The sequence below is a fragment of the Macaca thibetana genome, chromosome 18, assembly GCF_024542745.1.
Source record: "Macaca thibetana thibetana isolate TM-01 chromosome 18, ASM2454274v1, whole genome shotgun sequence".
Taxonomy (NCBI): domain Eukaryota; kingdom Metazoa; phylum Chordata; class Mammalia; order Primates; family Cercopithecidae; genus Macaca; species Macaca thibetana.
The window spans coordinates 60,638,118-60,760,013 of record NC_065595.1 but is presented as its reverse complement, the minus strand read 5'-3'; the positions used below and the strand labels follow the sequence as shown (position 1 = coordinate 60,760,013).

General features: G+C 37.4%; 2 long non-coding RNA genes across 2 annotated transcripts; one reads left to right on the top strand and one right to left on the bottom strand.

Annotated features, from left to right (window-relative positions):
• Positions 1-20,264: 20,264 nt before the first annotated feature.
• Positions 20,265-54,434, bottom strand: LOC126941000 (uncharacterized). Its single transcript, XR_007721042.1, has 3 exons — positions 53,781-54,434; positions 40,502-40,602; positions 20,265-23,052 (listed from the first exon to the last, which is right to left on the bottom strand). It is a non-coding gene; the product is annotated as an uncharacterized LOC126941000 (long non-coding RNA).
• LOC126941001 (uncharacterized) lies at positions 48,824-62,081 on the top strand. Its single transcript, XR_007721043.1, has 4 exons — positions 48,824-49,057; positions 52,722-52,776; positions 53,407-53,571; positions 61,884-62,081. It is a non-coding gene; the product is annotated as an uncharacterized LOC126941001 (long non-coding RNA).
• Positions 62,082-121,896: the final 59,815 nt, after the last annotated feature.

The window sequence follows — 121,896 nt, the reverse complement described above, 5'->3', positions numbered from 1 at the left end:
TGACGAATAGAAGAAATGGTGAGAAAAAGGCATGGGCATGTTTGAGTTTTCTTATTTTCATTCAATTTTGTGGACTGTTGGGTTTTTTAAAATAATAATTTATATGAGCTGAAATAGGATTTGATAGACTAAGACTAATAAGTTATACTTAAGGCACTTGTTTTCTTCTTTCTTTTCATAATTTATTTCTGTCTCTACTGCCTTTATCCTCATCACACATTTTACTTGATGCATTCTACCAATTTACTTGACGTTCTGCAGGTACAGTACTATTTTATATGGCATATGTTATAATTTGACAAGATTTTTTGATGATAAGTTCCTTAGGTACATTATAAGTCAATATGCAATGATATACGACCAAATAGTTTCCTTGCCTTTATTTTTCTGAATCTAGCATTTAATCGAATAAACATGCAGTGACACTCCCAGCCTCTTATATAGGTAAGCATATTTATGCCAGGACCAATACAATTTATTTTTAAAATATCAGGTAAGAAGTTTTCAAATGTAATCTTAAATTCATAGTGAACATTGGAAGCATACGTGTCAAAATAAGTTTGAAGTATTCTCAAATCTCACTGATTGTGAAGACCTCAAAAGAAAGAGCCAAATATTACATTTAGTTACACAGAAATATAAAGGGTCTTGAATGTAAATCTTTCTGATTAAAGATGCTATGGACTGCTAATTTGTATCCTCCCCTTGATTTACATGTTGAGGTCCCAACGTCCAACGTGATTTTATTTGGAGGTAGGGCCTTTGGGAGGTAATTATGTTTAGATGAGGTCATGAGGATGGAGCCTTGGAGAACTAGTATCCTTATAAGATGAGGAAGAGACACCAGAGCTCTCTCTCCCCTTGCCCCACAAGTGAAGACACAGTGAGAAGGTGGCCATATGCAAACTAAGAAAAGCCCTATCATTAAGAACTGAATATACTGGCACCTTGATCTGGGACTTCCCAGCTCCCAAAACTGTGAGAAGTAAATGTCTGCTATTTAAGCCACCCAATATGTCACATTTTGTTGTAGCAATCCAAGCTGACTAAGGAGGACTAAGTGTCAAACTGTTCTTCTGGACAAGTAGAAAACAGACTTCTAGACCTAGATAGATTTCTAAGAGCCAGAAGTAGGTATAAGCTAGACTGCAAGGTGAAATAGTTTGGATATTGGTCCCTGCCCAAATATCATGTTGAAATACAATCCTCAATGTTGGAGGCAGGGCCTGGTGGGAGGTAATTGGATCACTGGGGCAAATTTCTCATGATTGGTTTAGCAACATCCTCTTGGTGCTGTAACTTGCAATAGTGAGTAAGTTTTCATGAGATCTGGTTGTTTAAAAGTATGTGACTCCTCACCTCTCTTATTCCAGCTTTTGCCATGTGACATGCCTGTTCCTCTTTTGTCTTCCACCATGAGTAAAAGCTCCCTGAGGCCTCCTCAGAAGCTAAGCAGGTGCAAGCCCCATGCTTGTACAGCCTGCAAAAGCATAAGCCAATTAAATCTCTTTTCTTTATAAATTACCCAGTCTCAGGCATTTCTTTATAGCAATGCAAGAATGGCAAAATGCATAAGATTAAAGCCTGGAGCCAAGGAAACTCAAAGACTATGCCTGAGCAGTAACTTCCAGAATGGTGCATGAAAATCTCTGTGAATCTTTTCCCTAATTAAACAACCATAACTGATAAAATTTATAAAAGAAGAATCACCCAAGCACTTAAATACTTTGTAAATTGTCCTATAGAGCAGGACTAGGGAGATTTTTCTCAGGTGCAGGGGCATTCTGCAAGAGCAGGGAGTTCCACAGCTCATTTCAAGGGAACTGACTTTATTTGGAATAGTTCAATATTCTGGGAACTGTTGAAAAAAATAGGCAATTTGCTGGTATTTCAAGAGTACCTTGGATTTGTTTTAATCAGGCATGGTAAGATAGGAAGACACCAGAATTGGTTGTCACAAAATAATAAGTTTATTATATTTATAGATTCCTGGAAATGGGAGGCATGGTACACCAAACACACACAGGGAAACACTGGAGTTGTTCAGGATCTGAGAAAGCAGGGAAAAGTGTGACTAAGAGCCTTTATTGTGTTTTCTATGGGGAAAAAGAGTAAGATTCGTTAGTTTAAATAATTTCAGTGAGCTCTGAGATATAAGAAAATGTCCCTAGACTTCTGATACTTGGCTCTGGGATGATTGGGACAGATGAATAGTAGAGTCAGTGTGACAGCCTGATAAGAGAGGTGGTTGGGGTATGGCTATGAATTAGTTGGTTTGCATTTGAAAAGTATGCTCCCACGTGAGTTGTTTACTATCTCTAGTAATTGATTAATCCTAGTTATGGGCATTCCCTACAGGGTCAGAAAAGCCCCCAGATGAAAACGTCAGAATACAGAAAGACATGGTTAATGCCAGCTGTAAGGAATTAAGAGGAGGCTGGTAGTACCGTGAGAGCTAAACGATAGTTAACCAGAAGATTAATAAAAAGAACCAGGGAAAGAGATAGTTGTTGGGTTGGAACAAACCTCACAGACTGGCTTCAAAGTTTAACCTGGCAAAGGGGCCCAAATTTAATTGGATCAGACTATAGAGAAACTTATGTCCAGGGAATTAATGGAATAATAACATGATCAGCCAGCAGTTAGTCAAAGCTAACTGCTCAGTGTGACACTAACAGAAATATGTAGCTTACTAGAGACATCAAAGAAAGAGATAGTAAAAAAATTGCCTTTCTAAAAGAACTTTCATCCTAAGATGTATATGTGTATGCCCAAGATTACGCTCCTGAACTGACATCAGGGACTACACACCATGGGGGAAATGAAATTCATTAAAGTACTCCAACTAAGTAACTAAACAAATAAACAAACAAACAAAATAACAACAACCCATAGCCCCAAGAAAGAAAGAATAGGTATTCAGAGTTCAATGTCATATAAAATGGCCAGTTTTCAACAAAAAATTATGAGATGTACATAGAAGTAAAACCTGTAAATTGTAGAGAAATTTTAAAAAGGCAATGGTACCTGCCTTGGAGAGGATGTACATGTTAGACTCAGCAGACAAATTTCAAAGCAAATCTTAAAAATATGTTCAAAGAACCAAAGGAAACAAGCCTTAAATAGAAAAAGAAGGTATGATGACAGTGTTTCATTGTGTAAAGAATGTCAATAGAGAAGGAAAGAAATTATTTTTTAAAAAACTAAGTGAAAATTCTCAAGTTGAAAACTGCAATAAACAAAGTTAAGAATTTAATAGAGGGGCTCAGTGGTATGTTTGATCTGGCAAAAGGAAGTGTGATGTTGAAGATTATTAGAGAATATGAAATATGAAGAATATGAAAAAACAGAATGAATAGAAATGAACAGAATTTCAAAAAATGTCAGACAATGTTTAGTGCAACAACATAGATATAATAGGACTACAGGAAGGAGAGGAGAGGAAGAAAGGGGTATAAAAATATTCAAAGACATAATAGAGCTATAGTGGCTGGTAACTTTCTACATTTAATAAAAACAGATATTAATCTGCAAATCCAAGGAGCTCAGGAAACTTCAAGTAGGATAAATACAAAAGATATTCACACCCAGAAAATTACATTCAAAATGTTGAAAGACAATGGCAATTAGAAAATTCTGAGAACAGGAAGAGAAAAACAACCCATCACTTCAAGTAAACTGTAATAAGTCTAGCAGCTGACTTCTCATTAGAAACAATGGAGGACAGAGGCAGTGGAAAGTCAAATTCAAAGTAAAGTAATAAATTGAAAGGGGAAAAAAAAAAAACCCTGTCAAGAAATAATCATATATCCAATAAAACTAACTTTAAAAAATGAAGGTGAAATAAAAATATCTTCAAATAAACAAAAATGGATAGAATTTGTTGTAAGCAGATACGCCTTGCAACAAACATTAAAGTTCTAAATGAAAGTGAACTCAGACCATAGTTCAAATCCACATGATTAAAAGAGAGTGCCAGTGAAAGTACTTATTTATGTAATTATTTTTAAAAGTATATTTGCAAATTTCTCCTAACTGACTTAAAAGCAATCATTTGAATAATATGTACATAACTGTATTATTGGGCTTGTAACACATAGAAATATGATATATTAGAAAATATCACAAATAAGATGAATTAGAGCAAAACAGTATTGGAATAATTATATGATACCAATAGTACCTGGAATTCAGTGGAACAAATGAAGAGAACTAAAAAGGTTAATAAAATAAGGCATAAATATATAATTGCTCTTCTTTCTTTTCTTAGGTTCTTTAAAAGACATAAAGTTGTATAAAGTAATAATTATAACAATATATCATTAGGTTTGTAACATATATAACCTACAAAACACTAATTTAGTACAAAGAAGCAGAAGAGTAGAAATGAACAAAACTTCTGAGTAATATGGGATTATAAAAAGAGGCCAAATCTATGAATCACTGGTGTCCCTGAAAGAGATAGGGAGAATAGAAGCAATTTATTTCAGGTTATCATCCATGAGAATCTCCTCAACCTAGCTAGAGAGGCCAGATTTAACCAGGAAATGTGAAAAACACCTGCAAAATACTTCACAAGAATATCAGCCCCAAGACATATAATTATCAGATTCCCCAAGGTCAGAAAAAAAGTTAATGGCATCGAGAATGAAAGATCATGTCACCTATAAAGAGAAGCACATCAGACTAACAGTGGACCTCTCAGCAGAAACCCTACAAGTGGGAAGATATCGAGGTACTATATTCAACATTCTTAAGGAAGAAATTCCAACACAGAATTTTGTATCTAGTCAAAGTAAACATAAGCGAAGGAGACATAAGATTCTTTTTAGACAAGCAAATGTTGAGGGAATTCATTGTCACCAGACCCGCCTTACAAGAGCTCCTGAAAGAAGCACTAAATATGGAAAGGAAATATTATTACCAGCCACTACAAAAATTCACTTAAGTACACAGACCAGTGATACTGTTAAAGCAACCACACAAACAAATCTGCATAACTCAGAAAACAACATAATGATAGGATCAAATCCACATGTATCAATAGTAACCTTGAATTTATATTGACTAAATGCCCCAATTAAAAGGCACAGAGTAGCAAGCTGGATAAAGAAGCAAGACCCAATGGTATACTGTCTTCAAGAGACCCATCTGACTTGCAATGATATCTATAGGCTCAAAATAAAGTGATGGAGGAATATCTAAGAAGCAAATGAAAAAGAGAAAAAAAAAGCAGTGGTTGCAATCCTAATTTTACACAAAACAGACATTAAACCAAAAAAGAACAAAAAAGACAAAGAAGGGCATTACACAATGGTAAAGGCTGCAGTTTAACAAGAAGATGTGACTACCCTAAATATATGTGCACTCAACACAGGAGCATCCAGATTCATAAAGCAAGTTCTTAGAAACTAGGAGCATCCAGATTCATAAAGCAAGTTCTTAGAAACTATCAAAGAGACTTAGACTCCCACACAACCCCACTGACAGTATTACACAAATCACTGAGGCAGAAAATTAATAAACATATTCAGGACCTCACCTCAATACTGGACCAAATGGACCTGATAGAAATCCACAGAACTCTCCACCCAAAAACAACAGAATATATATTCTTCTCATCACTGCAAGGCACATACTATAAAATTGACCACACAATTGGACATAAAACATTCTTCAGCAAATGTAAAAGAACCAGAATCATACCAACCACTCTGTTGGACAACAGCACAATCAAAATAGAAATCAAGACTAAGAAAACCACTCAAAACCATGCAATTGCATAGAAATTAAACAATCTACTTCTGAATGACTTTGGGGTAAATAATGAAATTAAGGCAAAAATCAAGAAATTCTTTGAAACTAAAGAGAACAAAGATAAACCAGAATCTCTGCCACACAGCTAAGGCAGAATTAAGACGGAAATTTATAACACTAAGTGCCCATATCAGAAAGTTACAAAGATCACAAATTGGCATTATAACATCACATAATGAGCATACTAATCCCAAAGCTAGCAGAAGACAAGAAGTAACCAAAATCAGAGCTGAAATGAAGAAGATTGAGACTCAGAAAACCATTCAAAAGATCAATAAATCCAGGAGTTGGTTTTTGTGAAAAAATTAATAAGATATAAGGCTAACTAGACTAGTGGAAAAGAGAAGAGAGAAGATCCAAAAATAACACAATTAGAAATGACAAAGAGGATGTTACCACTGACTTCAAAAAATATATAAATAACTATGAGAGACTACTATAAATACTTCTATGCAGACAAACTAGAAAATCTAACAGAAATGGATAAACTCCTGGAAATATACCCCTTCCCAAGACTGAACCAGGAAGAAACTGCATCCCTGAAAAGACAATAACAAGCTCCAAACTTGAATCAGTAATAGCCTACCAACCAAAATAAGCTTATGACCAGATTCTAGAAGATTCTAGCACATGAACAAAGAAGAGCTGGTATTCACCTGACACTATTCCAAAAAATTGAAGAAGAGGGATGCTTTTCCAATGCATTCAATGAGGCTTTCATTATCCTAATACCAAAACCTTTCAGATAAACAACAAAACAAGAAAACTTCAGGTCAACATCTTTGATGAGCATTTTTGCAAAAATCCTTAACAAAATACTAGCAAACCAAATTCAGCTGCACATCAAAAAGCTAATCCAACATGATCAAGTGGGCTTTATCCCTGGGATGTAAGTTTGGTTCAACATACACAAATCAATAAATGTAATTCATCACAAAAACAGAATTCAAGACAAAAACTACATGATTCTCTCAATAGATACAAAAAAAAGGCTTTTAATAAAATTCAATATCCCTTCATGTTAAAAACTCTAATAAACTAGGTATCAAAGAAACATATCTCAAAATAATAAAAGCCATCTATGACAAACTCACACCTAACAACATACTGAATGGGCAAAAACTGACACAAGACAAGAATGTTCTCTCTCAATACTCCTATTCAATATGGTATTAGAAGTCCTGACCAGAGAAGTCAGGCAAGAGAATGAAATAAACAGCATTAAAATAGGAAGATAGGACATCAAACTATCGCTGTTTGCAGACTACATGAGTCTATATCTAGAAAACTTCATAATCTCAGCCAATAAAAAATCCTTAAGTTGTTAGACAACTACAACAATGATAGATTGGATAAAGAAAATGTGCCACATATACACCATGGAATACTATGCAGCCATAAAAAAGGATGAGTTCATGTCCTTTTCAGGGACATGGATGAAGCTGGAAAACATTATCCTCAGCAAACTAACCCAAGAACAGAAAACCAAACACTGCATGTTCTCACTCGTAAGTGGGAGTTGATCAATGAGAACACTTGGACACAGAGAGGGGAACATCACACACCAGAGCCTGTCAGCAGGTGGAGGGCTAGGGGAGGGATAGCATTAGGAGAAATACCTAATGTAGATGACAGGTGGATGGGTGCAGCAAACCACCATGGCACATGTATACCTATGTAACAAACCTGCACATTCTGCACATGTATCCCAGAACTTAAAGTAAAACAAAAACAAACAAACAAACAAAAACACTACAGCAAAATCTCAGGATACAAAATCTATATACAAAATAACTACCATTCCTATAAACCAACAACAGTCAACCTAAGCACCAAATCAGAAACGAACTCCCATTCACAATTGCCACAAAAAGAATAAAATACCCAGAAATACAGCTAACTAGGGAGGTGAAAGATCTTTACAATGATAATTACAAACACTGCTCAAATAAATCAGAGATGACACAGTCAAATGGGAAAACATTCCATGCTCATGGAAAGGAAAAATTAACATCATTATAATGTCCATATTGCCCAAAGCAATTTATAGATTTAATGCTATTCCTATCAAACTACCATTGAAATTCTTCACATAATTTTAAAAAACTATTTTCAAATTCATACAAAATTTTAAAAGAGCCTGAATAGCCAAGGCAATCCTAAGCTAAAAGACCGAAGCTGGAGGCATCATGTTACCCAACTTCAAACTATACTACAGGGCTATAATAACCAAAACAACATGGTACTGGTACAAAAACAGGCATATAGATGAATGGAACAGAATAGAGAGCCCAGAAATAAAGCCACACACCTACAACCATCTGATCTTCAACCAAGCTGACAAAAACAAGCAATGGAGGATGGACCACCCTATTCAATAAATTGTGCTAGGCTTACTGGCTAGCCCTATGCAGAAAACTGAAACTGGGCCTCTTCCTTACACCATATACAAAGATCAATTCAATACCCAGGTGAACATGTTCTAGAGTAGACCCCAAGCAAACTGCACCAGACCTGCAGAAGAGGGACCTGCCCGTTATAAGAAGAAAACACAAACAAATAGAAGGCAGCAACAACAACAACATCAACAAAAAAGACCCCATAAAAACTCCATCCAAATAGATTGAAAGTAAAAGAATGGACAAGGAGATACATATAAACAGCAATCGTAAGAAAGCTGAATGGCAATATATCACACACAAAAAAGTTTGTACCTGAAAAAAATACATCCCTAAAAACACAAAGCAAAAGTTAACAGAATAGAGGGGGAAAAAAAGAAATAATTCAACAATAATAGTTGAACACTTCAATGATCTGACTTTAAAGAATATATCAGCTAGGGGCTGGGCTCAGTGGCTCACGCCTGTAATCCCACCACTTTGGGAGGCCAAGGTGGGCAGACCACAAGGTCAGGAGATAGAGACCATCCTGGTTAATACAGTGAAACCCTGTCTCTACTAAAAATACAAAAAAAAAATCAGCCAGGTGTGGTGGCAGGCGCCTGTAATCCCAGCTACTCAGGAGGCTGAGGCAGGAGAATCACTTGAACCCAGGAAGCAGAGATTGCAGTGAGCTGAGATCATGCCACTGCACTCCAGCCTAGGCGACAGAATGAGATTCCATCTCAAAAAAATAAATAAAAACAGAATATATCAGCTAGGAAGAAGATCAACAGGAGTATACAAAACTTGAAAAACAGTAAAACAACTAGGACTATCTATAGACTATATCCATAAACACTACACATAGACTACCTCTACAGACACTACCAGAGAAAGCAGAATGTACATTTTTTTCAAGAGTACATGAAAAATTCTCTAGTATAGACCACATGCTAGGACATAAAGCAACAAATAAACCTCAACAAATTTAAAATGATAACAAAGGTGTTCTCCAACCACAATTGAGTAAAATAGAAATCAATAATCAAAAAAATTTGGGAAACTCAAACATACTTGGAAATTGAACAACACACTCTTACATAAGCAATAGGTCAAATTTTAAAAGTCACAAATTAAATTAGAAAATTCTTTGAGATTAATAACATTTTTAGAGATAACATTTTTAAATATCAATACTTAGGTAGTTAAAGCAGTCATAGAGGGAAATTTTTAGCTGTAAATATCTACCTTAAAATAATCAATCACACAGTCTTCTGAGACAATGATGAAAGAAGAGCAAAACACAGTAAAGATTACAATGGAAATAATTAAACAGAAAAGAGGAAAACAATGGAAAAAAATTAACCAAACCAAAAGTTGGCTCTTCAAGAAGATCAACAAAATGGAAAAATCTTTAGCTAAACTGACCAAGAAAAAAAGAGAGAAGTCTCATGTCACTAAAACAGGACTAAAAAGGAGACATTACTACCAACCTTACAGAAATAATAAAAGATGTTAAGGGAATACTAGAAACAAATGTATGCCAACAAATTCACTAACTTAAATGAAATAGGAAAACTCCTAGAAGGACACAAACTAATGAAACTTACACAAGAAGAAACAGAAAATTTAAATACATACTCGCTAAGCAAATACATTTAATTAGTCATTAAAAATCTTCCTAAAGAAAATAGCCTAGCCCAGATTTACTAGTCATGAAGTAAATTATTATCAAATTAATAATCATTTGTTATTAGTAACAATAAACTATTAATTTAAAGAAGAATTAGTATCAATTACTCAACAGCTCTTCTGAAAAATATGAGGGAGCACATTTTCACTTATTCTATGAGTCTAGAATTACCCTGATACCCAAAAACAGACAAATAAATCATAAAAAGAAAGACTACATACCAATATGTCTTATGAATGTAGGCAAAAAAAATCCACAACAAAATATTAGCAAATAAAAGCAATATTTAAAAGGAACTATGTACCATGATAAAGGGGAATTTGTCTAAGGAATGTAAGGTTGGTTTTGCACCTGAAAATCTATTAAAGTAATCTACCATATGCATGTAATTAAAAAAAGAACCATATAATCATCTGAGGGGATTCAGAAAAAGCATTTGACATAATCCAAAGGCCTTTTATGAAAAAAATTCATCAGATTAGAAATAGAAGAAAACTTCCTTAGCCTGAAAAAGCATCTACAAAAATCCTACAGCTTACCTTATAATTAATGGTGAAACTGAATGCTTTCCAGATAAGATCAGAGACAAGGCAAGAATGTCCACTCTCGCCACTTCCATTCGACATTGCACCTGGATAGTCTAATTAGGGCAATTATGTAAAAAAACAAAAAAGTCATCCCATTTGGGAAGGAATAAGTAAAAAATAGTAATAATAATGCCATCCTAATTAGGAAAGAAGAAATAAGACAATTTCTTTTTGCAGATGACATGACCTAGTGTATAGAAAATACTAGAGAATACACTAAAAGCTTTTATAACTAATAAGTGAATTCAGCAAGATTGCAAGGTATAAGATCAATGTAGAAAACTCAGCTGCATGTCTGCTGGCAATGGACAATTCTAAAATGAAATTAACAACATTAACATTTACCACAGCATCAAAACTAATAAATACATAGGAATAAATTTAACCAAAAAAGTGCAAAACTTGTGCACTGAAAACTAAAAAATATTGATAAGAGAAATTAAAGAATGCCTAAGTAAAAGGAGCACATCCCACATTTATGGATCAAAAATCTTATAATAGTTAAGATTGCAGTAGTTCCCAAATTGATCTACAGATTCCAGACTCATCACAATCCCTATCAAAATTTTAGCTGTCCCCAACTTTTACTGTGCAGAAATTGGCAAGCTGATCCTAAATTCATATGGAAATGAAAGAAACCAGAATAGCCCAAACAATCTTGAGAAAGAAGAAAAAAGTTGGAGGACTCACACTCCCTGGTTTCAAAATATACAAGAAAAGTACAATAGTCAAGACAGGGTGGTATTGGCATAAATATACACATATACATCAATGGTATATAATTAAGAGTCCAGAAATAAACTCTCACATTTACGATCAATAAATTGTCAACAAGGATTCCAGGAAAATTTAATACAGGAAAGAATGGTGCTGAGACAACTGGATATCCACAAGCAAAATAATGAAGAAAGATTCATTCCTTACACTCTACACAAAAATTAACTTCATGTAAATTGTAGACTTATATATAAGATCTAAAACTATAAAACTCTGAAGAAAAAAGAGGAGTGAATCTTAGTAACCTTGGATTAAGAAAACCTTCTGTAACCCCAGCACTTTGGGAGGCCGAGATGGGCAGATCATGAGGTCAGGAGTTCGAGATCAGCCTGGCCAACACAGTGAAACCCTGTCTCTACTAAAAATACAAAAAAGAAAAGAAAAAATCAGCCAGGCGTGGTGGTGGGTGCCTATAGTCCCAGCTACTCAGGAGGCTGAGGCAGGAGAATGGCTTGAACCCAGAAGGCGGAGGTTGCAGTGAGCCGAGATCACACCATTGCACTCCAGCCTGGGTGACAGAGGGAGGCTCTGTCTGCGGGGAAAAAAAAAAAAGAAAACCTTCTGAGATATGACCCCAAAAGTGTAACAATAAAATAAAAAATTGAAACATTGAGTTGCAATAATATTAAAAACTTTTGTACTTCCAAGGACACTATCAGAAAAGGAAAAAGACAACCACAGAATGAAACAAAATGTTTGCAAATTATATATTTGATAAGTTACATGTATCCACAATATGAACAAACTTTTATAACTCTTACACCTCAATAATAAAAAGATAACAAAATTAAAGGTGAACAAAGGATCTGAAATGATATTTTTCAAGACATTGGCTCTTACATAAAGAGCCAGTAAGAACCAGAAATAATGCTCAACCTCATTAGCCATTAGGGAAGTGTAAATGAAAATCACATTGAGATACAACAACAACAATAATAAAGGACAAATAAAAAAGTATTGGTGAGTATGTGAGAAATTGTAAACTTCATAAACTGGTGGTGGGAATGTAAATGGTGCACAGGCTTGAAGCACAGCTGCGCAGTTCTCAGATGTTAAACGTGGAATTACCATGTGGTCTCTCAATTCCGCTCGTAGGTATACACCCAAGAGAAATGTAAATGTATATCCGCACAAAAACTAATACATGAATGTGTACAGCAGTATTATTCATAATAACCAAAAAGAACAGCCAAAAAGAAGAAACAAGCCAAGTGTTCATCACTGATTAATGGACAAATAAATAAAATGTGGTAGGTCTATACTATGGAATGTTATTAAGCAATAAAAAGGAATGAAGTACTGATATGGGCTACAACTGGAATGAACCTTGAAAACAATATTGAGTGAAATCAACTAGTCACAAATGTGTGATTCCATTTGTATGAAAATCTAGAATAAGTAAACTTATACAAACAGAAAGTAGATTCGTTGTTGCTATGTTGAGTGGTGGCTGGAGTTGGTGGGTGGAAGGTAGAGGAGTGGGTACAGGATTTCTTTTTGGGGTGACATAATGTTCTAAAATCAGATTGTGGTGATGATGGTACAACTCTGAATATACTAAAAGACATTGAATTGTACACTTTTTTGCTCATGTTTTTTGTACATTTTTGCTCATGTTTTTTTTTTTTTTTTTTTTTTTTTTTTCAAAAAGAGCCATGCCCAGAGGGAAAGTTGGAATCTAAAGCCAAGTTTTCGTTTAAAAGGAAACATTAATCTAAAGAGGTTAGCCAGAGAAACTTGAACCAAAGATAAGACAGCACACTGTTCAGAATGGTCAATAAGAGCCTAAAAACAGTACCCTTGGAATGAAGCGAAACTGAAGTCCCAAAGATTAAAACTGTTAGACATACAGTAAATTACAGAGTACTGAGTTTTACTAGAGGCTGAGGCAGGAGAACCTCTTGAATCCAGGAGGCCAAGGTTGCCGTGAGCCGAGATGGTGCCATTACACTCCAGCCTGGGCAACAAGAACGAAACTCCATCTCAAAAAAAACAAAGGAAACATGAGCAAAAGGATATCTGGGAGACCTAACTCTTTCAGACATCACTTTTTGAGCTTCTTTTCTAGCACTTGGATGCAGTTTAATTGGGGGATGAGTAATGCTAACTGCATAGAAAGCAAGCTGGTAGAGGGAAGTCTTTGAGTTTTGGGATCTCTTGCTTTCTATGTTTTGCAACTCCATAGCCCTGTTTAATCAAGTAACTATCTATTATTCAGTCTAGTGGCAGCCCATAAATTATAGAATAATTTATTTTTAAAAATCTAGACAGACCAGATATATGCAGCTAAAAGCAATCCTAGATAAGAAATTATTACACAGCAACTCCTCAGGTCTCTCATTCATCCTTTTGCTAGTAAATTCCATCAGTCAATATTTGCAAGGAGCTCTGGTTGGCATGAAAATTGCCTTAGGCACCCCTGAGGATAAACAAGTTACAAACTAATGAGCCCTTTTCTTCCTCATAGCCATAAGTCCTATTTATTAGGGTGTCTACAACTCTGCTGGTTGGTGGAGAAGAGGTTTGAGCGGCTCAGATAATAATACAGCCTTTATTCTCCTAACAAATCTTTACTTAAATGTTGTGTATACATTATTATATATCAAATAATCATCATTACAGGATCCTTACATTGGCTCTGCCTTATAAGATGGAATAAACAAACTTGAAAATCTTCATATGTGAGCAACCATAAAGATAAGAAAACTTTTTGGAGGCTGAGGCAGGTGGATCATTTGAGGTCAGTAGTTTGAAACCTGCCTGGCCAACATAACAAAACCCTGTCTCTACTAAAAATACAAAAATTAACTGGGCGTGGTGTTGGGCGCCTGTAATCCCAGCTACTCAGGAGGCTGAGGCAGGAGAATGGCTTGAACCCCAGGGGCGGAGCTTGCAGTGAGCCGAGATCACGCCATTGCACTCCAGCCTGGGCAACATAGTGAACTCCATCTCAAAAAAAAAGATAATACTCAAAATTATAACATGAGACAAGTCCTGAAAAACTGAAGAGTATTTAATCAGGAGGTGAAAAATTTGGCTTCAGAAGAGAAAATGCTAAGGAAGGAACATAACACACATCTTCAAATACCTTAAGGGCCTGTCTCTGGAAGAGGAGTTAATCCCTTATGGGTGAACTCAGGAAATAATGGGTAGAACTGATAGAGAGTATATTCTGTTAAAGGATATAAGATGTTGTCTTGGGAGATAAGGAATTTTCTTTTGTGTAGGTAATAATGTGTAGACTGAACTCTCTCTTATCAGAAACACTGTAGATATATTTAGCATTGGAAATGAGGTAGGTGACCTACGTCCTAGTTGGCCCATGACAGTGGCAGGTGTAATTATTCATGGGGCTCCTTTTACTCTCAAAAGTGCTCCAGCACATGACATGGTGTCTTAGAGCAGCGATTTCTCAGCCTGCACTTATATATTACAGTAGTCTGGAAGTATTTTTAAAAGTACTGATACATAAATGTGGTTCCTACATCATATAAAACCAGAATCTTGGGGATGAGATGCAGGCATCGGTAATTTTGAAAGGTTCCCAAGTGATTCTAATGTGCAACAGGTGTTGAGATTCCCTTACCTGGAGGATCTTTTCATCTATTTCAGTGTTAACTGAATCCTTTTATTCTATTTTATCTTAATACATGTTTTACTCCATAAGGAAAGCAAAGTTTGAAACTGCTACTATTATAGTAATGGAGGGAATAAAACAAACAGTAGGGATTAAGACAAACTGCAACACAGTCATACGTTTTTCTAATTCCATATATATATATACACACACACATACATATATATATATGCTTTTATTACCCCCACCGGAAAAAAAAAAAAAGAGTTCCTTTTCATTCCCCTCCCAAAAACCTGATGACATTTTTAAGCTTAAGTGTTCTTTTATCAAGTGGAAAATGGATTCTATGAAGCTTTTATTTCCTTAGGAAAACCTGAGTCCACCAAGATTTCTACACTACACTTACATCCTTTCTTTAATGAGGTAATTATTCTGTCAAGTATTGGGCTAAGAGGTTTACCACGTGTGCAACATTGAATTAAATTGGTGCACAGTAGAGATGGCAGTCGTTGAGCTTTCTTATTAGTTTATTAAATTTGATCCTTTGAAATATTTTACCACTTAGCCATGAGCCTCTGAGTTCACTTTAATGAGTCTAGTCCTCTTTCAGCTGCTTCTTGAAAATGGTTTCACTTTTTATCCTGCTGTCAAATGAGCTACAAGCTAATAATGTGTTTTTCTTTCTGTAATTCCTGGGAGGAAAAACAAAACCCACTCCAGTCCATTGTTTCCATGGAACTTTCATTTAAAGGATGAAGATGAATGATGAGGACTGGAAAACACCATGTGTGTGTCCCAACTTTACATTTTTAGAGATAAAATTCACCTAAGATTTATGAAATGTTACTACACAGGAATATATTTTATAAAGTTGATACCAGTTTGTACACATTTTAAGAGATGCATAGTTCCTCTGTTTCACTTCATTATGAAACATAAAGTGGGGACTGAAACTATTGAATTTTAAGAGAAGGGTAAGTATTGTGTGTAGTTTTCCATTGTGCTTGGGAATCATCGTTCTCTAACCTGGGATCTTAGGCTGAAAAGCTGAAAATCCTTCACTTACTAACATCTGGCTTGAAAAATAGGTAACTCAATACAGAGAAACTAACTCTGTTTCCAATTCCTGCTATAAATGATGTGTTCTTGCCATCAGCTATGGCAGGCAGCTGACACTCCTCCTCTCTTTCTCTGTGTGCTCCAATGTACCTCATTTGCCCAGAGCCTCAGAAAACATGTTTGCAGACTAGAAATCATACAGTATAATTATTTCACAAAACAGAACAAAATTAGTCACCAAAACAACTGACACTAAGTAATAAATTTGCATAGGAAAGGCGTTTCATCCCTATTTGTCTTTCAGATGTCTAATCCTTTTCTGACTCCCTCTGTCTCATCTGATGACAGAGTGGATCTTTTCCTGTAAAAAAAGACAAACAGGCTAGATAACCATGTGAAACAAAGTGAAATAAGTCATGTCCACACTAAAATTTTGTCTTACAGTTTGGTCCAATTCAGTTGCTATTATTTTTTTGCTTCATAGATTTAACTCAGGCTTTGGTAGAAAAGCAGAAATAGTATAACCAGGAAGATCATGTATATTTATGATTACTTATATTTTAGTTGTTTGAATAATATGATATCAGTTCTTTGGTTTCAAGAACCTTTGACAGGCAATCTAATAAATTTGTGTTCAGAAATCTTTTTTTTTTAATTATTTTTTATTTTTATTATACTTTATGTTCTAGGGTACATATGCTCAATGCGCAGGTTATATATGTATACATGTGCCAAGTTGGTGTGCTGCACCCATTAACTCATCATTTACATTAGGTATATCTCCTAATGCTATGCCTCCCCACTCCTTCCACCACACAACAGGCCCTGGTGTATGATGTTCCCCTTCCTGTGTCCAAGTGATCTCATTGTTCAATTCCCACATGAGTGAGAACATGTGCTGTTTGGTTTTCTGTTCTTGCGATAGTTTGCTGAGAATGATGGTTTCCAGCTGCATCCATGTCCCTGCAAAGGACACAAACTCATCCTTTTTTATGGCTGCATAGTATTCCATGGTGTATATGCAACACACTTTCTTAATCCAGTCTGTCATTGATGGACATTTGGGTTGGTTCCAAGTCTTTGCTATTGTGAATAGTGCTGCAATAAATATACATGTGCATATGTCTTTATAGCAGCATGATTTATAATCCTTTGGGTATATACCCAGCAATGGGATGACTGGGTCAAATGGTATTTCTAGTTCTAGATCCTTGAGGAATCACCACACTGTCTTCCACAATGGTTGAACGAGTTTACAGTCCCATCAACCATGTAAAAGTGTTCCTATTACTCCACATCCTCTCCAGCACCTGTTGTTTCCTGACTTATTGATGACTGCCATTTTACCTGGTGTAAGATGGTATCTCATTGTGATTTTGATTTGCATTTCTCTGATGGTGAGTGATGATGAGCATTTTTTCATGTGTCTGTTGGCTGCATAAATGTCTTCTTTTAAGAAGTGTCTGTTCATATCTTTTGCCCACTTTTTGATGGGGTTGTTTGTTTTTTTCTTGTAAATTTGTTTTGAGTTCTTTGTAGGTTTTGGATATTAGTCCTTTGTCAGATGAGCAGATTGCAAAAGTTTTCTCCCATTTTGTAGATTGCCTGTTCACTCTGATGGCAGTTTCTTTTGCTGTGCAGAAGCTCTTTAGTTTAATTAGGTCCCATTTGTCAATTTTGGCTTTTCTTGCCGTTGCTTTTGGTGTTTTAGACATGAAGTCCTTGCCCATGCCTATGTCCTGAACAGTATTGCCTAGGTTTTCTTCTAGGGTTTTTATGGGTTTAGGTCTAACATTTAAGTCTCTAATCCATCTTGAATTAATTTTCGTATAAGGAGTAAGGAAGGGATCCATTTTCAGCTTTCTACATATGGCTAGCCAATTTTCCCAGCACCATTTATTAAATAGGGAATCCTTTCCCCATTTCTTGTTTTTCTCAGGTTTGTCAAAGATCAGATGGTTGTAGATGTGTGATATTATTTCTGAGGACTCTGTTCTGTTCCATTGGTCTATATCTCTGTTTTGGTACCAGTACCATGCTGTTTTGGTTACTGTAGCCTTGTAGTATAGTTTGAAGTCAGGTAGCGTGATGCCTCCAGCTTTGTTCTTATGGCTTAGGATTGTCTTGGCAATGAGGGCTCTTTTTTGGTTCCATATGAACTTTAAAGCAGTTTTTTCCCATTCTGTGAAGAAAGTCATTGGTAGCTTGATGGGGATGGCATTGAATCTATAAACTACCTTGGGCAGTAGGGCCATTTTCATGATATTGATTTTTCCTATCATGAGCACAGAATGTTCTTCCATTTGTTTGTGTCCTCTTTGATTTCACTGAGCAGTGGTTTGGAGTTCTCCTTGAAGAGGTCCTTCATATCCCTTGTAAGTTGGATTCCTAGGTATTTTATTCTCTTTGAAGCTATTGTGAATGGGAGTTCATTCATGATTTGGCTCTCTGTTTGTCTGTTACTGGTGTATAAGAATGCTTGTGATTTTTGCACATTGATTTTGTATCCAGAGACTTTGCTGAAGTTGCTTATCAGCTTAAGGAGATTTTGGGCTGAGACGATGGGGTTTTCTAAATATACAATCATGTCATCTGCAAACAGGGACAATTTGACTTCTTCTTTTCCTAACTGAATACCCTTGATTTCTTTCTCTTGCCTGATTGCCCTAGCCAGAACTTCCAACACTGTGTTGAATAGGAGTGGTGAGAGAGGGCATCCTGTCTTTCGCCAGTTTTCAAAGGGAATTTTTCCAGTTTTTGCCCATTCAGTATGATATTGGCTGTGGGTTTGTCATAAATAGCTCTTATGATTTTGAGATATGTTCCATCAATACCGAATTTATTGAGAGTTTTTAGCATGAACGGCTGTTGAATTTTGTCAAAGGCCTTTTCTGCATCTATTGAGATAATCATGTGGTTTTTGTCTTTAGTTCTGTTTATATGCTGGATTACGTTTATTGATTTGCATATGTTGAACCAGCCTTGCATCCCAGGGATGAAGCCCACTTGATCATGGTGGATAAGCTTTTTGATGTGCTGCTGAATCCGGTTTGCCAGTATTTTATTGAGGATTCCTGCATCGATGTTCATCAGGGATATTGGTCTACAATTCTCTTTTTTTGTTGTGTCTCTGCCAGGCTTTGGTATCAGGATGATGTTGGCCTCATAAAATGAGTTAGGGAGAATTCCCTCTTTTTCTATTGATTGGAATAGTTTCAGAAGGAATGGTACAAGCTCCTCCTTGTACCTCTGGTAGAATTCAGCTGTGAATCCATCTGGTCCTGGACTTTTTTTGCTTGATAGGCTATTAATTATTTCCTCAATTTCAGAGCCTGCTATTGGTCTATTCAGGGATTCAAATTCTTCCTGGTTTAGTCTTGGGAGAGTGTAAGTGTCCAGGAATTTATCCATTTCTTCTAGGTTTTCTAGTTTATTTGCGTAGAAGTGTTTATAGTATTCTCTGATGGTAGTTTGTATTTCTGTGGGGTCGGTGGTGATATCCCCTTTATCATTTTTTATTGTGTCTATTTGATTCTTCTCTCTTTTCTTCTTTATTAGTCTTGCTAGTGGTCTGTCAATTTTGTTGATCTTTTCAAAAAAACCAGCTCCTGGATTCATTGATTTTTTGAAGGGTTTTTTGTGTCTCTATCTCCTTCAGTTCTGCTCTGATCTTAGTTATTTCTTGCCTTCTGCTAGCTTTCGAATGTGTTTGCTCTTGATTCTCTAGTTCTGTTAATTGTGATGTTAGGGTGTCAATTTTAGATCTTTCCTGCTTTCTCTTGTGGGCATTTAGTACTATAAATTTCCCTCTACACACTGCTTTAAATGTGTCCCAGAGATTCTGGTATGTTGTATCTTTGTTCTCACTGGTTTCAAAGAACATCTTTATTTCTGCCTTCATTTCGTTATGTACCCAGTAGTCATTCAGGAGCAGGTTGTTCAGTTTCCATGTAGTTGAGTGGTTTTGATTGAGTTTCTTAGTCCTGAGTTCTAGTTTGATTGCACTGTGGTCTGAGAGACAGTTTTTTTTTTTTTTTTTTTTTTTGAGACGGAGTCTCGTTCTGTCGCCCAGGCTGGAGTGCAGTGGCCAGATCTCTGCTCACTGCAAGCTCCGTCTCCCGAGTTCATGCCATTCTCCTGCCTTAGCCTCCCGAGTAGCTGGGACTACAGGCACCCGCCACCTCGCCCAGCTAGTTTTTTGTATTTTTTAGTAGAGACGGGGTTTCACCGTTTTAGCCAGGATGGTCTCGATCTCCTGACCTCGTGATCTGCCCGTCTCGCCCTCCCAAAGTGCTAGGATTACAGGCTTGAGCCACCACGCCCGGCCTGAGAGACAGTTTGTTATAATTTCTGTTCTTTTACATTTGCTGAGGAGTACTTTTCTTCCAACTATGTGGTCAATTTTGAAATAAGTGCGATGTGGTGCCGAGAAGAATATATATTCTGTTGATTTGGGGTGGAGAGTTCTGTGGATGTCTATTAGGTCTGCTTGGTGCAGAGTTGAGTTCAATTCCTGGATATCCTTGTTAACTTTCTGTCTTGTTGATCTGTCTAATGTTGACAGTAGGGTGTTAACGTCTCCCATTATTATTGTGTGGGAGTCTAAGTCTCTTTGTAAGTCTCTAAGGACTTGCTTTATGAATCTGGGTGCTTCTGTATTGGGTGCATATATATTTAGGATAGTTAGCTCTTCTTATTGAATTGATCCCTTTACCATTATGTAATGGCCTTCTTTGTCTCCCTTGATCTTTGCTGGCTTAAAGTCTGTTTTATCAGAGACTAGAATTGCAACCCCTGCCTTTTTTTTTTCCATTTGCTTGGTAGATCTTCCTCCATCCCTTTATTTTGAGCCTACGTGTGTCTCTGCACGTGAGATGGGTCTCCTGAATATAGCACATTGATGGGTCTTGACTCTTTACCCAGTTTGCCAGCCTGTGTCTTTTAATTGAGGCATTTAGCTTATTTACATTTAAGGTTAATATTGTTATGTGTGAATTTGATCCTGTCACTATGATGCTAGCTGGTTATTTCGCCTGTTAATTGATGCAGTTTCTTTATAGCATCAATGGTGTTTACAATTAGGCATGTTTTTGCAGTAGCTGGTACCGTTTGTGCCTTTCCATGTTTAGTGCTTCCTTCAGGAGCTCTTGTAAGGCAGGCCTGGTGATGACAAAATCGCTCAGCATTTGCTTGTCTGTAAAGGATTTTATTTCTCCTTCACTTATGAAACTTAGTGTGGCTGGATATGAAAATTCTGGGTTGAAAATTCTTTATGAATGTTGAATATTGACCCCCAACTCTCTTCTGGCTTGTTGGGTTTCTGCCAAGAGATCCGCTGTTAGTCTGATGGGATTCCCTTTGGGGGTAACCCAACCTTTCTCTCTGGCTGCCCTTAACATTTTTTCCTTCATTTCAACTTTGGTGAATCTGACAATTATGTGTCTTGGAGTTGCTCTTCTCGAGGGGTATCTTTGTGGCATTCTCTGTATTTCCTGAATTTCAATGTTGGCCTGCCTTGCTAGGTTGGGGAAGTTCTCCTGGATAATATCCTGCAAGTGTTTTCCAAATTGGTTCCATTCTCCCCATCACTTTCAGGTACACCAATCAAACGTAGATTTTGTCTTTTCACAGAATCCCATATTTCTTGGGGGCTTTGTTCATTTCCTTTTTACTCTTTCTTCTCTAAACTTCTCTTCTCGCTTCATTTCATTTTTTTGATCTTCAATCACTGATACTTTTTCTTCCAGTTGATCGAGTCAGTTACTGAAGCTTGTGCATTTGTCATGTAGTTCTCGTGTCATGGTTTTCATCTCTATCAGGTCGTTTAAGGACTTCTCTGCATTGGTATTCTAGTTATCCATTCATCAAATCTTTTTTCAAGGTTTTTCATTTCTTTGCGCTGGGTTCATAGTTCCTCCTTTAGCTCTTAGAAGTTTGATCGACTGAAGCCGCCTTCTCTCAACTCATCAAAGTCATTTTCCATCCAGCTTTGTTCCATTGCTGGCGAGGAGCTGCATTCCTTTGGAGGGGGACAGACGCTCTGATTTTTTGAATTTTCAGCTTTTCTGCCCTGCTTTTTCCCCATCTTTGTGGTTTTATCTACCTTTGGTCTTTGATGATGGTGTCATACAGATGGGGTTTTGGTGTGGATGTCCTTTCTGTTTGTTAGTTTTCCTTCTAACAATCAGGACCCTCAGCTTCAGGTCTGTTGGAGTTTGCTTGAGGTCCACTCCAGACCCTTTTTGCCTGGGTATCAGCAGCAGAGGCTGCAGAAGAGAGAATATTGCTGAACAGCAAGTGTTGCTGTCTGATTGTTCCTCTGGAAGCTTCATCTCAGAGGTGTACCCAGCCATGTGAGGTGTGAGTTGTCAGTCTGCCCCTAGTGAAGGATGTCTCCCAGTTAGGCTACTCAGGGGTCAGGGACCCACTTGAGCAGGCTTGTCCATTCTCAGATCTCAACCTCTGTGCTGGGAGAATCACTACTCTCTTCGAAGCTGTCAGACAGGGACATTTACATCTGCAGAGGTTTCTGTTGTTTTTTGTTTAGCTATACCCTGTCCGCAGAAGTGGAGTCTACAGAGGCAGGCAGGCCTCCTTGAGCTGCGGTGGGCTCCACTCAGTTCAAGCTTCCCGCCACTTTATTTACCTGCCTAAGCCTTAGCAATGGTGGGCACCCCTCCCCCAGCCTTGCTGCTGCCTTGCAGTTAGATCTCAGACTGCTATGCTAGCAATGAGGGAGGCTCCGTGGGTGTGTGACCCTCCGAGCCAGGCACAGGATATAATCTCCTGGTGTGCCGTTTGCTAAGACCCTTGGTAAAGCTCAGTATTAGGGTGGGAGTGACCTGATTTTCCAGGTGATGTGTGTCACGGTTTCCCTTGGCTAGGAAAAGGAATTCCCTTCCCCCTTTTGCTTCCCGGGTGAGGCAATGCCTCGCCCTGCTTCAGCTCTCGTTCACTGGGCTGCACCCACTGTCCTGCACTGACTGTTGGACACACCCCATTGAGATGAACCTGGTACCTCAGTTGGAAATGCAGAAATCACCCGTCTTCTCTGTCACTCACACTGGGAGCTGGATGCTGGAGCTGCTCCTATTTGGCCATCTTGGTGCCCAATCCCCAGAAATCTTTTAAAGAAGGATCCTCCTTATTTCTGAACTGACCCTGGAAAATAAGTAACAAATGCCATTCTTGTTTCGTACTGATACCAATTTTCACAACCTTCTCTCAGATTTTTCTTTGACACTGAAACACAGATAAGCCATCTTTAATCTTTAGGCATTTTCCCTTTTAGTCTGTTCTGTTTATGTTTGTGCATATATATGTATGTGCATATGCATTTATTTAGTGGCTTGCCTATTTATTTATACCCTGCCTTATTCTGGAATGAATGAAAGGTGGCTTGTGAGAATATAGAAAATATACCAAAATTATAGTGGTTAATAATGGCAAGGAAAGAATAAATATGAGACATACATTGGAGTTTATAGTGATCACAGTATGTTTAACCTAATAAGTTACTTATTAGTTAATGACTGAGCTGTTAATTTGATTCTAAGGAGACATTTAAAAAAAAAAAAAAAAGTAAACCTGGTTAGGTACACAATTCACAGGGACCACAGGACATAGTCAAAGTAATTTCTCAGGAGATGCACAATTTATCTTGATGCTGAGACACAGCTGGAGTTTTTTTAAAAGTGAATATGGTACAATCCAATAAATAAACAATGCTCTCAAGACATTATATCTACAGATAAATCTATTTACTTTTTGAACCAAGAGGTTTTGAGGATATCAATTTATAGTAAAATTGTTAATATTGATAGTAATGTTTCAACATATTTTAGTGATACTTTTAATTATTATTCATGTATCTAATGTAAATTAAATGCCTAATATATACAGATCAAGGAAGGCCCAAATATTCCAGACTTACGAGGGGTTTTGAGTTAGGACAAGTTTCTTTATTCCTGGATTAATTGTTATCAGTTGTGTCAAATATATCTGAAAGGTCAAGTGAGAGAAGAGCTGAGAATTAACCATTAGATTTAGCAGTGTGGATGTCACTGTTATACTGATTTTTTAAAAAAATGGAAGAAAAGCTTGCCTGAAGAGAGGTTAAGAGAAAATGGGAGGAAATGAATCTGAAGTGGTAAATATCAACAACCTTGAAGGAAGTTACATTATAGAGGGGGGCAGAAAGGTGGAGTTATAGCTGGTCAGGGATGGGACCAGGAGAAAAGAAACTGTAATACTGGAGGAATTTCAGCCGATTTTTATGCTGATAGGAATTTTTGGTGGAGACAATTGATCAAGGAGGAATTTCTGGATGATGTCCTTGAGTAAGAAAGAGGGATGGGCTCTAGTGAAAGCATTGGCCTTAGTGGGGTACAATCACTCTGTCTATGATACAGAGTAGAGAAGAGAAGGGACTTGTAGGCAATAGTTGCGGTGAAATAGGAAACTGAGTCATCAGCTGAGAGTAGGGATGGGGAACAGATGTTGCATATTTGAGGAGACAGGAGAAGGTATTTAATTGTCATCTAAGGAAATATAGTATGATTGCCAGGTTCCCTTGAGGACACAATTCAAATTAATTCTCATAAATTTCAAGTGGGACTAGTCAGCATTCTTTTGTGCCTTTCTCCAGCCATATCAGCTGTCTGGTAGGGTGTTGTGTCACAAAAGGAGTTGACTTTAACCAATATTGGGATTTTTATGTATGTATTTGTTATTTTTAAAGTTATTATCTTTAAAAAAGTTCAGAACTGATGTATTGCACACTGTGCTTTGAATGACATCAACTTATTTATTCATTCAGTAACTGTTAGTGTGCGACTCCGTGGTTCCTGCTCTCAGGGAGTTCACACCTAGTCCATGTGAATTAATGTTTGTAGAAGGAAAGGCAGCAAGCCTAGATGACATAGGTTTGGCATGCAGAAGGCAGGGACTATCCACTGCCTGGATTGAGTAACTGTTTTGAAAATGTTATGCATAAGTATAAAGATATTATATGACACACCCCGATTTACAATATTTTAAGTCAAAAGATTTCAAACTTTTATCTGAGACCCCTTTCGTACTCTTAAAAAAATTTTAAGGGCCCACAGAGTTTTTATTTATATAGGTTGTATCTATTGATATTGAAATATTAGAAATTAAAATCAATACATTTAAAAATGATTTTAACTTAAAAATAATTAAACCCATTATACAATATTTATGTTCTTATAAACAGCATACTTCTTATGAAATATAGCTTTATTTCTCAAACAAAAAATGTTCAGAATCAAAAGTAGCATTGTTGTTCTTTTTCTACAAATCTCTGATTTAGTAGATGCAACTGGATCTCGTCTCTGCTTCGGCATTTAATCTGTTGTAATAGCATGCATCACATAGCCTCTGGGAAACTCCACTGTACACTTGGGAGATAATAAGAGCAAGCAAGGCAAAAAGCAGTTTAGTATTATTATAAATATAATTGTGACCTTATGTACTCTTCAAAGGGTCTTGGGGGCTCCAGTAGTCTCTGGAGAACTTTGATAACAACTACTCTCAGTAATAGCTAACTAAAAGGTGAAACAAACATGGACATTAGCTATAACAGTTGCCTATGGGCATTGCACACACACACACACAAAAAAACTTGGCCAACAATTTAATTAGAATAAAAAAGCATTGATTGATAATTTTTAAGTTGTGTTTTTTTGTTGTTTTTATTTTGCCTTTTATTTAACCAGTGTGTTTTTTTAAGACAAAGAACTGGTGAAATTTAAGGAATCTGAAATTCAACTATTTTTTAATTCTTCGCTGTTCAATCCTGGAAGCTGAGGTTCAAAGAAATAATAATCTATGTCTCAATGATAGTTAAGGATAGCTACATGTTGTAAAATAAAAAATGGAAATCCATTAAATTGAGTCGTCAAAACAATTACGTGCAATTAGTTTAAAAATTGAGTATTTCAAATAATGTAAGTTAGCATCCAGATTCGATCATTTTGAAACTATCCTTTTTGAAATAATTCTAATTTTTTGTCAAACCATGCTATTTATACACTACTAGTTATCCACTGGTGGCTGCTTGCAGATGAGGCATAAGGTCTGGAAGGGATTAAGAAGTTGTTCTTGTTCTTGGATTTTCTTTGTAATTTCAAATCGTTATAAGTCATGGTGACACTGTGGTATATTAGATACTTGCTTAAAGAACATCAAAGACAAAAAGGAAAGAAAAGAATGGAAAGCCATTATAGAGTTTAGAGTTTTCTAAAATCCATTTTCCTTATTAACCATAGTAATAAATACTCCTTTGACAACAAATGTTATTTAATGGGCAATACTTGGAGCTGCTGCAAATCTTCACTATCAATTGTACACTTTAATTAAAAACTAAGAAACAGCATAAATCCCCATGCATCTTTAAAAGAAATGCAAATTCAATGTTATCATTTAATGCTATAAACAGCTGAGATATATATATATCAATTTATATCAATTCATATCAATTTATATCAATTCATATCAATTTATATATCAAATATATCAATTTAGTGGAGATATATATTTGTTTATTCATTTCACATTTCAGGAGTATGCCTAGAGGGAGGAAAGATATTATCTGCTCTGTCAAACAGAATAGATATTTATTATTCGGCATATTTTCATAGTGGAGGAAATATACAACCATAAACCTAGCTAGAAATTTAAAACTTATAAACAGAAATTTGAGAAAAGAAAAGACAAACATGTCTTCAGTATCTTTTGCTCCCCACTTTTTAAGATAGGCAGTTCTCATTTTGAAGCCCGTGCTACTCACACGCTACTGGTTATCCAGGGGCAGCTTGCTTAGAGATGAAGCATAATGTCCCCACATGAGACGAAAAGGGAATAGTCAACAGTAATAATCAACCTTGTTGAGCCTTGAGCTCCTTGTCTATTACATTTGTTTCTTCCAGTGTGCATCAGAGTAATATATCTCATTAAATGTCACCTTTGCTAAGATTATAGGCTTTCCCTAAAGTTAAAGGTAAAAGTTTTATATAAGCGAAACATTTAGTAGAGCCTTAGAAATGCCTTGTAGAACAAACAACATTCATTCAACAAATATCTGAGCACCTAGGACTGTGATTCTCAATTCTGGCTGCACATTAACACCACAAGGGAAGCTGGCATTTTAAAACACCAATGCCCTGGCTGCATCCCACATCAATTAAAGCAGTGTCTCTAGGGTAAGAATCAGCAAGCAGAACTGGTTTTAACTCCCCAATTCTAATGTGCTAGAAACAGCTGTACTCACTGAAGATGAGTAAAACATGGTACTTATCCAGGAAACTTGAAGACTACTGTAAAAGACAAGTATACCTGTAGAAAATTGCACTATAATATAATATGAGATATAGAATATATATTTTCTAGCTATTACAGACTATGTTCTGGGACCTATACATGCATGCTGTTATTTCTAATCTATAAAATCTTGTTAATTTGTTATTATTATCATGTTACAGATGTTGAAATTAGACTTCTAAGAGATTAGTAAATTGACCAAGTTTACATGCTAGTAAATGGTACAATGGCTGTTCAGCCTGCATCTTTCTGAGTCCAAAGCTTGAACCCTTTACACTAAGGCACACTGTCTCTGGGGAGGTTCTCAGAGGTAGTAACATTCGAGTTGAGTCTCTAGGAATGAGTAGACTTGGGTACATAGGCAATGAGATAAGGGCATTCCATGTTGTGCCAAATACAAGGAGGCATGAAGGAGCACGGCTTGTTGAAACACTACATATCATTCCACATAGCCATCTAGAGTGGTCACTGATTATGTTTCATGAATGATGCACTGTGAAACTGTGAAAGTAATCAAAGATTATATGATAGATGTTAAATATTTTTATTTAAACACCAAAAGATTAAGGAGGTGTAAATTAAATTCACAGTAACTTGGAGTAGATGTCCATTATTTTGTCTGTTCAGCAACTTCTGGAAACATTACTCTGCCATTTTGGGGATATGCCTTACTCTCTTCCCAATCATGTGGTTACATGATTCTTACATGCTCTTATCTGTCATTTCCTGACTCTAAACCACTGATCTCCCTTTATTGGCTCAGGAGAGCAGCCACAGCAATAAGTGTTTCCCCAGTTTCTGACCTAAAAATGAGGAAGAAAGTTGGTGCCTGTCTTCAGACAGATGATGTAAGATGTGAAGCCTGGGAGCTACTGACAACTACCTTGCTGCTGCATGTTCACAGAAAAGAGAAATGGGAACTCAGACAGAGAGTCTGTGATTCTGACTGTCCCATAGGTCCAGCTATATGCCTAATTGTATTAGGATGGCCAACATTATTAGGATGGTTAATAGTAGCATATAACCTCCAAATCACAGCAGTTTAAATAATACAGGTTTATTTCTTGTACTTGTTTGTATCTATAAGGGATCAGTTGAGGACTGGATCATCGCGATCATGTAGGGACCCTGATGTGCGGAGCAGACCTTCTTCCATGTTGTTGCTCCCATGTCAGAGGGAAATGAACGCGCTCTGAAGGGTCTCTCACCAATAATTAAATGCTCTGGTCCAGAAATGCCACTTACCACTTCCATTCATAAATCATTAACCAGGAGTGGTTGGTTAAATTGCCCTACCTAACCATATGGTGGGGGTATGAAGTACAAACCATATGGCTACACTGGGGGACAACAAGGAAATAGTTGATCAAAAAGCACTACTGACTAGCACAGTAACATACCCACAGATATTTTTTTGAATCCTTCATATTCCATGAGAAGTGCTATTATCTTTCCAATAATTTCCTTTAATTTAAATTTAATACATTAGTTTTTACTTTCATGAAGTTAATACATTTCTATAAAGTATGTGGTGCTAAAAGACTTAAGGAAAAAATAGGAGTCCTCCCCACTGCTCTCTGTCCTGGCTCAAAAACACAATCACTTCCCATGCTTTAAGGAGCTTCAGCCTCTGCTATGTCAATTACTGCTTCATTAGCTGCCTTCATTCTGCCCAAAATATGTTGACCATTCTTATGTACAATACTCTCATGGGCTAGGAGTTTTCTTTTAATATGGATATGCCTAGAAACAAATGTGATATATTCGGTGTTTCCTCTTCCCTCCTTACATAATCTGAGTGTTTATCCCTTTAAATATGTACATTTACTGTTGTTTTGATGGGGTTTCAGGAGGAAACAAATATGCCACCTATATTTACATCTTCCACCCCCTATATCCAAGTTCTAATTGGGTTTCACTCCGCTGACATTAAAGGAGTCCCAGAAAATGTGAAGTTCTTTAAATCTCTGGTCTTCAAACTGCACTAATAACATAGAGTTGCAAACAGTGCAGAGACATGTGGAATGAAATTTATTTGAAAGTGAATATTGCAAACACAAAATTATTTCCAGGAAGCGTGGCATATTTTCATGTGACATTATCAAAGTCAACCTTGAATTTACAGGTAGAAATTACATTTGGAGAATCTATGAAGTATTCTGAAATTACACTTACAGTAGTCCCCACTTATACATGGTTTTATTTTCTGTGGTTTCAGTGTAGTCTGAAAATAGGTGGGTGCAATTCAATAATATATTTTGAGGAAGAGAGAGAGACCACATTCACATAACTTGTATTATAATATATTGTTATAATTGTTCTATTTTATGATTGTTAATCTCTTACTCTGCTTAATTACGATAAACTAAACTTTATCATAGGTATATATGTATAAGAAAAAAAGTATATATAGGGCTGGTACTATCTGAGTTTTTAGACATTCACTGGGGATCTTGGAATGTATCCCCCTTGGAATAGAGGGGACTACTATATTTGTATTTTAGCATTTCCAGGATCCTTTCTACCTAGCTCAAGAATTACAATACAAAAGCTAACCTAGCATTGGGACTCAACAGAGAGAAATAAAAGTTTTAGTCTTGTCAGCTCATTGATTTTATGACACTGACTTATTTTTCTCCAGGCTTTAGAAATCTTTGCAACTCTTATCCCTCTTTTTCTCTGTTTTGTTTTGAGAATCCTCTGGGGATCTCTTATAGATTTTTTTCCCAATAAAGGTTAGGAGCCTCTTAGGGGTCTTTCAAGAGCACATAAGAATGACAGAGTATAGGACAGAGTTTGTTCTCAGAATAATATACACTATTGTATGCACAGAAACCATTATTTAGATTATTATAGGTATATGTGAATATTCCACAGATGATAATTAAAATAAATATTATCCTTTTATTATAGTCACTATGATGCAGACAGAAAAAAAACTGTGATTGACTGTTTTCTCAATTCTCAGAGAAAATTTTAGCACTAGGAATATATTTTTATATCTTAGGAGCTTTCTTGTGTTGATATTTTATGTCTTGCTTTTCTGTTTCCATTAGGAGTATTGTATTAACACTTGACTCAAAGGTACTGAAATGTAAATATCTATTGCATTTGGAGTACTTCTAGCTTAACCAAAATTTTCAACATCCTGCAGTAGGATGAAATGCACTGCAACGAATTATATGCACACCTACAACTTCACTTAAAACATTTATTAAAGTGTTGAGACACTAATCTCCTTTAGAAGTTAAAATAAAATGAACTTAGATGACAAGAATTTATTCTGTCATTAGACAAATCCTCGTGCCCCTTTGTCCCATAACGCTTTTGTTAGGTGCTATTACCCTAGTACTTCATACTGAGTTTAGGAGATTTCTTAAGAGTGATACTGAAAAGAAAGAAAAGAGAACTACTTTTATGTCAGATAAATAAGGCCGAGACATTACACAGGCATTATACATTTTAGAGTAAGGAAACTGTATTTTAAGAAAGATAAATCTAGATGGCAATCTAACCCCACATGTATTTCTTGTCTTACAAAATCTCCATTTATTTGTATGAGTAGAAAACAGTTTCATGTGTGGTATGTTAGGTCCTCCAATAATCATCTCCAAAGAAATAAGTCCCATATAATTGCAAAACTACAGCAAACTAAAATGATTTTCCTTTTAAATGAAGACTTTTAATGTGGGATAAAAGGAAAAACAAAAATTGCATCAATTACCCATTCCTTTCATTTTACACCCTGGCATACAAAATAAAATATGCTTATTGTTGGCTGGTATGGAGGGGTTCTCTTTTAGTATATTTTTTGGTGATGGGTATGACCTGCCTTCTCTTGGACCAATCACTACAACTTGTTTTCTGTAATTTATCTGCTGGGTAAATTATAAGGGTTCAAGCTGGAGCTCACAATATTAGTTAATTAGCAGGTGAGCATCACAGTGGCCCATACTTTTCAGGAGCTCCAATGTCCACCAGGTGTAGGTCTCTTTTTCACTGTTCCGTTTTCCCAAATCTGCTAAGTCATTATTAGTTTTTTTTTTTCCTCATCAACTTGTTTATTATTTTGATTTTTGGGGGGAAGTAGAAAATTAATTAACACTGGGCTCTATTGCTTTAATCTACTTAGTGTAATAAAATTTGATGAATGTAAATTAGTAAATTTTCTGGCCATGTTTTCATGACTAGCTCAAATTATCCCTGTTTTTAAAATGTATTCAATAAATAGTTATTGAGGCTTATTGTGTGCCAGGTGCTTTTCCAAGTGGTGGGCATACAACTCTGAACAAAAACAGACCATGTCACTATTCCAGTGGAGGTGCATTTAGGTGGGGGAGACAAACAGATAAGCATGTATGTCAAGAGGTGATAAATGCCAAGAATAAAAAAATAGAGCAAAGCAATGAGATCAGATAATGAATGATGCAGTGTGTGCTAATTTGAATAAGGTCACCTAGGAAGTCCTCTTTGATAACTTGTCATTTGAGCCAAAACTTAAAAGAATTGAAGAAGAAAGCCATACAGGTATCTTGAGGGAAAATGCTTCTGACAGAAACTACAAGTGGAAAGGCTCTGAGGCAGGTGTGTAATTGTCCTAGTGAAGGTTCAGCAAAGAACTCAATGTGGCTGAAGGGGAGTTAGAAAAGGTAGCGTGATAGATGCAGACAAGGGGAATGGGAGGTGGTAAGATAACAGATCTAACCATGGAGGCCATGACAAAATTAATGTATGCAAATCAGTAGCTCTCTTATACACCAAGAGCAACCAAGCAGAGAATCAAATCAAGAACTCAACCCCTTTTACAGTAGCTGCAAAAAAAAAAAAAAAAAAATGCTTAGAAAATAAATGCAATAAATAATAATAAATAAAAATAAAATAGATAACTAAAGAGGCAAAAGACCTGTATAAGGAAAAGTACAGAGCACTGTTGAAAGAAATCATAGATGACACAAACAAGTGGAAACACATCCCATGCTCATGGATGGGAAGAGTCAATATTGTGAAAATAACCATACTCCCAAAAGCAATCAACAAATTCAATGCAACTCCCATCAAAATACTACCATCATTCTTCACAGAACCAAAAAAAAAACAATCCTAAAATTCGTATGGAACCAAAAAGAGCCCACATAACCAAAGAAAGACTAAACAAAAAGAAGAAATCTGCAGGTATCACATTACCTGATTTCAAACTATACTATAAGGCCATAGTCACCAAAACCGCATGGTACTGGTATAAAAATAGGCACATAGACCAATGGAACAGAATAGAAACTCCAGAAATAAAGCCATATACTTACAGCCAACTGCTCTTTGATGAAGCAAACAAAAGCATAAAGTGGGGGAAGGACACTCTTTTCAACAAATGGTGCTGGGATAATTGGCAAGCCACATGTAGGAGAATGAAACTGGATCCTCATGTCTCACCTTATACAAAAATCAATTCAAGATATATCAAGAACTTAAATCTGAAACTATAAAAATTCTAGAAGATAACTTTGAAAAAATCCTTCTAGACATTGGCTTGGGCAAGGCTTTCATGACCAAGAACCCAAAAGCAAATGCAATAAAAACAAAGCTAAATTGCTAGGATTTAATTACACGAAAGAGTTTCTGCACAGGAAAAGGAACAGTCAGCACAGTAAAAAGATAGCCCACAGAGTGGGACAAAATCTTCACAATCTATACATCTGACATACACATCAGACTAATATCCAGAATCTACAACAAACTCAAACAAATTAGCAAGAAAAAAAATTCCATAAAAAAGTGGGCTAAGGGCACTAACAGTCAATTCTCAAAATAAAATATACAAATGCCCAACAAACATATGGAAAAATGCTCAACATCAGTAATGATTAGGGAAATGCAGATCAAAACCACAATGTGACACCACTTTACTCCTGCAAAAATGGCCATAATCAAAAAAATCAAAAAACAGTAGATGTTGGTGTGGATGCAGTGAACAGAAAACACTTCTACACTGCTGGCAGAAATGTAAACTAGTGCAACCACTATGGAAAACATTGTGGAGATTTCTTAAAGAACTAAAAGTAGAACTACCATTTGATCCAGCGATACCACTACTGGGTATCTATCCAGAGGAATAGAAGTCATTATACAAGAAATATACTTGCACATGCATGTTTACAGCACCACAATTCACAATTGCAAAAGGGTGAAACCAACCCAAAGCCCATCAATCAATGAGTGGATAAAGAAACTATGGCATATATAGATGATGGAATACTACTCAGCCAGTAAAAAAATGAATTAATGGCATTCACAGCAACCTGGATGAGAATTGGAGACTAATATTCTAACTGAAGTAACTCAGGAGTGGAAAACCAAATATTGCATGTTCTCATGCATAACTGGGAGCTAAGCTATGAGGATGCAATGGCATAAGAATGACACGATGGACTTTGGGACTTAGGGGGCAAGGGTGGGAAGGGGGTGAGTGGTAGAAGACTACATATTGAGTGTAGTGTATACCCCTTGGGTGATGGGTACACCAAAATCTCATGCAATCACCACTAAAGAACTTTTTCATGTAACCAAACACCACCTGTTTCCCCAATAACCTGTGGAAATTTTTTTAAAAATAAAAAATTAAAAGTAAAATAAATTTTAGGAAACTGGGAATAAAAATAAGAAAAAGTTCATAGATTATCCAGGTAACCATGTCACCAGACACAGACTTTTAAACAATCATGCCAAATATATTTATTAAAATAGAGAACAGTTTAAGAACTCTCGCAGAGGATTGCAAATAGTAAAGATAAAAATGAAATTCTATAACTATAAAAATCATTATTTGAAATTCAGAATTAAATCAATGTGATTAACAACAGATTCACTGGAGAGAGAAATACCAAACTAAATGATAGGTCAAAAGAAATAAAGAAATTATCAGTCTGAAGCATAGTGAGACCAAAGAATGAAATATACAAAAAGAAAAACTGTAAGGGCATAAGAAATATATTGAATAGAACCCCAGAAAGAATTTAGGTACTATTTGAAAAATTGATGGTTGGAAATTTTCTAAATATGATCAAGAACAGAAAACTACAAATTAAAGAAGCCCTACAAACTCTGGCAGAGTAAATTAAAAGAAAGCTACACATAGAGGTATAATAATAAAACCTCAAAAAAATGAAAAAGATAAAAAACACTCAAAGCAGCCGAATGGAAAAGGACATATTACCTCTAAAGGACAACAATAGAACTGACAGCTGCTTTCTCAAAACCAACAACGAAAGCCAATTGACTCCTTGAATTGCTGAGAGAAAATAACTACTGAGTTCAAATTTTATACCCAATTAAAATAAAGTTCAAAAATGAATGGTGGCATAAATAGGTATTGGACAAAGAAAAACAGAGAAGCTGTCCACATCAGACACTCCTGCTAGATTCTTGGAAGACTGATATAGGTAGGTACATATGAGCTAAAATTGACCATATAACCAAAAGTTGTATCTTTTAACACTTTAAGTACATATAGAATTAAAATAAACCACAATAAATAGAAAGAGCAAATGAAGGAATTCTAAGGCTTCTACCTTATTTGGGAAGAGACAGAAGTATCAATATATGTTAGACTTCAATAAGTCAAGGATACATTTTATAACCTTAAAGATCACAGGTAAAAGATTAGTATAACTTCTAAGACAATGAATAAAGGATAGTAACAATTGCTACGAGAAGGGTAAGAAAAGGAAAATAATTATTTAGATGTAACCAATTGAAAGCAAAAAGTAAGATAATAGATTTAAAATGTCATGTAATATAATTGAATGTAAATTAAAGGACAGATATTTTCATAAAGAATAAAAAAACCAAGTCTAATGATACACTGGTTAGAAGAGATACTGAATAGATCAGCATATTAGAAAGATTGAAAGTAAAACCATGGAAAAGGAATAGCATGCAAATATTATCCAAATAAAGTTACTTTAGTTATATTCATACTAGACCAAATGTACTTAAAGGCAAAAAACATTAGTAATAACTTATAACTCTGTAATACTAAAAGGTTTAGTTCACCAGAAAGACACAAATGTTCTAAATTTGAATGTATTTAATAAGGTAATCTCATGATATATAAAACAAAGAAATACAGGAAAAACAACTTTGTAATCAGAGTGGGATATTTTAATAAGCCTCTCTCAGTACCAGACAGAACAAATAGTTTACAAATCAGTAAAGTTATAGATTTGAACAAAATAATTTAGAAAAATTGACATTATAAAACACTGGTACTGACAACTATAGTAAGCATAGAAAATTTACCAAAATTGTCCATAAGCTGGGTCATGAAGTCTCAACAAATTTCAAAGAATTAAAAACAGAAGAAAGGTTCTGTGATCATTGTGGAATTAGGCTGGAAGCCAATCACATAGAGATAACTAGAAACTCACCATATGTCTGGAAATTTAAAAATAATTCACTTATAAATAATTCATGGATCTGGGATGAAATCGTAATGGTTATTAGAAAATATGTTGAACTAAATTGTAACAAAAATAAACACCAGTCAGGTGCTATGGCTCATGCCTGTGATTCCAGCACTTTAAAAGGCCAAAGCTGGCAGATAACCAAGGTCAGGAGTTCGAGACCAGCCTGACCAACATGGTGAAACCCTGTCTCTACTAAAAATACAAAAATTAGCCAGGCGTGGTGGCACACACCTCTAATTCCAGCTACTCAGGAGGCTAAGGCAGGAGAATCGCTTGCACCCAGGAGGCAGAGGCTGCAGTGAACTGAGAACTTGCCACTACACTCCAGCCTGGGCAACAGAGCAAGACTCCATCTCAAAAACTAAAAATAAATACATAAATAAACAAACATCAAACCTTGTGGATGAAACACAGCAATGATTACAAGGACAATCATTAGAAAAAAAGCAAGACTACAAATCAATGATCTAACAGTCTAGAGAAAGATTGGAAGATAATGATAGCTGCCTAAATCCAACTCTCCTCTCATATCCTCTCCCCAGATCATAAGATCAATGGGTGCAAATAAAACCTCACAAGAGCCACACTTTTAGCATTAACCAGGAGGCAGAGACTACCATGAACTTTGTATTTCCTGTAGCTAGAGAAATGAAAAACTTCCAACAGAGCTTGCATTATTGCTACAAACCCATGGGTGTGTGAAGTGAGGAAAGGAGACCTAGGGGTCTGAAAGTAAAAGAGGAGAGAGGGACAGAGGACATGGATGAGGCATAAACAAAATCACCCTTACAATGAGAAAGTCCAACACTAAGGGTGAAATACTCAACAGAGATCTGGGACTTAGTAATTCACAACACCAACTATAGGGAAGGAGTTTGGAAGTGACCAAAGGTGACAGCCTCAGAGAAACATTACATATGGGGAAATTAGATAACTACATAAATTGTGGCAGGCAGGGGAAGAAGGAAAGAAGAGGGGGAAATTAAGACAATATTGTCCACATGAGCCCCTCTTGAGGAATGTAATGAATGTATCCTCCAGCCTAGAGATAACCATGGAAACATCAACAAAATGAAAAATAGTAAGCATTTACTATATTTAATTGTAGAGATAAGATTAAAGCAGAAAGTGAAGGCAGGTTTGGAAAAATAATGTGTAGATATTGTATGTTCTGACAAAGTAGAAATAATGCAACTAAATGACTAGGAAGTAAATGCAGAGAGAAAGGGGAAAATAGACTACTCTTGACTGCTGTGTAGGTAGCAAGTGGGAGTCAAAGGATATCATTTGAATTGGCTTCCCAGACAGTAAAATGTTAAGTAAGAAAATAAGGGGCTTAAGAGCATAGTAAAAAGTGTACACGTAAAGATAGCCAACAGAATAAAAATACAAAGCTTCCTACTACCAGAAAATTTTAAAAAAATAATAAACACACCAAAGAAACAGCATAATATACATGGCACATATAAAGTATGAAATGATCCACTTGAGACCAAGTATATCCATTATATCAATAAAGATGAAAATGCTTTGCTTGTCTATTAAAATAAAAACATTTTAAAGTTGGCTTATGAAGGAAAAGCCAACATTAGCCTGTGTACAAGAAATATGGCCAAAACATGGCATTGAAAAGCTGAAACTAAAGGCATGGACAAAGACACAACAGATAAAGACACAGTCAGGTGGAAATAATAAAAAAGCAGATGTTCTGACTCTTGTATCAGATAAAGTAGAATTCTGGGTAATAAAAATTAAATGAGCCATAGGACACCTTCTAATACTAAAAGCTGTAATTCATTATGAAGAGGTAAGTTACAAATATCTATGCACCAAAAAGCACAGCAAGTCTTATAAAAAGTAAAAATAAAGTTTTCAACTCAAAAAGCTAGAAATAAAACAAAAGACACCCCAAAAAAGCACAAGGAGGCAAATACTAATGATAAAAAAAGAAATTAATAAGGTAGAGAATAGAAAAGTGTATCAATCCAATAGGCCAAAATTCTGGGTCCTTGGAAAAATTAACAAACACGTTACTATTAATAGCAAATTTATTCAAGAAATAAGGAGAAAAATATGAAATAATAAATGACAAGTGGAAATGATGATTAATACTGAGAAAAAAATTTTTTTAAGACGAAGTCGCCCTCTGTCGCCCAGGCTGGAGTGCAGTGGCGTGATCTCGGCTCACTGCAGCCTCTGCCTCCTGAGTTCAAGCGATTCTCCTGCTTCATCCTCCTGAGTAGCTGGAATTACAGGCGGGTACCACCTGTATTAGACATGGCTAATTTTTGTATTTTTAGTAGAGACAGGGTTTCACCATGTTGGTCAGGCTGGTCTTGAACTCCTGACCTCGTGATCCACCCGCCTCGGCCTCCCAAAGTGCTGGGATTACAGGCGTGAGCCACCATGCCTGGCCAGAAAAAATTTTTTAAATCACATGATGCTACTCTGTACACCTTTATGCAAACAAAATTGAAAACTCAGATAAAGTGAATATTTTCTTAGGAAGAGATAGTTTACCAAAATTGACCTCAGTAAAAATAGAAAGCTTAAATAGACCCACTTGTGTAGAAGAAATAGAAGAGTTATCAAGGAACTACAATGTAAAAAAAAAAAAAGCAGCAGAGCCAGATGGTTTTGAAGAATAATTTTATAAACTTCAGAGCCCAATTAGTGTCTATGCTATATAAATTACTCAGAGAAAAATTTTTAAAGTATACATTATTTTTACAAAACAAGTATAACATCTATGACTCAATTTTGTTAAATGTAACACAAAAAAGAAGCCAATAGATAAATATTACTTATAAATATTAATGAAAAACTTCTAAATAAAATATAAACTGAGCAACTTTGATACTTCATTAAGAAAGTAATAGACTGAGTAGAATTTATACTAACAATGTAAGAATGTTAGTTAATATTAGGAATATTAGGAAATCTACTGATATAATCTGCCATTTTAATTGGTGGAGAAAGAAACATCATATAATTTTACAAGGATGCTAGAAAAGCCTTTTACGAAATCAACCCTCATTCCTAATAAAAATTTCCAGAAAATAAGAATAGATGTATTCTTCCTCAGTGTGATTATAGACTACACACACACACACACTCCACACTAAATCCATCACTGTAATGAGAAATTGAAAAATGCCATTAAACTGAGAACATAAGTCACAGGGAGAAAATATTTGCAATTTATCGGTCTGGAAAGATTAGATCCAAGATATAAAGACCTCTTATAATTCAATATTTAAAAGATAAACAGTTCAATAAGAAAATTGGGAAAAAAGATTTGACCAAATACTATACAAAAACCATGTAAAAACATTTCTTGTTATTTCACATAAGAGGTGCTAAGCATCATTGGTCACAGAAAAATGCAAATTGAAAGCCACAGTAAGATACCGTACCTACCCATTAGAATGGCTAAAATTTAAAAAACTACTAGCAAATGTTGGTAAGAATGTCAAACAGCAGACACGCTATACACTGCTGCTAAGAGTGTGAAACACTACCACCATTTAGGAAATAGTTTAGTATTTTCTAATAAGTGAACATACTCTTACCTAATATGACACAATGATTTCATTCCCAGATATTTACTGGAGAAATAAAAACACATGTCCATGTAAACACCTGTTCATAACATTTCATTCATAACAGCTCCAAACTGGAAGCAGCTTAGGTGTTCATTAGGAAAATGGATAGACAAATTGTGGTATATTTGTACAATAGAGTGCTACTCAGCATTAAAAGGAACACACTACTAATGCATGCAAAACATGAAAGAATCTCAAGTATTGTGTTAAGTGAAAAAAATCAGACCTAAAGAGTATACATAGAGAGTTATATGAAATTCTAGATCAGACAAAAGTAATCTATAGTGATACAAATCACATCACTAATGTATGTTAATAGTGGTTGGTTTGGGATAGTGTGATTCTTTTTAGTTAGTTATTTAAATATTTTCCTTATTTGTATTTTTGACTTTTTCTGTAGAAAGTATATATTTAGTTCAAATTAAAAAAGAGGATGGCCAGGCATACTGGCTCATGCCTGTAATCTCAGCACTTTGGGAGGCCAAGACAGGAGGGTCACTTGTGTCCAGGAGTTCAAGACCAGCTGAACAACATAGTGTCTTTACCAAAAAAAAAATCAAAAATTAGCCAGGCATGGTGGGACCTATAGTTCCAGTACTCAGGAGGCTGACGCAGGATTGCCTGAGCCTAGGAGATGGAGGCTGCAGTGAGCCATGATCGCACCGCTGCACTCAGCCTGGGTGACAGAGTGAGACTCTGTGTCAAAAAAAAAAAAAAAAAAAGAGAGAGAGATAGGATTACATGTTAAGGCAGGGATCCCCAACCCTTGGGCCGAGGATGGGTACTGGACCATGGTCTGTTAGGAACCAGCTGCACAGCAGGAGGTGAGCCTCGGCTGGCAAGCATTACCACCTGAGCTCTGCCTCCTGTCAGATCAGCAGCAGGAGAGCAAACCCTATTGTGAACTGCGCATGCGAGGGACCTAGATTGCACAGCTCCTTATGAGAATCTAAAGCCTGATGATCTTAGTTGGAACAGCTTCATCCCAAACCCACCCTCCCACCCTCCTTCCTCGATCCCTGTTCCTCCATGGAAAAACTCCATGAAACTGGTCCCTGGTGCCAAAAAGGGGGGACCGCTGTGTTAAGGTATTTAGATGTCTATTTTCTACAACATTTCCCTCAGCCAAGTACCAATGTACTAGCACATGCTTTCCTGGAACGATTAGGCCAAGAATCTTTGCGAAATGTATTAATTTCTCACCACATAATGTCAACCTGCTCCACATTTCCAAGGAATTCTACTTTGTTCATGAAAGTTGTCCGTTTTCCTTTTGATGTTTCCATTCTTTTCACGCCAATGCCCTGTCAGAGGAAACAGAATGAACTGCAGCTACATCAAGGGCAGATTAATTTTAGATGCAGGTCTAAATATTTTTTACTAGCGATAAGTGTTAAATGAATTAGTTAATCCAGTTTTAGAAAACAGAATCAAATTATATATCTTTTTACTTGATAGATTCAATATTTGGCATATTAAAATTTTATGAATCTTGTAACTCAGTTTCCATTTATGAAGGTCATTTTTGATGAATCTATGTCATCTTTCCTGCTTGCCTTCTTTCTTTGTGTTTGGGCTGCAACTGGGCCAAACAAGTTTTCTCAGGTATTAATCCACAGTTATTAAAAACAAAGGAAATAGCATAAGAGTTTGTTCAGAACATGACTACTACTCTATTACTGTATGGAGTTGACTGAGTAATCATGAGACCTCAACTAAGGAAGAGCCCTGTAACAAACTTTGCAATAATAACACTAAATTCTTATTTAACATTAAATAATATTTATTTAATTTATATAATTTATTTAATAATTATTAATGTTGGCCGGGCGCGGTGGCTCAAGCCTGTAATCCCAGCACTTTGGGAGGTCGAGACGGGTGGATCACGAGGTCAGGAGATCGAGACCATCCTGGCTAACATGGTGAAACCCCGTCTCTACTAAAAAATAACAAAAAACTAGCCGGGCGATGTGGCGGACGCCTGTAGTCCCAGCTACTCGGGAGGCTGAGGCAGGAGAATGGCGTGAACCCGGGAGGCGGAGCTTGCAGTGAGCTGAGATCCGGCCACTGCACTCCAGCCTGGGCGACAGAGCAAGACTCCGTCTCAAAAAAAAAAAAAAAAAATTATTATTAATGTTATATTTAATAATAACATTAAATTATTAACAATAAATTATTATTTATTGTTTATTAGTATGGCACAAGGGGGTTTTAATCTTCAAAATAGTCCTTGGAATTTTAATTTTCAGAAAATTATGTTAGTCCATTTGTTTACAGCTTATAACAACGCTGTCTCTATCATTATATAATCTTTTAAATAATTAATTTGGAAAATAGGAGAATTTGCTAACTGTGAAAGTAGTATAAGCTATTGTGACCCCTGTGGTCATTGGTTAAATTTCATTGACCATATGGTCTCACAACCAATAAGTATTTAAGATCCTAAATATTTGGGATTTAAAGTATTCATATGTTGTTTACAAAATTTTACAAAAATCATTATTGCTCCCTCAGAGCTCTGTATACTTTGCATTTATCTTCAATGAGCTCCTCCTCACTGAGACCCTAGCATAATAAAAATACATTATTCAATGTCTCTGGAGAAAAAGCTTTTCTAGCATGTAAATTTTAAGCACAAGCAGCATATACTTTTAAATAATTAACTTTACTTTTTCAACAAATTTAATGGAAATATTTGTTAAATGTTATTTTTATCTCCACCTTTTAAACAAAAATGCCTATAACCTAATTTAATGATAATACTTACACATTACCCAACATAACAACTTGTAACATCCTCAAACCAATCCTATTAAACTATCATTATCATCATTTGATATGATTATTACTATTCAATCCATGAAATATTACTGTAATTTCATTTTAATTAATTTTAATTTCAGAGCTTAGAGTTTTTTCAATTTACTTTTTTTTAACTTAAACATTTTTTAGTCCAGGCACAGTGGCTCATGCCTGTAATTCCAGCACTTTTGGGAGGCCAAGGCGGGCACATCATTTGAGGTCAGGAGTTCAAAACTGGCCTGGCCAACATGGTGAAATCCCGTCTCTACTGAAAATACAAAAATTAGCTGGGTGTGGTGGTGGGTGCCTGTAATTCTAGCTACTTGGGAGGCTAAGGCAGGAGAATTGCTTGAGCCCAGGAGGGAGAGGTTGCAGTGAGCAGAGATCGCACCACTGCACTCCAGCCTGGGCGACAGAACAAGACTCCATCTCGGAGGGGAAAAAAAAAATTATATGTTGTGAAAAACACATAACATAAAATTTACCATGTTAACTATCTTTAAAGTGTAAAATTCAATAGTGTTAAGTTTATTTAACAATAGCTCTCCAGAACTTTTGGAGGTTTTTAATAACCTCATTATAAAGTCAAAACAAGTGTCAAAATATTATTTTAATTTAGATATATTGAATTGGCTTGTTATTGGTATTGTATACATCATCCAAAATTTGGATTTGTTAAATAGAATCATTTGTAAGAGGAGTTTTCTATATAAGGGCAATTATTGTGTTTTTCTCATTTGTCTCTCTTTATGATAAAATTATGGCTTGAATTTTAGGTCCTACTTCTTTATTTGAGATATTGTTAGTTAACTCTGTTGAGAGGTTCACAGTCATAGTTGTGGATGAGTGCAGTTGCTGCTGCACTACAAATGCTTGAAATGCATGTGATTAAATTACATTCTGGTGGCCTGTCTCTGGAGACTCTCTAATCAGTGTATGCCAATAGCAATGACGGAAGACATAAACTGGGCTCTAAAATGATAATAGTATTGGCTGCCTTCATATAGCAGGGTAAATGACTTTAGAGGTTTGACTTCAGGCTTCTTCGACACGAACCAATAAAATTTTTTAAAAGAGATTTCAGAAAATGAGTGTGTTACGAAGGATGAATAAATCTTAAATGCCAAATATTCATGACTCAAGAGGCAACTTGAACTAATTAGCGTGCCAGCACTAACTCAAGCCAGGAAGTCGAGGATGCTGGTGGCATGAGTTATGCCATCTCTCCCAGATGCAGGTATGACGATGGATTGTGCAGGTCCTGCCATAGGTAGGCTGTTCCTTTGGTGTCTTCCTGTGGCCCTTGTCTGGGTCCCTTCTCTTCCTTCTAGCTAAGCCTCACTTCCCGTGTCATTACCACTGCCACATTCTTATTAGCTGTCTGTCAAGGTGTTAGAGTCAGATGGGCCTGGGTGACGGTGGCTAAAATTACTGGACTTTCTCAGACCAGTCTCCTCTTCTGTAAAATGGGGAAATAATGCCCACTTCATAGGCTTCTTTTTAAGATTAAACTGGATAATCCTTTCATTGCAGGAAACTCAAGCTAGGAAAAAGGTCCACTATGTTTTGACAGTTTTTATACCCTGGATTAGAAGTGTGTGGAAAGGGACTGCTATGCTACAATCGCCAGCAGTGTTCCTGTTTCTGTCTGAGAGACAACTATGTTGTTCCTTCAGGTAAAGTCTCTATTTACTTTTTGGTTCTATGCATGGAAAAGCCAGGGTCCTATTCTGGAATGGAGATTTTGGCATTTGAGCTCAAGTGCTCTACATGATAACAGAGTTTAATAATGAGCTTGCTTTGTGGCATTGTTCCTTTTTCTATTCTATATTTTAACTGGCGCAGGGTACTTATTGTAGCTATGGGAGAAATAACCACGCTCCCTAGAAAGGAAGCCCTACACACACTGAGTAGCCTGACTGTGAGAAGTGTGGGTGGAATGTCACTGCCACCGTGAGCGGCCTCGTTGGTCCCTCAAGCTCAGCGGCTGAAGGATGAGAACTGGTAAGGGGATTTGGGGGGTTGGGATGGCCCAGGGCAGTCATATCTAGTGTTCAGTATAATGCACAGATCAAGTGTTTATTTCTGCTTTGTCATCCACAGGTTTTAGTCACACTGTGCTAAACGTTAAAGGCTCTAATTAGCTGTGCTTGGGGGGAAGGTCTTGTGTTTGCTTCTATACTGGGAGAATAGGAAAGAGGCTGAGAGGTGACCTGCTTAGGGGCAGCCGAAGGTTGCTGAGATAACAAGAAACATTACATATCTGTAGAATATACATTCCAGGATTTCCAGAGATATTAGAATTCCAGAGGTCAAACAATGCAGATTTGGATTATTGCTATTTGGGCATTAAAACAAATGAAATGTTTGTTATTCATGCAAAACAGTATCTGCTTTCAAGTTATCTGTACTTTAAGAAGGTTTTCCTAAGATAGAAGGGGTGGTCTACATCGAAAGAATGGGTTAAAAACCATGAAACAATCCCAGTGGTGATATCTTAGGGAAGGTAATGTATCTGCTACCTCCATTAAAATTGCACCAGGTAGGCTATTGCCTACTTACAAATTGGTTCCTGTTTTGTTCCAAAAAAAAAAAAAAGCAGCATCTCAAAGCCCTCTCACCTTCTCAGAAAATTTGGAAGCCATTAAAGAGCTGGATCTGTGTTTCCTGGCTTGGTTCCTGTGCTTACTTTTCTTCTAGCTATTTAGTGAAAGGAATACAACATCTACCTTGGTTTTTTTAATTAACTTTTATTTTAAGTTCAGGGGTCCATGTGCAGGTTTGTTATATGGGTAAACTTCTGTCATGGGAGTTTGTTGTACAAATTATTTTGTCACCCAGCTATTAAGCCTAGTATCCATTAGTTATTTTTCCTGATCCTCTCCCTCCTCCCACCCTTCACCCTCTGATAGGTTCCAGTGTGTGTTAAAACATCTACCTTATAAACATCTTGTGCCACTAGATAGAAAATGTATATAAAGATTATCTCTACATCCCTTATTCTCCCCTATCTGGCAGCTCCTATCCTTGCCCATGCCCATTTTAGTGCTCCAGTAACATGTTGTTGGGTAAGTGACTTAGGCTATAGAGAAGGAAGGTGATGCTGGTGATGCGGCCAACAGGACTCGAGTCTCCAAAATCTCTGTGTAAGGGGTAGTGTTACCTTGGGTGTCGGGATTACAGTTACAGAAAAGAGAGCTAAGTTAAGAACTTCGAAAGGAATGGCCCTAGACTTTTCATTTGGAACCTCTCACCACGTGTATGCCAAATGGAGGAGGATTTCTGACTTGAAGGTTAAAAGTCATGTGAATGGGGGTTTACACTGAGTGCATGCAGACAATCAGGAGAGTGGCTGCTGAAGAACTAGAAATGGACTGATTGGCAGGATGTGCACACTTTAGTATTGGGTTCTAGTGTCAGCTTCTACTTGTATGATATTTTGGAATCTATGTGTGGGTTAATGCAGGAAGAAACTGGATATTTACTTTCTGTCTGAGGCATATCCTATTTCTTTCTTTCTGGATTTTTAAATAACATTATTTCCCTATAATATCAGATACAATACATTCCTCTTCAAAGGTTTAACTGTTAACTTCCCCGTTCTTTGTTCCCAAGATCAACTTCCTTATTTGGAAAAAGTTCTTATTCATCTTGTAAACTACCCCCTCACCCTTGCAGTGCTCAGACATACCGAAACCTGCCTTGTCAGCAGCCTTGACTTATCCCCCTTACTTCTTCCCTTTTCTGCTTCAGCCATAAAAACTCTTGTGTTATTACCTTATTTAGAGAAGTTTAAGCTTTAGCCAATTGGGATTCTTTAGATTGTGCAGTCTAACCCCAGCCAATAGGGGAAGGACACAGAAATAGGAACTGCGTTAGGGATAAAAACTCCTTCTCTCCTTTGTTCAGTGTGCTCTTGAGACCATGCCCGGCACAAACAGCACCCTTCTGCAGAAATAAAATTTGCCTTGCTGAGAAAATCTTGTTTAAGTGCCCATTTTCTTTGTGGCACCAAGCATTTGTTTCTAACAACATTAACTCTTGGCTTCATGGGTTTTATTTAAAATGGTTTGTGGAGATACAATGTTGGATACTGGAACCAAACAAATTTTGCTATATTTTAAGACAATTTAAGTACCTGGTGCTCCTGGGTATCAAAAATCAGCTGAAGACTATTGTTATTGGCCAAAATCATTTTCTATTTATAAAATAATATGGAATGATCTTATTACTATAAGAAACATTAGCAGCATGCCTCCTTAGACACTATATGCCCAACAACAGTCTATAATCTCTCAAAGTTATTGTGGACGACACAAAGAAACCTGGAACGGAAGTGGTGGCCAGTTTACTTGAAAGAAATCTCTTTCTTCCGTTTTTTTTACTGCCAGGATAATTAGGTATAAAACATTTTGTTAAACCTGTAAATGGTAGGACTTCATGTTTGTCCTCTAAAACTTTCATCCATTGACTGACTTAGTAATTTTGATATATTACATGGCATTTTAATTTCAACATTTGGGAAGTGAGAATTATCCCTGAAAACACTATTCGTTATTGGGGCTTTGAGGCACTAAGAGTATCTTGCTTTATAAAATCCAGAGAAATTCTAATTTCAAACTTTTGCTGGATTTGGGGTAATTTGGCTGTTTACACCATCTCCATGGTGATTTCCAACACATTTCACACTTAATCTTAAAAATGAGTGTTTTCTACCACATCTGCCACCCACTCTTTTTCTCTTGCAGAAGCTGTTTTGGGTGATACACAATAACTAAATATATTCATATATATTCCAGCAGTTATGTTTACAAACAGATACAATTGCTTGGCAATTTGGTTTGTTATTTCTGGATTAAATCTTATTAATTACCTTTTTTTTTAAGTATAAATTTAAACACAAATTGTCTCACAGATCACCTTCCTTGTTTTAATAACTATGAGTCTCCATAATCATATTGCATGAGACTCATCGTTATATTTATGCCGGTAAATACTGGAAAAAATATAAGACATGTTCTTTAATACTGAGTTATGGTAACAATAGCAAACATTTAATTAGTGCTTACTATGAGCAAGGTGCTTTAATCCTCACAAGAACACTCTGAGGTAGGTAATATCCTCATTCCAAGTTTATCAATGAGAAGAGTAAAGCTCAGATAGGTTAAATAAATTTCCCAGTCACGTAGCTAATAAGCGATGGATAAGAAACTGGTATTCTAATCTGTTTGCTCTCAAAGTCAGTACTCTTAAGCCATACGTGTTTTATCATTTGGTAATTCTGCACATAGACAGTATTTCTTTCTTGTTTAAGTTGGCTGGAAGCTATATATTAAGAAATAAATCATTGTGGATGAGAGTGGACTTTTGTAATCAAATTCTCTTACACAGTATTACTGATGAGTATTACTGATAGTATGTAATTTTGTTCATTCCCCCTTTTGCTATGGAACTTCTCCAATGGGTCCTAAATGTGGATTCACTTCACCATAGCAGGTCACAGCTGCCTGAGCAAGCTGGAACTTCCGCCACCTTCATCCCTGGCTTGGATGCCCTGAAATGGCCTGTTTTACTTGTAGTCAGAGACAGCATCCGGAGAGAGTCCCTTTTGCTATTCCTTGGGATACCTCCTTCTTATTCAGGGGACAGTTCCTCTTATATTTCCTCCTTTATATTGAGAGTTTTCCTTTATTGCCCTGTGCTAAACCCCAGGCACTGCAGTGAGATCACTAGCCAAACAATTCATGGGGATCTTCTTAAATGCTATGTACGATAAACAAGAACAGACAGGCCCACAAGACTAGCAGGCACCAGCCAAGAAGGAAATTCTGAACAGCATTCTGTCTACTGACATTCTTGTTTCTAGTCTTGAATATGGTAAAAGAACACAGGTTTAGGAATTAGGACTTTAGTACTAAGGGTGCCAGTAAATTCTTATGGAACTGAAAATTATTTAATCACTCCAGGCACCAATTTTCTCATTTGTAAAACAGAGAAAAAAGTTATTTCCCAGCTTTACTTCACAGGGTTGAGATGATTAAATATCTTAGAGTATTTTGAAAACTAGAAGGCACCACACAAATGTGGAAGCATATGGTATTTCCATGCAGCACATTAATACAAGCATAACAATGGGGCTTGTAGGAAATGGAATCAGTGTCCAGGGACTGTGCATTTGCACATTCCTTCTATGCAAGAAGATCCTGATGACTATAGGAATTAAGACTGAGAACAGGTTCTAGGGAAATTTGGCCTTTTCTCTCTAATCTTTGTAGCATGACATTTTGTTTACGGGTTTGGTTTTCAGCTCAGTGGACTGCAGGCCTCTCTGTGAAGTTTCTGCTCCTAGGATAAAAGCAAAAGGTACACACTAATACTTCCAAATTTAAAATATGAGTCTTAAGCTATTGTCAATGGCAAGAAAGAGATCCCAAAGAACAACACTTTTAAATGTTCTAGTTTGGGGTATCTAGTTTAGGATAAGCTTTTTGTGATAAGCAGAGTTTTAAAATGCCTCTCTGCCCCACCCCACTTCAAGATTTCCTGCCCTAATCTTTGAGACTGTGAGTATAATGAACTATCATGCCTGCTATTACGAATGTACTTAATATTGCTAATCAGTTGACTTTGAGTTAGTCAGAAGGGAGTTAATCAGACCCAGGTAGGTCTAGTCTAATCAATTACTTGTGCCCTTTAAATGCAGAGAATTTCCTCTGGTGGGCAGCAAAAAAGGAAGTCAGAGAGATTCCAAGTAAGAGATGGATTCAACATGGCCCTGCTATCTTAGAAGGTGGAGGGGTCACATGGCAAAGCATGCAGGTGGCCTCTGGAAGCTGAGAGTGGCCTCAGCCAATAGCAATCAAGGAAGCTTCTATTTCCATCTTACAACTGCAAGGAACTAAATCCTGCCAATAATCAGAAGGAGCTTAGAAGTGAATTCTTCCCCAGATCTTCTAGGTAAGAGCCCTTCCTCGCCAACAACTTGATTTTGGCCTTGTAAGACCCTAAGGAGATAATTTGGTCAAGCTTGCCTGCAATGACCTACAGAACTATGAGCTAATAAATGGGTGCTATTTTAAGCTACTAAGATTGTGGTTATTTGTTAAACAGCAATTGAAAATTAATACACTATTGCCTATACTTATGTTTCTACATTGCATTTATTCCTGTTTTGACTCCTTTGGTTCCACCACTGAAAACTGTATTCTGTCTTCCTTATAGCTGTAACTAGTTCTTTTTCCACTGACTTCATCTCCCAATGATACATCTGATATTGAATATGGATGAGATATACTCATGCATCCTTTCATTCCATAAACAGTCATTAAGTGCCTATTATGTGCCCTAATGCGCATATCTGGGAGTAGAATAGTGAAACAAATATTGTCTTTGTTCTCATGAAGCTTGCATTCTGGCAAATGAAACAAGTAATCATCAAATAAACTATAACATCAGCCATTGTGAAGTGTAAGAAAGGATGGTTGGTGAGGTCAGTGGCCAGCTACTGTTGGCTATGGCAAGGAATTTAGATTTAATGGGGAAGTTGTTGGAGAGCTTTGAGTAGGGGAGTGACCAGATTAGATTTTTATTGTAAAAGGATCACTCAGACTGCTTTGTGGATAATACACCCATTTGGGAGGTGGTAGGTGGGAAAGTAAAGTGAGAGAGGTGAGGGGAGGTGATAGGGCTAGGGAAAGACAGAAGTCTGAAGGAGACATACTGGTGGCCAGCACTACATGGGAGTGGTAAAGGTCATGGGAAGTGATTACATTTGGAATATATGTGAAGGTATAAGAAGATTAAACTGAAAACTAATCTTCACCTCTTGAATACAAGCGGTTGAGGTAGCTCTTGAGTGATCGGCTCAACTCCTTCACTCCCCATTGATTGAGTGCTCACCTTGCATATCAGCTGGTATTCAGATTCCGATTTTGGCTTGGTACATTACATATGTGATTTCACTTACTCCTTAAAATAGTCATATGAAGTGGGTGTCTTTAATCCTATTAATATTATTCTACATTATGGATATTCAGGGTTGTTCGTAAACAGATAAAATTGTGTGTTTGCATGTGTGTTTACCAGCAGTTTGATGTTGAATCATTTCTACAAGTTCTGTTCTACTTGAAAACCAACCACACCCTCTTTCTTTTAGGACTTCTTTTCTTTCGCATATGGTTCTTGGTTCAGATGTCAGAGGCCAGAACCTGTCGAGGGTGGATAATTACAGCTGAGTCCAGGGATCCTGGAATGAAATTTTTACTTTTGGAATTTTCTTCTGCATTTAGAACATATGGCCTGAAGCAAAGACTGTTGCTAGCTCTGATCCCGTAACATTGTTTATGATCATATGGCCTGAAGCAAAGACTGTCGCTAGCTCTGATCCCATAACAATGTTTATGATCTCATAAACACTGGTGTCTTTTCTGAGTGTGCCACTAGAGCAAGGAAGAGCATCCTGAGAGATGATTCTATATGATGCTGAGTCAGAGCACAGTCTCTATAGTATCACTAGTTGAAAGCAGAATGCTATTTTAGGTTTCCACCCCTGACACCTGATTTTGAAAAGCTCTCTAACACATGAAGTAATGGAGTACCTGATTGTCTAAAATGGTCTAAAACAATCCATTATTAATTCTTCACAATTCCTTTAAAATCGAGTTGTTTAAAATGAAAACTAAAACCAAATATAGGATGTTGATCCTCTTGGCATACTTTTAGGAAGTGAAAAGGATAATTTCTGTTCCTTAAATAATTATTTTGAATACCTACTATGCACAAGCCACTGTGTCAGAAACTAAGGCCACCAAGAGAATTCAAAAGCAACCCAGTCCCTGGCCCTCATGGAGCTTTAAGTCTAGTCGAATAAGAAATCATTAATCCAGTACTCACACAAATAAGTTTATAGTTACAAACCGAGAAATACTATGAAGCAAAAAGCAACATAAATCTTACTTTCATATTAAGTATAAAAAAGACCTTGCTGTATGTGCATTTATATATGTCCTGAGAAAATTTGGAGAAAGAATGAAATGAATTATCAAAAATATGAATATTCATAAACTTTCTGGGAGCTATTATTTAGAAACATTTTAAAATAAACAAAAAGTTGTCATTTTTTCATTAACAAAGCACAACATCAGCATTTGACCTTTTACAAATTCCACATGGTACTGCCATCCTACTGAGCTAGCACGGCACACGGCCTCCATTTCTATATAACTTCTGTATTGTTACGTCTTCATTCATTCATTTATTATTCTTTCAAGAAAAAACTCTATCTTTTCTATAAAATTGCTAGCCTTTGCATAAGTCTCAAAATTGTATGATAACAATAAAAATAACACTTGTCATTACATTCTATTATGTACCAGATATTATATATGTATATATAAATACATATATATACACACACACACTCATTTAATTTTTTTGGCAATCTCGAAATGTAGGTACAGTTGGCTCTTTGTATCTCTGGGTTCCACCTCCATGGATAAAACCAACTAGGGATCAAAACTACCTGGAAAAACAATTGCAATTGTACTTAGCATGCATGGACTTAGCATTCTTAAGAAAGAAATGTACTTTCTTAAAATGCTAAGAAAATACTTAGCATTTTCTTCTTGTCATTATCTCCTAAAAATACATTAATAACAACTACTCATATAGCATCTACATTAGGTAATATAAGAAGTCTGCAGATGATTTAAACTATATGGGGAGCATGTGCATAGGTTTTATGCAAATATGATGCATTTTTTAATTTTTTAAATGGTTTTTTAAATATTTAGTTTAATTTTAAGTTCCGGGATACATGTGCAGGACGTGCAGGTTTGTTACACAGGTAAATGTCTGCCATAGTTGTTTGCTGCACCTATCAACCCATCGCCTAGGTATTAAGCCCAGCATGCATTAGCTATTTATCCTGATGCTCTCCCTTTCCCCAGCCCCTCAACCGGCCCCAGTGTGTGTTGTTCCTCTCCCTGTGTCCATCTGTTCCCATTGTTCAGCTCCCACTTATAAGTGAGAACATGCAATTTTATAAATGGGACTTGAGCATGCTTGGATTTTTGATATTTGAAGGAGGTCCTGGGACAAATCCCCCATAGATTGTGAAGGATAACTGTTAGCCTTATTTCATATGAGGAAACAAGACCTATAGAAATTAGTAAGTTACACAAGGCAATGCAGATACTTGTTATTTAAATTCAAATCAGGCTGATCAGCTTCTAAGTCATGCATCTTTTCATTACACTGTTATGGTAAGGACAATGACACATGTACAACAATAGTTACATTTCAAGATGGTGTGTGATGAGTGCCATGTTCTGAAATTAGGATTATAGATTGGAAAGAGTGACATTTTTAGCCAAAGTGGCTAAATAGAGGATATCATTTCCTCTATTTACCAGTTCCCAAATTTGCCACATTTTTTCTTTTTGAGGTCTCTACCTAGTATATCATTATCTCCCTCTCTTTTATCCAAACACATTGAGGGTCCTTATAAATGGAGGAGAAAAGACTATTTCTGTCTTTAAAAGTGTTCTCCACTAAAAAGTTTTATTAGTAGTGTAGAAGACAGATTTGTAGTCTAATGTACTTACTCCACTTCTCATTCCAGTTTTCGTAAGAGATACTCAATTTGTGATTCAAGACTGTTTCAGTGTATCAAATAGGTATGTAATATCATTTACTTGCTTTTAGCAGTAATGGCATATTTGATATCTCCACTCTGAATTTCTCTGTTGATTTAGAAGGCTCATGAAGGCCCATCTGGTGGCATCTTGTGAGACAGTGCCAGCTGGTGAGGCAAATGGCAATGTGGGCTTGAACTGCATCTCCCCAGCCTTGTATCCAATTTGGATCACTTTTTGGTGTATGCCACGCAAACTTGCACTCAAAAGTGGTCTGCATTTTAGGCACAGAAATTTAACAACCATGATTAGGATGGAGAAAAAAGACGATAAATTATATGGATACACCATAATTTTGCAGAGCTTTTTTAAAAACTCCTAACACAAGAAATATTTAAACCAGAGTTGGCAAACTTAAAGCCACTGTTAATTTCCCCAACATCCTTATAATTGTGCCTACATTTCCTACCCTTCCCCAGAGCTCTGTGATTTCCTGAATAATGCATATGTGTTCCAAGACATAACATGAGTATTGGATGTTTCAGTCAGAGGGCTTGAATCAGAATCTGTTACCCAGAGTCGATCTTGGGCAAGTCACTTGTGTTCTAAGCGTATTATTTCTCTCACTGGAAAAATGGTAGCTAAGTTGACCTTTGCTATTTACTTCTCAAGGTTTTAAAAAGAAAACATATTCGTACACCCAAAGAATGTTTTGTGGCAAACGAGAGCTTTCTCTTCCTAGAAGAGTGTCTCCTTAGATTAGCAAAGAGGCTTCAGTGATTTGCAAACTGGCAGGGCTGCTGAAACACCATTCTGTCAACTGATCCTCTAAGAGTGGTAAGATAACTACTTTGACCTTATATGCTTACATTTATTTTAATCTTATTACAATTGTGAATCCCACTTAAGAACATTAATAATACTGGTTGAAATTTATACTTTTAAAGAAAAGAATATGATTGCCTTAGACTGTTTGGGTTGCTTGAACAAAATACCACCCAGTTCAAAATACCAGATGGCTTATAAACAAGAAATGTATGACTTACAACTCTGGAGAATAGGAAATCCAAGATCAAGGCACCAGCATATTCAAGATCCAGGCACTGGCAGATCTGGTGTCTGGTGAGGGCCTGCTTCTTCGTTCACAAATGGCCTGTCTTCTTTCTTTGTCTTCACCTGGTGGAAGGGGTGAGGGAGCTCTTGGATCTCTTTTTTAAGGGCACAAACTCCACTCAGAGTATTGCTGTCTTTAGAAGTGTTCTCCACTAAAGGGTTTTATTAGGAGTGCAGGAGACAGATTGTAGTCTAATGGACTTACTTTCACTTCTCATGTCAGCTTTAGTAAGAGATGCTAAGTTTGTAATTCAAGACTGCCTAATCACCTCCCAAAGTCCTCACTTCCTAATACCATCACACAATGGATTAAGATTTCAACATACGAATTTTGGGAGGACACAAACATCCAGTCTATTGGACTATGATGATCATACAAAGTATTTCTTGTTTTCTTTCTGGGAACATGATAAGGTTGCACTCCTTCCCCCATCTCCTCTTTGAATAAAGGAACGTGAATAGAAGTGACTTACATCACTATTAGTGAAAGTTTTAAGAAGCTGTATCTATTTGCCACTTCTGTCTTCCACAGTTAGGCAAATTTGGAATGATGGCTATTTATCAACCTGTGAATATGGATGCCTGGATTAAAGCTTCTAGCCAATTCATGATGCACATGTAGAAGGAATGAGAAATAAACCCCAATGTGCTAAGCATTTAAATTTTGACTTTTTTAAAAAAATATATTTATTGTGCTAAGAACACCTAACCTGAGATCTATCATCTTAACAAATTTTTAAGTGTACAATACAGTACTGTTAGCTGTAGGCACAATGTTGTATAGTAGATATCTAGAATGTATTCATCTTGTATAAATGAGATTCTATGGCCACAGATTAGCAACTCTTGTTTCTCTCTCCCCATAAGTCTCTGGCAAGCAACATTCTACTCTGTGATTCTAAGTTTGACTATTTTAGGTACTTCCGGTAAGTGAACTCATGCAGCATTTGTCCTTCTGTGACTAGCTTATTTTACTCAGCATAATGTCTTCAAGGTTCATTGAAAGAAAGTTCATTCAATGTTGTTGCATTTTGCAGAATTTTCTTCTAAGGCTAAATAGTAACCATTGTATGTATATATCTCGTTTTTATTCATTCATCTTTCCATGAGCATTTAGGTTGTTTCTCCTTCCTGGCTAATGTGAATAGCACTGAAATGAACATGGGAATGCTAAAATCTCTTTGAGATCCTGATTTTAATTCTTTTGAATAAATATCCAGAAGTGGGATTGCTAGGTCATATAGTAATTCTACATTTAATTATACATATATATAGTTAGCATATGTATATGCTAATAAAGTTATGAGACCAAGAAGTCCCAGCATCCGCCATCTGCAATATGGAGAACCAGAAAAGATGGTGGTATAATGTATAATGCAGTCTGAGGTGAAAGGCCTGAGAATTGGGAGGCCAATGCTGTAAGTCCCTGGATCCTAAAGCCCATGAACCACAGCATGTATGTCAGGCAGAAAAAGATGTATGTCCCAGCTCAAGCACAGAAAAGAAATTTGCCTTTCTTCCACCTTTTTGTTCTATCCTCAATGAATTGACTGAGGCCCACCCACATTGGTGAGGGCAGTCTTCTTTACTCAGTCTACTAATTCACATTCTAATCTCTTCTTAATACACTTTCACACATACATACTTAGAAATAATGTTTTTACCAGCTCTCTGGGTATACTTTGGCCCAGTCAAGTTGACATGAAATATTAACCATTTACATGCCATACTGATTTTTGATACCAACTGCTTCATTTACTATTCCCACCAAGAGTGTACGGGAGTTGTCATTTCTCCACATCTTCACCAAGAATTTAAAAAATGTCCCTTCTTTTTATAATGCCCATCCTGACAGGTGTGAGGTAATATCTCACTATGGTTAGTAACTGAGTATCTTTTCATATACGTTTTGGTTCCTTGTATGTCCTCTTTAAAGAAATGTGTATTCAAGTCTTTAGCTCATTTAAAAATCAAGTTATTAGTTTTCTTGCTAATCAGTTGTTTACATTTCTTGTATATTTTGGAAATTAACCCCTTATCAGGTTTGCAAATGTTTTCTCCCACTCCATAAATTGCCTTTTCATTTTGTTGATTATTTTACTTGCTGTGCAGGAGTTTTTTAGTTTAATATAGTCCTGTTTGTCTACTTTCGCATTTTTTGCCTCGTTTTCATTTCATATCCACAAAAGCATTGGCAAGACCAATGTCACAAAGTTTTTTTCCTTATGTTCTCTTCTGTAAGTTTTATAGTCTTAGGCATTATGCTTAAATCTCTAATCCATTTTGAGTTGATTTTTTTGTGTACGTTGTAAGATAAAGATCCAGTTTCTTATTTTTTACATATGGACGTTTAATTTTCCTACTACCATTTGTTGAATAGACTATCTTTCCCCACTGTGTGTTCTTGACACCTTTGCTGAAGATCAGTTAATCCTATAGATGCATGATGACGTGGTTTGGCTGTATCCCCACCCAAATCTCATCTTGAATTGTAGCTCCCATAATTCTCACATGTCGTGGAAGGGACCTGCTGGGAAGTAATTGAATCATGGGGTGGGTCTTTTCTGTGCTGTTCTTGTGACAGTGAATAAATCTCATGAGATCTGATGGATTTATAAAGGGGAGTTCCCCTGCACAAACTCTCTTGCCTGCTGCCATGTAAGACATGTCTTGCTTCCCCTTCACCTTCTGCCATGATTGTGAGGCCTCCCCAGTCAACTGGAACTATGAGTCAATTAAACTTCTTTTCTTTATAAATTACCCAGTTTTGTGTAGGTCTTTATTAGCAGCATGAAAACAGACTAATGCACGTTAATTTATTTCTGAGCTGTTCATTATGTTCCATTAGTCTATATGTCTGTTTTTATGCCTGTAGTATAATTTTTCTACTGTATATTTATAATATATTTTGAAATTGGGAAGTGGTTATGTGCCTCCAGCTTTGTTTTTCTTTCTCAAGACTGCTTTGGCTATTCGTGGTCTTTTGTGGTTCTCTGTGAATTGTAGGATTGGTTTTTCTGTTAATATAAAAAAATAGGCCCTGAAATTTTGATAGGGATTACACTGAATCTGTAGATCACTATAGGAAATATGGACATTTTAATAATATTCATTCTCCCAATCCATGAAAACAGGACATCTTTCCGTTTATCTGTCTTTTTTAATTTCCTTCATCAATGTTTTATAATTTTCAGTGTAAAAGTGTCACTTTTTTGGTTAAACTTATTTGTAACTATTTGATTCCTTTTGTTGCTAGTAATAAGTAGTACTGAATTCTTAATTTAGCTTATGGATAGTTTATTGCTTGTGTATAGAAATGCCACTGATTTTTGTATGTTGATTTTGTATCCTGCAACTTACTAAATTCACTTAATAGTTCTAACATTTTTTTTGGTTGAGTCTTTAAGGTTTTCTCTCTATATATTATTATATCATCTTCAAATAGAGATAATTCTACTTCTTCCTTTCCAATTTGGATGACTTTGGTTTCTTTTTTGCCTAATTGTTCTGGCTAGGACTTCTGGTACTATGTTAAATAGAAGTGGCACGAGTGGGCATCCTTGCTTTTTTACTGACCTTAAAGGAACAGTGTTCAAGTTTTCACTATTGAGCATAATGTTAGCTGAGGGCTTTTCATATATAACCTTCATTGTGTTGAGCTTCTTTCCTGCTGTTCCTACTTTGTTGAGAGTTTTTATCATAAAAATATGTAGAATTTTATCAAATTCTCTTTTATGTCTTTTGAGATGATCATATGGCTTTTATTCATCTTTCATTCTTTTAATGTGATGTATCACATTTGTTGATTTGCATATGTTGAATCATCCTTGCATCCTGGGGATAAATCCCCCTTGGTCATGGTGAATGATTCTTTTAATGTGCTGTTGAATTTGGTTTGCTAATATTTTGTTGATGATTTCTGCAATCACATTCATTAGAAATACTGACGTGTAGTTTTCTTTTGTTGTGGTGGCTTTGTCTAGCTTTTTTATCAGGGTTAATTCTGGCCTCATAAGTTTGGAAGTATTTCTTTCTCATCAATTTTTTGTAAGAGTTTGAGAAAAATTGGTATTAATTCTTGAAGTGTTGCATACAATTCATCAGTGAGGTGTTTGGTCCTGGGCTTTTCTTTGTTGGGAGATTACTGTTTACTGATTAAATAGCCATACTAGTTATGGGCCTGTTCATACTTTTTATTTCTTCATGATTCAGCTTTGGTAGGATGTATGTTTCCAAGAATTTATCCATTTCTTCTAGGTTTCCCAGGTTTCTGGTGTATAATGGTTAATAGTAATCTCTTACAATCCTACGCATTTCTGTGGTATCAGTTGTAATGTCTCCTCTTTGTTTTCTGATTTTATGTGACTCTTCTTTTTTCTTGGTTATTCTAGCTTAATATTTTCAAGTTTATCTTCTCAAAAAAACCAACTCTTAGTTTCACTGTTTTTTCTATTGTTTTTCTGTTCTTTATTTTATTTATTCTGCTATAATCTTTATTATTTCCTTTCTTCTTCTGACTTTGGATTTAGTTTGCTCTTATTTTTCAATTTCCTTGAGATATAAAATGGGTTTGAGACCTTTCTTCTTCTTCAACATAGGCACTTATCACTGTAAACTTCCTTCTTAGTACTTCTTTTGCTGCATTCAGAAAGTTTTGTTATGTTCTATTTATATTTTTATTTGTTCCAAGATATGTTTTATTTGTCTGGATTTATTTTTTGACCCATTGGTTGTTCAAAAATACATATCTAATTTCCACATATTCACAACTTTTTCGGTTTCCCATTGTTATTTATTTCTAGTTTTACTACATTTTGGTTGAAGGGGTACTTGGTATTATTTCAATATTATTAACTTTGTTAAAACTTGTTTTGTTACTTAACATGATCTATCTTGAAAAATGTCCTGTATGCACTTGAGAAGAATTAATGTTCGTTTGCTGTTGAATGGAATGTTTTGTAGAGATCTGTTAGGTCCATTTGATGTATAGAGTTGTTTGTGTCCACTGCTTCTTTGTTAGTTTACTGTCTGGTTGTTTTTCTATCAATTACTGAAAATGGAGTGCTAAAATCTCCTGCTATTATTGCAGCACTATTTTCCCTTCAGTATTATCAATGCTTCTTTTATATAGTTAAGTCTTCTCTTGTTAGATGCATATCTATAATTGTTATATCTTCCAAGTGAATTGGTCCTTTTTTCATTGGATTATATACTTCTTGTTTCTTGCAACAATTTTGACTTACTATCTATTTTATCAGATATAAGTAAAGCCACATCTACCCTTTTTGGGTTACTATTTTCATGGAATATATTTTTTCATACATTTTTTTTCGGCCTGTGTCCTTTAATATAAACTGTGTTTCCTGTAGACAGCATATAGTTGGATCTTTTAAAAAAGTCCTTCAGCCACTCTGTATCTTGATTGGAAACTTGAATCTGTATACATTTTAAGGAAGTACTGATCAGGAAAGATTTACTATTGCCTTTTTGTTCATTGCTTTCTGTCTGCCTTGCAGTTAGTCTATCTTTTTCTCTCTTACTGTCTTTGTATTTCATTAATTTTTTAAAACTGATAAGCTTTGCTTTCTTTCTCTTTTTCTTTTGTGTTACTTCCATAGGTATTTTCTTTATGGTTGACATAGGGCTTATATAAAATTCTTATAGCTAATTTAAACTGTGAACAACTTATGTTCAATTGTTTATAAAAACTATACTTATACTTATCCCTCATATTTTATATTATTGGTGCCACAATTTATATCTATTTATATTGTCTCGTAACATTTTTAGGCTATAGTTACTTTTAATACTTTTATGTTTTAACTTTTATAGTAGAATTAAAAGTGATTTACCATTATTACAGTAATACAGCATTCTGTATCTGTCTTATATTTACCTTGACAAATGTGTTTTATATTTTCTTATGCCATTGTGTTGTTGTATTATCATTTTAACTTGAAGAACTCACTTTAGCATTTATTGCAAGGTTGGTCTAATGATGATGAACTCCCTTACTTTTGTTTGTTTAGCAGAGTCTTTATCTCTCCATTTGTGACAGACAGCTTTGCCAGGTAGAGTATTCTTGGTTGAGAATTTTGGGGTTTTTTCTTCATCAGTTTGACTACTTTATCCCACTGTCTGCTGGCCTGCAAGGTTTCTGCTAAGAAATCCACTGATAGTCTCAATAGCATTCCCTTGTATAAGACAAGTTGCTTCTCCATTGTTGCTTTCAAAATTCTCTTTTGGCCTTGACTTTTGACAACTTGATGTCTTTTTGTGGATTTTTTTATTCATCTTATTTGGGTTTATTTGGGCTTCCTGAATCTGGATGCTCATTTTCTTCTCCAGATTTGAGGTTTCTGCCAGTATTTCTTCAAATAAGCTTTCTGCTTCATTCTCTCTTTCTTCCCCTTCTGAGACTCTCATTATGTGTATATTGATTCACTTGACAGTGGCCCATAAATCCCTTAAGCTTTCTTTATTCTTCCTTCTTTTTTTTTTCCTCCTGTGACTCAACCACTTTTAGTGACCTCTCTGTGTTCTCTATCCTTTCTTCTGCTTTATCTATGCTTTTGTTAAATCCCTCTAGTAAATTCTTCAGTTATTATATTCTTCAGTTCCATGATATCTGTTTGCCATTTTTAAATATTTTATATTCCTGTTGAAATTTTCACTTTATTCATGGATTGTTCTCCTCACCTTTATGAACATCTTTATAATGGTTATTTTGAATATCTGTCAAGTGAATTACTTATCTCTTTTTGCTATGGTTGGTTTCTAGATATTTATCATGTTCCTTTTGTTGAAACATTTTTTTTTTATTTCTTCATTTTCCTTGACTCTCTGTGTTGGTGTCTGCACAGTAGACAAAAGAGCTAGCTCTTCCAGTCTTCACAGACTAGATTATTACAATAGAAGTTCCTCACCAATCAACCCACCCAGTGATTCTCAGAACTTTGTCCTTGTCCAGCTTGCTTTCTTTGTTCTTAGTGGCTCTCCGACATCTAGGGTAGGCCAAGTTCCATGAGTGCTCTGAGACAAGTGAAACTGAAACCAGTTCCTTGGGAAGCCTTCAGAAAACTTGGATTGTATGTTCTGCCCGCCTCTTTTCCTTCCCAAAGGGAAGCTGGAATCTATGGTTTTTTGTCTGTTCATTCTGTGCTGAACATGGGGTAGGGGGGTGGTATGGAAATTATTTGCATGCTAGATCAAACCGCCATATTTGTTCTCACTGGCCCCCACACGACTAGATTGTGCCAGATCCCATCAGTGTTCTGTGACAGGCAAGACAGGCAATACTTTGGGAAACTCTCATAAAAGTTAGGACATTGGGCATATGGTTCAACATTCCCCCTCCCCAGGAAAAAGCTGAGATCTGGCTTTTTTATCTACTTGCTCTTTGATCAGCTGGGAAGAGGGGCTGTGGTGACTGCCAGTGCAAAGAGCCATCTTTGTTTTCAATGGCCCCTAGGTGGCTACATTTTGCCAAGTCTCTTCAGTGCTTCAAGACAGGAAGAAGAGAAGCCAGTTGTTCAAGGAGATTTTTCTTGATCATATGGCACTGTGCTGGGGGATAGGGATTCTTGTAAGAGGGTGTCTTGGAATTTCCCTACCAGCTTTGTTGTGTCTGATTTTGCAATTTCCCAGGGTGTAGGAGCCTCTCAACTGGTTTATGAATTTCTCGCAAGGGAATTTTTGTGTTATTTAAATAGTGTGTTCTTGGAGAGAAGGAGGATCCAAAACTTCCTATTCTGCCATCTTGTTGAAGTCACTCTACTACTTCCTCCCTATTAAAAAAATATGTATATCATTGCTTATTCTACATAAAACATACAATACTACCAGAAGCCCAATCCTAAAATACGAGACATTGGGTCAGAGAAGAAATTCCCAAAGCATGGTGCTGGACCCTTGGGAGTTCCTGATACCCCATTAGTGGCATTAACTATAAGTTTATCTGAACTATAAACTTGTTGATGAACATTTGGGCTATTAAATGAACTTAAACCTCATTTTTTCTGAACTTTTTTCTTTAGAAAGAAAATAAAACAGTAAAAGAAGCACTACGGTGAACTTATGTCTAACCAACACAAGAAGTGAATAGCTAAGTGGCAGCTGGAGGAACTGTGGGAGAAAGTGGACTTATCGTCGCTGAGTTTGTTATAACTGAGTCAAACAGGTATCCGGACTTAACGAAGCAAATTTCAAAAAGGTTATGTTTCAAGTATATTATCGAGGGCGTTTATATTTTTGAGGTGAGGTTGGATAAAGTTATTTATAAATTCTAGATTCTGTGATTTGGTGACTCAGTACTCAATTACTATCTGCCTCTTGGAGGTTACCTACTGGTTAACATATCTTTGATTAGTACACATATAAATGCTGAATATCTTTATATATCTTAAGAAAATTAAATTGTAATATTACATATATTCAGTTTATTAAATATGACATAAATATCAAAGTATGAATTGAAGGTATCCTTGAATTGTGACAGCTTCTATTTTACTCTGCTTCTGTGACCCTGGACATTTCCCTCAACTCTTGATGCCTGAATCTTCCTTATTACCTGAGGAAAACAGTCTAGGTCCTTAATACTTGCCCAAATAGTTTTACAGGGACCGTGTGAAAACACTTTGAGATATATGCAGTGATATATAAAGTTCCTCATATAAACAATCCAATTGCTTCCTTGTTTTGCTCAATACTTTATTTGAACTTCCTACTGCTCAGTAATAAATGACAGAGCGCATCAGAAGCTATACTGGAATGTCGTTTAAACGAAATATAGTTTTCATACATATTTTTAAATAATTATTTTTAAGTACAATACTGTGCTGTAGTGTTCCTACCATTCATGAGTTAAATAACATGTGAAATTAGAGATTCTTAGGATATTCTTAATGGTGTCTGAGCTTATTCCATGGTGCAGCTTTGCACCCGTCATGCACTTGGTTACCACACAGGCCTAACGAAATGCATTGTAGTGTCAGCCTTTAGAAGGCCAAGTGGCACACAGGAGCTCGTATTGATCAACTAAGTGCATTGGCTACTGGGCTGGTCCACGTGTTCCAAGCCTTAGTCTAACTGACCCATGAGAAAGAACATACTTTGTTTTCTCTGGCTAATTTTCATCTTATTATAAATCACTGCTGCTGTGTAAGGAAAAAATAGGCTTTTAAAATTTAGCCCTGCCTGTGTCATTTTCCCTACTAATCTTCTTTGTGTTTGAGAGATGTATAGAATCTTATTGGGATAAGGAAGGGAACTACAGAAAGATGGGCTGTCAGGCTGGGTAAGTAAAAATGTACAGAGAGGCCTGACTGGTAATATCTTCCAGTGGAAGCCGTGTTCTTGAGTAAATTATTTAGAATTTACATATGAATGATCTCCTTGTGGTCAGTTTTCCATCTGTGATCTGACAGCTTGTAGATGCACATGTAGTATGCTTTTAAAATGCCACCATTTTACATTTGACACATGTCCATGTCAAATGGAAGCATAGATCTCCCCATTCTTTAACTTCCTCTAAATTCTCCTTACTAATGGATAACTAGAGAACTTGTTTATTGCATCTGCTTTGTAAGAGGGGTGATGCCTGTTACTGAAAGTCACTCAAAAGAGAATTTAGCATTTCTTGATGGTTATAATTGTAGTATATGTTCTGCATGTCTGTTGGTCTCTCTATATATCTCTACATTATCTTCAAGCTTTGACACAACAACCCTTCTTACATGAAGGCTATATGATTTATGCTTGCAATATAATGTAAACAAGCATTTTTAAATTGTGGAGATAGGATGGTTCATTTTAAATTCGGTTCATTTCAATATAATAGTCCACACTGTGAACGTTTTTGGATTCAGAGTAATCATGAACTTGGAATTCTTTGGGAAATGATAAATATACAAGACTCTGAGTTTAACATTCTCCAAGAGAATGTACTTGGTAGAGTTCTTTTATTGTTATGCTTAATCCATGTCTTTTGACTGATCTAATAATAGAGGAAATTAATCTCCTAAAATTTTGATTATGCTTTTGAAGTTTCCAATTTTTACATTAATTTCATCACTGATCTATCATTCTCTCTTATTATTACAAAACTGTGTTCACATTAAATTCACTTTTTTTTTTAAATTTGAGATGGAGTCTCACTCTGTACCTTTGCCTCCCAAGTTCAAGCAATTCTCCTGCCTCAGCCACCAGAGTAGCTAGGATTATAGGTACACATCACCACGCCCAGCTAATTTTTGTATTTTTAATAGAGACAGAGTTGCACCATATTGGCCAGAGTGGTCTTGAAATCCTGACCTCAAGTGATATGTGTGCCTCAGCCTCCCAAAGTGCTGGGATTATAGACGTAAGTCATTGAGCCTGGCTCACATTAAAGTCACTTTTAACGAAAAAAAAGTCACAATTTTGATAATTAAACACAGTTTTTAAAATATTCCTTTTAAATCTTTTTTAATGAATATAGGTTATATGGTTGTAATTTTTATTCTTTTTAAGATTCCTAAAATTAAGTAGTCTTACTATTTCCACAGTTATTATTGTCAATAACTACATAGTATTCTGTTAGATATTGTATTATGATTTACTTGACTATTCCCTACCACCCTATCTTTTATAGATTTTTAGTATTTTTGATAATGATGTCATAAATATCTTTGTCCGGGTAGCTGTTCTTTCTCTATTGAATTAACTACTTATGAATATTTTATGACTTTCAAAAATTATCTTATTGCAGCCAGAAACAGCCAGTGACACAATGTTATAGTTCTATAATTGTATATAAATATATTTGTTTCACCATATCATCAAAATTATGTGTCAATACTTTAAAACGTTTTTTGATAGATACAAAATTACATCTTAATGATGCTTTAATTTTTATTCCTTTGATTATATCAAACCAAGACCCAATATTTTTCAAAAATGTTGGAACTTTTTGTATGTTATCAAGTGTGAATTGTTTCTTGGATCTTGAATGTTTTCGGGACAGTTACGTAAGCTCTTCAGTCTGTATAGGTGCATATACCTTGTTTTTCTACTTAAGCATTTTGTCAAACTGATTTTTCGTAAATATTTATTCTGTCTTATTTTTAATAAGAATAAGATTGGCCGGGCGCGGTGGCTCAAGCCTGTAATCCCAGCACTTTGGGAGGCCGAGACGGGCGGATCACGAGGCCAGGAGATCGAGAGACGATCCCGGCTAACACGGCGAAACCCCGTCTCTACTAAAAAATACAAAAAAACTAGCCGGGCGAGGTGGCGGGCGCCTGTAGTCCCAGCTACTCGGGAGGCTGAGGCAGGAGAATGGCGTAAACCCAGGAGGCGGAGCTTGCAGTGAGCTGAGATCCGGCCACTGCACTCCAGCCTGGGTGACAGAGCAAGACTCCGTCTCAAAAAAAAAAAAAAAAAAAAAAAAAAAAAAAGAATAAGATTATATTCTTATTCAAATACGTCTTCTCTTCATGATTTTGTCTTTGTAAAAGAATTTTTCATTTTAGAAATGAACTGTGCAGTTGATTGCAGAAAATAACTTTAGGTCATAATATTTGTTTATGCAGTTACAATTGTTTATTAGGATGGCTTTCATTAGTCAGTTGGCAGTTTTAGAAACAGAATAAAATATTACGCTGTCAGCATGTATAGACTATTTAAAGGTTGAAGTTCAGAGCTGTTCCTTGGTGTGGGTATCTGCTTTTTTCCCAGGTAGAAGCTACAGGAACAGGCTCATTTATTTAAACAAAAGATAAGTTACTGGACCGATATCAGGGACTCAATGAATGAAGGGAAGGTGGAGGTCCAGGATTAGAAATTAGAAATTAGAAAATATGTAGGAAGATGTGAACTTTGGAGGTTTGAGCAGTGGCTCCACTGCTGAGACCTACCATGACCACAGCCTGGTCTACTGCTACTACTGCTGCTGCCAGGATAGAGACTCTTGGTCTTCTGGAAAGCACTAACTCCTAAGACTATACAGTATGAGGAAATCTGTAAAATGAAGATAAGGATGTCAATAGGAATGGAAATTTGGATGTTGGACACCCATATGATAAGTGTTTACAAAAGCAATTCCACAGACACAGTCTTGTCTATCTTCAGATTCCAGTTCATTTGCTCGGGAAGGAATCATTAGGTTTTCATCAGCTGATTCACACTAACAAAACTCCAAGGAATGAGGCTTTCTCTCATTCCTACATTCATTTTTAAACAGATGTAAACAGCTTAAGAATGCTGATCAGTCATCTATTCTGTCTTTTATATCTACTTATTACTCCAGATAACTACTAGATGTTCAATCCGATGACATTATTATCAGAGGGAGTGGAAGATAATAATTTTAGGAGTCATTTCATCCTGTTCCTGTTAGCACTTGGAAATTTTATTGTTTTCCATTCGTGGTGTATTTCTATTCAGAGAGCTCACCTTGGTTGAGCTCTTAGTTTCCTATTGCTGCTGTAACAAGTACAGTAAATCTTCACTGAACAATGTCAGTAGGTTCTTGGAAACTGTGACTTTAAGAGAAATGAAGTATAATCAAACCAATATTTTCTTACCAACATTATAACAAAATGATATTGAACTAAACAATATTATTTGAGTGTCTGCTGTATGCTATTTTTCTTAAGTCACAGTTTCCAAGAACCTACCAATGACATTAAGTGAAGAAATAATATACTACAAACTTAGCATCTTAAAACAACACAATTTTATAATTTTATAGTTCTAGAGGTCAAAAATCTAAAATCCGTTTCTCTTGGCTAAAATTAAGGTGTCAGCTGGTTCCTTCTGAAAGTTCTAGGGGAAAATTCCTCTACTCATCTTTTCCAAAATCTAGAGGTTGCCTACATTTCATGGCCCCATCCCGTTTTCAAAGCCAGCAATGGCCAGTGGAGTCTTTCTCACATTGCCTCACTCTTAACACTGACTCTTCTGCCTCCCTCTTCCATTTTAAGGTCCTTGGGGTTATGTTAGGTCCACTCTAATCAACCAGGATAGTCTTCCTATTATAAGGTCAGCTAATTAGCACCCTTACTTCCATCTGCAACCTTAATTCCCCCTTGCCATGTAATGTAACATATTCACAAATTCCAGGGATTAGGATATGAACCTCTTTGGGGGGGTCATAATTCTGCCTCCCATTGTAACTCATTCACAGCGCTCCCCTCTTTGGTAGGTATTTGACATGTGAGAATATTGGCCTTTTTTTTTTTTGAAGTTTCACGTAACTTCCAAACAAGGTGCCTCTTCTGTTTGCTCACGGTTAGAACAATAGGCTTATGCTAAAACTCTGAACGTCTTTGAACTTTACCAGAGTTAACATTTGTTTTTGCTCTTCAAACATTAAATATTAGGAATCTTCTATTATCAATGGAATTTACCTAAAATATATGTGACCCCTCCAATTAATAACCATCTATCCCCTCAACATCTTAATTTCAAGTTAGGCCTCAGAACTATTAGGCGAACAGATACACTATTTGTTAGACTAATTATAATTGTTTGAATTGAATGTCTATCCAATTATTTGAGTTATTACTTCTAAGAAACTACATATATATCAAAAGGTTTCAAAGCCTTATACTCTGTAAATATTAAACAAAGAGTGTTTTGTCATAAAAATATGCTTCCAGAAAATGTGCTAAAGAAGCAATAGTTGACTGTTTTACAGTTTGTACCAGTACATATTGGGCTAAGTAAAATTTATGTAATTCTTGAAACATAAACATTCAAACCTAAATGAGGCCACAAAATATTTTAACTCATTTCTCTTTTATGTTTTTCTCTCAATGATCAAGGCATCTAGCACTAGTGATTAAAATGAATGATTATGAAAATGTGAAAGATATTCTGAAATTTCTATTATACCAGGATTTATTACACTACAAACCTTGATTTTAAATGAGCCTATTTCAGACATAGCTTGATATTAAAGAAATCTCTAAGAATGGTTCTTTGATCTTCAAGGTAAAGAAACATAATTCAAACGAACACAGCAACAAACTCCAAATTCTATTTTCTGGTTATAATTAAGAGCCACTATTATCTCAACTCCCGATCAAGTTACACTGAGTAAAATCTACATATATTCCTTGTATGAGTTCATTTTCAAACTGCAGATACTACCTGAGACTGGGTAATTTATAAAGAAAAGAGGTTTATGGTCAGGAGTGGTGGCTCATGTCTGTAATCTCAGCACGGATGGCCAAGGTGAGTGGATTACTTGAGGTCAGGAGTTCAAGACAAACCTGGCCAACATGGTGAAACCTTGTCTCTACTAAAAATACAAAAATTAGCCAGGCCTGGTGGTGCATGCCTGTGGTCTCAGCTACTCAGGACGCTGAGGCACAATAATCGGTTAAACCCAGGAAGTGGAGGCAGAGGCTGCAGTGAAACAAGATCATGCCACTGCACTCCAGCCTGGGTGACAGACCTAGACTCTGTCTCAGAAAAAAAAAAAAAAAAAAAGGGAGAAAAGAAAAAAGAGGTTAATTGACTCACAGTTCTGCATGACTGGAGAGACCTCAGAAAACTTACAATCATGGTGAAAGGTGAAGAGGCACATCTTACATGGCAGCAGGTAAGAGAGAGTATGTGTGTGTAGGGGAAACCGTCACTTATAAAACCATCAGCTCCTGTGAGAACTCACTATCATGAGAACAGCATGGAGGAAACCACCCCCATGATCCAATCACCTCCCATCAGGTCTTGCCATCTACACATGGGAATTATAAGGATTATAATTCCAGATGAGATTTGGGTGGTCTCAGATGGAGATGAGGAACTTATTGGGAACTGGAGCAAACGTGACTCTTGCTACGTTTTAGCAAAGAGACTGGTGGCATTTTGCTGCCCTAGAGATTTGTGGAACTTTGAACCTGAGAGAGATGATTTAGAGTATCTGGTGGAAGAAATTTCTAAGCAGCAAAGCAATCGAAAGGTGACTTGGGTGCTGTTAAAAGCATTCCGTTTTGAAAGGAAATGAAACGTAACAGTTCAGAAAATTTGCAGCTGGATGATGCAACAGAAAAGAAAAACCCATTTTCTAAGAACAAATTCAAGCTTGCTGCAGAAATTTACATAAATAACAAGGAGCCAAATGTTAATCTCCAAGACAATGGGCAAAATGTCTGCAGGACATGTCAGAGACATTCATGGCAGCCCCTGTCATCACAGGCACAGAGGCCCAGGAGAACAAAGTGGTTTCATGGGCCAGGACCAGGGCCCCCCTGCCATGTGCACCCTAGGGACTTGGTGCCCTGCATCCCAGTCACTCTAGCCATGGCTAAAAGGGCCAAGGTACAGGTCAGGCCATAGCTTCCAAGGGCACAAGCCCCAAGCCTTGGCAGCTTCCACATGGTGTTGAGCCTATGAGTGCACAGAAGTCATGAACTGAGGTTTGGGAACCTCTGCCTAGATTTCAGAGGATGTATGGAAATCCCTGGATGTCCAGAGAGAAATCTTCAGCAGGAGCAGAGCCCTCCCAGAAAACCTCTGCTATATCAGTGCAGAAGGGAAATGTGGTGTTGAAGCCCCCACACAGAGTCACCACTGGGACACAGCTTAGTGGAGCTGGGAGAAGAGGGCCACCATCCTCCAGACCCCAGAATGGTACAGCCACTGACAGCTTGCACCATGCACCTGGAAAAGCCACAGACACTCAACAAAAGCCCAAGAAAGCAGCCAGCAGAGTGGCTATACCCTACAAAGCCACAGGGGCGGAGCTGCCCAAGGCCATGGAAGCCCATCTCTTGCATAGGAACAACCTGGATATGAGACATGGAGTCAAAGGAGATCTTTTTGGAGGTTTAAGATTTGAGTGCCCCACTGGATTTTGGACATGCATGGGGCCTTTAGTCCTTTGTTTTTGCCCATTTCTCCCATTTGGAATGAGTATATTTATCCAATCCCTGTACCCACATAGTATCTAGGAAATAACTAACTTGCCTTTGATTTTATAGGCTCATAGGTGGAAGGGACTTGCCTTGTATTGAATGAAACTTTTGACTGTGGACGTCTGAGTTAATGCGGAAATGATTTAAGAATTTGGGGGACTGTTGGGAAAGCATGATTGATTTTGAAATGTGAAGACATAAGATTTGTGAGGGGCTGGGGTAAAATGATATGGTTTGGCTGTGTCCCCACCCAAATCTCATCTTGAATTGTAGCTCCTGTGTGGGAGGGACCTGGTGGGAAGTAATTGAATCATGGGGGCAGTTTCCCCCATCCTGTTCTCATGGTAGTGAATAAGCCTCATGAGATCTGATGGTTTTATAAAGGGAAACCCCTTTCACTTGGTTCTCATTCTCTCGTGCTGCCACCACATAAGACATACCTTTCACCTTCTGCCATGATTGCAAGGCCCCCCAGCCGTGTGGAACTGTGAGTTCATTAAACCTCTTCCTTTATAAATTACCAAGGCTTGGGTATGTCTTTATCAGCAGCATGAAAACGGACTAATACACTGTGTCATGTAAAACTTACATTAAATATATTTGTATGCTTTTTTCTTGATAACCTGTCTTTTGTTATGGGGGTTTCGGTCATGAACCTAGTGATGGTGAAGAAAAGATGTTACTCTTTCTCCCCTACAGCTACATTTCAGGAGTCAAAAAGGAACATATTTCAAGAATAGCTGTGGAATAGCAACAAAGGAAAGACCATTAGCTGCCTCCTAATACCCATATTCCTCCTGCTCTGTTGTAGAACTTTGGCTTATTTGCTGGGCAAATTACCACATGTGCACAGTGTGCATCTCCTATCCTATCCTCTGATCCCTTAGTGTGGCTGTGGGATTGAGTTATGGTCAGTGTGATATGAGACAAAGTGTGGGGCCTGGTTTTAAGAGTTTCCCTAAAAATCCTTATTTTTAACTACTAGAAGCTGAATTTGCTTTGTAATTTAGTTACTTACTTCAAAAGTGGTCTGTATTCACGTAAACTATGCCCTTTGGATATTTTTCTAGTACAAAGTTGTTATTGCAAGTTTCATAGCTATAGCTACCTTCTCTTGTTTTGTGCTTCCTCTGATTTTATTTCATACTTCTATTATCAACTGACCTAATTCCTCTAACCAGGGACATTTAAAAGACTATGCAAGGTCAGGGGGCGGAGCAAGATGGCCGAATAGGAATAGCTCCAGTCTCCAACTCCCAGCGCGAGCGACACAGAAGACCGGTGATTTCTGCATTTTCAACTGACGTACTGGGTTCATCTCACTAGGGAGTGCTGGACAATCGGTGCTGGTCAGCTGCTGCAGCCCGACCAGCGAGAGCTGAAGCAGGGCGAGGCATCGCCTCACCTGGGAAGCTCAAGGGGGAAGGGAATCCCTTTTCCTAGCCAGGGGAACTGAGAAATACAACACTGGGAAAATTGGGTAACTCCCACCCCAATACTGCACTTTAAGCAAACGGGCACACCAGGAGATTCTATCCCACACCTGGCCGGGAGGGTCCCACGCCCATGGAGCCTCCCTCATTGCTAGCACAGCAGTCTGTGATCTAACCACAAGGCAGCAGCGAGGCTGGGGGAGGGGCGCCCGCCATTGCTGAGGCTTAAGTAGGTAAACAAAGCCGCTGGGAAGCTCCAACTGGGTGGAGCTCACAGCAGCTCAAGGAAACCTGCCTGTCTCTGTAGACTCCACCTCTGGGGACAGGGCAGAGCTAAACAACAACAAAAACAACAAAAAGCAGCAGAAACCTCTGCAGACGCAAACGACTCTGTCTGACAGCTTTGAAGAGAGCAGTGGATCTCCCGACACGGAGGTTGAGATCTGAGAAGGGACAGACTGCCTGCTCAAGTGGGTCCCTGACCCCTGAGTAGCCTAACTGGGACACATCCCCCACTAGGGGTAGTCTGACACCCCACACCTCACAGGGTGGAGTACACCCCTGAAAGGAAGCTTCCAAAGTAAGAATCAGACAGGTACACTCCCTGTTCAGCAATATTCTATCTTCTGCAGCCTCTGCTGCTGATACCCAGGCAAACAGGGTCTGGAGTGGACCTCAAGCAATCTCCAACAGACCTACAGCTGAGGGTCCTGACTGTTAGAAGGAAAACTATCAAACAGGAAGGACACCTACACCAAAACCCCATCAGTACATCACCAGCATCAAAGACCAGAGGCAGATAAAACCACAAAGATGGGGAAAAAGCAGGGCAGAAAAGCTGGAAATTCAAAAAATCAGAGCGCATCTACCCCTGCAAAGGAGCGCAGCGCATCGCCAGCAACGGATCAAAGCTGGACGGAGAATGACTTTGACGAGATGAGAGAAGAAGGCATCAGTCCATCAAACTTCTCAGAGCTAAAGGAGGAATTACGTACCCAGCACAAATAAACTAAAAATCTTGAAAAAAGAGTGGAAGAATTGATAGCTAGAGTAATTAATGCAGAGAAAGTCATAAACGAAATGACAGAGATGAAAACCATGACACGAGAAATACGTGACAAATGCACAAGCTTCAGTAACTGACTCGATCAACTGGAAGAAAGAGTATCAGCAATTGAGGATCAAATGAATGAAATGAAGTGAGAAGAGAAACCTAAAGAAAAAAGAAGAAAAAGAAATGAACAAAGCCTGCAAGAAGTATGGGATTATGTAAAAAGACCAAATCTACATCTGATTGGGGTGCCTGAAAGTGAGAGGGAAAATGGAACCAAGTTGGAAAACACTCTTCAGGATATCATCCAGGAGAACTTCCCCAACCTAGTAGGGCAGGCCAACGTTCAAATTCAGGAAATGCAGAGAACGCCACAAAGATACTCCTCGAGAAGAGCAACTCCAAGACACATAATTGCCAGATTCACCAAAGTTGAAATGAAGGAAAAAATCTTAAGGGCAGCCAGAGAGAAAGGTAGGGTTACCCACAAAGGGAAGCCCATCAGACTAACAGCAGATCTCTCGGCAGAAACTCTACAAGCCACAAGAGAGTGGGGGCCAATATTCAACATTCTTAAAGAAAAGAATTTTAAACCCAGAATTTCATATCCAGCCAAACTAAGTTTCATAAGTGAAGGAGAAATAAAATCCTTTACAGACAAGCAAATGCTTAGAGATTTTGTCACCACCAGGCCTGCCTTACAAGAGACCCTGAAGGAAGCACTAAACATGGAAAGAAACAACCGGTACCAGCCATTGCAAAAACATGCCAAAACGTAAAGACCATCGAGGCTAGGAAGAAACTGCATCAACTAACGAGCAAAATAACCAGTTAATAGCATAATGGCAGGATCAAGTTCACACATAACAATCTTAACCTTAAATGTAAATGGACTAAATGCTCCAATTAAAAGACACAGACTGGCAAACTGGATAAAGAGTCAAGACCCATCAGTCTGCTGTATTCAGGAGACCCATCTCACATGCAGAGACATACATAGGCTCAAAATAAAGGGATGGAGGAAGATCTACCAAGCACATGGAGAACAAAAAAAAAAGCAGGGGTTGCAATACTAGTCTCTGATAAAACAGACTTTCAACCATCAAAGATCAAAAGAGACAAAGAAGGCCATTACATAATGGTAAAGGGATCAATTCAACAGGAAGAGCTAACTATCCTAAATATATATGCACCCAATACAAGAGCACCCAGATTCATAAAGCAAGTCCTTAGACTCCCATAAAATAATAATGAGAGACTTCAATACCCCACTGTAAACATTAGACAGATCAACGAGACAAAGTTAACAAGGACATCCAGGAATTGAACTCATCTCTGCAGCAAGCAGACCTAATAGACATCTATAGAACTCTCCACCCCAAATCAACAGAATATACATTCTTCTCAGCACCACATCGCACTTATTCCAAAATTGACCACATAATTGGAAGTAAAGCACTCCTCAGCAAATGTACAAGAACAGAAATTATAACAAACTGTCTCTCAGACCACAGTGCAATCAAACTAGAACTTAGGACTAAGAAACTCAATCAAAACTGCTCAACTACAGGGAAACTGAACAACCTGCTCCTGAACGACTTCTGGGTACATAACGAAATGAAGGCAGAAATAAAGATGTTCTTTGAAACCAATGAGAACAAAGATACAACATACCAGAATCTCTGGGACACATTTAAAGCAGTGTGTAGAGGGAAATTTATAGCACTAAATGCCCACAAGAGAAAGCAGGAAAGATCTAAAATTGACACTCTAACATCGCAATTAAAAGAACTAGAGAAGCAAGAGCAAACACATTCGAAAGCTAGCAGAAGGCAAGAAATAACTAAGATCAGAGCAGAACTGAAGGAGATAGAGACACAAAAAACCCTCCAAAAAATCAATGAATCCAGGAGTTGGTTTTTTGAAAAATCAACAAAATTGATGGACCACTAGCAAGACTAATAAAGAAGAAAAGAGAGAAGAATCAAATAGACACAATAAAAATATCATAAAGGGGATATCACCACCGACTCCACAGAAATACAACTACCATCAGAGAATACTATAAACACCTCTACGCAAATAAACTAGAAAATCTAGAAGAAATGGATAATTTCCTGGACACTTACACTCTTCCAAGACTAAACCAGGAAGAAGTTGAATCCCTGAATAGACCAATAGCAGGCTCTGAAATTGAGGCAATAATTAATAGCCTACCAACCAAAAAAAGTCCAGGACCAGATGGATTCACAGCTGAATTCTACCAGAGGTACAAGGAGGAGCTGGTACCATTCCTTCTGAAACTATTCCAATCAATAGAAAAAGAGGGAATCCTCCCTAACTCATTTTATGAGGCCAACATCATCCTGATACCAAAGCCTGGCAGAGACACAACAAAAAAAGAGAATTGTAGACCAATATCCCTGATGAACATCGATGCAAAAATCCTCAATAAAATACTGGCAAACCGGATTCAGCAGCACACCAAAAAGCTTATCCACCGTGATCAAGTGGGCTTCATCCCTGGGATGCAAGGCTGGTTCAACATATGCAAATCAATAAATGTAATGCAGCATATAAACAGAACCAAAGACAAGAACCACATGATTATCTCAATAGATGCAGAAAAGGCTTTTGACAAAATCCAACAGCCCTTCATGCTAAAAACTCTCAATAAATTCGGTATTGATGGAACATACCTCAAAATCATAAGAGCTATTTATGACAAACCCACAGCCAATATCATACTGAATGGGCAAAAACTGGAAAAATTCCCTTTGAAAACTGGCACAAGACAGGGATGCCCTCTCTCACCACTCCTATTCAACATAGTGTTGGAAATTCTGGCTAGGGCAATCAGGCAAGAGAAAAAAATCAAGGGTATTCAGTTAGGAAAAGAAGAAGTCAAATTGTCCCTCTTTGCAGATGACATGATTGTATATTTAGAAAACCCCATTGTCTCAGCCCAAAATCTCCTTAAGCTGATAAGCAACTTCAGCAAAGTCTCAGCATACAAAATTAATGTGCAAAAATCACAAGCATTCTTATACACCAGTAACAGACAAACAGAGAGCCAAATCATGAATGAACTTCCATCACAATTGCTTCAAAGAGAATAAAATACCTAGGAATCCAACTTACAAGGGATGTAAAGGACCTCTTCAAGGAGAACTACAAACCACTGCTCAGTGAAATCAAAGAGGACACAAACAAATGGAAGAACATACCATGCTCATGGTAGGAAGAATCAATATCATGAAAATGGCCATACTGCCCAAGGTTATTTATAGATTCAATGCCATCCCCATCAAGCTACCAATGAGTTTCTTCACAGAATTGGAAAAAACTGCTTTAGAGTTCATATGGAACCAAAAAAGAGCCCGCATTGCCAAGACAATCCTAAGTCAAAAGAACAAAGCTGGAGGCATCACGCTACCTGACTTCAAACTATACTACAAGGCTACAGTAACCAAAACAGCATGGTACTGGTACCAAAACAGAGATATAGACCAATGGAACAGAACAGAGTCCTCAGAAATAATACCACACATCTACAGCCATCTGATCTTTGACAAACCTGAAAGAAACAAGAAATGGGGAAAGGATTCCCTATTTAATAAATGGTGCTGGGAAAATTGGCTAGCCATAAGTAGAAAGCTGAAACTGGATCCTTTCCTTACTCCTTATACGAAAATTAATTCAAGATGGATTAGAGACTTAAATGTTAGACCTAATACCATAAAAACCCTAGAAGAAAACCTAGGCAGTACTATTCAGGACATAGGCATGGGCAAAGACTTCATGTCTAAAACACCAAAAGCAACGGCAGCAAAAGCCAAAATTGACAAATGGGATCTCATTAAACTAAAGAGCTTCTGCACAGCAGAAGAAACTACCATCAGAGTGAACAGGCAACCTACAGAATGGGAGAAAATTTTTGCAATCTACTCATCTGACAAAGGGCTAATATCCAGAACCTACAAAGAACTCAAACAAATTTACAAGAAAAAAACAAACAACCCCATCAAAAAGTGGGCAAAGGATATGAACAGACATTTCTCAAAAGAAAATGCTCATCATCACTGGCCATCAGAGAAATGCAAATCAAAACCACAATGAGATATCATCTCACACCAGTTAGAATGGCAATCATTAAAAAGTCAGGAAACAACAGGTGCTGGAGAGGATATGGAGAAATAGGAACACTTTTACACTGTTGGTGGGATTGTAAACTAGTTCAACCATTATGGAAAACAGTATGGCAATTCCTCAAGGATCTAGAACTAGATGTACCATATGACCCAGCCATCCCATTACTGGGTATATACCCAAAGGATTATAAATCATGCTGCTATAAAGACACATGCACACGTATGTTTATTGCAGCACTATTCACAATAGCAAAGACTTGGAATCAACCCAAATGTCCATCAGTGACAGACTGGATTAAGAAAATGTGGCACATATACACCATGGAATACTATGCAGCCATAAAAAAGGATGAGTTCATGTCCTTTGTAGGGACATGGATGCAGCTGGAAACCATCATTCTTAGCAAACTATCACAAGAACAGAAAACCAAACACCGCATGTTCTCACTCATAGGTGGGAACTGAACAATGAGATCACTTGGACTCGGGAAGGGGAACATCACACACCGGGGCCTATCATGGGGAGAGGGGAGTGGGGAGGGATTGCATTGGGAGTTATACCTGATGTAAATGATGAGTTGATGGGTGCAGCACACCAACATGGCACAAGTATACATATGTAACAAACCTGCACGTTATGCACATGTACCCTAGAACTTAAAGTATAATAATAATAAATAAATAAATAAAAAGACTATGCAAGGTCAAGGGAACAAAGAGAACAGATTTTTATCCTTGAGTCACAATTTGCTCTGAAATTCTGAAATTTGCTCTGCAATCTTTAGATTTTGAGATAACATAGTACAGCTGCACAAAAGTTAATTTTCAACTTTGTTAGAACATACTTCTTTAAAATTCCCTGATTTTTTATTCTTACTCACCTTGAGCTCATTAGAGTGAATACAGGTGATCTAAATTACTTAGTCTAATGTCCATTTGGGGCCTGGAATTACACATAGAGTTTGCATGAAGGCCTAGATAATTATGCAGTAACACACTCACTCATATTAGAGATGTGTTTTAAAAATCTTAAGGAAACAGGCCTTGGACATTTCTAAGGTATGGAGACAATTATCTCCCTACCTTCCACCTCTGCCAAAAAGTAAAAATGAAATCCAAAAAATAATTGTATCAAAATCCTCTGGTTCATTTCATTCTCTTAGTCATGGTAGAGAAAGTTTACTGGATCTTTCTTCTCTTACCAAAGCAAACTTTTCCCTCTTAAGATGGCTCAATTTTATAAATTCATGTTATCATATTACTCTAATTTCCTTCTAAAGTTTTTATCCTATTATTTTTGTGTTGATTATGTATTCAAGTTGAGAAAGAATCTCCCCAGATGCTATGTTTCCATGCCAGGTTAAACATAAAAATAGCACAATAAAGAAATTTGGTTTGTTTCATTTATGTTCTAATTAATGTAAATATGAGTATGTTGATTGCTTCACTAGTACAGGTGCTTAATGTATCTACTCACTGTAACTTACCTTAAAAGAGTATAATTTTCCTTTTCACAGTCTTCCCTCCTGAAAGGGAACATACATGTCTGAGGCAGATGCCGGTCCTGAAAATGCTTCTGAAAATTTACTTTTAGTACCCATTAGTATATACATTCATTTAAACTTGGGAAAGATGTTACAGGAAAGCAATATGAACTAATGATTCCGTTGTTTTAGGAAATCATTAACTTTGGAAACTATGCAATTAGGATGACTAAATTTCTCCTTAAAATAGTCAACATCTAGGGAGAATTATGGACTGTATAAAAGGTACTAGTTTTAGGTACAGAGGATGCAAATAGTGGTTTAATATATTCATAATTAGATCATAGAGCAAATAAAGGGCTCCAAATCTAATTCATTTGAGGTTTTCCTGATGCAAAATATTTTACTTCCATAAACACACATAAATTTAAAAATCAGAGTTCTCTTGCACTTGTAATTCTGATCAGTTCTCTTGATTAGGCTATATTTTGCAGTTTCTTCAGTGACATTCGGCTGCACTTTGCCTACCATCTAACTTTACTGAAAGATACCACTTATGAGCTGCCCTGGACGCATGCTTATTATATAAACAAGACTTCTTTTCTGAATTCTAGTGGTCTTGTCAGGCCTGGTAAGATGGGCTGGACAAATACATAACAAACCTTGATGTGGCACTTCCACCAAGCTTCTTTCATGAAGACTGAACAAATGGAGGGTACCAGAAAATGCCATCCTAAGCTATGACACTTTGGTGTTACAACAGTTTTGATCTGAAAGCAATTAACTCTGTCTAAAAGTAAGACATGTAAAGGAGATTAGTTTAGACCCTCTAGTCCCAGCCAAACAGACAGATAATTGAAGATGCATAGGTGAACCAGGTGAGGTCAGCAGAAGAACCAGCCAGCTGATCCCAGCCAACCCACAGAATCATGAGTTATAACACATTGTTGTTTCATGCCTCTGGCTGTGGGAGGATGTGCTATGCATCAGAATATTTCTGATACACCAGATTAGAGGTGACTGGGTTTAACAGAAAAACAAGTCAGTTGGAAGAGACACAGCTGGGCAGACAGTGTCACAAAGGTCTGGATATATTTAGCAGGGACATAATATAGGAATTAGTCCTAGGAATGAGTTGGGTTGAATAAGACAGGTATGGACACAGAAGAGGAACTTAAACACATCGGTGGGAATAAGAACGAGTTACTCAAACTGGAGTAAAAGGAGAGCATAAAAACGTCACTAGTGTGACTTATTACTGATTCACATACATGTTGCATACTGGACAAGGTTCATAATCCTTCCAGGTCAGGATTATGATTGGTCCAGACTCAAGTAGCAAAGTGAGCAGTCAAAATATCCAGTTACTCTAAAAAGGTGAACACTTCTTTAAGTAATATCTTAAGCAAGGTTTTAAAAAAAAGTAAATAGTTTGCTGGCATCTTACCTTCACATATTAATTTACCACATACTTCTGGAGAACAGACACAGGAAATAGTTTCTGCTCTCCAGCAACTTGCAGTTGGGTTACAAGGACTGGGCACATACACAGGAGGTGGTTACAGGAGACAGAAAAGTAGTATGCAAGGAGGGACAAATGAGTGATGGAGATAGGATGGAGCTGAGAGGACTTGTGCATCTGGACATCAATGAGGTAGACTAAGGAAGAAGTAAGCAGGAATGTGGGGAGGACTATACAATGAGATAGTCTGTGAGGTTGAAAATAGGCCTTGGTTACCCCACAGCTGCAGAAAAGAGGCTTCTAGCTGGAGCTCAGGGTTAAGTTGGAGAGGAGGAAGTCATTAGATCAGAGAGGAATAAATTTTAGTTATATAAGTCCCATTTCCTTTTCTCACCACAAACCAACCCAAATTATTTTCCCAAGGTGATAGTGCTACCACAAGTAAAATAAAATTAGTCGTAGACCACAGTCTGTAGAGGGGCTGATATTGTTTGGCTCTGTGTCCCCACTCAAATCTCATGTCAAATTGCAATCCTCATGTGTCAGGAGAGGGGCCTGATAGAAGATGATTGGCTCATGGGGACAGATTCTTCCCTTGCTGTTCTCATGATACTGAGTGAGATCTCATGAGATCTGATCATTTAAAAGTGTGTATCACCTCTTTCCTCTCTCTCTCGCTCTCTCTCTCCTACCAACATGTGAAGAAGGTGCTTGCTTCTTGCTTCCCCTTCACCTTCCACCATGATTCTAAGTTTCCTGAGGACTCTCACTCATTCTTCCTGTTAAGCGTATAAAACTGCGAGTCAATTAAATCTCTTGTGTTCATAAATTACCCAGTCTCACGTAGTTCATCACAGTAGTGTAAGAACTAATAGAGAAAATAGGGGCAACAGGGTGTTGGCTGTCTTAGGGAGAAGATGCTCCATCTGTGGTGCCTCGACATGGCGGCATGGTGGAGATGACTCCTGAGGCCCACCCAACCATCATTTGCAGGGCTCTTGGGCCACTCCCCTCTCCCTCAAGCTAGTCCATGACATTCCAGAAGAATATAGTTGTCATTATGGCTCCCTTAAGTTTCAATTACTGTAGTAGCTGTTAAATTACGACATGACAACCTTACTGTTGCATACCTGGGTTTAGCAAAATATCATGTGCAGGTGAGTTGTTCAATGTACAAGGCCATTTTTAATAAATTTTCACTACAGTTAAGAAGATAGTGTTCCTGATGTGGCTAATGGATGAGCTCCCAATTTTACTGGCCATACTATGCAGAGACATGGTCAGTTTAGCTTTTAAAAGCCCTTGTCCTGGCTAACTCGGTGAAACCCATCTCTACTAAAAATACAAAAAATTAGCTGGGCATGGTGGTGGGCACCTGTAGTCCCAGCTACTCAGGAGCCTGAGGCAGGAGAATGGCGTGAACCCGGGAGGCGGAGCTTGCAGTGAGCCGAGATCGTGCCACTGCACTCCAGCCTGGACAACAGAGCAAGACTCCATCTCAAAAAAAAAAAAAAAAAAAAAAAAAAAAAAAAAAAAAACGCCCTTGAAGTCTGGAGCCGTGGCTCATGCCTGTAATCGCAACACTTTGGGAGGCTGAGGCAGGTGGATCACTTGAGGTCAGGAATTCTAGACCAACCTGGCCAACATGGTGAAACCCCATCTCTACTAAAAATACAACAATTAGCCAGGCATGGTGGCTGGTGCCTGTAATCTCAGCTAGTCAGGAGGCTGAAGCAGGAGAATCACTTGAACCCAGGAGGCAGAGGTTGCAGTGAGCTGAGATCATGCCACTGCAGTCTAGCCTGGGCAAGACAGCGAGACTGAGTCTCAAAATAAAATAAAATAAAATAAAATAAAATAAAATAAAATAAAATAAGCCCTTGAAGACTTTTACTGCAGCATGTTCAGAGAAAATGTCTATCTCTGATGCACATAATTTTATTTTACTCCCTCTCTCAGTGTAGAAGAATTTTATTTTACTGACTTTACCCTGGCTCCAATGAAAGCTGCTGAGGTAGAATTTCAAACCAAACCAGGGCATGCTAATGTTCTGAGGGATGCTGCTTCCAAAAGGTATAAACAAAGATAAATGGTCCCTCATGAATGAAATAGGTAACTATACACCACAATAAAAGTCGATTGCTTTAGATATACCATTGAAGTATGGAATGCATTTGTTGCTTTTCAAGCCCAAAAATTAAAATGTCCAAAGATAGAACAGATCGTTGTAGTATTTGAAGCTGGGGGTGCTATTGTCTCTCACCTGCTGATTCTGTAGCATCTGTGGTGAATAAACGCAGTGCCACTCAGCTTCCTCAGATGATTGGATGTAGGCTGTGGGAGGACAGGGCTGTGTGGGTATCATCATATTTGGCCCTCTGACTGAGCTACAGTGGTTTATCTAAAACTCCGGAAGGTCCATCTCTGCTTCCATGTATTTTTCCATCTGAAATTGGAGTCTTTGAAGAAGCAGCATGCTTTCCCTGAGGATATAAATCAAAGCAAATGTGAACTAAATTGCTTGCTGGCCAGTGTTGAGAAACGTACAAAAGTTACATTTATAAATTTGACAAATAGGAAATGTCCTGTTCCTGATACAGTTACTGGTATTACCTTTGCTTAAGGCAAGGGCTTATTTGTTGAAATAAACTAACTCTCCATGATTTATCTGTGATTTGATAATTATTTGAAGCTAGTATGATGTTGTAATGTAATAAAATATATATATGTATACTTGGTCTTTGTGCCTGGCTCCTGGCCAGATTTCCTAAAATCCCTAAATGATTAAGTGCCATAAAAGTGAAAGGAGCATCTTTTGTTATTCATACCAAGCCCCTTTCAACCACACCACAGTTTTTGTCACTGAGGTAATTTTTGGAAAGCTCCTAAGGATAGGGGCCTGGCTGCCAGGGTTGGGATAAGAAGGTTGAAACTTTCATCTCCCTCTCCAGCCTCCAGGGCAGGGAGAAGAGCTAGAGATTGGTTTCATTACCAATGACTGATGATTTAATCAATCATGCTTAGGTAATGATGCCTCCAAAAAAAACCCAAAAGGACATTTCAAATCTATTCCGGTAGCATTTTTCAAGAACACACTACGTTGTTACTAACTATAGTCACCATAATGTACAACAGATGTCCTGAATATATAGCTAATTAGGGGAGATGTTATTCAGAGGTTACAAAATACCAGTTGGACTAATTTGAATATATATAATATATAGAATTTAATATATATAGCTAATTAGGGGAGATGTTATTCAGAGACATATACATATATATCAAGATATACATATTTGAGATACATCTCGAAACATCATGTTGTATGTGATCAATATATACAATTTTATTTGTCAATTTTTAAAAAAAGCACAGGGTTCAGAGAGCTGTTTGGTGAACACAAGGAGGTGCTGAGAGGTTGGTGCACCCAGAGCAGGCATGACAGCTTGGCTCCTTCCCCCATACCTTGCCCTATGCATCTCTTTCATCTGGATGTTCCTCCATTATATCTCTATAATAAATTGGTAAACTACAAAGTAAACTGTTTTCCTGAGTTCTGTGAGTCATTCTATTAAATTATGGAACCTGAGGCGGGGGATCTTGGGAACTTCTGACTTATAGCCAATCACAAGCACAGGAGACTATCTGAGTTTGGAGTTGGCATCTGAAATGGGAGAAGAGGGCAGTCTTGTGGTACCAAGCCCATAAACTCTGGGGTCTCTGTGTCAGCACAGAGTTAAACTGTAGGACACTCAGAAGGTGCCTGCAGGAGAACTGGAGGACTGGTGTAGAAAACTCACACATATAGTGTCAGAAGTGTGGAGTGGATAGAAAATAAGTTTTTCTTCCTCTTTACCTAGTTACATTAAATTGGAAAATACTTAGAAAGAACTGAGTTTGGGATTTAAGGTCTTTTAAAGAGGAGAGAACCACTTTTAGGGTTGAACATTCTGACCCCTGCTGAAGTGTCAAATGTTCCAGTTTTTGTCACTTACCACAATTCCTATTTTTTTAAAGAACCCTTTGAAGGTTGCTAAAACTTACTGACACACTACATGAGATTTTTGTAAGATTTATGTACCTTTTTCAAGAAGAGTAAAATACGAATAAACTTTGCCCTATTAAAAAAAATGTTAATTAAATGTGGATACTTTTTAGGACCTCAAGAAGTTAGTAGATATCCATTAGGAAGTAGAGTGAAATAAAAAGTTTCAAATGGAGTCCTTCACATAAAACTTCATGGGAGCCATGTACAAACCTGACAATCTGGCCCTAGTCAAATGTCTTTTTCTATGTCTGTGAAAGGTCATTCTCAATATTAGCATAAATGATAAAACATGAGCATAAATGATAAAAGAGTTTGTCATTGAGAGGCCAGAAAAAAATTAGAATATTCTTAAATGAATGTAGCAAATAGAACCAAATATTATTTGGAAGATATAGGTAATTAAGGTGGCACAAAATCAAAAGACATATTATTTTCAGAGAGTTGACAGAGAATTAAATCGAACCTACACTGTGACTTATTAGTTAAAAATGTTTAGTTTACAGACAATAATTAGGAGATGACACAGCGGTAATAAGAAAGTCAGGGTAAAGATAATTTAATTAATTTATTCTGCTTCAAAGGAAGTCATGGCTGAGAGCTTTTATATCACACTCTAAAACAAAATATCAACAGAATAATACAAGGACTGAGAAGAATGTATATTCTGTTGATTTGGGGTGGAGAGTTCTGTAGATGTCTACTAGGTCTGCTTGCTGCAGAGCTGAGTTCAGGTCCTGGATATCCTTGTTAACCTTCTTCTGTCTCATTGATCTGTCTAATATTGACAGGGGGGCATTAAAGTCTCCCATTATTATTCTGTGGGAATCTACGTCTCTTTGTAGGTCTCTAAGGACTTGCTTTATGAATCTGGGTGCTCCTGTATTGGGTGCATATATATTTAGTATAGTTAGCTCTTCTTGTTGAATTGATCCCTTTACCATTATGTAATGGCCTTCTTTGTCTCTTTTGATCTTTGTTGGTTTAAAGTCTGTTTTATCAGAGACTAGGACTGCAACCCCTGCTTTTTTTTTTTTTTTTTTTTTTTTTTGGTTTCCATTTGCTTGGTAGATCTTCCTCCATCCCTTTATTTTGAGCCTACGTATGTCTTTGCATGTGAGGTGGGTCTCCTGAATAACAGCACACTGATGGGTCTTGACTCTTTATCCAATTTGCCAGTCTATGTCTTTTAATTGGGGCATTTAGCCCATTCACATTTAAGATTAATATTGTTATGTGTGAATTTGATCCTGTCATTATGATGTTCACTGGTTATTTTGCCCGTTAATTGATGCAGTTTCTTTATAGCATCGATGGTCTTTACAATTTGGCATGTTTTTGCAGTGGCTGGTACCAGTTGTTTCTTTCCATGTTTACTGCTTCCTTCAGGAGCTCTTGTAAGGCCAGTCTAGTGGTGCAAAATGTCTCAGCATTTGCTTGTCTGTAAAGGATTTTATTTCTCCTTCACTTATGAAGATTAGTTTGGCTGGACATGAAATTCTGGGTTGAAAATTATTTTCTTTAAGAATGTTGAATATTGGCCCCACTCTCTTCTGGCTTCTAGAGTTTCTGCTGAGAGATCTGCTGTTAGTCTGATGGGCTTCCCTTTGTGGGTAACTTGACCTTTCTCTCTGGCTGCCCTTAACACTTTTCCTTCATTTTAACCTTGGTTAATCTAACAATTATGTGTCTTGGGGTTGCTCTTCTCGAGGAGTACCATTCCTTCTAAAACTATTCCAATCAAAAGAAAAAGAGAGAACCCTCCCTAACTCATTTTATGAGGCCAACATCATCCTGATACCAAAGCCTGGCACACACATAACAAAAAAAGAGAATTTTAGACCAATTTCCCTGATGAACATCAATGAAAAAATCCTCAATAAAATACTAGCAAACCTAATCCAGCAGCACATCAAAAAGCTTATCCACCATGATCAAGTGGGCTTCATCCCTGGGATGCAAGGCTGGTTCAACATATGCAAATCAATAAGCATAATCCATTACATAAAGAGAATCAAAGACAAAAAACACATGATTATCTCAATAGATGCAGAAAAGGCCTTTGACAAAATTCAACAGCCCTTCATGATAAAAACTCTCAATAAATTAGGTATTGATGGAACATATCTCAAAATAATAATAGCTATTTCTCACAAAATCACAGCCAATATCATACTGAATGGGCAAAAACTGGAAGCATTCTCTCTGAAAACCGGCACAAGACAAGGATGCCCTCTCTCATCACTCCTATTCAACATAGTGTTGGAAGTTCTGGTCAGGGCAATCAGTCAAGAGAAAGAAATAAAGGATATTCAATTAGGAAATAAGGAAGTCAAATTATCCCTGTTTGCAGGTGACATGATTGTATATTTAGAAAACTCCATCATCTCAGCCCGAAATCTCCTTAAGCTGATAAGCAACTTCAGCAAAGTCTCTGGATACAAAATCAATGTGCAGAAATCACAAGCATTCCTATACACCATTAACAGACAAACAGACAGCCAAATCATGACTGAACTCCTATTCACAATTGCTACAAAGAGAAAAAAATACCTAGTAATCCAACTTACAAGGGATGTGAAGGATCTCTTCAAGGAGAACTACAAACCACTGCTCAACGAAATAAAAGAGGACACAAAAAAATGGGAGACTATTCCATGCTCATGGATAGGAAGAATCAATATTGTGAAAAATGGCCATAATGCCCAAAGTAATTTATAGATTCAATGCCATCCCCATCAAGCTACGAATGATTTTCTTCACAGAATTGGAAAAAACTACTTTAAACTTCATATGGAACCAAAAAAAGAGCCCTCATTGCCAAGACAATCTTAAACCAAAAGAACAAAGCTGGAGGCCTCATGCTACCTGACTTCAAACTATACTACAAGGCTACAGTAACCAAAAAAGAATGGTACTGGTACCAAAAAAGATATATAGACCAATGGAACAGAACAGAGACCTCAGAAATAATGCCACACATCTACAACCATCTGACCTTTGACAAACCTGACAAAGACAAGAAATGGGGAAAGGATTCCCTATTTAATAAATGGTGCTGGGAAAACTGGCTAGCCATATGTAGAAAGCTGAAACTGGATCCCTTCCTTACACTTTACACAAAAATTAATTCAAGATGCATTAAAGGCCTAAATGTTAGACCTAAAACCAGAAAAACTCTCGAAGAAAACCTAGGCAATACCATTCAGGATATAGGCATGGGCAAGGACTTCATGTCTAAAACACCAAAAGTCATGGCAACAAAAGCCAAAATAGACAAATGGGATCTAATTAAACTAAAGAGCTTCTGCATGGCAAAAGAAACTACCATCAGAGTGAACAGGCAACCTACAGAATGGGAGAAAATTTTTGCAATCTACCCATCTGACAAAGGGCTAATATCCAGAATCTACAAAGAACTCAAGCAAATTTACAAGAAGAAAAGCAAACAACCCCATCAAAAAGTTGACAAAAGATATGAACAGACACTTCTCAAAAGAAGAAGACATTTATGCAGCCAACAGACACATGAAAAAATGCTCATCCTCACTGATCATCAGAGAAATGCAAATCAGAATCACAATGAGATACCATCTCACACCAGTTAGAATGGCGATCATTAAAAAGTCAGGAAGTAACAGATGCTGGAGAGGATGTGGAGAAATTGGAATGCTTTTACACTATTGGTGGGAGTGTAAATTCATTCAACCACTGTGTAAGACAGTATGGCGATTCCTCAAGGATCTAGAACTAGAAGTACCATTTTACCCAACCATCCCATTACTGGGTATATACCCAAAGGATTATAAATCATGCTACTATAAAGACGCATGCACATGAATGTTTATTGTGACACTATTCACAATAGCAAAGACTTGGAACCAACCCAAATGTCCATCAATGATAGACTGAATTAAGAAAATGTGGCACATATACATGATGGAATACTATGCACCCATAAAAAAGGATGAGTTTATGTCCTTTGCAGGGACATGGATGAAACTGGAAACCGTCATTCTCAGTAAACTATCACAAGGACAGAAAACCAAACACCGCATGTTCTCACTCATAGGTGGGAACTGAACAATGAGATCACTTGGACACAGGTAGGGGAACATCACACACCAGGGCCTGTCAGGGAGCCTGGGGGAGGGATAGCATTAGGAGAAATACCTAAGGTAAATGATGACTTGATGGGTGCAGCAAACCTACATGGCACATGTATACCTATGTATCAAACCTGCACTTTGTGCACATGTGCCCTAGAACTTAAAGTATAATAAAAATAATGATAATAATACAAGGATTGGAGGCAGAGCAAGATGGTAGAATAGAAGGCTCCACTGATCATACACCCTCAAGGACACCAATTTAACAACAATCTACACAGAAAAAAACACCTGCATAAGAACCAAAAATCAGGTGAGCCCTCATAATACCTAGTTTTAACTCCATATTGCTGAAAGAGGTACTGAAAAGATAGAGAAAACAGTCCTAACTTGCCAATGCCACCCCTTCCCCACCCCCAGCAGTGGCAGCTTGGTACAGAGAGCATCTCTGGGTGCACAGGGAGGGAGAGCACAGCAATTGTAAGGCACTGAACTCAGTGCTGTTGCTACAGGAGTCAGAAAGAAATTATTTAGGCACATAGTAAGGGCAATAGAGTCCTCAGCAGAATTTTTCCTTTTAACAAAAAAAAACCCCAAATCATTTCTTTTCTAACAAAGAGCATCCTGAAAAATTGAGCTGTGGACATAAACAATCTGGAAGCTTGCACAGGTGACTGTCAGCAGCTGTGCCAACAGAAAAGGGCTACCTGAGGGCCAGGCATGTTCAACATGGAGACTGTATCTTCCCTTTTCTTTGTCACCACATGTACGGTAAAAAAGCAGGCAAGATGGTGCCAGCAAGGTATAGAACCCATCTGCCTAATAAAATATTTGAGTGGGGTAGCCAGCCTCTTCCCATGCTATGCAAATGGCACACCTAATCAGACCAATCTTGTGTGTCATGTGTAAATGAGACACCGCCTCCTCAGACTCATCTATAAAACTTTCTCCACTTCACCACAGACCAGAAGACCTGCTCGGGACCCCTCTCTCTGCAGAAGAGAGCTTTTATCTTTCTTTCACCTATTAAAGCTCGGCTCTTAACCTCACTCCTTGTGTGTCTGCATCCTTGATTTCTTTGGTGAGGGACAATGAACCTTGGGTATTACCCCAGATGAAAAACACCACTTCACTGTCCTGTTCCTACAGAAAGGAAAACAAGACCAAACTCAGCTGATGCCTGCCCACAGAAAGAATGTTTAAAACAGCCCTAGCCAGAGGAGAATCACCTATCCCAGCATTCAGAACTTGAGTTCTCACAAACCTCACCACCCAGGACTAAATTGTTTGAGGTTTCTTAGTAAACTTGAAAGGCAGTCTCAGTCATAAGGATTCCAACTCATAGGTGAACCCTAGTGCTAAACTGGGCCCAGAGACAGTGGACTGGGGGGACATGTGACCTACTGAAACACCAACTATGGTGGCTACAGGAGTGTCGGCATCACCCCTTTCATAGCCCCAGGCTGCACAGCTCACAGCTTCAAAAGAGACACTTTCCATCTGCCTGACGAGAAGAGACAGAAGAGTGGTAAAGACTTTGTCTTGCATCTTGGATACCAGCTCACCCTCAGCAGGACAGAGTACCAGTCAGAGTTGTGAGGCCCCCATTTCTGGCCCTGGCTCCCAGACATTTCTAGACACACCCTGGGACAGAAAGGAACCTGCCACCTTGAAGGGAAGGATCCAGTCCTGGCAACATTCATCACCTGCTAACTGAAGAGCCCCTGGAAAGTGAATAACCAGCAGTGATACCCAGATACTATGTTGAGGGTCTTGGGTAAGCCCCAAAGAATTGATGGCTGTAGGTAAGACTCAGCATATTACCAGCTGTGGTGGCTACAGGGAGAAACTCCTTCTGCTTGAGAAAAGCAGAGAGAAAAGTAAAGAGGACTTTGTCTTTCCCAAGCTGTGGACCTTAGGTACCAGCTCAGCCACAGGTGTATAGAGAACCAAGCAGGCACTTAGGGCCCCCAATTCCAGGACTTGACTCTTGGATGGCATTTCTGGACCTGCCCTGGGCCAGAGAGGAGCCTACTGCTCTGAAGAGTGAGTCTCAGGCCAGGCAGCATTCACCACAAGCTGACTGAAGAGTCCTTGGGCCTTAAGGGAACATTGGTGGTAGCCTGGTAGTAATCTCCATGGCCTGTGGTGGTGATGGCTTTGGGGTAAGGCTCCTCTGTCTTTGGAAAGGAGAGAAGAGTGGGAAGAACTGTGTCTTGTGGTATGAATGCCAGCTCAGCTGCAGTAGAACGGAACACCAGGAAGACTTTCAATGTTTTTTATTCTAGTTCCTGGCTCTCAGACAGCACCTCTAAACCCAACCAGAACCAGGAGGAACTTGCCACCTGCATGAAAGGATACAGGCCTGGCTGGCTTTGCCATCTGCTCATTACAAAGCCTCAGAACCTTGAATGAACACAGGCAATAGCCAGGGAGTGGTTACAGCAGGACTTGAGTAAGACCCAGTGCTGTGCTGGCTTCAGGCCTCACCTAGTGCAATCATAGTGGTAGTGGCCACAGAGGGTTTGTGTCACTCCACCCCCAGCTTTAGGTGGCTGAGAACACACAGAGAGATTCTGTTTGGAAGAAAATAAGGAAAGAGAACCAGAGTCTCTGCCTGGTAATCCAGAGAATTCTCCTGGATCTTATCTAAGATCATCAAGCGGGACTTCTATGAGTCTGCAAGAGTCATAGCATCCTGGGCTTTGTGTGTCCTCTAAAGTAGATACAACTTAGATCACAATACCCAAGTTCTTTCAAACATCTGGAAAGCCTTCCCGAGAAGGACAGGTACAACCAAGCCCAGACAGTGAAGATGACAATAAATACCTAACTCTTCAATACCCAGACACCAAAAAACATCTGCTAGCATCAACACCACCCAAGAAAACATGACCTTCCCAAATGAACTAAACAAGGCACCAGGGTCCAATGCTGGAGAATCAGAGTTATGTGACCTTCAGATAGAGAATTCAAAATAGTTGTTTTGAGGAAACTCAAAGAAATTCAAGGTAACACAGAGAAGGAACTCAGAATTCTATCAAATTAATGTAACAAAGAGATTAAATAATTATTAAAAATTAAGCAGAAATGCTGAAATTGAATAATGAAATTGGCATACTGAATAAGGCATCATAGTCTGTTAATATCAGAATGGATCAAGCAGAAGAAAGAATTAGTGAGCTTGAAGACAGGCTATTTGAAAATATAGTCAGAGGAAACAAAAGAAAAAAGAATTTTAAAAAATGAAGCACACTACAGGATGTAGAAAATAGCCTCAATAGGGCAGATCTAAGAGTTATTGACCTTAAAGAGGAGGTTGAAAAGAGAGAGGGGTAGAAAGTTTATTCAAAGGGATAACAGAGATCTTCCCAAACCTACAGAAAGAGATATCCAAGTACAAGAAAGTTATAGGACACTAAGCAGATTTAACCCAAGAAGACTACCTTAAAACATTTAATAATCAAACTTCCAAAGATCAAGGATTAAATAAAAAGGAGATCCTAAAAGCAGCAAGAGAAAAGAAACATATAATATATAATGGAGTTCCAATACGTCTGGCAGAAGGTTTTTCAGTGGAAAACTTACAGGCCAGGAGAGTGTGGCATGACATATTCAAAGTGCTGAAATTTGAATTTTAATGCTGGAATAGTATACCCAGTGAAAATATCCTTCAAACATGAAGGATAAAGGCTTTTCCAGACAAACGAAAGCTGAGGGATTTCATCAACACTAAACCTGTCCTACAAGAAATGCTAAAGGAAATACTTCAATGAGAAAGAAAAGGATGTTAATGAGCAGTAAGTAATCACCTGAAGATACAAAACTCACTGGTCATAGTAAGTACACAGAAAACACAGAATATTATAACACAGTAACTGTGGTGTGTTAACTACTCTTATCCTAAGGAAAAAAACTAGATGATGAACCAATCAAAAATAATCACTACAAGGACTTTTAAAGGCATAGCAAAATAAGATAAAAATAGAAACAAAAAGTTAAAAAGTGAGGGTACGAAGTTAAGGTACAGTTTTTATTAGTTTTCTTTTTACATGTTTGTTTGTTCATTTATACAAACAATGTTAAGTAGTTATTCAGGTTAAAATAATGAGTTATAAGATAATATTTGCAAACCTCATGGTAACCTCAAACCTAAGATCTTATAACAGATATACAAAAATAAAAAGTGAAGTAAAACTTCACTAAAGGAAGATAGGAAAGAAAGAACAAAGGAAGAGAAGACCATAAAACAACCAGAAAACAAATAACAAAATATCAGGAATAACCAGTAACAGACAAACAGAGAGCCAAATCATGAATGAACTTCCATTCACAATTGCTTCAAAGAGAATAAAATACCTAGGAATCCAACTTACAAGGGATGTAAAGGACCTCTTCAAGGAGAACTACAAACCATTGCTCAGTGAAATCAAAGAGGACACAAACAAATGGAAGAACATACCATGCTCATGGATAGGAAGAATCAATACCGTGAAAATGGCCATACTGCCCAAGGTAATTTATAGATTCAATGCCATCCCCATCAAGCTACCAATGAGTTTCTTCACTGAATTGGAAAAAACTGCTTTAAAGTTCATATGGAACCAAAAAAGAGCCCACATTGCCAAGACAATCCTAAGTCAAAAGAACAAAGCTGGAGGCATCACGCTACCTGACTTCAAACTATACTACAAGGCTACAGTAACCAAAACAGCATGGTACTGGTACCAAAACAGAGATATAGACCAATGGAACAGAACAGAGTCCTCAGAAATAATACCACACATCTACAGCCATCTGATCTTTGACAAACCTCAGAGAAACAAGATATGGGGAAAGGATTCCCTATTTAATAAATGGTGCTGGGAAAATTGGCTAGCCATAAGTAGAAAGCTGAAACTGGATCCTTTCCTTACTCCTTATACGAAAATTAATTCAAGATGGATTAGAGACTTAAATGTTAGACCTAATACCATAAAAACCCTAGAGGAAAACCTAGGTAGTACCATTCAGGACATAGGCATGGGCAAAGACTTCATGTCTAAAACACCAAAAGCAACGGCAGCAAAAGCCAAAATTGACAATTGGGATCTAATTAAACTGAAGAGCTTCTGCAAGGCAAAAGAAACTACCATCAGAGTGAACAGGCAACCTACAGAATGGGAGAAAATTTTTGCAATCTACTCACCTGACAAAGGGCTAATATCCAGAACCTACAAAGAACACAAACAAATTTACAAGAAAAAAACAAACAACCCCATCAAAAAGTGGGCAAAGGATATGAACAGACATTTCTCAAAAGAAGACATTCATACAGCCAACAGACACATGAAAAAATGCTCATCATCACTGGCCATCAGAGAAATGCAAATCAAAACCTCAATGAGATACCATCTCACACCAGTTAGAATGGCAGTCATTAAAAAGTCAGGAAATAACAGGTGCTGGAGAGGATGTGGAGAAATAGGAACACTTTTACACTGTTGGTGGGATTGTAAACTAGTTCAACCATTATGGAAAACAGTATGGCGATTCCTCAAGGATCTAGAACTAGATATACCATATGACCCAGCCATCCCATTACTGGGTATATACCCAAAGGATTATAAATCATGCTGCTATAAAGACACATACACACGTATGTTTACTGCGGCACTATTCACAATAGCAAAGACTTGGAATCAACCCAAATGTCCATTAGTGACAGATTGGGTTAAGAAAATGTGGCACATATACACCATGGAATACTATGCAGCCATAAAAAAAGGATGAGTTTGTGTCCTTTGTAGGGACATGGATGCAGCTGGAAACCATCATTCTTAGCAAACTATCCCAAGAACAGAAAACCAAAGACCGCATGTTCTCACTCATAGGTGGGAACTGAACAATGGTATCACTAGGACTCGAGAAGGGGAACATCACACACCGGGGCCTATCATGGGGAGGGGGAGGGGGGAGGGATCGCATTGGGAGTTATACCTGATGTAAATAACGAGTTGATGGGTGCTGACGAGTTGATGGGTGCAGCACACCAACATGGCACAAGTATACATATGTAACAAACCTGCACGTTATGCACATGTACCCTAGAACTTCAAGTATAATAATAAAAAATAAATTAAAAAAATATATATATAGGAATAAGTCCTTATTTATCAAAAATAACATCGAATGTAAATTGTCTAAACTCACCATTCAAAAGACACAGAGTGGCTGAACGGATCAAAAAAAAAAAAAAAAAAAAACACAAGACTCGGAGATCTGTTGCCTACATAAAAAACACACTTCACTTATAAAGACACACTTGGACTGAACATAAGGGGATGGAAAAAGATATTCCATGCCAGTGGAAACCACAAAAGAGCAAGAGTAGCTAAGAGTAGCTAAACTTATTTCAGACAAAATGAATTTCAAGACAAAAACTGTAAGAAGAGACAAAGAAACTCACTATGTAATAATAAAGGGGTCAATTCCGCAAACAAATATAACAATTATAAATATATATGCACCCAACACTGGAGCACCCAGATATATAAAGCAAATATTATTAGAACTAAAGAGAGAGATCCCCCAATACAATAAGAGATGGATAGTTCAACACCCCACTTTCAGCACTGGACAGATCTTCCAGACAGAAAATCAACAAAGCAACATCAGACGTAATCTGTACTACAGATCAAGTGGATCTGATAGATATTTACAGAACATTTCATCCAATGGCTACAGACTCACACATTCTTTTCCTGAGCATATGTATCATTCTCAAGGATAGGCCATATGTTAGGTCACAATACAAGTCTTAAAACATTTTAAAACATTCAGATAATATAAAGTATCTTCTCCAACAACAATGGAACAAAACTGGAAACTAACATCATGCAGAATTTTGGAAACTAAATAAATGTATAGAAATTAAATAATGTGTTCCTGAATGACCAGGGGGTCAATGAAGAAATTAAGAAGAAAACTGAAAAATGTCTTGAAACAAATGATAATGGAAACACTACCCACCAAAACCTATGGGGTACAGCAGAAGTAGTACTAATAGCTATAAGTGCCTACATTTAAAAAGCAGAAAAACTTCAAATAAACAGTCTAACGATGAATCTTAATGAACTAGAAAAGCAAGAGCAAACGAAACCCAAAATTAGTAGAAAAGAAATAAGAAATATCTGAGCAGAAGTAAACGAAATTGAAATTTAAAAATACAAAAGATCAATGAAACAAAAAAGTTGTTTTGAAAAGTTAAGCAAAATTGACAAATCTTTAGCCAGACTAAGAAAAAAAGGAAGATACAAATAAATAAAATCAGAAATGAAAAAGAAGACATTACAAATCATACAGCAAAAATTCAAAGAATCATCAGTAGCTACTATAAACAACTATATGACAATAAATTGAAAAATCTAGAAGAAATGGACAAATCCCTAGACACGTACAACTTACCAAGATTGGACCATGAAGAAATCCAAAACCTAAACAGACCAACAACTAGAAACGAGATCAAAGCCATAATAAAAAGTCTTCTAGTAAAGAAGAGTCCAGGACCTGATGGCTTCACTGCTGAATTCTACCAAACATTTAAAGAAGAACTAATACCAATCCTACTCAAACTATTATCAAAAACAGAGAAGGAGGGAATGTTTTCAAACTTCTTCTATGAGGCCAGTATTATCCTGATACCAAAACCAGACAAAGGCACATGAAAAAAGGAAACTACTGACCAGTATCTCTGATGACTATTGATGCAAAAATCCTCAACAAAATACTAGCAAACCAAATTCGACAGTATATTTATCAAATGCTGATCAATGAAAAGCATTTGATAAAATTCAACATCCATTCATGATAATAAAACCCTTAAAAAACTGGGTATATAAGAAACATAATGAAAGCCATATATGACAGACCCACAGCTAGTGTTATACTGAATGGGGGACGGGAAACTAAAAGACTTTTCTCTACATTCTGGAACACAGTAAGGATGCCCACTTTCACCACTAGTATTCAGCATAGTACTGGAAGTCCTAGCTAGAGCAATCAGACAAAAGAAAGAAAGTGCATTCAGATTGAAATGGAAGATGTCAAATTAGTCTCAATTTCAGATTATATAATCTCTTACTTAGAAAAACCTAAAGACTTTATCAAAAACTATCAGAACTCTTCAACAAAATCAGTAAAGTTGCAGGATACAAAATCAACAACTTTTGAATACGAAATTAATAGCATTTCTATATGCCAAGAGTGACCAATCTAAAACAAGAAATTTTAAAAGTAATCTCAGGCCAGGCATGGTGGCGCATGCCTGTAATCACAGCTACTTGGGAGGCTGAGGCAGGAAAATTACTCGAAACCAGGAGGCAGAGGTTGCAGTGAGCCGAGACCACGCTACTGCTCTCCAGCCTGGGCGACAGAGTAAGACTCTTGTCAAAAAAAAAAAAAAAAAAAAGTAATCTAATTTACAATAGCCACATATAAAATTAAATACTTAGGAATTAACCAAAGAAGTGAAAGATCTCTATAATGAAAACCATAAAACACTGATGAAAAAAATTAAAGAGGACACCAAAAACTGGAAAAATTTTCCATGTTTATGGATTTGAAGAATCAATATTGTTAAAATGTCCATATTACCCAAAGGAATCTACAGGATCATTGCAATCTCTATCAACATACTAAAGACATTCTTCACATAAGTAGAAGAAAATAATCCTAAACCTTATGTGGAACCACAAAAGACCCAGAATAGCCAAAGCTATCCTGAGCAAAAATAACAAAACTGGAGGAATCACATTACCTGACCTCAAATTACATTACAGAGCTATAGTAACCAAAAGAGCATGGAACTGGCATAAAAACACACACATAGACCAATGGAACAGAATACGGGCCCCAGAAAGAAATCCATACATCTACAGTGAACTTATTTTTGACAAAGGAGCCAAGAATGTACACTGGGGAAAGGACAATCTCCCCAAAAAATGGTGCTGGGAAAACTATATATCCATATCCAAAAGAATGAAACTAGACTACTATCTCTCGCCATATACAAAATGGATTAAAGACATAAGTCTAAAACTCAGACTATGAAACTACTACAAGAAAACATTGGGGAAAATCTCCAGGACATTGGTGTGGGCAAAACTTCTTGAGCAATACCCTACAAGCACAGGCAACCAAAGCAAAAATAAAATGAAATTACATCAAGGTCAAAAGCTTCTGCACAGCAAAGGAAACCATCAACAAAACAAAGAAACAACCCACAGTATGGGAGAAAATATTTGCAAATGACCCATTTGACAAAGGATAATATAACCAGAATACATAAGGAACTCAAACAATTCTATAGGAAAAAAAAAACTAAAATCTGATCAAAAACTGGGCAAAATATTTGAATAAACATTTCTCAAAGAAGACAAATGGCAAATAAGGCACATGAAAAGGTGCTCAGCATCACTGATCATCAGATAAATGCAAATCAAAACTACAATGAGGTATCATCTCACCCCAGTTAATACGGCTTGTATAAAAAAGACAGGTAATAACAAATATTAGCAAGAGTGTGGAGAAAAAAGAACCCTTGTACACTGTTGGGAGGAATGTAAATTAGTGCAACCCCTATGGAGAACAGTTTGGAGGTTCCTCAAAACACTAAAAATAGAGCTACCATATGATCCAGCAATTCCACTGCTGAGTAAATACCGCCCCCCCCCCCCCACCAAGAAATCAGTATATGAAAGAGATATTTGCACTCCCACGTTTGTTGCAGCACTGTTCATAACAGCCGGGATTTGGAAGCAACCTAAGTGTCTATCATTAGGTGAATGGATAAAGAAAATGTGATACATATACACAATGGAGCATTATACAGTCCTAAAAAAGAATGAGATCCAGTCATTTGCAACAACATGAATAGAACTGGAGATCATTATATTAAGTGAAATAAGTCAGGCACAGAAAGACAAACATCATATTGTCTCGCTTATTTGTACGATCTAACAATCAAAACGATTGAACCCAAAGACATAGAGAATAGAAGGATGGAGAGCGCCAGGAGAGTAGTAGAAGGAAAGAGAATATCAGCATCTAGGAAGGGGTGGTGTGGATGGCTAATGGGTACAAAAACATAGAAAGAATGAGTAAGACCTACAATTTGATAGCACAACAGGGTGACTATGGTAAATAATAACTTAATTATACATTTTTAATAACTAAAAGAGTATAATTGGATTGCTTGTAACACAACAGATAAAAGCTTGAGGGCACAGATACTCCATTCTGCATGATGTGGTTATTACACATTGTGTATGTTTACCAAAACATCTCAAGCACCCCATAAATATGTATGACGACAATGTACCTACAAAAATTAAAAATAAATGAAAAACAGAAGAAAAAATAATGTTCTGGATCATCAGGCAGAGACTCTTGTTCTCTTCCCCTACTTTCCTCCAAACAAATGGAATTTCCTTCTATGTTCTGAGCTGCCAACCTGGGAGTGGGGTGACACAAGCACCCCTGGGGCCACTACCACTGGGACTGTGCTGAATCAGACCTGAAACCAGCACAGCATCGGATCTCACCCAAGGCTCCCCTGTAATCACTACCTGGCTACTGCCTATGTTCACTCAAGGCCCTGGGGCTCTACAATCAGCCGGTGGCAAAGCCAACAAGGCTTGTGTCCTTCCTTTGAGAGTGGTGAGATCTTCCAGTCCAGAGGTGCCACCCGGGAGCCAGGGATTGGAGTCAAGAACCTTAGAAGTCTACCGGCTGTATTGTACTGTGGCTGAGCTGGCACTCAAACCATGCGGTCCTTTCCACTCTTCCCTCCGTTTCCAAAGGCAGAGGAGCTTCACCCTGAGGCCACGCCTACCACAGGCCGAGGGGAGTACTGCCAAGCTCCCACCGATGCTCCCTTAAGGCCCAGGGGCTCTTTATTCAGTTTGTGGTGAATGCTGCCTGGCCTTGGAGTCACCCTTCAGGGCAATGGGCTCCCTTCTAGCCCAGAAAGCCCTTCTGGTCCAGAAAAGACATTCAAGAGCCAAGGGCTGTTATCCGGGCCTCCAAGAGCCTGCTTGGTGCTCCCATTGTGGCAGAGCTGGTACCTAAGGTGCAAGACAAAGTCCCCTTTACTTTTCCCTCTGCCCTTCTCAAGCAGAAGTCTCTCCCCGTAGCCACCATAGATGGGAATGTGCTTACGTCACCTGAAGCCAGCGTGTCTCAAAATCTCACCCCAGACTCTCGATGTTGTACCTGGTACCACTGCTGGTTGTTTGGAGGCCAAGGGCTCTTGAGTCAGCAGGTGATGGGTCTTGCCAGGACTGGGTCCTTCCCTTCAAGGCAGTATGTTCCCTTCTGGCCCAGCATGTATCTAGCAACTGTCATCCAGAAGCTAGAGCCTGGAAATAGGGCCTAATGACTCTTACTAGCGGCCTATCCTACTGTGGCTGAGCTGGTATCCAAGATATAAAACAAATCCTCTTTATTCTTTCTTCTCCTTCCCTCAAGCGGAAGGAAAGGTTCTCTTCTGGAGCCTCGAGCTGTGCACCTGGGTTTAGGGAAGGGGTGGCATAAGCTCTCCCTTTGCTGCCCTGGCTGGTGTCTCAGTAGGTCACATCCCCCTCTGCCAAGTTTGATGGCTCTGAACCCAGTTCAGCATTAGGAACTGCCTAAGAGTTGCAATCCTTGTGGTTTACACTGCCTTACAAGTTTATTGAGAGCACCAGGGCTCTGTAGCCCGCAGTGGCGAGGCTTGCCAGAACTCAAGTTCCAGCCACTGCAATGGGCAATTCCCCTCTGGCTAGGGCTGGTTTAAACGCTCCCCCTGCGAGCAGGTTTGAGCCAGTTTGACTTTCTGCTGTGACAGGGCACCATTGAGTTCAATGCAACGTCTCACAGTTGCCGTACTCTCCCTCTCCCAGGCTCAGAAATTCTCCCTCTGAGCCAGGTGGTCACTGCTGGGAAATGCGGGAGGGGTAGTGTCAGTGGTTCAAGACTCTCTTCAGCCCTCCTCAGCGCCTCTTTGAGCTATATGAAGTTAAAACCAGGTACTGTGATTTTTCACTTGATTTGGGGTTCTCACGAAGGTGCTTTTCTTGTAGATAGTTGCTAAATTGGTGTCCTTGCAGCAGGAACAATTGGTGGCGCCTTCTGTTCTGCCATCTTGCTCTACCACTTTCTCTCATATTTTAACAAATATTTTTTGAGTATCTGTCTAATGCCAGGTCCTGGTCTGGGTTCTGGGGATGTATCATAAAATGAGCCATGGTGTTTACCATTCCCAGTCAACATGTTAGTGGTGAAGACAAAAAAGTAAACCAGAAACTATGATACATATGAGCATAATGAGCACTTTGAAAAGGAAAATACAGAGTAGTATGGGTGAGTGTGGCAGGGCTTGGAGCCACCTGCCACAACATGGGGCTGTCTGGAAAGCTTCCTGGAAAAAGTAGCATCTAAGATGAGACCTGAAGGATGAACAGGAGGTACACAGGCAAATGAGAGAGAAGTAGTGAGGCAAAAATCCTTCAAGATAGAACAGTATCTGCAAAGGCCCCGGAGTAAGGGAAAATAAGGCGCTTTAGGAAGTTAAAGAATGATAATCACATACAGTAGGTCTAAAAAGTGCAGGCATTGATAAAGATTTTATAGGCAAAATCTTATTAAAGAAAGTACAGTCACATTGAATATGTGTTTTAAAACAGCAAATTAAAATTATGTATTTAAAAACAAATATTACTTTGTTAAACATTTGTATAATAGCAGAATCCTTAATGGCATAAAAGTAGAAACATCACAAATATCCACTGACTGAGAACAGACAAATCAAACTGTGGTATATTCACACAACGATGAATTATGACTACCTGAAACAACATAGACACAGCTTGAAATGATAATGTTCAGCCAAAAACATTATCCCAATAAACTATAGGGATAAACTATAGATGTCCCAATAAACTATAGGGTATGTAGAGTTCGATAACAGATAAAGCCAATTGGCATACTTAGGTATATGCATATATATGATAAGACTATTAAAAAATTGATAAATATAAGTTTGGGAATAGTGATTACCTTTGTGGCATGGAGCAATGTAGAGGGCAGGAAGGTAGAGAGATGGGCAGAGGGAAGAGAATTAATAGGGAGCTGAAAATGTCTTAATGTTGTAGTTTTGTATTTGGAAGTGGGCTCATAAATGTTCCTTACACAGTTATTATTTATAACTAATAGATGTTATAAAGGGCACTTTTTCTTTTCCAAATTAATATAGATTATGAAAGATAATAAAAGAAAAAAAAAGCCAATCCTAATTCTAGCCATATTCAGTTGTTCAGAAAGTATTTCCAAGGCATGAGGACATTTTGCCTGTTATAGCAGATGCTTCTACTAATCACATGACCCTATATCTTCATAACATTTTTATTTAATTTGACATTGTTAGTAATTTGAATAGGATCTAAATTCTTAATCACAGAAAAGTAGAAACATTTCATATATTCATTGACAAAGAATGAACAAATAAAATTGTATTGTATTCATAGAATTCAGTAAGTTGAATTAAATTTAATGGCATATTTGCTATCTTGTCTTTATAAGCACCCACAAAATGAGCCCCCTTTCACTTGTGACCTCAAGGCTTGGCTTGTACATAAATTTTCGCACTGCACCATCCACACATCAAACCACACATCCACTAGGGAATGGAAAATTGATAGCCTTCACTTAAAGGAGTCTGAAAAGACCCCATATGCATAATAGATTGATAAAATTTAGTATCTATTTGTTTGAATATTTTTTAGCATATATTGAGCCCCAAGCACTCTTTCTAGGTAATAGAGATACAATAACGGACAAGAAAGATAAGGCCCTGTTCCTAGGGAGCTCATATTTTGGTTGAGAAACACACATGCTTCCAAACAGCTTGTGTATGAAAGTCTGTAGCTCACAGAGAAGTATTGGCTAGAGATTTAAGTGTGAGAATTGTCATAGATTTTTAAAGTCATTGCCAAAGAGAATAAAAGAGAGCAGGGATAAGGAAAAGGAAATATGAAAGGAGAACAGAGAGAGATGGAAAGAGGAGGACCCAGGACTGAGATGTTAGGACCTCAGTTGAAGGATAATTCAAAAGAGGAGCCAGGAGGATCTCCAAACCCATATATCCAAATGCCTTGGATACTAATGATCCCTGCTTGGCTCTCTCATATGCATTTCAAAATTAACATGTCCAAAATTGAAACTGAGACAGAATGACAAGTACTTTAGGAAGATCACCAGAAGAAACCATTGTCATAGAAGCAAAGGGAGTAGAGCGCTTCCAAAAGAAGAGGGGAGTCAATCTTATGAAATGCAGGAGAAAAGTTTCAGAGGATAACAGATCAAATCGCTAATCGTGCTATCACCCGTATGGTTAGCAAAACCATGATGGATGAGAAGCACAGTGAGGATAGAGCCTAGAGTCTGACTTAAGGAGTAAGCCATTCCAGACCACGAAGAATCATATAAATCAAATGGAAAGGGAGGGTTGATTCTTCAGGTCAGTGGAGAACCACTGAAGCATTTGCTAGCAGGGGAACTGTCTATTCAGATCTTCACTATCTGCACTTTAAAAGTATCACTGTGACTACACAGACAAAGAATCTTCACTCCTATATTGGTCTTTTAAAATTTTTTATTTCCATAGGATTTGGGGAAAGAGGTGGTATTTGGTTACATGAGTAGGTTCTTTAGTGGTTATTCGTGAGATTTTCTTCCTAACATACAGATTGTAGAATTATCTTGGAATCAGTCAGGACAGAACCATGTTTCCTTTTGAGTTAACATATAGAGATGCTTAAAGCCAAAGCAAGATGCACAGTTGCAGCAACAAAGAAGGAAATATGAGAAGGGCTGGGGTAAGGGGAAACAACACCAAAACATGACTTCAGGTGACATGGTGCCTTTAACTCTACACATCAGCTTGTTTCTTTTAAATTAATCTCAAACTCAAAAAATCAGACTTTGAAAATTCAAAAATGACACAGGGCACTCATTTGTGTTAATTATTTTATTTAGCAAACAAAGGATTATCGCCTTAGAAGTCTCAAAATATAAAATTTGGGGGACCTCAGGTGCATGCGTATTCCTAAAGAGTATTCTTATATTTACGTTCATTTTTATTGTCAGAAATTTTTCCCCAGAATTGGAAGTAATTTATTCTTCAGGTATCAGTAGCTGAGTGTTCTCTCTCTGGGTCTCAGGCATTTGGGTTGAGAAGCACAGGTTCTTTCAAAATTCTACTAAGCCAGCTGCTAACAGGCTAATAAGTCACCTCAGAGTGTACGCACCAGAGTGATGGACACTAGAACAGCTGCTCTCTACCTGGCTTGGGTAAGCTCTGAAGTTCACTTATCCAACTGGCGAGAAAAGCAGCAAAATTGGATCACAATCAGGATTTGCAACAGAAGAATTTATGGAATGCTTCCCAATTTACTTTAAGATAGACTTTTTTAAAATCTACCTTCCTGGGAATAGAATACCAGACAATACAACACCAAATGATGGTTTTCTCAATTCAGTTCTGAAGTATGAATCATTCTTTCCTCTCTCTTGGCCCCAAAAGATATAGTGAATGAGAAAATTAATAAATGAATTTAAAGTAAAAACAAATCTAATTTTAAATGAAAACTGAAACTCATTGACTACCTACCACTGGACAGATTATTGAACTTTGAACATGATATGTTTCCTTACCTATGACATGGGGATAAAAAGACCTCAAAGCTCAAAGGACTTCTACGATAGGAAAAGTAAATAGTATCTTAAAATCCTAGGGATGATTTCACTTCCAGTTTGGATGCAGAAAATCACAAGGTACTGTTACTTGCATCTGAATGACGTAACAAGCCACATAGGCTACAAAATCATGGATTTTTTTAGAAACACATCAGAGACCTAAGGAACCAAAATAACTCAAATGACTCAAACTCCAAAAAATGAAAAACCTTCAGAAGAGAGAAAAGACTGTTCCTATCCCTGCAGAAGAGGAGGAGATAGGGAGAAAAACAATGAATTTCTAATTGGTGCATGTGTAGTAGTATGAAAGGCTGGAATCCTTAGGAGTTCCAGCCACAAAGCATGTCTCCAACCACCTGCCAACTCTTCCTCACAAGCCATCAGTGTCATATGGCAAAAGTGGAGTGGGAGAGACAGAGTAAGATGGCTGAAAGAATGTCACCCATAGGTACTTGGGATTTTCATTCAACGAAGGGGCCAGGCAAGAGAGTTAAAAATGTTCCAAGTCACCCAGGCTTTCAAATGCCAAAGTCTGGAGGAGAAGCCAGCTGAGAGTGCCCACACCAAGGCATTATTAGCCTTCACAGAGGGTCGAGTTTCCACCTTCCAAATATCTGAAAGCAGAAAAGCAGCAGTAGAAAGTGACCTCTGGTAGTTCAGAAAGGAAGGTGAGATTGAACGCAGTAACCCAAAAAACAGAGAGCAAGGTTGTAAATCAAGAAGAGATCTCTCAACTTGCCTGTGAATCAAAGGTAGATCTCTGAGATATTGCCAAAGTTTAAGTCCCAGGCCTGGTAAACCAAAGTACCTCATTCCATCCTTGCTTACAATGTTTGAAAAAAGTAGTGAAATCAATCAGATAAAAGCCCAGACTCAGGTGAAAAACTTTAGATTGACTCGTTCCACACAACAGTGGCCTGACCTAAGAAAATATATGCTCCTTTCACAAGGTAAATATCATTTACCTCACTCTGTAATATTATTTTATACAAAGTGACTAACACAGAAATTATGAAGAGCTGAAAATTAAATGTTACAATATTAATTTACATATTCAAATTGCTCAATACATGTTGGTAGAATAAACTCAAAGGGACCTACACTTAAATGCACTATAGTCAAATTGATAGTGATTGATAGTGATAAATACACCATAGTCAAAAACAGAAAACAGGAAAGAAAAATAATTTATCACGTTTAAGGGATCTTCAATAACATTTATAGTTGGATTCTCACCAGAAACCATGTATGCCAGAAGACAGCAGAATGACATCTTTAAAGTATTAAAATAAAAAGATTGTCATTGAGGTGACAGATAATACAAGTAGCTTGATTTGGTCATTACACATGGCATATAAGTATCAAAATATCACATTTATCCCAAAAATATGTACAATTATTATATATCAATAAATAAAATAAAATTTAAAAAGACTGTCAACCAAGGATGCTAAATCCATCTAAACTATCTCCTTCAAAAATGAAGAAACTGCATGATCCAAGATAAACACAAACACATAATTTGTTGTTAGTACACCTACACTACAAGAAATACTGTAGGCAGTCCTTTAAGCTGACATGAAGAGACACTAGACAGTAACTTGAATTCACACAAAAGCAACAATAAAGATAAAAATGCAGGTACTCTGAAATATGATATAAATGTACTTTTGTATGTAACTCTTCTCTAATGTATATTAAAAGATACCTGCATAAAGCAATAATTATACAACACTGTTGATGCTCTTATTATGTATACAAATGTAGTTTGTATGGCAATAAAACTACAAATGACAAGAGAGAAAACTGTGGTAAATTAGAACAAAGTGTTGGTGTGCTACTGAAATTAAGTTACTGTTAATTCAAACTAAATTATTTTAATTATGATACTGTCATTTCAGGGCAACTACTAAGAGAATAACTGAAAATGTATAGGAAGAGAAACAAAAGATAATAATTTAAAATGTCCACTAGAAAATATCTATTTGTACAATAGAGGGAACAAATAGAGAAATAGAAATAAAACATGTAGGAAACACAGTAAAATAACAGACATAAAACCTACTTTATCAGTAAATACATTAAATACAAATAGATCTAATCAGATAAATATAAAGAGATTTAATCAGAAGTCAAAGATTGGTAAAATTGATTTTTTTAATAATCTAATTATATGTTGACTACAAAACATACATTTTAGATTCAAAGACATACCAGCTTGAAGTAAAAGACAAAAAATATATACAACATGCAAGCAGTAAAAAAAAATTGCTGGAATAGTTTTAATAATACTGGACAAAATAGTATTTAAAATAATAATAGTAGAGAAAAAGAAAGATACTTTAATGATGAGGTAATTCCATCAGAAAAATAATAATTATTATTAAAAAGTATTCACCTAATAACAGAGACCCAAAAACCAATAGAATTAAAGAGAAACAGAGATAATTCAACCATACTAGTTGAAGACTTCAATACCCCACTTTCAACAATAAATAAAACTAGGTAGAAGATCAATATATAAATAGAAAATGTTAAAAATTGGATCTAAGAGGCATCTATAGAGCACTGCGCAAAACAAAACATACGTTCTCATCAAGCACACTTGAAACATTCTCCAGGATAGACCATATTGAGAGCATAAAACAAACATCAATAAATTGCACATGATTGAACATACAGAGTATGTTCTCCAACTACGATGGGATGAAATAAAAATTCAAAAAAAATTGAGGAGGAAATAACAAGGAAAATGTTTAAAACTATGAAAAACTGAAAATGAAAACCCAAAATACTAAAACTTATTGGATTCAACGAATGCAGGTACTTAAAGGAAATGTTACAGCTGCGAACGCTTACTCGAAGATCTTAAAAAAATAACCTAACCTTACACCTTAACAAATCAGAAAAAGAGGAACAAACCATATCCAAAGTAAGGAGACTGAAAGAAATAATAAGATTAGATCAAGAATAGAAAGAATAGAAAAACAATAGACAAAACTGAAAGTTGAAGCTTTGAAAAGATCAACAATTTGACAAAACTTTAGCAAGACTGATGAAGGAAAACAGAAGACTCAGACTATAAAATCAGAAATGAAAGATGAAACGTTACTACAAACATTACAGAAATAGGAAGGATCATAAGGCAATCCTTTTTTTTTATTTTGAGATGGAGTCTCCCTTTGTTGCCCAGGCTGGAGTGCAGTGGCTCCATCTCGGCTCACTGAAAGCTCCGCCTCCTGGGTTCACGCCATTCTCCTGCCTCAGCCTCCCGACAGGCGCCCGCCACCACACCCGCCTAATTTTTTGTGTTTTTAGTAGAGACGGAGTTTCACCATGTTAGCCAGGATGGTCTCGATCTCCTGACCTCGTGATCCACCCACCTCGGCCTCCCAAAGTGCTGGGATTACAGGCGTGAGCCACCGCGCCCGGCGGGGAATCCTATTTTTTAAAAAAACTGTATGCAACAAATTAGATTATCTAGATGAAATGGACAAATAGTTAGAAAGTCACATATTACAGAAACTGTCTCAAGAAGAAATAGAAAATCTGAAATCTATAACAAGTAAATTGCCGACCTAGTAGGACTTATCCCAGGAATACAAGGTTGATTTAAGATTTCAAAATCAATTAATGTAATAAATGCCATCAATAGAATAAAAGACAAAACCACATGATTATTACAATAGACAGAGGCAACATTTGACAAAATTCCGTACTGTTTCATGACTTTTTAAAAAAGTAAATACACTAGGAATAGAAGGAAATGCCCTCAACTTGATAAAGGACATCTACAAAAAAACACATAACTAACATAATACTAATGGCGAAAGCCTGGATACTTCCCTTCTAAGATCAGAAAAAATACAAGCATATCTGCTCTCAACACTTCTATTCAATAAAAGTGTTTTTGTGTGTATATATATACACACACATATATACATATATATTTTTGGACATATACATATATGTGTATATATGTGTATATACATATGTGTGTGTATATATGTGTGTGTGGGTAGATACATATATATAATTTGGGTATTGTTATGTAATATATGCAGTCAGACCAAATGCAAATAGAGTTTTACATACTCCCAAGGAATCCACTAACAATCCATTAGAATTAAGAAAAAAAAAAGCAGCAAATGTTATGATCTGAATGTCCCCCCAGCTTCATGTACTGAAATGTGAAATTGTCAATGTGATAGTATTAAGAGGTGAGACCCTTTGAAGGTGATTAAGTCCTGTAGGAGGAGCTTATAAGCACTGGAGGGAACTAGTGGTCATCCCTTTCTGTTCTTCCACCATGTAAGAAAACGGTGTTTGTTCTCTTTTGCCTTTCTGTCCCTTTCGCCATGTGAGGACACAGCATTCAAGAAGCCATTTTGGAAGCAGAGATTAGGTCCTCACCAGATGCTAGAACTGCATCCTTGATCTTGATCTTGGAATTCCCAGCCTTAAGAACTGTAAGAAATAAATTAATGTTTGTATAAATTACCCAGTCTCAGATTTTTTGTAGCAGCACAGACTAAGATAGCAAGATTGCAGGAAGGAAGATCAATGTACAGTGACTAATCATATTTCTAAATGGTAACATTTAATGAAATGAAGAAACAGTTTTATTTGTAATAGCATCAAAAAAAAATAACACCCTTATGAATAAAGTTAACAAAAAGAAGTGTATAACTTACACTCTGAGAACTACAAAGCATTGTTGAAGGTAATTAAAGAAGACCTAAACAAATGGAAAGACATCCCATGTTCAAGGATTAGAAGACTTAATATTGTCAAAATAGCATTACTTCCCAAATAAATCTACGGGTTCAACACAATCTCTATCAAAATCCCAGTAGCTGACTTTGTTGCAGAAGTTGACAAGCTTATCCAAATAAATAAAATTTATTTGGAAATTCAAGGAGTCCATAATAACAAAACAATCTTGAAAAAGAACAAAGTTGGAAGATTCATCCTTACTGATTTCAATATTTTCTACAAAGCCACAGTAATTGAGACAATATAGTACTTGAATGAGGATAGACATGTGAATCAGTGGAATAGAATTGAAAGTCTAGAAATAAATCCTCATATTTATGATGAATTTATTTTTGACAAGAATGCCAAGACAATTTGATGGTAAAAAGACAGCTGTTTCAACCAATGGCACTGGGACAATTGGATGCAAAATAATGAAGTTGAATCCTTACCTAACAACATATATTTTTTAAAAATTCAAAATGGATCAAAGTCCTGAATGTAAGGGCTAAAGCTATGTAACTGTTTGGAAAAAAAATAGGGGCATAAATACTCATGGCCCTGGATTAGGCAGTGGTTTCTTATATATAACACCAAAAGCACAAGCAACCAAAGAAATTGGATTTCATCGAAATGGAAAACTTCTGTGCTTCAGAGACACTATTAGGAAAGTGAAAAGACAACCCAAAGCATACCAAAAAAGTTTTGCAAATAATATATCAGATATGGACTTTTAACTAGAAAATATAAGTAACCGTTATAAATTAATAATGAAAAGACAAACCAGCTAAAAGTTGGCAAAGGATCTGAGTAGACACTTCCCAGTATATATATACAAAAGACCAATAGGCACATGAAAAAAATCTCAATATCCTTAACCATCAGGGAAATGCAATCACAATAAGATATCACTGTATACACACTAGGGTAGCTATAATAAAAAGATAATAATAAGTGTTGTCAATGATATGGAGAAATTAGAATCTTTACACCCTCTTGCAGGAAATTTAAAATGGTAAACCACTTTGGAAAAGGGTCTGGCATTTCCTCAGAAGTCTAAATATAGGGTTATCACATGATCCAGCAATTCCACTCCTAGGTATACATGCAAGAGAAATGGAACATATGTCCACACAATAATATATACACAAATGTTCATAGCAGCATTATTCATAATGATCAAAAATGAAAAATATCCAAAAGTATACTAATTAATGAATGAATAAATAGAATGTGGTACATACGTAAAATTGAATATTATTTGGCAATAAAAAAGAATGAAGTACTGAAGCATGTTATAACATGCACGAACCTTGAGAATATTACACTGAGTGAAAGAAGCCATCAGAAAGGATCACATAATGTCTGATTCCTCCTATATTAAATAGTCAGAACAGGTAAATCTGGAGATAAAAAGCAGATTAGTGGTTTCCTGGAGCTGGCGGGCAATAGAGACAGAGAATTGGGGCTTGGGGACTGTTGCCTCTTAGGGTAATGAAAATGTTCTAAAATTGATTGTGGTGATGGTTATACAACTTTTTGTTACACTTTGAATTTTTATTATACTTTTATCATATTTTGAATATGAACTTTCTACTTTAAATGGGTGAATTGTATGGTTTGTGAATTATATTTCAATAAATGTTTCAAAAGGTAAATTGTATTTCTAATTCTAACAATGAAAAATTGGAATATGGAATTTTAAAAAACAGTACCACCTAAAAGAAGATGGACAGTATCAAGTGACGGTGAAGATATAAAGTAGTTAAAACCCTCATATATTGTCAGTAAGGGTATATATTGGTGAAATCACCTTCAAAAACTATTTGACACAATCTACCAGAACTTAGTAAATGCTTAGTCTATGAGCCAACAATTCTACTCCTGTGTATATGCCCCCAAGAAAATGAGTGCTACATCTACCAAAGGCCATGTACAAGATTGTTCACATCAGCTTTATTAATAAAAGCAAAAACTGAAAATAAACCATATGTCTATCAAGAGTAGAATGAATAAGTAATCTGTGACTTACTCAGATCTTGAATACTACTCAGCAAATTTTTAAAAATAAACTACATATAGATGTTTGTATAAATCTACTAGATGTAAGATTGAGTAAACAAAACCAGATACAAAAGGAGACAAGTACAGATTCTATGTACAGAATATTCAAAATTAGTTTAAGCTTAGTCTGTGGTGATAGAAGTCAGAATGGGGGCACCTGGGAGTGGGGTTAAGTGTAAGACTGTCAAGAAGCACAAGGGAGCCTTCTGGAGTGCCACAAATATTTTATAACTTGATATGAGTGGTGTTTAAATATGTAAAAATTCATCAAAATTAAATCTGTGCATTTGTACTTCGAGTTTAGAATGTTTAAAGGAAAGGCTGTAAGAGTTAGCACTTAAATAATTGTTCACCTTCGTGAAAGAAGTTTTTACAATGGTAGAGGCAAAAGCCAGGTGGTAGTGACTTGGGGAGTGGATGGAGAGGTAAAGAAGTGGAGTCTGTGTGTAAAGCCTAATTTTTCAAGATATTGAACAATGAAAGGAAAGAAAAAGATGGGCTTGAGGAGTAGGATCTAGGAAATAAATCTCTGCTATTGGTTTAAAGAAGGAGACACTGGCACATGTTTATAAGCTAGGAGAAAGGATGCTACAGAGATGATGAAAGCACTAGAATTGATTGTTTAGCACTATGGACAGAAGCTGAGGTCTTTGAGTCAGTCTTGGGTTCAAGTCCTAACTCATTTGCTCCCAATAAGACTTTGCACATGTTCCTTAAGCTCTTCAGCATCAGCTTCTTGTCCCTAAAATGGAAGGAGATGATTTTAACATTTTTAATGCTGCTGTGAGAATTTCCTGAATCTGAGTTCAATAAATATCTATTATACCAATTGACGGAGATTAGAGAAAATAGAATTTTAAAAACAGGTAGAGGAATTGAACTTCTGAAATATCAGAAAAGAAGAAAATTCTACATTTCAAATTGTTGGCATGTGGCAGAAAAACTAAGTTAACAGCAGATTCTTTACTTTTTCACAGTGAAAATTGTCTTACTAAAATAGAGCCAACATAAGGCTTGTGACTTACATAACAGGTTATCAACCCCTTTATAAGCCTGAAGGAAACTGAGGTTTTGACTTTCAAGTAACATAATACTAGAGTAGAAAGTCTGGCTTTGCTGGTTCTTATTTTCAATACAGCCCTTTCCCGATATGGAAAGTGAAAGGACTACAATTTGTATTGTCTTAAAAACAAGAAATATGAGAGTGTTCATGTCAGTCTGGAATAAAACTGTTCTATACAATGGCTACTTTAAAATATTGGAATTAGCAATATTTAGTGGTCTAATGTTTTCAAGCATAAAGAAACTGCATTGCTTACCTTTACATGTGGAAACAAGAAATTTTCCATTAAAAAGGAGAGACTAATGAGATAAGCGTGTATTAAAGAGTTGACTGTTTTTAAAACTTGGATGTTTCCATATGTTGCAATCAAAACAGTTTCTATGTTTTTAAGCGAATATATTCACTTTTACTTATTTGAGGGAAAATCCACATTCTTTTACTGGGTGCAAGAAGAAAACAAACCTGGAGATGTCTTCTTTCAACAAGGCTTTTCTCTCCCAGTTATTTCCAGACCCTAAAAGAGAGGGGGAGTGTGACAAGCTGAGAAATGCAGGTGCAAGCAATTGACTAGGCCAGTGTTCTATTGTCATAGAAGCAAAGCACATCAAATTAATGAGGCCCACAGAGACCTGGAAGGCTGGGACCAATCAGAAGCCTTCCTTGGCATACTTCAGCATGTGCTTTGGGCGACCTGGCAGCCCTTTTGTTTGTATCCCAGACAACGTAAAATTTCCAGGAAAGAGAAATCATCTTTATATTCTTACTGTGTGCCAAGTTAGGTTTTCAAAGAGCAAATATTTAAAGCCCAAAAGTCACTATTTGAGCTCTGTGCCAGTTGTGGGGAAAAAATAATTTAAATAACTTGTTTAGCCTTATTTGCTGATGTTTGTTAGTATGAAGCATGTTGTTAAAAATGTAAGGAAAAGCCAAGGGTGGTGGTGCAGGCCTGTAGTCCCACCTGCTCAGGAGGCTGAGGCAGGAGGATCACTTAAGCCCAGGAGTTTGAGGCCAGCCAAGGGAATATAGTGAGACTTACGGAAGCACCTAGGAGTCACAAAAATCCTCCTAATTCTGCCGTTGGCCACTTTTCCCTTTAGGCAGGTCAGGTAACTTATCTGGGCCCCTGTTTTCTCTTTTGTAACAATAAATATTAAATAGATGGTCTTTTCCTTCCAGATCCAAAATTCTACCAACTATGAAAATTAATTTTTGAAATATTATCTAAAGTTTGAAAAGTAAATGTTTTAAAGATGAGCAACAAGTTTTTTACATCTCCACTTGTAGCCTGAAAAGCCTAAGGATCTAAAATGAATGATATCACATTTAAAAACCACAGAGTTTTTAAAAATTAAGATTTCCATAATGTAAGAATTATTTGCATATGGACAAGAATAATACAATAACACACAGAAGCGGAAATAATTTTTACAATGATGGAATGTAGGTGTGGGGGGGGTTCCTTTTAAATAAACTTATTGAAAACACTCTTACATCTTTGACTACTGGAAATAAAATGGTGGTTTTGGGACCCAGATCCCAGTCTTCACTGGGCATCTTCCTCTATTGGCTCCAGCACACCCTTGGTAGAGGCTAATGCTCCAGCATACTGAAACACTGCTGCTGCTTCGGGTGCAGATCCTGGCTCACCTTGAGCTGTCAGCTTTGAGTAGCCAAGGCAGCACCCCCAGGATAACCAGAGAGACCAGCCACCACTTCCCCAAGGCAAGAAAAATAATAATTATATGAAAGAAGAAATTGTTTGGATGTCTTTTTCAAAATGGAAAGATAAAATACCCAAGTGAATAAGGACATTAAAAACAGAGTTTATCTTATTGGGATTTAAAGTGGCAGTAGAATGGCCCAGTGGACAGATTTTGTGTTCCCTGGAGCAAATTAAAACATTAAACTAGTCATGATCTTGGTGACATGAGTACTGTGATCTGAACACATTCCTAAATTGGTCCCAAGTAAGAACATCTAGTTTGGGATTTTGAAGAGCCAGTTCTTAGTAGAGGTGAAATGAGCTAATTAGCTGAAAAATTATTCAATAAACAAAAATTGCTTTAAAATATATAGCAGGGTTTTTTATAATTATATAATTTAATTATGAGAGGCAGGATTTCTGAGATGATGTTATGAATAGTTCAGTAAAACCTCTCCACTAGAGCGATATCAAGTATGCTGGTTAAAATTAGCAAAAACAATTATTTAAAATCTCTAAAGACTAATCAAAGAGCTTACAACAAATTGAAAATCCCTTACTCAAAAAAATCTCTGGAAACTCAGTAAGAACTGTGGGAGGCTGCAACATTCAAACTAGAGACTGTATCCATCCACCAACACCTCTCCCTTGCAGAAGAGTTTCAGTGGACCCCGTGGGTTTGGTACCCAACTGGAAGTTCCTATCCTCCTCAGCTCTGTGGGATGGAATTACTATTCTGGATGGTTTCAGCAGCCCATGAATATCAGGAGATCCCACTTTCCACATATCATTATACAGAGGACCTTTATCAAGCAGTTGGCAACAGCTGGGGGGCAACTTTTGTCACATCAACTCCTGCATTTTGGGTAGGACCCAGGCAGGACAGCTGTTGAATGCAGTCCCCCTTTCCTAACAGATCTGAGTTGCTCCAGTGGGTGTGGCACCTAAGTGTCAGCTCCCACCTCCACCAGCTTTCTAAGGCAAAGACCATGTGGCAGATGATGAATGTCAGCAGTTTCCACCCTCTCTGGCACTGGGTTACAGAAGATCCATGCTAGCTTGTGGCCACAACCAAAGGTGATACCAACCCTTACTTCCCTCCATCCTCCTACACACACAGCCCCATCGCTCCACGGAGGACACAGGTGGGACAGCGAGTGAAAATCTAGTTCACTTCTCAGCTCTTACTCTGTTGCATAGAGGTTCTATTCAGGAGAGGATCCCAGCCAGCCTCAAACACTGGCAACAACCTGCCTCTTTCAAGGGGCTGAATTTTAATTGCATTAAACTATGGAACAATTAAGGCCATACATAAGATGTTGTCAAAAAAAAAAAAAAATAGAGTAATCAGTTAGCAATTAGTGGAGGCTACAGAGGAATGTGATATGAATAGAGAAAGACCAGAAGCTGAAAGGGAAAAGAATTAGTCAAAAAGAGCCTAGTTAAAACCACAGTCACCTCTGGTGATCAGGATTAAAGACTGTGGGTCCATGGCAGTGTGGGTCCCTCTCAGAAGGGACATCATAGACTGCACCTTACAGGGGAATAGATCTCATTAAAGCAATCCAGCCAAGTCATTAAACAAACAAGGAAGCAAACGATAACCTCCAAGCAGTGAGAGATCAGTATCCAGAGTTGCTACAATGTATTAATTTAAATGTCTAGTTATCAAAAAAACAGTAAGGAAACAGGAATCTGTGATCCGTATACAGTGAGGGGAATGCAGGCAATAGGAAGGAACTTATTTAGGGGGCCTAGATGTTGGACTTATCAGACAAAGACTTCAAGACAACTACTATTAGTATGTTCAAAGAGCTAAAGAAACCCATGTTTAAAGAGTTAAAGGAATGTATGATGACAGTGTCTCATCAAATACAGAGTATCGGCAAAGAGATAGAAATTACAAAAACGACAGAGATAAAAATTATAAAAACAAAAATTTTGTAGTTGAAAAGTGAAATTACCAAACATAAAAAACTTAACAGTGATTTGAGTTGTGAGAAGAAAAAACAGCAAAGATAGATCAATAGAGACTATGCAATCTCAAAAACAGAAAGAAAAAAATAGAAACGTGAACAGGACCTCAGAAAAAGGTGGGACATCATTAACACACTAACATATGCATAGTGGGAGTTCCAGGAAAAAAAGGAGAAAGAAAAAAGACCAGAAAATATATTTGAAGAAATCGTGTCTGAAAATTTTCTAAATTTGATGAAAATCATTAATCCACACATCCAAGAAGCTCAACAAACTTCATATAGAATAAATACAAAGAGATGTTATCCTCACATCATAGTCAAAATGTTGAAATACAAAAACAAAATCTTGAAAGCAGCAAGGGAAAAAAAGATACATCATGTTAAGGGGACCTGAACAAGGTTAACAGCTGGCCTCTCATCAGAAACCTTGAAAGCCAGAGGGCAATGAAATGACATATTTAAAGCCACAACTAGAGTGACACCACTTCATACACATTAGAATGGCTATATTCAAAAAGGAGGAAATAACACATTTTGGAAAGGATGTGAAGAATTTGAAAGCAATACATTGTTAGTGGGAATGTAAAATGGTGCAGTTATTACAGAAACCACTTCGGCAGTTCCTCAAAAAGTTAAACGTTGAGTTACTATATGACCCAGCAATTCCACTCCTAGGTACATACGCAAGAGAACTGAAAACATATCTACACGAAACTTCTGTGTATGTGTTTATAGCAGCATTAATCAAAATACCTAAAAAGTGGAAACAACTCAAATCTCCAAAAACTGATGAATAGGTAAATAAAATATGATATATTCATAGATAGACTATTTAGTCATAAAAAGAAATTAAATACTGATACATAATACAACATGAGTGAACCTTAAAACATTATGCCAAGTGAAAGTAGAGAGACAAAAATCCACACATTATATGATTCTATTTATATGAAATGCCCAGAATAAGCAAATGCATAGAAACAGAAAATGGATGCCAAAGGTCAGGGGGTGGGAGGAATGAATAATGATTGCTAATGGATGTAGGGTTTCTTTGTGAGGTAATTAAAATGTTCTGAAGTTAGATAGTGATGATGGTTACACAACTTTGTGAATTTAGTAAAAACCACATAACATGCTTTAAAGGAGAGAATTTTATAGCTTCTGAATTATATCTCAATTTTTTCAAATGAAGGCAAAATAAATACACTTCCGTATACACAAAAACTGAGATAGTCTGTTGCTCACAGACCCACCTTAGAAGAAACACTAAAGGAAAGTCTTCAGGCTGAAGAAAACAGACAACAAGCAGTAATTTAAATCCACACATATAAAACAAAAAGAATGCCAAGAAAGGTATTTCTGTAGATAATTATAAAAGACAATATAATTGCGCATTTCTTCCCTTTTCTTCTCTTAACTAACTTAAAAAGCAATTCCACAAAACAATATGTATGTAATTGCATTGTGGGGTCTATAACACATAGAAATGAAACATATATGACAATAGCAGCACAAAATAGGAAAGAAGAAAATTGTATTGGGATAAGAAAATGACACAGTATGATAACTCAAAGCCATAAGAAGAAAGGAAGAGACCCAGAAATGGTAAATAAGAAGGTTAATGTAGCAAGCTTTATAAATATATATTTGTCTTACTTTCCTCTCTCAGCTTCTTTAATTTAGTTGTTATTCTCCTTAACAACATGAGAACAAAAAGGTATTCCAATATATTCCTGGAATTGTCATGACCATGGTACCTGCTACACCTGAGAAAACTTACCATTTGCATAAGGTCTTATAAAATATATTCACAGAAAAGTGTACAACATAGATACTATGTCTTGTCCCACATTATTTACCCAATTCTCAATTAGTAAGGGTAATCAAATGAAAATACCAGGTAAGGGGGGGCGGAGCAAGATGGCCGAATAGGAGCAGCTCCAGTCTCCAACTCCCAGCGCGAGCGACACAGAAGACCGGTGATTTCTGCATTTTCAACTGAGGTACTGGGTTCATCTCACTGGGGAGTGCCGGACGATCGGAGCTGGTCAGCTGCTGCAGCCCGACCAGCGAGAGCTGAAGCAGGGCGAGGCATTGCCTCACCTGGGAAGCGCAAGGGGGAAGGGAGTCCCTTTTCCTAGCCAGGGGAACTGAGACACACAACACCTGGAAAATCGGGTAACTCCCACCCCAATACTGCGCTTTAGGAAACAGGCACACCAGGAGATCGTATCCCACACCTGGCCGGGAGGGTCCCACACCCACGGAGCCTCCCTCGTTGCTAGCGCAGCAGTCTGTGATCTACCGGCAAGGCAGCAGCGAGGCTGGGGGAGGGGCGCCCGCCATTGCTGAGGCTTAAGTAGGTAAACAAAGCTGCTGGGAAGCTCGAACTGGGTGGAGCTCACAGCAGCTCAAGGAAACCTGCCTGTCTCTGTAGACTCCACCTCTGGGGACAGGGCACAGTAAACTAAGACACACAGACACCTCTGCACAGATGCAAACGACTCTGTCTGACAGCTTTGAAGAGAGCAGTGGATCTCCCAACACGGAGGTTGAGATCTGAGAAGGGACAGACTCCCTGCTCAAGCGGGTCCCTGACCCCTGAGTAGCCTAACTGGGAGACATCCCCCACTAGGGGCAGTCTGACACCCCCACACCTCACAGGGAGGAGTACACCCCTGAGAGGAAGCTTCCAAAGCAAGAATCAGACAGGTACACTCGCTGTTCAGAAATATTCTATCTTCTGCAGCCTCTGCTGCTGATACCCAGGCAAACAGGGTCTGGAGTGGACCTCAAGCAATCTCCAACAGACCTACAGCTGAGGGTCCTGACTGTTAGAAGGAAAACTATCAAACAGGAAGGACACCTACACCAAAACCCCATCAGTACATCACCATCATCAAAGACCAGAGGCAGATAAAACCACAAAGATGGGGAAAAAGCAGGGCAGAAAAGCTGGAAATTCAAAAAATAAGAGCGCTTCTCCCCCGGCAAAGGAGCGCAGCTCATCGCCAGCAACGGATCAAAGCTGGACGGAGAATGACTTTGACGAGATGAGAGAAGAAGGCTTCAGTCCATCAAATTTCTCAGAGCTAAAGGAGGAATTACGTACCCAGCGCAAAGAAACTAAAAATCTTGAAAAAAAAGTGGAAGAATTGATGGCTAGAGTAATTAATGCAGAGAAGGTCCTAAACGAAATGAAAGAGATGAAAACCATGACACGAGAAATACGTGACAAATGCACAAGCTTCAGTAACCGACTCGATCAACTGGAAGAAAGAGTATCAGCGATTGAGGATCAAATGAATGAAATGAAGCGAGAAGAGAAACCAAAAGAAAAAAGAAGAAAAAGAAACGAACAAAGCCTGCAAGAAGTATGGGATTATGTAAAAAGACCAAATCTACGTCTGATTGGGGTGCCTGAAAGTGAGGGGGAAAATGGAACCAAGTTGGAAAACACTCTTCAGGATATCATCCAGGAGAACTTCCCCAACCTAGTAGGGCAGGCCAACATTCAAATCCAGGAAATACAGAGAACGCCACAAAGATACTCCTCGAGAAGAGCAACTCCAAGACACATAATTGCCAGATTCAACAAAGTTGAAATGAAGGAAAAAATCTTAAGGGCAGCCAGAGAGAAAGGTAGGGTTACCCACAAAGGGAAGCCCATCAGACTAACAGCAGATCTCTCAGCAGAAACTCTACAAGCCAGAAGAGAGTGGGGGCCGATATTCAACATTCTTAAAGAAAAGAATTTTAAACCCAGAATTTCATATCCAGCCAAACTAAGTTTCATAAGTGAAGGAGAAATAAAATCCTTTACAGATAAGCAAATGCTTAGGGATTTTGTCACCACTAGGCCTCCCTTACAAGAGATCCTGAAGGAAGCACTAAACATGGAAAGAAACAACCGGTACCAGCCATTGCAAAAACATGCCAAAATGTAAAGACCATTGAGGCTAGGAAGAAACTGCATCAACTAATGAGCAAAATAACCAGTTAATATCATAATGGCAGGATCAAGTTCACACATAACAATCTTAACCTTAAATGTAAATGGACTAAATGCTCCAATTAAAAGACACAGACTGGCAAACTGGATAAAGAGTCAAGACCCATCAGTCTGCTGTATTCAGGAGACCCATCTCACACGCAGAGACATACATAGGCTCAAAATAAAGGGATGGAGGAAGATTTACCAAGCAAATGGAGAACAAAAAAAAGCGGGGGTTGCAATACTAGTCTCTGATAAAACAGACTTTAAACCATCAAAGATCAAAAGAGACAAAGAAGGCCATTACATAATGGTAAAGGGATCAATTCAACAGGAAGAGCTAACTATCCTAAATATATATGCACCCAATACAGGAGCACCCAGATTCATCAAGCAAGTCCTTAGAGACTTACAAAGAGACTTAGACTCCCATACAATAATAATGGGAGACTTCAACACTCCACTGTCAACATTAGACAGATCAACGAGACAGAAAGTTAACAAGGATATCCAGGAATTGAACTCATCTCTGCAGCAAGCAGACCTAATAGACATCTATAGAACTCTCCACCCCAAATCAACAGAATATACATTCTTCTCAGCACCACATCATACTTACTCCAAAATTGACCACGTAATTGGAAGTAAAGCACTCCTCAGCAAATGTACAAGAACAGAAATTATAACAAACTGTCTCTCAGACCACAGTGCAATCAAACTAGAACTCAGGACTAAGAAACTCACTCAAAACCGCTCAACTACATGGAAACTGAACAACCTGCTCCTGAATGACTACTGGGTACATAACGAAATGAAGGCAGAAATAAAGATGTTCTTTGAAACCAATGAGAACAAAGATACAACATACCAGAATCTCTGGGACACATTTAAAGCAGTGTGTAGAGGGAAATTTATAGCACTAAATGCCCACAAGAGAAAGCAGGAAAGATGTAAAATTGACACTCTAACATCGCAATTAAAAGAACTAGAGAAGCAAGAGCAAACACATTCGAAAGCTAGCAGAAGGCAAGAAATAACTAAGATCAGAGCAGAACTGAAGGAGATAGAGACACAAAAAACCCTCCAAAAAATCAATGAATCCAGGAGTTGGTTTTTTGAAAAGATCAACAAAATTGACAGACCACTAGCCAGACTAATAAAGAAGAAAAGAGAGAAGAATCAAATCGACGCAATTAAAAATGATCAAGGGGATATCACCACTGACCCCACAGAAATACAAACTACCATCAGAGAATACTATAAACACCTCTACGCAAATAAACTGGAAAATCTAGAAGAAATGGATAATTTCCTGGACACTTACACTCTTCCAAGACTAAACCAGGAAGAAGTTGAATCCCTGAATAGACCAATAGCAGGCTCTGAAATTGAGGCAACAATTAATAGCCTACCAACCAAAAAAAGTCCAGGACCAGATGGATTCACAGCTGAATTCTACCAGAGGTACAAAGAGGAGTTGGTACCATTCCTTCTGAAACTATTCCAATCAATAGAAAAAGAGGGAATCCTCCCTAACTCATTTTATGAGGCCAACATCATCCTGATACCAAAGCCTGGCAGAGACACAACAAAAAAAGAGAATTTTAGACCAATATCCCTGATGAACATCGATGCAAAAATCCTCAATAAAATACTGGCAAACCGGATTCAGCAACACATCAAAAAGCTTATCCACCATGATCAAGTGGGCTTCATCCCTGGGATGCAAGGCTGGTTCAACATTCGCAAATCAATAAACATAATCCAGCATATAAACAGAACCAAAGACAAGAACCACATGATTATCTCAATTGATGCAGAAAAGGCTTTTGACAAAATTCAACAGCCCTTCATGCTAAAAACGCTCAATAAATTCGGTATTGATGGAACGTACCTCAAAATAATAAGAGCTATTTATGACAAACCCACAGCCAATATCATACTGAATGGGCAAAAACTGGAAAAATTCCCTTTGAAAACTGGCACAAGACAGGGATGCCCTCTCTCACCACTCCTATTTAACATAGTGTTGGAAGTTCTGGCTAGGGCAATCAGGCAAGAGAAAGAAATCAAGGGTATTCGGTTAGGAAAAGAAGAAGTCAAATTGTCCCTGTTTGCAGATGACATGATTGTATATTTAGAAAACCCCATTGTCTCAGCCCAAAATCTCCTTAAGCTGATAAGCAACTTCAGCAAAGTCTCAGGATACAAAATTAATGTGCAAAAATCACAAGCATTCTTATACACCAATAACAGACAAACAGAGAGCCAAATCAGGAATGAACTTCCATTCACAATTGCTGCAAAGAGAATAAAATACCTAGGAATCCAACTTACAAGGGATGTAAAGGACCTCTTCAAGGAGAACTACAAACCACTGCTCAGTGAAATCAAAGAGGACACAAACAAATGGAAGAACATACCATGCTCATGGATAGGAAGAATCAATATTGTGAAAATGGCCATACTGCCCAAGGTAATTTATAGATTCAATGCCATCCCCATCAAGCTACCAATGAGTTTCTTCACAGAATTGGAAAAAACTGCTTTAAAGTTCATATGGAACCAAAAAAGAGCCCGCATCTCCAAGACAATCCTAAGTCAAAAGAACAAAGCTGGAGGCATCACGCTACCTGACTTCAAACTATACTATAAGGCTACAGTAACCAAAACAGCATGGTACTGGTACCAAAACAGAGATATAGACCAATGGAACAGAACAGAGTCCTCAGAAATAATACCACACATCTACAGCCATTTAATCTTTGACAAACCTGAGAGAAACAAGAAATGGGGAAAGGATTCCCTATTTAATAAATGGTGCTGGGAAAATTGGCTAGCCATAAGTAGAAAGCTGAAACTGGATCCTTTCCTTACTCCTTATACGAAAATTAATTCAAGATGGATTAGAGACTTAAATGTTAGACCTAATACCATAAAAATCCTAGAGGAAAACCTAGGTAGTACCATTCAGGACATAGGCATGGGCAAAGATTTCATGTCTAAAACACCAAAAGCAACGGCAGCAAAAGCCAAAATTGACAAATGGGATCTCATTAAACTAAAGAGCTTCTGCACAGC